Here is a 144,179-nt window from a genome sequence, read left to right as displayed (position 1 = left end):
CTCTTCTGTTTCTCACAATATCACTATTCGAATGTTCACTTATTAAAACTGTATTTCATAATACTTAAATATCCAATTAATTATAAATTGTGAAACACATATATAAAATATGTTTAGTTCAATTTTTCTTAAAGAATAAATAAGGAAAAAGGTTCAAAGTAATCACTAATGTACTTCTATGGTAGAAACTCCACATAATTGTGAGCCAGTGAGCCTCCATCACACACTGCTGAATTTACGACCCTGGGCTTCTCTTGTCAGTTATTATTTACAGACTTGTTTCACTGTTCACAGAGCTCACAAAACACAGAGTGGATGTGACCAGTGTTTGGAGCAGTGCCCAAGAAATGAGTGACACCTGAACCAAGCTTGATCTCTTATCTATACAAATCACAAAGATCTGACATTATTCTTCAATTTTATGTTCAAGGTTTAAAACTAGATGGAAGTAAGGTATCATGTACTGGAAATATGTTATCTAGATGATTCCCCAATCAGGTATGGACTTGTGTGTGTGTGTGTGTGTGTGTGTGTGTGTGTGCACATGGAGACCAGCGTACTACCTCAGGAGCCATTCATCAGGTAATATCCACTTTGATTTTTGAAACAAGTCTCTTACTGATATCATTTAGCAGAAGGGATAAGATGTCAACAGAACCCTCTTGAATTCCCTGTATCTCTGTACCCAGTACTAAGGTTATAAATGTAAGGCACTACACTTGGAATTTGTGTGTGAGTCCTGGGGGTGCAATGTGGGGCAATAGACCAGCACTGCAACTTAGGTCTTCATACTTCTAAGGTAAGCACATTACTCCCTGAGCCATCTCTGCCAAAAGATATGACATGTCTCATAAACAACAATGTCCTAAATAGTATTAGCACATGAACACATAGAGATACCTTCCAACATTTTAATAGCAATTGTTTGTATGTATCATTTCACCTGTTATTCTATAATATTAACTTATTCAAACTTTTTCACATCCAAAAGTTGATCACCTTAAGCAAAACCATCATCCAACACATCATGCACACTTATTTTTTTAATTTAAGCAAAGCTCTTTACTGCCATTATTAATTGTCTGAAATTTCTTAATCAGTACTAAACATAGGAAAGGCATTTTGTGAAACTCGAAAGAATACTGCAAATTTGTATGAATACTCCCTTAGTGAAACTTACTCTTTTCCACGTCTCTCTAAATAAACATTGCTTGAATTTAAACAGCTTCTGCAATCCTACTGTTAGTCACAATTAAGGCTTAATTAAGTCTTTTTCACTCTAAGAGCAACTATCACACATGATTCCCTTAAACATTGGAACTTATTTTTATTCTGAGATTCTGAATGTTTATTTAATACTATTATGAAAATGTGTATGAAATAGCAGTTAAATATTTGTAGGGTGTCAGTGACAATGATGTGAAATTTTACATGAAGTAATAATCATGAACTAACAGCATAATGAAGATTCGCCTTTGGGAAGGCTGAAACATTGAAATCATACCAAGAAAAATTTGAATTTTTGCCCCAGAGTATAACTTACCATGCAGCCTTAAGCCTTGATTTCCTTGTGCATAATCTCTACTTTTAAAAATGAAAGAATAACAGCCTCTGCCTCGGACCCTGCAGCCGCTGTGATGTTGATGCCTAAGAAGAATCGGATTGCCATCTATGAACTCCTTTTTAAGAAAGGCATGATGGTCGACAAAAAGCATGACCACATGCCCAAACGCCCCGAGCTAGCAGACAAGAATGTCCAACCTTCATGTAATGAAGGCCAAGCAGTCTCTCAAGTCTCAAGGCTATGTGATGGAGCAGTTTGCTTGGAGACGTTTCTACGTTATGAATGAGGGCATTTAGTATCTCCGAGATTACCTACACAACCCCCAGAGATCCTGCCAGCCACCCTGTGCCGCAACCGTACCGAGACTGGCAGGCCTCAGCCCAAAGTTCCAGAGAGTGAGTAGCCTGCCAGATTCACAAGAGGGGAGGCCTACAGAGACAACTCCAGAAGGAGCACTGTGTGCCCTGGAGCTGACAAGAAAGCTGAGGCTGGGGCTGGCTCAACAACTGAGTTCCAGGTTAGGGGCTGCTTCTGTCCTGGATGTGGTCAGCCAACTCAGTGAAGATGGAGGTTATGTTGTATTGAATAAACTTTAAAGAAAAAAAAAAAGAAAGAATAAGGAATCATTTTATTTCATTAAAAATAGATTTTTTTCACCGAATTTTTCCTGATTACTTTTTCCCCCTCCCTTGGGGTACTTCTCCAATTTCTTCCCTAACTCTTTCTTCATCCAAATCTACTCTCCTCTCTCCCACCTCCCAACCCCTTTCTCATTATAAAACAAATAAGCATCTAAGGTATAGGGATAAGGTAAAAATACAGTAATATAAAACGAAAACAAATAAATTGGAACAAGACAAACAAACAGAAGGAAGAAAGAGTGTCCTAGAAAATGCACAGGGAACAGAAATAGGTGCAGAGACCCATTCATTCCCACATGTAGAAGTATCATATAAAATAGAAACAGGAAGCCATGACATATACAAAAGACCTTTAGGGCTAAAACGTGAAAATAGAAAATTAAAAAAAAACATATTAACAACAGGAACAACAAAAAGCTATGACATGACATCATGAAACAAGAAACCTCTAAAGATGCCTTTGAAGGTCTTTTCTGTTTTCCCTCTACTGCTTGGCATTCACAACACTTTTAAGAATAGTTTTTTTAACCAGTGAGGTTCCCATGAAAGAAACTGACTTTTGATTTGCAGGTGTTTTGTTAATTGGAGATCTGGGTTTGGGGTTTAGGGTGGGGACACATGTTCATTTCCTCTTGCAGCTCTCGAGCCACATATGGTGACCAATGCTTTAGCCTCTAGGAATTCATACTTGTCTTCGACCCACAGTTTAGAAGGCCTCTTTTCCTTCCCTCTGGCTCTTATACTCTTTCTTGCCTCCTCTTCTGTACAGTTCCTCAAGCTTTGAGTAAAGAGATTTGATGTAGAGAACCCATTTAGGATTGCAGGTTCCAAGAGCTCTGCATAATACCTAACTGTGGGTCTTTCTATTGGTTCCCATCTGCTGCAAGAGGAAGCTTTTCTGATGGTGACTAAGAAAAGCCCTGAGGTATGAGCATATCAGTATCTCATTAGTAATTTTTTTTGGGGGGGTGAGGGTTCATTTAGTAGTATAGTAGTATTGTCAATGCAAACCAATTTCCTATTTCTCTGGTCAATTGTCTCTTTACTTAAAACTTTCTAAAACTTCACTTGGTCCTGTGAAGGCTTGACGTGATGCCCCAGTGTAGGGGAATGCCAGGGTGGGGAGGTAGGAGTTGGTGGGTGGATAGGGGAGCACCCTCAGAGAAGCAAGGGAAGGGGGATGCGATAGAGGGTTTCCAGAGGGGAAACTTAAAAAGGGGATAGCATTTGAAATGTAAATATACAAAATAGCCAATAAAATATAAACAAACAAACAAATAAATACTTCAAAGAATCCCTTAGTTTGCCTTTCCTCAGTGCCTTCTATATATATATATATATATATATATATATATATATATATATATATATTTATTACATATTTTCCTCAATTACATTTCCAATGCTATCCCAAAAGTCCCCCATACCCTCCCCCACCCACTTTTTGCTTTTATGCTGAGGTTTTGATCCACGTTGACTTGAGATTTGTGCAAGGTGACAAATATGGAGCTATTTTTCATTTTTTCTACTTACAGACTTCCAGTGAGACCAGCACTATTTATTGAAGAGGCTTTCTTTCTTTTTTCCATTGTATATTTTTGGCTTTTTGTCAAAGATCAAATGTCCATAAGTGTGTGGTATTTTTCCTGGGTCTTCAATTCTATTCCTTTAATCAACCTGTATACTCATACTTGCTTTCCTTCAAACTTATGGCCTCTTTTATCCTCAACTTTATTATGTAGAGAAACACACAGAGAAACACACACACACACACACACACATCCCTAAATATAACCTACGCAGTATGAACAGTGTACTTTGTATGTATGTTTTTCAGGAATGAGTAAGTATTGTATAAGTAATTGTTGTGCTCTTCCCTGGAGAAGCTAAAACACAGCTTGTAAGCCACTCTAATGCACACACACACACACACATATTCTCAATTCTGTTCCTTTAGAGAACCCTGATTAAAGCGTATTTCTTTGACAAGGAGTGAAGAAGTTCAGGCATGGTATAAATGAACCACATTTTCTGTATCCATTCTTGCGTTGTAGGACATCTGGGTTTTTCCCAGCTTCTGCTCATTAAAAATAAGACCACGGATGTAGTGGAGCATGTGTCTCTGTGACATGGTGGGGCATCTTTTGGATAAATGGCCAAGAATGGTATAGCTGGATCTTCAGGTAGATCTATTTCCAATTTTCGAAGGAACCTCCAGATTGATTTCGAGAGTGATTGTACCAGTCTGCAATCACATCAGCAATGAAGGGGTGTTTTCCTTTCTTCGCATTCTTGCCACTATGTGCTGTCACCTGAGTTTTTGATCTTAGCCATTCTGAATAGTATAAGGTGGAATCTCGGTGTTGCTTTGATTTGCATTTGCCTGATGACTTTGAACATTTCTTTAGGTGCTTCTCAGCCATTCAAAATTCCTCTGTTGTGAATTCTCTGTTTAGTTTTATATACCATTTTTGATTGCATTATTGGTTTGGTTTTTTTGGAGGTTAGCTTCTTGAGTTTAGATATTATCCCTCTATTGGATGTTGGGTTAGTGAAGTTCTTTTTTCCCAATATGTAGGCTGCCAGTTATTTACTATGTCCTTCAACTTACAGATGCTTTTGAGTTTCATGAGGTTCCATTTATCAGTACATGATATTAGAGCCTGAGCCACTGCAGTTCTGTTTAGAAAATATTTACTTTCCCCCACCCAAGAGTTCGAGGCTCTTTCCCACTTTCTCTTCTACTAGATTAATTTTATCTGCTTTTATGCTGAGGTTTTGATCCACGTTGACTTGAGATTTGTGCAAGGTGACAAATATGGAGCTATTTTTCATTTTTTCTACTTACAGACTTCCAGTGAGACCAGCACTATTTATTGAAGAGGCTTTCTTTCTTTTTTCCATTGTATATTTTTGGCTTTTTGTCAAAGATCAAATGTCCATAAGTGTGTGGTATTTTTCCTGGGTCTTCAATTCTATTCCTTTAATCAACCTGTCTGTTTCTGTACCAATAAAATGCAGTTTTTATCACTATTGCTCTGTAGTGCAGCTTGAGGTCAGCTATGGTGATTCCCCCAGAAGTTCTTTTATTGTTAAGAATGTTTCCCCTATCCTGGGTTTTTGTTCTCTCTATATGAAATTGAGAATTGCTCTTGTCAAGTCTGTGAAGAATTGTGTTGGGATTTTGATGGGGATTGTGTTGAATCTGTAGATTACTTTAGAATGAGGACATTGTGACCATGAGTTTTTCAGGCAAATGGATGGAACTAGAACATATCATTCTAAGTGATGTAACTCAGACCCTAGAGTACATACATAGTACATACTCAATAATCAATGAATATTAGCCAAAAAAAGTACAGAATATCTAAGATAAAAATCAATAGAACTCAAGAAGTTTAACAAGTAGAAGAGCCCAAGTGGGGATTCTTCAATCCCTCTTGGAAAGGAGAAGAAAACAAACAAAGGAGGCAGAGAAAAGGTTCTGGGATGGAGGGGGAGAAGAAGGAGAAAGGGAAACACGATCAGGTATAGGGTGGGGGACAGGTTAGAAGCCCAGAGGGCCAGCAGAAAAAAAATGGAAATATACAACCCTGGGGGGTGGGGAGAGAAGGGGACCTTCTAGAAAGACCTGGGAGGTGAGAGAGTCTCAAGATTCAAAGACTTTATATGAAATGCCCAAAAGTGGACAGAGGGAACTTGTAGAGTCCAAGTCCAGAAGAAAGACAGGGCATCAAGTAGAGGGATGAGGTTGCCATCCCACAGTAAAAAACTCTGACCCAGAATTGTTCTTGTCTAAAAGAATTTCATGGAATGGACAAAAATTAAGAGGAGACTTGGGCAGTCCAGTGACCAGCCCAAATTGTGGTCCATCTCAAGAGGAAGCTCCAATGCCTAACACTATTAGTGATACTATGGTGTGCTTACAGACAGGAGCCTCAAATGGTGGACCCCTAAGAGGTCCAACAAGCAGATGATTGAGACAGACACAGACAGACATACCCAACCATTGGACTAAAGTTAGGGACCCCTGTTAGGGAAAGGCTGGAAGAAACTGAGGTGGAGGGTGACCCATCGGAAGACCAATAGTCTCAACTAATCTGGACCCCTGAGATCTCTTAGACACTGAGCCACCAACCAGGCAGCATACAAGAGCTGGTCAGAGGCCCAGATACACACACAGTAGAGGAATGTTTGGTTTAGCCTCAGTGGAAGAAGATTAGCCTAGCCCTAGAGAGACTTGTGGCCCCAGGGAGTGGGGAGGACTGACAGGGGTGGGTCATTCTCTTGGAGAAAGGGGAGAAGAGAAATGGGATGAGGAACAGGGAGGGGGCAGAACAGGAGTGGAACAAAGACTGGACTATAAAAATATAATTAAAAAAGAATTACAGATATTAAATGCATTTATTCCAGAATCATTCACTATTTACTTTTTAAAAAATAAGAACATTTTACTGCATAACCATCACATTTCTCTATGTTCCTTGTTACATCATTTTTTATCTGTGCAACACAATCCACTATTGTTTTTTTGACATAACTTTTGTAATTAATTTGTTATAAATTATATATCTCAAAAATATTTGAAAATATAACATGAGAATCTATACAATTTTAAAACAGTTAATTGGCTCTCTGCCCCTCCCTGTTCCAGAGACAGCCACATCTTCTTGTGCAGTGCTAGTCTCATTCTGTAGACAAGATGATGAAGGTCAAGTGAACAGATTTGGCTGTACTGGGTGCCTGGTTATCAGGGCTGCCTTCTGCTCTGCATCTGACAAAGTAGAGATTGTGACCATCAATGAGCCCTTCATTGACCTCAACTACATGGTCTACATGTTATGGTATGACTCCACCCATGGCAAATTCAACTGCACAGTCAAGGCTAAGAATGAGCCCATCAACATCTTCCAGGAGCAAGATCCTGCTAACATCAAATGGGATGTTGATGGTGATGAGTATGGTAGGTAGTCTACTGGCATCTTCACCACCATGGAGAAGGCCAGGGACCACTTGAAGGGTGGGGTCAAAGGGGTCATCATCTTTGCTCCTTCTGCCATGCCCCTATGTTTGTGATGGGTGGGAACCATGAAAAATATGACAACTCATTCAAGATTGTTAGCAACACAGCTTGAACCACCAACTGCTTAGACCCCTTTCCAAGGTCACCCATAACAACTTTGGCATCTTGGAAGATCTCATGACCATGGTCCATGCCATCACTGTCACTCAAAAGACTGTGAATAACCCCTCTTAAAAGCTGTGGTGTGGTGGTTCTGGGGCTGTTTGAAATATCATCCCTGCATCCAATGGTGCTGCCAAGGCTATGGGCAAGGTCAACCCAGAACTGAACTGGAAGTTCACTGGCATGGTCTTCTGTGTTCCTACCCTCAATGTATCCATTGTGGATCTGAAATCTTGCCTGGAGAAACCTGCCAAGTATGATGACATCACGAAGGTGGTGAAGCAGGCATCAGAGGACACACTAAAGGGCATCCTGGACTGCACTAAGGACCAAGTTGTCTCCCGAGACTTAAACAGCAACTCCCACCCTTTCACCTTTGATACTGCAGCTGGCATTGCTCTCAATACCAACTTTGTAAAGCTCATGTCTTGGTATGACAATGAATATGGCTACAACAACAGGGTGGTGGGCCTCATGACCTACATGGCCTCCAAGGAGTAAGAAAGCATAGACCATTCACCCCAGCAAGGACACTGAGAGCAAGAGAGAGACCCTAGGTTGCTGAGGAGTCCCTGTCCTATCTCGGCCTTTAACACTGAGCATCTCACTCACAATTTCCATACCAGAACCCCATAATAGGAGGGCCCTAGGGAGCCCTCCCTACTTTCTTGAATACCATCAATAAAGTTTGCTGCACTCAGAATTAAAAAAAAAAGCAATTAGGTGTGTGTATGTGTTTTTGCACATTTGTATATTTATATATGTTTCTTCATATATGTTTGCACATGTATGAGTGTGTGTTTGTGTGTCTATGTGTATATGTTTGTATATCAGATGGTAGTAGAAAATATACTGTTGATTCTCTTGCTCTCACTGTCAAAACAATCTAAGACAGCTAATTAATCAGCTAGAGTGACAGAGTCTACTCTGTTTCTTACCAATTTTATAGATTATGAGGCTTGTTCCAAATAGCCAATGCCTACAGCATTTACAATCAATTAAACGCCTAATTGTACCCCAACATTTCCAAATTTCAAAGGGCAGGTCGTGTTTCTCTTTACTCCTTTTTTTTTTTAGTCCTTTCCTTAACTTTTCTGCTTAGCTCCAACACAGCATTCCACAACACTGCAGGGAAGTTGGAGTTATCCTTGCCTTAAGGAGTTTTTAGGTGCCAGATCATGTGCAAAATTATTCAACTTAATGTCAGGTCTCTAGTGTGCAGGATATTTTCTATTCATTCTCCTTTTTCTAGTGCCTGGAGTCCAGTTAAGTTAACTCAAATCAAGGTACCAAGTGTGGTATCTACAAAATTATACTCTGTTATAAAGGAAAATTATTTTCTGATATTTAGTTTAACATAACATAATCTGGAAAGAGGATCAATGTCAATAATTTTAACATTGAGCAGCATATGTCTAAGGAACAGAGCTGTAAGATGTCTGGAAAATGTATGACACAGAGCTCAAAAACTAAAGAAATTTAAACTTAATTCACAATTCTATTCCAAACTTTCATTTTTTATTTATGAATTACCTATTCATAATGCCTGACTTCATATGTTTTCAGGGTGGGTAGATGGTTGAGTGTAGATTTTATTAAAGTAGCTGACTGTAAAACATGTTTCTGAAATCACACTAACTTGAAAATGGTATTTTAATGCCCTTGGCTGAATTCTGATGTTAAAACTAATGTTTGAAAGAAATAAGGTAGAAAACATACATATTTCTTAGTTGTGGTGTGCTTTACTCTGTCAGAATGTATGTGCTTAGCCTTTCAAAATGTCAAGTATGGCTTATATTTTATTAACTATATAGCATCAGGTAACTAGATGTATGTTCATTAATATACTATCCAGTAACAACTGGTGTCTACTAATGGTGTTTCATTGTTTAATGTAAGGACTTTTGTCAACAAAGATATTTTCAAACTTTTTCTATTATTGACCTCCCAAACTCTATGTTATTCAACAGGTACCCACAGGAGAGTTAAAGTATATTGATGAATAGGGGCAAGAAAATGAGGAGAAATACAATTCTAGTAGAATAAAAGAAAAATATCTTGAAAATCAGTCATATCAGTCACTTGATGCTGATATTTGTATAATTATTCATAAATGCAGGTATAGAATGGAGAACATGAAGAATTCTTCGGTCATCCTTGGAGCATGAAAATATATTGTGTGTGTATATATATATATATAATGTGTGTGTTTGTGTTTGTGTGTGTGTGTATACAGCACACATTGTACATGGATTTGACAGGAACTAAGTCTTCAACAAGAAAAATAAATCTTATGCAAGATAAGTAAAGCACTTACTGACTTAAGTTATGTGCTTAAAAATTTATATGGATAAAGGTGTAATGTGGAGAAAGAGGTTAAGACAAGCTCTTCATCTATTTAATATCTTATTTATGGTGAGTAGAAAAATACTGTATTATTTTCAGTAGTTTTAGGCATATTGATATTTCACTGAATATATTTTCTGCATAGTTTTGAGTCTACCACATGCAAAGACTATGTGGGGCTGCTTCTGCAACCCACCACACACTCTGCAATGGCTGTTCTTGGAGTGGTTCCCGGAACTGACAGTGTCTTCAGTAGGAGTCACATACACAGATCTCAGCAATGAAACTAGTTGAGGGACAGGATGTTATTACAAAGAGAAAATCTGTAAAATGTTTCAAATATCAGTCACAGCCAAAAGGAAAAAGAAGTGGCAGCTAATCAAATGTCAAAGCAGCATCGTGTAAAGCCAGCCCTGTCCTCGGGAAAGTACATGTGGTTCTCTGTGCTTGAATCAAAGCTTCAGAGTCTGAAGATGAAAATATATGACGCATGTTCCTCAAAGAGGAAGCTTTAATCAAGTGCCAAATAATGACAGCTTTTTTTTTTTTTTTTGGTGGAAAGAAAGAGTTTAAGAGGAAAAATATGTGTTTATATTTCTTGAAATGAAATAATAGAAAAAGTGAAATACAGTTAAAACTGATTTTTGAAGGTTTATATTTTGATTAGTTTAGTTCATTAAAAAAAATACTGGAATTATTTCTTCAAAATGTGAATCCCATTATGCCCCTTCTCTTTTTTGTAGCACTGTCATGTAACAAGGTCAATGCCTTCCATATGTCAAGCCTTACGTCATTCCCAGCATCTCTGAACGTAGAAGCTCTTCACCCACACCTCTTATGCACATACTCTCCTTTATTACCCCACTAAAGTGTCTTCAACGCCTGATGCTGGCGTAGAACTGAGGCCATTTATGTGGAAACCATATATTCTTAGCAGAAGGCTCTTTCCTTCCTTGTTATCCCGATCATTATATCTCCATTAATCATTACTTCTTTCAACCAATCAGTCCAGTTGCTCCACTGTCAAAGCTCACAGAGAGGTACTTCTCTGCATTTTGTCACCATTACACTTCATCCAATAGGGCCAGGAGCTTCATGTCACTGCTGTCTACTGCACTACTTTGTGAATTGAGAAAACTCATAAACGCTTTCTGAGTGAAAGAACAAGGAAAATAGTGGGTCAACCTTTCAGAATAATCAACAAAATTGCTACATGAGTTACTACAAATGCAATAAAAGGTAATCTATTCTAAGTAAATTAGAGCTCCCAGATACTAATTGATTTCTTATTCCATCTTTAGAAGCTTTTTAAACCACCCACTAATCATTACTGTTCTCAGTGACAGCTCTGTATGGTATCCTATCATTCTAGAAGCAGAATAAAAGCAGGAGAGATTTTAATCTTTACAACATGTTGTCTAAATCAGCATAGTGCGCAAAAGAACACTAACACAAACACCAATACTTGCTATATAAACTCTCAGATCATTAGCACTCACAAGAACTTAGAGAAAGCTTAAGGATGGCTTTTAAAAACAATTAAAATAATAAATTTTGCAATAAAGATTTCAAAATATTCTGGATGCATACTGCTGTGCTGGCCCAGTGGGGTTGATTTTTATGAGTCCAAATTTCACAAAGATTTTAGAAAATATAAAAACTATTAGTATTCTGTATTAATAAAACAACTGAACACTGTAATTTAAATGTGCTGTCTTAAAAGTTTCAAGTTAAGCACTCTAAGCTGCTTTTTATTAACATCGGGACCTGCTTACTGTCATAAAAGCCAGAGGCTTTAAAGTGTAATTAACAAGACAATTAACCCTCATCAAAAAATGTTAACAAAGCACAATGAGAGAAGTAGAGAAAGTATGAGAGCAGCTGTAATGGATAGATAGCATTAACAACAAAAAACTACAGACGTTCAACAGAAGTGGCAACAACCTTACAGAAGTTAGACTGTTGAGCCATCTGTTTCTAAAAATCAAACTTTTGTCAGAAGTCCAGGCTTCTACAAGATTAGTACAGAATCAAGTATACTATTTAATGTATCAGTCAGAACAACCAGAATATGTACAAATGGGTCAAAGCATTTTGAAACAGCCATGCCTTCAAAATTGCATATTAATGATATATCTGTATTTTTCAACATCCAAATGCCTCAGACCTAGGTTATTTAGAAGTGGCCCAAATGTGTGAAACTCTAAAGTAAGCCCAAAGTTACAATTATATAGTTCAAAATTACTATAACATATCATTTATGTTATATTTGATTAGTTGATTCACATATGTTACTGGAAGCTTAAACCTTGTAATTAATAATGTTAAGAAGGCTCTAGGCATTCATAATAATCTCAAAACTACTGCATTTGACTTGAAAATTCTTAGTTTCAAGTTAACATGCTATAAACATTAATGAAGTAAAAGAAGTAAGGCTCCCAAAGCCATATTTTATCTATATTTGCAGAAAAAGAAGGGGTATGTGTGTGTGCATTGAGATTAAAATCTATCTATCTATCTATCTATCTATCTATCTATCTATCTATCTATCTATCTATCTATCTATCTAACTATCTATTTATCTATCTATAGGCTAATATATCATTAGCTGCTGTGTGGAATAACTACTTTAAATTCATATATAGTTTTAAGATGTTACCTTATAAGTTTTTATTGTCCAAACAAAGGTCACCTTCATTTTTTCCTTCCTTTTAGATATAGAGTACGGGAATAATGTGGGTTGATGTGTGGCATCCACTTCCCCTCCTGTATCATGCTTTGACTGATGGATATTACCCACAGGTTTATGTACCAAAGATTCAGTCTTCTAGGTGCCATTGTTACAGTGTAGAACCTTGGAGAGGTAAGGCTTAGCAATTGTAACTAGATATTAAGAGCTCTGTTTTCACAAATGAATTAAAATTATTTCAAGGTAGTGGGATCAGATCTTCAGAAGTGCTCAGTCCGTGGGTGAGTAGGTGGCTAGAAAGCACAATCACTCTACTTGCTTAACACCTATGAAGCTATCCATTCTTTTGCTTGTTTTCTCTTGTAGTATTATTCAGTCAAAGAACTCTTACAATGATGCTGGCTCCATGCTCTTTGTATAATCATCTACCAGAATCATGACACAAATGAACCTCTTTTCTTGACACCTTATCTAGTATCAGTGATTTTGCTATAACAACACACTATGGACCAAAATATCATTCAAACAAATGTTACATCGTTACAATGGATAGGCTGCTCCAAAACATATCTAAACTAACCATTAAAATCATATAATTTCCTAAAGTTATTTAAGGCATCTCAGCATCAAAAAACTATTACAGTATAAATCTATAATTTTCTATACTTATTTTAAACATCTTGACATCAGAAATATTATATTATTCATTCTTTTTAGTAACAGAATAAGAAAAAAGGACAATAGTTTTCTTTCACATTTAAGGGATTTATTTCTTCTCTTCATTTATTAGGTATGAACAAAGAAGCTAATTGTTCTCATGAGAACTATTCACCACTTTATGACCACATCAGAGATAAGAGTAATCTGCAGTGATCAGAATCAAGAAGTTGAGGACAGAAATTTCTATGGAGCTGTGACCAGCTTCTTCCTATAGCCTCCCTGATCTTTGATTGTGTTCTGAGTTTTTTTATGGTTGGCTTAATCACAGTTTCTTATATTTCAGATATCCTAAGCTGCATATGGTATAAAATGTATTTAATAAAAGTTAAACTGAGTCCAAAATGCAGATTCAGAATAAACTGGACAATGTGTAGCTTCTTTGGGTGTTTAAATTATACCATAGATATCCTGTATTTTTTTTTTTTTAGTAATATCCACTTATAAGTATCATGCATATCCTTTTGGGTCTGTTACCCCACTAAGGATGATATTTTCTAGTTACACTCATTTGCCTTCAAAATTCTTCAAGTTCTTATTTTTAAGCTGGGAGGTATTGCATTTTGTAAATTAACCAAATTTTTGTTATCAGTCTATCAGTTGAAAGACATCTGGGTTGTTTCCAGTCTCTGGTAATTATCAAAAATGCTGTTATGAACAAGAAAGACCCAAGCAAGGAAGCTTGAATCTCACTTAGAAGAAGAAATAACAAAGCCATAGGAAGCAAATGGAGGGTTGTATCAGGGTGGGAGGGGGTATTGGGAGGGGAATGGGGGGATTGAGGAGCACATTAGTGGAGAGACAGGAGAGATGTTCAGAGGGCCAGGAAAATGGAATGGAAAGTGAGGGTTGGCAGGGGTGGAGATGAGATGGGAACATCTCAAGGATGTGCCAGATATCTGAAATGGGGGAGCTTCCAGGAATCTATGGGGGTGACTCTAGCTCAGACTCCTAGCAGTGGGGGATATCAAACCTGAAGGGGCCACTTCCTATAGCCAGAAAGGACTCTCAGTGAAGGGATAAAGACAACAAGCCACTCACACAACTTTCGACTCAAAATTTGTCCTGTCTAAAAGAAATGCAGAGACAAATACAGAGAAGAGACTGAGGGAGCAGCTGCTCCAAAACTTATCCAACTTGAGACCTATCCCATGGGCAAAGCCCAATCCCTGACACTATTAATAATACTCTATTATGCTTACAGACTGGTGCCAAGCATAACTGTTCACCCAGAAGCTGACAGAAACAGATGCAGAGACCCACAGCCAAACATCGGATGGAGCTCAGGGAGTCTTCTGGAAGAGTTAGGGGAACCATTGAGAGATCCGGAGGGGATCTGACCTCCACAGCAAGACCAGTAGTATCAACTAATTTGGACCCTTTAGAGCTGAACCCTTATCAAAATGCATACATGGGATGGACTGGGGCTCCCCGCACATATGTAGCAGATGTGAAACTTGGTCTTCATCTAAATCTTTTGCCTGCCTATGGATCCTGTTTCCCTAACTGAGCTGCCTTATCTGGCCTCTGTCAGAGAGGTTGTACTTAGTCCTACCAAGACCTGATGTGCCAGAGTGAAGTGATAACTGGCATGAGGGGCTCTCCACTCTCAGAATAGAAGGGAAGAGAGAATGTGAGATGTAACTGTGTTAAGGGTAGACCAGGAGTAAGAGAGTCGGGGATACAGATATAAATTGAATGGATAAATAAATTAAGGGAAACAAAACTGTACAATATTGTTTCTGTCATTAAAGTTTGCAAACAAAAAAAATGAAGACAAAATAGAAATTATATATTTCAACCCTAGCCCAATTACTGCAAATTGATATAGAATTATAATTAAATCTTTTAGGAATCAGGCACAATGAGTTGAAGCAATAGCACAGAAAAATACTTTTCTACCTAATTTCTCAAAAGGTTAGGTTGTGACCATTGAGTCTCACTTAGAATCCTTTTCTTTTTCTAGCTAAGACTTCTGTATAAATTAGCCTGTTCAGAAGGCAGTGAGTACTTACTTTAGGCATCGTTATAAATGTTACTTCAATTACTCTTGATTTATCAAGCTCTTTATACACTTTATAGCTTTTATCACTACTCTGTAAGTATTTTTTTTTTTTGCTTGTCTCCATCTACAGTCTTAAGTTTATAAATTCTGTGTTGAAGCAGAGCTTTCTCAGTATTAAATTGTCAACAAAGAGAATGGTGTCTGGCTCACAGTAGGCAATCAATGAATATGTGTTGACTAAATGAGTGAACAAGCTAATAAATGAATAGTTTATAAAAACAACATGGGTGACTTGGTTTTGTAACAGCTCCCTGGATAGTATTTGGAGGGTATTTTTCTATTAAAATGCCAATGTCATATTAGTAGTCACCTGGAATTAGAAGCCAGCTTGAAAAACATCTGCATAAAATACCTTCCATTAATTTTCTGTTCTTAAGTTCAGAATTATTTTCATAGTGGCAAGGTGGTCTATAGAGAGTTTTTCCAAGGGAAAGAATGAGTCTAAATAAGACAAGGATTGTCATAGAGATGACTTTAAATGGTCTGTTGTACTATTTCAACCAAAAAATTAGACCCCAGGATTTTCTTGATAAATACCTTGGAAATTTCAAAGCTGTGAGTTTTTCTGTTTTACTTGACCTTACCTTTCACTAGAAGTCACAAGCATTTAACAATATAAAGACTGTAAAACAGGTCCCAACACTCATTTTAAATCAGCAATTACATAGCTTTAATCCCACAGGAATCATATTGACTATAAATAGCCCAATGCAATGCTCCTTTTATTTATTTTTTAAAATTTATTTATTTATGTATTTAGTTATTTACATCCACACACTGCCCCCCTCCTAGTCCACTGTCACCAAGTCCTTCTTCTCATTCCCCCTCCCCTTCCTCTGTGAGAGGGTGCCCCTCACCCATATCCCTCAGGATTAGGTGTATCTTCTCCCACTGAGGCAAAACAAGGCAGCCCTATGCTATATATGTGCCTGTGTCCAGGTCCAGCCTTTCTAAGTTCTTTGGCTGGTGGCTCAGTCTCTGACAGCACTGAGGAATGCAGATTAGTTGATGCTGGTGGTCTTCCAGTGTGCTTCTATACCCTGCAGGGCCTTTAATCCTTCCCCTAACTCTTCTATAAGGGTCTTAGACCTCAACCTAAAGTTTGGCTGTGGGTATCTGATTCTGTTTCAGTCAGCTCCTGGGTAGAACATCTCAGAGGACAGTTATGAAGTGCTCCTGTTTGTAAACAAAACATAGTATCATTAATAGTGTCAGAGATTGGTGCTTGCCCATGGCATGGTTCTCAAGTTGGGCCAGTCATTGGTTCACCATTCCTTCATTCTCTGCTCTATATTTGTCCCTTCATTTATTTTGGACAGGACAAATTTGGGGTAGAATGTTTTGTGGGTAGGTTGATGTCCTTATCCCTATGCTGAGGGTCCATCTTGGCTATAGCAGGTAGCCTTTTCAGGTTCTGTGTCCTCACTGTTAAGCTTCTTGGCTAAGATCACTTGCATGCACTCCCCCATCCCAGGTCTCTGGAATCTCCTAGAGATTTCCTCCCACCTCAGAATCCCTCAATACCACTTAGAAAGGAGAACAAAAGAGTCATGGTAAACAAGGAAGGGAGGGACCTTGCTGGGAGAGGGGAAGGGGCAGGATCAGGTGTGTGAAGAGATAGGAGAGAGACCCAGAGGGTCAGGAGAACAATATTCTTTACTATTTATTGCTATTTATTATTATTATTATTATTATTATTATTATTATTATTATTATTATTATTATTATTATTTACATTCTAGTAAGAAGGGGCAAGCAAGCCATTGGAAAACCAGCAGTCTTAGCTAAACCAGACCACAGGGAGCTCCTAAAAACTGAACCACTTTCTGAGGCCCCTGTCACATATTTAGCAAAGGCTGGCCTGGTCTGGCCTCAGTGGCAGAAGATAAACTTGAGGCCCCAGGGAAGGAGGTGGCCAGGTAAAGGAGGGGCCACACCCTCTCAGAGGCGGGGGGTGGGGGAACAGAGTTGCCTTTACATTATCAGGGAGATACAGAAAAATCTTCTGTACTGTGCTATTCCACAATTTTACATTCCACAATCAAATCATTTTCTCACTACCAATTCGATCGAGTTAAATATTCAAATGCTGATATTCTAGAGTTTAAAATATATCTGTTGTCCAATTATTGGTATGGGGAGGGATTTAATCAGCCACTCACATAGTCACAATTCCATTCTTTCTCCTATATTCTAAATCTCTGACAGTTGGATTTTTGTTGAGGTCACAGGGACTTTTCTTCTTAGAGTTAGCAAATGTTCTTCACACATGAAAAAAAGGCCCTTTGCCAGTGCTCTTCAAGACGCTTTGTTTGTTCTTTTTCTTTCTCACTTATTTCTGTTCATACATGTATAATATATTCTCATATGTGTGCGTGTGGGAGAGATTGACAATGAATGATGCCTAATATTTCTTCATCTATTTTTCCTTTCTTTTATTGGATATTTTCTTTATTTACATTTCAAATGTTATCCTCTTTTCTGGTTTCCCCTCTGGAAATCTCCATGCCCTCCCCCTGCTTCCATGAGGGTACTCCTCCACCCACCCACCCACTTCTGCCTCCCACCCTGGCATTCCTCTACACTGGAGCATCGATCCTTCACAGGACAAAGGGCTTCTTCTCCTACTGATTTTGGGCAAGTCAATGCAATACATATGCCGCTGTATTGTTGCTACATATGCCGCTGGAGCCATGGGTAACCCCTGTGTACTGTGTGATTGTGCTTTAGTCCCTGGGAGCTCTGGGAGGTCTAGTTAGTTGATATTGTTGTTCTTCCTATGGGTCGATGGTTATGGTGCATGCTGGTGGGATTTGCTGAAGGAGGCAGAGGCAGGAGGCCAGCCTGGTCTTCCCATTTTTCTCACATTTCTATTTGACACTCTCTCATTAAATCAAGAACTCTCTCATTTGTCTAGAGTGGCTGGATACTGTATCAACCCCGCCAGTGGCATTTTCTATGCAAGTATAGGTTTCTATGCCTGGCTTTTCACTAGGGTTATAGGGATCAAACTGAGATCCTCATGATTTGTTACAAATGCTTTACTAAATAAAAGAGCTATGTCCACAGTCCTAAGAGCCTGGCTTTGCACTCATTTATTTTCATATACTTCTGGCATGATCATAAAGGATGCTTAACCAACCTCATTCTTCTTAGTCGAAAGCTCATGGGGAAGTCCACATAAGGGATTGGGACTGAGATACATGCATATCATCACCACATATTCTAATCCTTCATCCTCTATGGCATACTTGAGTATGATTTCTTATGGATCACCTCAATTTTGATAGACTGTTCTCGTACACATCATTGCACTTCATGGTTCTATCAATTTGATATCTATTACAAGTCATGAGGAATGTTCAGGACAAATGGTAATGTGTCAGTTAGTGATCAAACGGTTATGTTCCATTTTGGCCCAGTAGCTACTTATCTAGGAAATAAAATTAGTAAGAACAATCTAGATTTGTTCTGAAGACATTGTTTGGGTGCTAGTATATATTGCATATTTCAAAATAATCATTTCAGTATATTTGAAGGTTCAGAAATAGATATTAAATGTTTGAATGGAGAGAAATGTGAATTACTGGGATATCATCAACTTACAGGAACTATGTGAATTATCACAATGTATACTCACATACATGTAATTAACTTGTGTCAATGATGGATGTAAAAATGTAAGCCTTACTAAGACTATTCTTAATAACAGCAGAATTATTTAAAATTTGTATTTTAAAACTCAGTGATTTTTTTTTACCTACGTGATTCTATTTAGTTTTGTATAGCCTATGTATCTGCTGAAATGACAACTTTCTATGATCTGCATCACTGTTGACAGGCTATTATGGCATAATTAGCTGAGATTAAGAAAGAAAGATTAGCACATATATTACTTGTAAAGGACAAGTTGCAGCCTGCTGTCATTTGCTTCAGATTTATCCAAAGACTTTCCATAATTTTGCATACATCATCTAATTAAAAATCACAGAAAGTGGTTTGCTATAAAATATGTGATGTCGTTTTGTTTTATCTGCACTGGAAATTTCCAAGAGAAGTTTGTTTATAAAGCATACACTCAGGAAACATCCAGTGTTTAACCCTTGTTTTTGGGTAGCAGTTTGGGTTTTCTTCATCGTGAAGCTGAAGAGACTTAGTGACACATTAAAATAGACCTTCCAGGGCTTTCAAAATCCAAATCATGCCTTCATCACCAGGGGCTTCAGATTGGAATAAAATCCTTCACTCAAACCTTGTTCTTCAAAATAATGGTCTCTTGTTATCTAGTGTTTTTAATAAGAAGCTTTTCTAGCCTCAATAGAAGATGCACGGAGTCATACTACAACTTGATAAACCAAGGAGGATTGATATCCGTGGGAGGTCTACCCTTCTCTGAGGAGAAAGGTCAGAGTTGGGGGCGTAGTGGGAGGAGAGGAAAGATGGAGGGCCTGGGAGGAGAGGAAGGAGAAGTTCCGATTAAATTAATTAATTTTTAAAAAAGTAAATTCTGCTAATCATCTTGTCAACGGGATGTTTTCCTTGCGATGTGTGTTTAGCTGATCAGAATGAACTCCACTCATAAAAATTTATGGAACGCATGGAATACTGACTCCAAGACTTGCCTGTCCATTTGCGCATGAGCAGACTGCTGGCAGTTAATCCCCCTGATTATGCAAAAACGGAATTATAGCGAGAATTACTGACAGGCTGGTAGGTTTGGATTTCCCACTTCAAAAGCGGTGAATTGTTTCCTTTATGTACTGTGACAAATGACCTACCTAGGTGCTTGGCCATGCAGAGAAGTTGAAAATAAGCAGAGGCGCTGACAAGAGTGCTGATACTGTTGAAAACTGATTATACAAGTCAACTTTCACTGTAAACAGATTCCTTCAGTATAATTAGATGCTTTTTCTAGTTAAAACTATTCCAGAATATTTTCTTATTCCTGTTTTTTTTTCTCTTACAATTTTATACTTTCTGTTCTATTCTCAATCCTCTCCTATTCCTTCCCAAACCTACTACCTTGCTCACCCTAGCCTGTTTCGCCTGTTCATTAGTTTTGATACTGTTTATTGTCCCAGAGAGTTTCATTAGGTCCATCTGTGTGAGCCCCAGTATAAAACTAATCAACAAAGCCTAGTGGAACCAGAAAGAAGTATACAACTGGGTAAGACTCCATTCCTTAGAACGGTTTAGTTGCCAACAGATCAGCATCACATGGAAAGGTCCCTTGAGTCCCTTCTCCCTCCTTACCAGAATCCTAGGGGGGTGGGGGGTCCAGATGCCTTTGACACAGTGTCAGTATATACAACTATTATAAATTCACAACTGCTGTGTTCAAGCCATGCTTAGAAGAGGATACTTTGCAGATTTTCTCCCCATTATCCAGACGATTCACTCTTTCCTCACCCTCTTTTGCAGTGTACTATGAACCCTCAGGAAGTGGTGTAATGCCTTGTCTGGGGATAACTACCCAAAATGGTAGTAAAGTCTAGCATTTAAACAAAAATCTCTTTTGTTTAGAATAAATTTGAAACATCATTTTGGCATTTTTATTTTGGTTTTCAGATTAGAAAATAATTTCATCATTTTTCTTTTCTTCTTTTCCCTCAAAATAAGCCTCCTTACTGTCTTTCAAAGTCATAGCCTATTATATTTGTTATATGCAAACATGAAGATACATTCATAAATACAGCCTGCTCAGTGTATATTATATGATATGTTTATTTTTTAGGCTGCCCGTTTGGTATTGGTTAACCAAGTGTATTGTATAGCAATGGGTGTGTTCTTCCATGGGGAAGACTATTTTTCTTTTTCTTTTTCTATCTTTTTTTTTTTTTTAATTCTCAGAAATCTTGGGTTGCCTGTAGTTCTTTGTATAGGATAGAGGTTGCTTAAGACTTGCTCAAGGAGAGAAAATTCATGCCTGGTACTGAAATCTTAGCTAACTATGCAGTGTTCCAGGAATCCTGGGGAGATCCTACAATCACCACTTTACTAAACCAACACAATTTCACACTAAATTCTAAACATTTTTCTTTATGTCCACAACTTTCGCCCTTCAATTAGAGAATTTCTCTGCAAGAGATAGAGTCCACTATAAAAATCTATACCCAATTAAAATTCAGTTGTGGAGCCCAGCTCTAAGTATACATCCACAACATAGCCCTCAGGCCTAAGGATCAGGTAGCACTGTAGAAAAAGAAGCAGAAAGATTGTGAAGGCCAGAAAGTCAGAGAGTTTCATACAGAATTTACATATATAAAGACCACTATGAATGTCTAGGCATATGTTGAACAAGGACAACAAAAACAGACATTAATGGCACAAACTCGACAAGGCTTCCACCCTACACAAAGAACATTTTGACATATATGCACAAGTGTTTTATGTGTATATACATTCAGACAATGTATACATATATACATAAAAAGATATTTATCATACATACATACATTTTGATGAAGGACATACATGTTCAAGTATATTATATACACATGTATTATGAGTAATGATTGAATTATCACTTGTGACATTTTTCCATCTTTAATATAGAAATAAATACAAATATGTGGTAACTGCTTTTCTGAAGACCTCAATTATTGTGCTAAAATTTGTAATATATGTAATATATGTATATATATGTAATTATTCATGAAGTGGGTTGATATTTCTGTTAGATTTCTTGATATCATCTAAAAATCTTGTCTAGATAATTGTTCCAACTTACTAGATATTCTGTAAAGTAATAAGAAATGGTAATGTATCATCCTACTTAATGAGGATAGATTTTAACAATAACAATATTGTTTTATCAATGACTATATCAGAATCAATCAAATATAAAGTGACGGGAAAATGAAAATTCAGACATTTGCTATGTGGTAAAAGAATGTAGATCTGTCGTGAACATGAGAAGATAATTTACTTTGAAGATTTATTTATTTGGTGTCATTGAACCCTAGCTTAGTTTCATAAAGCATGTAAATCAGAGGCATGAGAGATTTTACGTTTAGTTATCATCAAGATAATACAAGGACACACACACACACACACACACACACACACACACACACAAATGTACCAATAATATATCAATGGTAGTCAAAGAAAACTGAGCTCGGTACTTGAGTGTGAGGAGGCACATGGGAGATGCTGAAGGGAATGTAGCTGGAGAGATATAAGGAGGAAGAAGATGGGGAATGTAATATTATATTTCAATGAAAATATTTTTAAATAATGAAGTTAAAATGGAATGTTTCCAATCAGAGCTATTGAAGATTTGAGTTTTGAGGTGTTGAGATTGCTGTTCTTGTACAAGTCCATCATCCTTCACTTCTCCACATATGCTAATAGGACAAGCTTTTAGATGTGAGAAGGCATCCTGAATGAGTCATAGGGTCACACTAATGAATAAAGAAAAGGGCAGCCTGGTCTACAGAGTGAGTTCCAGGACAGCCAGGGCTATACAGAGAAACCCTTTCTCAAAAACAAAACAAACAAACAAAAAACAAACAAAAAAAAAAACAAGAGAAGAGAAGGGAAGGGAAGGGAAGGGAAGGGAAGGGAAGGGAAGGGAAGGGAAGGGAAGGGAAGGGAAGGGAAGGGAAGGGAAGGGAAGAGAAGAAGGGAAGGGAAGAAGGGAAGGGAAGGGAAGGGAAGGGAAGGGAAGGGAAGGGAAGGGAAGGGAAGGGAAGGGAAGGGAAGGGAAGGGAAGGAAAGGAAAAAGGAAAGGGAAGGAAAGGGAAGGAAAAAGGAAAGGAAAGGAAAGGAAAGGAAAGGAAAGGAAAGGAAAGGAAAGGAAAGGAAAGGAAAGGAAAGGAAAGGAAAGGAAAGGAAAGGAAAGGAAAGGAAAGGAAAGGAAAGGAAAGGAAAGGAAAGGAAAGGAAACAGAAAAGAAAAGAAAAGAAAAGAAAGAAAAGAAAAGAAAAGAAAAGAAAAGAAAAGAAAAGAAAAGAAAAGAAAAGAAAAGAAAAGAAAAGAAAAGAAAAGAAAATGCATCAACCACTTTTTATTGATACAGGATCTTAACATCTCTGGGGAAATTTAGGAGAAATATTATTTTGGATAATATTCAAATGATTTAAAAAAAAGCAAAAATGATGAAGTGACTAAAAGTTGGTTTTCTAGAAGCAAGAATGCAGCCTTTCTTTTGCCAAATATTTCTTCTATTAGATCATATCGACTAAGTCTATTCTATTTTTCTCTAATCTTCATCACTTTCAGCATTGTTGACAGTTTTTAATTCCCATTCATTCTAACTGTCTCTGTCTCTCCATCTCCCTCCCTCCCGAACATTAAAAAATAATTCTGGTATTTTGTCTGTATGTCAAATATAGCTATTTCTATTTATCTGTTTTAACATATTAAATAGTGCCTTCTTCCCAGCTCCAATGTTGGGCAGATTAAATCACTGATAACTTCAGTTCTGGGGAAAACAACATTTTGGCCTCTTCAGCCACCTGTATCACGTATACATAACCAGGCACAGAATCATACACACACACATAATTAATTTTTTTCAAAAAAATCTTTAAACTGTCCAAGTAGGCAGTTGTTTGGTGATCACAGTTCTTAGTCTCTAAAAGTACACTGTGGTTTTCATTCCTCTAAAAACTTTGTACTCAATTTATTGAAACACTATAAGATTAAAGGAATTAATCTACTAATCACTCATTATTATTATCCATTATATATGCAAATAAAAACATGATATTATCTGTCTTAATAAGTAGCATCATTGTGTCTGTTAACAAAGTTTAACCAAATCTTGAATATTTTCTTATGAAAATTTTTAGGTACTTGTAGTCTCCAAAACTATTAGAACATCAGTTAAGTGGATGAATTTTAGAGCTAATTGGTTAATGCCACCACTTAGATAGCCAGGAATAACTTCACATAAGTAGATACCCTTTGTGAAAGTTGTCTAGGGTCTTTTATACAGTCTCTCCTCGTCAACCAGCATCACATGTCATTCTATTTGAAACTAAAATAAATGCCTAAGTGCAACATTGGACTCTGTGTTCATGTTCTGTTCTTATACCCAATGCCTCCAAAATGAAAAAGAACAAACTAGGGTAAAAGTTTTCTTCAAAACTAGAATTAAGCCCCTTTTGGCCTACATACAGAAACTTGGATCATCTTAGCAAACTGATAAAATGGTTTAGCTTTTGGTTACTTACCTAAATGTCAGTTTATATTACTAAAATTGAAAAAGTATGGTGGCATGTTATAATCTACATAATAGACGAATAAAAATGCTCTGATGTTCAGAATGTTAAAATCTGAAGTTCCTGTTATTGCTGTTAGCCCATACCTGATGTCCTACAAATTACCTGAAATTTTTATCTCAGTACTGACAGTATCAGAGCCTCTTTCCTTTCCAATCAATGTGTTTATATCTACATCATCCTAGTCCTCTTTTCCAGCTAGTTTAACTAGATTCTTTCTTACTGAAGTCTATCTCTCACTATACTTTTACAGACTTGTTATAGTCTCTTGTTTTGAGTCTTGTTTTCTGAATACATTTTTTCTCATCCTATTGAAATTTCTATCATCCAGTCATTTCCATTCAATATCTATATAATGTGTCACTTACACACACACACACACACAATAATAGCAGTGATTCCCTTCTCACTAAGCATGAAAGAAATACCATTATATTATACTATCTGTGATTTGTCTTTCATTTAGCCACATTCCGTATATTCTAGTGCTTTTCTTCACCAAGTTTTCAAGGCTCTGCTAGCTCTCACATCTCTGTCTTTGTCAATTGATCTCTCATCACCACACTTATTTATCTATATACTTATTGGCATTCTTTTTTTGTTTTGTTTTGCTTTTCTTTCTTTTTTATTTCCATACAGAGTTTCTCTGTGTAGCCCTGGCTGTTTTAGAACTCACTCTGTAGATCAGGCTGGCCTCGAAATCAGAAATCCACCTGCCTCTGCTTCTCAAGTTCCTGGGATTAAAGGCATGTGTCACCACTTCCCAGCCTTACTGGCATTCTTTGATGCACTAATCCAAATATCCAAAATAGCATTCACATAACTGAATCATTTGTTATTCTAAACTTTAGTGTTTTAAAGTTGCACAACATTTACATAATAAAATTATCCAGATCCCAAAATTATACAAAATAGACTTCTCTCTATGTAGAACACCCACTGGAACAGTAGCTGTGGAGCTTCATCTTTATTTTACATTCAAAAAATTTTCTTAAATTTGTTATTGACAAAATAACATTTGCCTAATCAATGCAATCAGCTAGACCACATATGAACGTTATCTTCTACTTCAAACTGCTTGCCCAAAATTTCGATTCTATCCTTTCCATGTCTTTCCAGGTAATCTTTGCACTTTTATTTTTGGTCTTGACATCCAACTCTTGGGACATACACATTCCGTCACATCCCCTTTAAGGTCTCTTCCACAAAGTCTCTTCGCTAATTTCTTTTTACCCCTTTTCCTGAATGCAATCACTGTATTCGTTCCAAAACCTTAGTCTACAATGTTATTGGTTTACCATAGCTAAATAATAAATAAGATCTTTTTGAGCTAACTTTCAAATACAAATAGGTAACTTATAGGACATGTATTCATTAGGACTACTGAAAGTGTCCTCTATTACTGATCCAAAACCAATTCCTCTGACGCCACGAATTTGCTTCTTTCTGATCGAGAGCTTCCATTTTAAGAAATCAATGTGAATTGCACTCCAGTTCTTCTACCAAGACTTATTTTTCTTCTTATAATTTCAAATGTTAATAATCAACAACAAGAAAGAAAAGGAAAGAAGAACTGCTCTTTTATTTTACTGCAACACGTGCATACTGCTGTTACTACGGTAGAACGTTTTCTTTTAAGATTAATTTTTGTCCTTCCAGTCTGTGCCAGTCTACCTTGGAAGCTAACTCACCAGCATCCAGTCCCACAGCCCCCAGAGGAGGCTCCACTCCCAGGAGCTCTAGCCTGCCCAGGATCTTAGGATCAGGAGCGAGGAGAACATAACATCTGTTCCAGTACCACCACTGGAATAACTGGAACCAGCAGGATCCAGGAACACAAGAATACCCTCATAGAAGCAGGGGGAGGGAGGATGTGATAGGGTGTTTCTGGGAGGGAGGGAAACCAGGAAAGGGGATAATATTTGAAATGTAAATAAAGAAAATATCCATTAAAAAAAGGATCAGAAAAATAAATAAATAAATAAATAATAAGACTATACTTGAACTAGATATAAATATTTTGATTAGAGAGGAGAGAAGATGTGATACTCTCAGAGTTCTGAAATTAAAAAAAAAACATTAAAGTCATTTGTAGAGACATAAGATGTGGTCTAATAGCAGTATCAGAAACTTTGGTACTTGAACGTGTGTGTGTGTGTGTGTGTGTGTGTGTGTGTGTGTGTGTATGTATGTGTGTGCATGTGTGTGTGTGTGTATGTGTGTGTGTATGTGTGTGCATGTGCATGTGTGTATGTGTATGTGTGCATGTGTGTATGTGTGTGTATGTGTGTGCATGTGTGTGTGTGTGTGTGTGTGTGCATGTGTGTGTGCCTGTGAGTGTGTGTGTGCATGTGTGTTCAAGTACTTGCAGGACTCTTGCCTGATTGTTTACACACCCTCCCTACTATCAATCTCTTTCTCACTAATTGGCTTGTGACTTGCTGAGCTCAGCAGTTTAGTAGGAATTGGCTCTGTTAAAGCATATGCTCAGGTTTTCCTTACATTTCTTCATCTTTTAAAAATGGATATGCTTTTGTGCTGCCAGGAACATTAGTGATAGAAATCAGTTCCTCCATATATCATAATTACTCCATAAAATGTCTACCTACTAAAGTGGGCTCTTTTGAATATCTGCTATCTGATGAGCTAAAAGAAACTCATATTAATATTAACTCATATTTGTAGTAATTCTTTGTTTTGTAGAAAAATACATTTTTATGATTTATCTAGGCAATCAGCTCCAAATTATTTAAAAAGCAGAAGGTGCAAAGTATTAATAATTAAATATTTCACATATTTATGAATTCAAAAAAACTAATGATTCTTTTCAGTAATAATAGTATAGAAATGGAGTTATTTGTATATGCAGAAAATGTCCTTAACAACAGTCAGTTATGTAAACCTTTCGGGGAATATATATGATTTGCTTTGATTAAGAAAACATCTATAGTGAATTTTTCCTGCTCCTTTCTGGCAGTCCTTACTTTTGCTATTTTTTTTTTTTTTTGTAATGGAAAACACTATTCAAGACACATAGAACAATCTTCAATTTCATAGTTCTAATAATAACATTAAAAACATCAATTTTACAGAGTATTGTAATCAATTGTATTATTTTAAATCATTTTTTAATTTTAATTTTTTATTCACTTTACATCCTAATCACAGTCCATTCCCTCCTCTTTCTCCAGTCCTGCCCTTACAAATCCTTTCTCACATTATTAAATGGTTTTGATTGTTAATAATTGCAAATGATATTCTTTGAAGTTTTTACTAGTTTATTTGTATTTCAAATTTTTATAACATTTAAGCTGCGTTCATTAAAATACTACAAACATTTGTTTCGTTATTGCTTTGTTTTGAAGTTATATTATAATTACATCATTTCCTACTTTCCTTCTTTTCAAACTCTGCCATATATTAATCTTTATTCTCTTTCAAATTCATGACCTCACATATATATATACTATGCATATTATATATGTATATTATTATATATAATATTTAATGTGTGTATACATATATAGGTGTATGCATGTGTGTGTTCTTAAATACATAAGTACATCGCACTAAATCTGTATTATAGTCCATGTATATATTTTCTAAGGGTTCAAAGTATTGACTAAAACTGAGCTGAAGAAGGACAGCAATGGACACGCTAACATGGGCAAGGAGTAGACTACCAACACGTCTCAAGCCTATACCAAATCTAAAGCCAAGGAATGCTAAGGTGAGAGAAATAGGCTTCTCCACGTGTACTTTGTTGTTTGTAGTCTTAAGTAAAATTTTAAGTGAGGAGGTTTAATTTCAGGCTATTTGTTAGGTCAGCTATCTCATAAACTCTCCACTAGAAAAATATTCAAATTTCTACCTAAATAGTTAAAGTTTTCCATTTAACAGGAGTTTCAGAGGCTACTGAGTCAAAGAAGAAACTTAAGGTAAACTAATAAAAGAATTAGTTATTTCTTGAATACTTCCTATGGTCAATAGATGGACTTAACATCCGTTATTTTACAGAGTTCATTCAAAATATGGTATATATACTTACCAAATTTTTATTTTGCGCAAATAATTTGCATTTTAAAAACAATTTAAAACTGCCAGAATAACAGAATTGTACTGCTAATTATCAACCAAGATACAAATAATGAAACCGTTATAAAAAAAAAAAAACAATAAAACACAAAAAAAGAAAAAAATCATAAATCAGGATATCAATGAAGTGTACAAAGTTCATTTGTAGAAATGAAGCCCAGAATATAATAAATGTAAGTATAATATACACATTCAAATGATTATACTTGAAATCTTAAAAACATCTTAGCATTGTTGTGTAGGTGCGTCAAACTGACAATGTAACTAAAAGTTATATAATATGTTGTGAAGCTTGAAGTTCAAAAGGAAAAAAGGAAAAAATGACAAAAAATCCTTTTAACAAACAATATTGATATGATAATTGACACATGCCAAATAGATTTTAAAGACACATAAACAGGTGAAGATTTCCATTAACAAATGTTATAATAATACAAGTATTTAAAGTACATGCATGGTATGTACTTACTAATAAGTGGATATTACCCAAAAAAACTACAGAATACTTAGGATACAATCACAGAACTCAAGAATGTTAACAAGCAGAAGGTGCCAACTAAGGATGCTTCAATCCCATTTGGGAGAGAGAAGAAAATAATAATGGGATGCAGTGGAAGGGAGAGACCTGAGTGAAAGAAGTGAGAGGGGGAGGGGAAAGGAGGAATATGATCAGGTATGGGGGGGGGGCAGGAAAGAAGCCCTGAGAGCCAGCCAAATGAATGAAAACATGCAACTTCAGTGGGGTTAGGGGGACCCTCTATAAAGTACCAGAGACCTGGGAAGTGAGAGACTCTCAGGACTCAAAGGGAGGGACCTTAGATGAAATACCCAAAAATGGGGAGAGGGAACTTATAGAACCTACCTCCAGAAGAAAGACAGGGCATCAAGTGGAGGGATGGTGCTGCCATCCCACAGTCAAAAATTCTGACCAAGAATTGTTCCTGTCTAAAAGAACTGCAGGAACATAAAATGGAGAAGAGACTCAGAAAAAGGTGGTTCAGTGACTAGCCCAACTTGGGATTCATGTCAAGAGGAGGCTCCAAGGCCTGACACTATTACTGATGCTATTGTGTGCTTACAGACAGGAGCCTAGCATACCTGCCCTTTTAGAGGCCCAACAAGCAGCTGACTGAGACAGACACAGGTACTTAAACCTAACCACTGGACTCAAGTCAGAGATAACTGTGGTTGAATTAGGGAAAGGCTGGAAGCAACTAAGGAGGAGGGCGACCCCATAGAAAGACCAGTAGTCTCAATGAATCTGGATCTCTCAGACATTTATCCACCAACCAGGCAGCATAGAAGAGCTGGTCTGACCCCTGTGGGAGATTAGCCTAATCTTGGAGAGAGACTTGAGACCCCAGCGAGTGGGGAGGCCTGGCAGAGGTTGGGGTGAACATCCTCTTGGAGATAATTTGAAAACTGTTTATTGAATGAAAATTTCAGTTTATGATCTAAAATTATATGCCATAGATACATTTCAGAACAAAGCATGGTCCTTTTTGCCGTGAAGAGATAGAAAATAAGCCAGCAATTACTAATTAATCTTAAAAGAAAAGAATGCCAGGAGTGTTGTTAAGGAATGCACTTGGGAATTGGACTTAAGAATTTAGCATTTCTGCTGAGCTCCACAACAAATCTACTCTAGGAGATTGGCACCCACACCCAGGAGAATTCTACACTGAGGCCATAGAACAGTCTCCTTGCTCCCTGAACCCACAATAGGCACTCATGTCTGAAGCTCTCTTTAGTGTAATACCCAACTGCTTCTACACTTTGACAATAACAATGCCCACATATTCTCAGAGCATATAGCCATTGGAACACTGTCTCCTAAGACCAATGTAATAGTGTTAGAAAAAGGTTTTTGTTTTATTTTCCTCCAATGTGTAAAAGTCTACAAGAGGGCTGGTGAGATGGCTCAGTGGGTAAGAGCACCCGACTGCTCTTCCGAAGGTCCAGAGTTCAAATCCCAGCAACCACATGGTGGCTCACAACCATCCGTAACGAGATCTGGCACCCTCTTCTGGAGTGTCTGAAGACAGCTACAGTGTACTTACATATAATAAATAAAACTTTAAAAAAAAAAAAAAAGAAAAAAAAAAGTCTACAAGAAAAGTGTTTGGAAACATCAAGCCATAGGATCTTTTACATAGACTAGGCTTTGTTTGCTTGCCAAGAAAGGCCTTGTCCAGCCTTGATATGAGGCCTTTACCTTGTCTTATTGTAGCCTGTTTTGTTGTGTTTGGCTGTTGTCTCATGGAGGCCTGCTCTTTTTTGGAAAGGGAAATGGAGGAGGAGTAGATCTGGGGGAGAGGGGAAATGAGAAGTACTGGGAGGAGTAGAGCAAAGGGAAACTGTGTGGTTAGGGGTATTTTGTGAGAAAAGAATCTCTTTTCAGTTGAAAATATATATCATTTTCTATCTCATTAATATCTCAGTAGTTAGAAAATAAATATAACAATTTAAGGAAAAAGGACTCCTTTTGAAGGTAACTAGAAATGAAGAAACCTAGTCATATGACCTAGTCATGTGAGCTTTGTATGAGGGCAGGTGTAGAGCTCAGTGCACTCTATTATGAATAAAGGAGTGAGGATTAACCTGGACTATCAACTTTACAGGATAAAGCAGGACCTACACTGTTAGGATCACTTGTAAAGGAGCATCAGAGAGAGGAAGGCCTCTTCAAAATATGGGGGCTGCATCCCATAAGTTAGGGTCCCACTTAGTGATCTAGACAAGGAACTAGAAAACCTTAAGAGTCCTCAAAATTTGCTGTCTCTGTCTCTGTCCCCCTTCCCCCTTCTCTTCCACTCCCTTCCTGCCTCCTTTCACAGTATGAACTGCTTTGCTGCATTGTCCTCCACAGGATGTACTGAAAACCTTCAATTGCTTCTGTAAGCACTTCATACCTAGCTATGACATCATCAAGGAGAAATTTAGATATCACAGAGGGCAGAACATGAACACAGAGAAAATATCAGGTTTTGCTTCTGGGTTGCCTCAATTTAATTTTATCAGGAGTGCTTTCAAATTAAAGAATCTAGCCATATTGAACACCGAAGCCCTCCAAATAACGTTTCGAAAACTGTTCAAAAACAGAAAAATAAGGCATGTTACAGCACTTAATTTTTTACAAAAAAATCTACATTTGTGATGTGTGTGTGTATGTGTGTGTGTGAGAAAGAGAGAGGGAGAGAAAAGGAGAGGGAGAGGGAGAGAGAGAAAGAGAGACAGAGACAGAGAGAGAGACAGAGAGAGAGACAGAGATGTAACTTCAGAGGTGAGGAGAGGGTGACAGATCCCCTGGAGCTGGAGTTATAGGTAGTTGTGATCCCCTCCTTCCCCATGTAGCTGCAAAGAGTCACTCAGGTCCTCTGGAAGAATAGAAAATACATTTAAGCCAGCCATCTCTCCTGGCACACTATGTTACTATTGGAAGCTAATAAAGTGACACAAAAATTAAAATTAAGAAATAGCAGGCAATTCTCATTCATGACCACAAGTGAAAAAAATTTAAATCATTAGTAGTAATTGAAACTGAAAAGTATAATTAATATAATTAATTAATAAGTGATGAAATATAATTTGGTGGTAGTAAAACACTTCATTAAAGAACAGAGAAAACATCATGAGATTTTCAATACTGCCTTAAAATAATGAGGCAAGTATAAACTATTAGATTAAAAAATCATCATTTCTAGTATTGGACAACAGATAATTCCTAGGTGTCACAATGTCAAAGGTTTAAGAAGGATGTACCTTCTTCAGTTTATACATTGCCTTCAGTGCTTGTCTGTGTAAGAAATTTTCCTTAATGAGAAGAACTTGACTAGGGGATACTGTTTCAGGGAATATTTAGTAAAATGGGTTCATTAAATATATTGCAGTAATTCCAGTAGTAGTGTGGCAGACAGAAAATACAGGGATTAAAATAAGAAGTAGTGTGTATTTGAAGGAAGATTTATTTCTGCTTCTTCTGTTAGAGAAGTGGACAACAGAATGATCAACAATCAATATGCACTAAGCCATTTGATCATTTAGCTTATGATGGGGTAATGAAAGCTGAGATTTACATCTCTATTTCAGTTTGGAGTATCTTAGCAATTAGCAATTGAAGGAGCCAAAAGGTATTGCAACCCCACAAGAAGAACAATAGCATCAATGAACTGGACCCCTCAGAGCTCCCAGGGACTAAACCACCAACCAAAGAACATACATGTGACAGTCAATGACTCCCACTACATATGTAGCAGAGGATTGCCTCATCTGGCATCACTGGGAGGGGAGGTGCTTGGTCTTGTGGAGGCTTTGAAGCCCCAGAGAAGGGAGATGTTGGAGGGGTGAGGCAGGAGTGGATGGTGAGGGAGGAGCACCCTCTTAGAGTCAAAGGGGATGGGGGAGAGGTTCATGGAGGGGAAGGTTCATGGAGGGGAGACTGAGAAGGGGGATAACATTTGAAATGCAAGCCAATAAAATGATTAATAAATAGAAAAGGAAAGAAAGAAAGAAAGAAAAAGAAGTCTGTGTTGCTGAATTACATCCACCACCTTCTGCTTAACACAGCTACATTGGTTAAACTGATAAGCAAGCTTTCGGGTGGGTGGGGAAAGTACCTGAAAAAAAACATAACGAACCAACTTGTTCATCTGGTAATTGATACCCATCCCAGGAAACCTGCAACATGACAAGGAATATGGTTTACAAATAGTGTTGCAATTCAAGTGTAGCCTGGGAGACCTATGGATGTACTTTTCATAGCCACCCAGCAGGACTCCACAATTTATCTTTCTGTGCTCTAGAAAACTCAACTAAATTGTTTAACAATGCTCATTAAGTAGTTTAGTTTTGTCTCATATGTCTCCATGAAAATAAAATTCATTTACAACCACAGTATTAAATGATCTTGACAGAAAAGTAATTTCTGTCAAGAAATGGTTAATAAATTAGTAAGCAAAAGTAAAATATCTACAGAATACAACATATTACAGTAATTTGTGTATATATTTGTACAAAATAATATTTTCACTTTTAATATAGTATCTCATAATGAAAGAACTTAGAAAAATCAAGTAAAAAGAGGTGTTTGTGACACAGAATTTCTTTTAAGAAGGAGGATTTAGAATTGTTGATGACAACTTTAATAAAAGAAAAAAGAGATGTGGCATAAATTAAAGTAGTTAAAGTATATTATTATTTGTAAAAAAGCTGCATTGTCTAAGTTCATTAAAGGAAAGGAGAGATATCTCAGAAGTTTAAAGCACTTTGCTGCTCTTGTAGAAAATGTAGACACAGTTGCCAGTACCCACATAAGGGCTCATAACCATCTGTACCTCCAAATTACAGGGATTCGATGACTCTTCAGAATTCTGTAGGCTCCTGAGCATATGTGGTATATATATATATACACTCAGGCACACACATATACATATACAGTAAAAGAAATATTTATAAAAATGTTCATTAAAATGATATTAGAAGGAAGTACTGTGAACCAAGCATGTAATCACTCTCAGTTGATGCAAACCCATCTAGATTTCATCCTAGGAACACTAAGGAAGGGTTATATTGAAGCCACTACTTCAATATATAAATAATGAGATAACATCAACTAACAAGAGAGAAGTTTCTAGAGAGATATTTTACTTTCTCTATAATTTCTTTTTTGGAGAAAATGTAATTGCGGCATTTGACTGTAATTATGGGAAAAATAAAACCTAAAATACTTCCTTCAGCTTAAAATTATCTCCATTTACAAGTAGACATCTTTTGTCTAGTTTAATTTCTCAAGGCTGGAGAAATGAATGTGCAACTGCTTGGGGGTGCAACATTGCCTACAGGAAGAAATCCAAGAAATTGAGATGCATAAATTATTGTCAGGTTAAAAACAGTCTAATATTGTTAGTAAAGAGAAAACACAAAAAGAAACGAATGAAGTAGCTACAGTATGCACAAGGTGTTTACCTAAGGATAAAGATACCAGGAACACCAGGAACACAGGAAGATGTGAAGGTGTTTCTTTGTCACCACCTCTCTCCCGAGCCACAGATCTGCATAGAGATGCAGATCTACAGCACAGGAAGCTCTTAAAAGACATCTTTGTATATTTTCATTGTTCTATGCAAGTGGATACTCACAGTCAGCTATTGGATGGATCACAGGGCCCCCGATGGAGGAGCTAGAGAAAGTACCCAAGGAGCTAAAAGGATCTGTAACCCTATAGGTGGAACAACAATATGAACTAACCAGTACCCCCCGAAGTTCGTGTCTCTAGCTGCATATGTATCAGAAGATGGCCTAGTCGGCCATCAGTGGAAAGAGAGGCCCATTGGTCTTACAAACTTTATATGCCCCAGTACAGGGGAACGCCAGGGCCAAGAAGTGGGAGTGGGTGGGTAGAGGAGTGGGGGGGGGGTTATGGGGGACTTTTGGGATAATATTGGAAATGTAAATGAGGAAAATACCTAAAAAAAAGAAACTCATGAATAAAACTAGTTCTGGTTTAGTGCATTTTAAGTAAGAGCAGTATGTTTTTAAAATATCTACAAATAACCTCAACACCTTTGGAAAAATAGTCTTAACTATCATGAAAGAAAAAAAAAGTGAAGATTAACAGAATTTTGTAACTTCAAAATACCACACATAATGCCTGTGGAATTTGAACTTGGCTGTTCATGACTATGCAGCCCACATATTTTCCACTACTTCAGACAGCTTTACGAAGTTCATTAAGCTGTAAAAATGACTTTAATTTTATGTCTACCTTACAAAATAAGTATTGCTATTTGAATGTTTTTTGAAGGAAGATTTACAGTCAAACATTTAAAAGTGTGTTTAAAAAGAACTTATTAAGGTATATACAATAGTTTTTTAGAAGAAATTATTAGACATGTGCCAAAAGGATGTGCACATCTTACTTTATTATGATGAAGGCAAAGTAGAAATCAACGCAGGTTCAATTATCAAACTGCATGCATGAAGTGTACTAAGGAATTTATATCCTGACTATAATTGTGTAATACCTTAATGGGTAGTTAATTAACTAAAACTAAAGAAAATATTGGTTTTGTTACAGGCCTGGCCTGTTCACTCACAATTTCTTCTTTTACTCTTGCCATAAAATTTTTCTTTTGACTTTAAAAATAGATGCTGCTTCTCTAATAAAAAGCAAATGCAAAATATCTAAGACTATATCAGGCCATATAATCACCAGTGCTGGAATCACTTTTTCAGTTTTTAAAGAAGATGTTTCCATGGTTAATGATTAAAAATAAAAATAAGTATGCTTTAAAATATTCATTAGGTATCTAAACACATGCAGTGAATTTGTTATTAGTTAGGATCTACTCCAGGCATCCTCAACTAAATGAAATTTCTTTTCCAAAATGTAGAATCACCACCTTTATATACACTAATTGGTCACTCAATTTGCTTGTCCATCTTCAGGGCTAACTTTTTCTTTGGGCTCCAAGACACTGTATGACAAACTGCTTTTAAGCTTTGGATGCTAGATTAGATAAGATCAGGGTTTTAAATGTATATAATAACAGCTAAAGAAACAGAAGCCAAGTATTTGAAGGACAGCAAGAAAGGTACTTAGGAGGGAAAGGGAAAAGGAGACAATCATGCAGTTACATATAATCTCAAAAATAAAAAAATAAATGTTTTTAATATTATTAAACTTGATCTTGTCATTGTAACTTATCTCTTGATGGATAGAAAAACTGAAGTGAACCTTCAGGAGTAGCGGGCTATACCCCTTGCATTCGTTACTGGCTTTAGGAAGTGCTTGGGTACAGCGATTGCATTCCTTACTGGCTTTAGGAAGTGCTTGGGTACAGCGATGGACAATGGAGATTACTTGTTTTCTCCTAGCATCTAACTCCTGACAAATCCATCTCATCCAGAACTGTCCAGAGAAGCAAAGAAAGAATACACAAGACTCCCAAAGAAGAGTAATATTGTGAAGGAATGGAAATCTGAAAATGAATAGTAAGCATTTCGAACATAGTAATTTTACAAGAAATAGTAAAGATGATGATTGTGAGTATGAGCAGTGATTTTTTTTAAATCTGTTCTCTTTCTATATTAAAATACTTAATTATACAGCACTTCAAATACCAAAAGATGTAAAGTAAGAAGGGACGGAGGAAAGGGGGTGAGAGAGGGAGTAAGGAAGGATATGGGAGTTAGGTGTGGAGGAGGGGGTGGGAGTGGGCCGGGAGTGAGGATGGAAATCAGTGTGGGGCATCTCCCAGACTAGCTGGAGACTTGGGTTAACAAAGGCTATGGGGAGTTTAGAGGGTGTGACCCTAGCTTAGATTCCTACCAGGTGGAAATATAGAAGCAGAAGTGGCCATCTCTGGTACCCAGGCAGGACTTATAGAGGAAGGAAAAAAACATCTACCTACCTGCAAAACTTTCAAAACAAAATGTGTCCTACCTAAAAGATGCACAGATGGAGCAGAGCAGAGGGAACATCCAACCAATGACCGGCCCAACTTGAGACTCATCCTAAGTGAGAATAGAGCCAGTCCTGACACTATAAATGATACTCTGCTATGCTTGCAAGCAGGAATGTAGCAGCACTGTCTCCTGAGAAGATTGATCCAGCAATGGATGGAAACAGATGTAGAGACTAATAGCCAAACATCAGGTGGAGCCTGGGGACACTTGTGGAAGAGTGCAGGATACAATTGTTGAGGTGGAAGAATCAAGGACACCACAAGAAGACCTACAGAATCAACTAACCTGGGCCAATGGGGGCTCACAGAGAATGAACCATCAACCAAAGAGCATGCAGGGGCCGGAACTAGGCAACCCACATATTTGTAGTAGATGTGCAGCATGGTCTTCATGTGGGTTCCATAACAATTGGAGCAGTGGTATCTCCGAATCTCTTGCCTGGCATTGGATCCCTTTCCCCTCACTGGGCTGCCTGGCTGGGCCTCAGTGGGAGAGGAGGTGATTAGTAGATATCATAGGGTGGGGTGGTACCCAGGGGAGTACCCTCTTCTCTGAGGAGAAGGGGAGGAGGTAATAATGCAAGGGAGGTAATAATTTTAAGGATGTGACTGGGAGGAGAGAAGGGAGGGCTAGCTGTACATGAGGTGTAATGTGAATAAAAAATAAATTATGAAAAGGGGAAGAAAAATATGTATGATTTTTCTCTGCTTTTAAATCTTGGACAAAGTTTCCTTAGATTGTAACCTTAGTACTCACTGTGTGATATACATAGCAATGTCTAAAACACCTGTGAGAGAAATGAAGAAACTGGTAAACTGATATTGTAATGCCTGACATTGCTGTGAATGTCCTCTCTCTCTCTCTCTCTCTCTCTCTCTCTCTCTCTCTCTCTCTCTCTCTCTCTCTCTGCCTCTGTCTGTCTGTCTGTATGTCTCTTTCTCCTGTGTGTGTGTGTCTGTGTGTGTGTATGTATGTATGTATGTATGTTTGTATGTGCATATAGAGGCCACAGTTCAACAAGTATATCTTCTACAACTGGTCTCAACCTGAATTTTGAGACAAGATCCAGCATTGAATCTGAAGCTCACTGATTAGGCTCAGCTGATCATAAAGCTCCAAGGAAGTTCCTGCCCCAGTCCTTCCAGTTCTCGCATTACAGGCATGCCCTGTGATAGTCTCTTTGTTTGTTTCTTTCTGTGTTAGTTATGTGGGTGCTGATGATCAGACTGACATGCTCTCTGCTTTCATCAAGCACTTTACCAACTAAGCCATGCTCCCAGATGCCTGTAGCTTTTAAACCGTATAGTATCTAGTGATGGACGACTCCTGTAAAAAGTAAATCACGTGTAGACATTACATTGTGATACAATAAATAAAGGTGAATTTTGTGTCATTCCCTATTTCCATTCACATATCAATGAGCCTGACATGTTCAAATGGAGTAACCGGATGCTGCACATAACATTTACTACCTTAGTGAAGCTGCCACAAGGGAAGCAGTGTGAACTAACCTTTCTATATAGGTTTATTTCCCAAAGTGGTACAGATCCCATGCTCAGATAAGGAGTCCTCTCTTCCACAAAGCAATTGATAGACATCTTCCAGTTCTGTCTACACAAGGTAGAAAACATGGAGGGGTCATGTGGCAGTGACCTTTCTCACTGTTGCCTTCTTGCCTTGTGAAGATATGACCATAGCAATGCAGATGGTATTTAGTGTTATATATATCTTCTTTCCTATTTTATAATTATTAAGAAAATGTCACTTGACATGATAAGAAGACTTAAGAAGCTGGAGCATGTTGTTAAATTCCTCACTGTAAGTAGTTCACAATGTAGCTAGAGAACAGAAATATAAAGTAGTGAAATATAATGTTTAAGCAGGAAATATAGGAAACAATGTTATTAAACACAAAGCATTCCATAAAGAATGAAGTGATTATGCACTGAGAAGTGATGGATATGAACACATGAGGCAGAGAGAAAATGTCAAAGCACCCCTTGAATGTAGAATTCAAGACATTAAAAATAATTCCTTGATGTTAGAATTTGTGTGTTATGACAGGCCAGTCCAAGAATGCATAGATTATAAAAGGATTTGCATGACAAATTAAGGGCAAGCAATAAAGAGTACTAGAGTCATTTAAAATAAAACAGAGCTTTTGTTCTTTAAATTTTCCATTTTAAGGAAATGCTGCTGAGTGGAATTAGAGAATATTTCAATGTGGAATCATTATTGGGTCAAAACTAACTAAGTGTATAATCATAAATTCACGACTAACTTTTTGTTTTATCTTTAAGAAACTGATGAATAAGCTATTGAGCTTGTATAATTAGGATACTGCAGATATTAGTATATCTAAGTAAAATTAAGGATTTCCATTTTATTTGTATTTCAGATAAAAATTAAACATTTTAGTATATTCATGCTCTAAGTAATACCTTAGATATATTTAAGTTGGTAGCATCTTCTGCTTCTGTGCATTAAAATATAAACACGGATCTATCCCCAGCATGTGCTAGATGGGGTAGATAGTGTTGATTTCACTCAGGAGAGAAGATGACCCCTTATTTCTCTTCTACTTGGTGGTCATACACTACTATTTATGGATATTTTGCCCAGTCATCATCTAAATAATTAGAATATTATTCCTTAGAAGAAAGATGCAGATCTTGGTGATGGAACATGTTTTCAATCTTTTGCAAGCAGAGGCATAAATCACTAATGACGAATTCTCTTCAAGAAGAGGCTTCTAGAGGCAACAAGAAGATACAGACTCTTTGTGAGGCCCCCAATCTTCACTTAGTGTTCAGAAACATATAATTTTTTTTCCAGAATTTGTCCTTACTTACTCCTCTGCTCATATTTGAGAAGAAAGCAAGGGCTAACACAGAGAGTCTGAGGATCCAGACTCTTTTACACAAAATGATAGCTCATAAACCAACAAACTAAGAGCAGTACTGAAAATTAGGTAGTAGCAGCTAGCTAATTAATACATTGATAAGTATTTGATCAACTGGTTACCAACCGAACAGTACTCGATAACTTGGAGGTAGTCAAAGAGCACCAGAGCCTAAAACTATCTATACTTTAATTATTCAGTGAAGAAAACCATCAAACTTCAGGATCTTCCTGAACAAACATAACAGATTTGCAAACTCTCTAGTCCAAAAATATTTTTCTGATAAAGATAGGTTATCTTTTTATACTGGCAATTGATATTTGAAATTATATATAAATTATTATGTTACAATAAAAGTGTTTTTAGGTATTTTTGTTATCTTAGTATTTAATATTAATTTTTTGTTTCAGAATAAAGCAGTCTGACAAATATACTATGCAACCTACATTTAGGAAGTAAAGCAGACAATCATTTTAGTCATCTTCTTAATATAATTTACTGTTGATTAAGATAATAAAATAAATAATTTGGCCAACTGAGCTGAATTTCAGGAATCTGGAGACTGGCATAATTCCAAATGTTCAAAGATGAATTCCACTGGCACAGATAATACTTTAGCTTAACAAAATTATAAATGCATAAAAATGTTTGAAAGGGATGAAGAATTTCTTGCCAGAACAAGAACTTGAAGCATGCAACTGCTTTGACATCATCTTTTTTTTTTATACTCTGCAAAGAATGTTAGCTTAATCCATATACTTTCCATGAAATTATTTACTGTAATGATACAAAGGAGTGGGAAAGCATAAGATAAGAAATATTTCTGAAAGTCTAAATACACATTATTTCCTATGCACCTCCCTCACCTCCTCACTATGTATATGAATGAGAAATTCTCACTTGTTTCATTTTGAAATTTCCTACATTTTATATCAATATCAGTTGGCTCCAGAGTTCTCTAGATATGTTTCATTTTATTTCTTTGGGAAAGCTACACAACAACTTAACCCTCACTCTTTGATATAGCTGCATCCTTTCTACTTGAGCCTCCACCACAGTGAATTCTTCTCCTTGGCTTAGTAAGACCCTGAAAAGTCCATTTCATTTTAATCCCCTTTGTCAGATGGAGTGATTGAGTGTTCCTTACTAAGGATATAACAACTATTATAAAAAGGAACAGCATTTCTCTACTCATGCCCCATTCATTTAAAGAAGATTAAATGCTGTGAAAAGGCTACCTCTATTACGGCTGTTTCAATGCAATATGTCTCGGTCAGAATTGCATAACATATCTATTGGAGCTCATGATACTCTCCAGGTTAGACGTTTATGCTTTAGTCACTGCTTCCGAAGTTCAAGGGGCATACTTCAAGTGAAACAACAGTATCTTTCAATATTTGAAGTTATATTTGCCTAAATTCCTCATAATCCATTGCCCATTAAACCATGTTCTTCTTCATGTAAACACTCAATTTTAATTCTTAATTTCTTAGACATCATTATAATCTTAATATGTTATACCAATATGCTAAACTTAGAACTACAAAAAAGGATGGTCAATAGTAGCATAAAAAAAATCTTAAAAGTTTATGTTTACTTGTAATGACTGTCAATGAAATATCATAACATAGCACATATAAATATTATTATATAGAAGTAAATTATATATGTTCATTAATCAGTATTTATGTACCTTCCTAATAGTTATACAAACTCTGTATTTCTTAAAAATTACAATTTCTCTTCTTTGAATCATTATGTAGTTTACATATAAGTAGGAGCTGAAATTATTTCATCATAGTATAGTTACTATAATAAGTGAGAAAACCAGTATTTTTTCATGTTCTTAATAATGACCTATGGAATATAAAAGTAATTACCTCTATCTATTCTTAAAAGAAGTTTGAGATAATCACATACTAAAATTTACTTGCTTCTGTTCTTAAATCCTCTACTTAACAGTTATTTAAACTTCATTTTGTTTAAGGAAGAACTGCTAATTGGTTAACAGAAAAGAACCTTAGAGAATTATGAGATCATATTATATATGGTGATGGTGATTTCTCAACAGGAGAAATTCTATTTATGAAAAAAACATTAAAAGGCTAGAAGTAAGAGAGATTATCAATGATGTATTTATTTATTTATTTATTTATTTATTTATTTATTTATTTATTTATTGGAAGGTAAAATAGCAGTTTCACATTGAAAATAAATCATTCCTTCTATTTCTGAAAGGTGTTTCAATCTCAAAATATCTAAAATCATTTTTATGTTCCCTCTTTTTATTTAATTTTTTTTACACTCCAGATTTTATTTCCTTCCAGGTCCACCCTCCAGACTGTTCCACATTCCATATCTCCTCCCTGTTCCCTGTCTCCATGAGTATGTCCCCACCTCCCCACCCCCCACTCCACCAGACCTCTATATTCCCTGGTGCCTCCAGTCTCTTGAGGGTTGGGTCCATCTTCTCTGACTGAACTCAGACCCTCCAGTACTCTGCTGTATATGTATTGGGGACATCATATCAGGTGGTCTATGCTGCCTGGTTGGTGGTTCAGTGTTTGAGAGAACTCAGGGGTCCAAGTTAGTTGAGACTGCTGGTCCTCCTACAGGGTCACCCTCCTTCTCAGCTTCTTCCAGTGTTTCCCTAATTCAACCACAGGGGTCAGTTGCTTCTGTCCATTGGTTGGGTGCATCTGATTCTTCCAGCTGCTTATTGGGTCTTTCAGAGGGTCATGATAGGTTCATTTATGTAAGCACTCCACATCCTCAGTAATAGTATGAGGCCTTGGGACCTCCCCTTGAGCTGGCTCCCACTTTGGGCCTTCTTCTCCTTAGGCTCCTCTCCATTTCCATCCCTGTAGGTCTTTCAGACAGGAAAAATTATAGGTCAGAGTTTTAACTATTGGATGGCAACCCCATCCTTCACTTGATGTCCTATCTTTCTGCTGAGGTTGGCTTTACAAGTTCCCTCTATACCTCTCCATTTAGAGCTAACCTTTTCCTACATTTTTCTTTTAGTTAAAATCATCATGTATCTACTTTCACAAATGTAGATCTCTTGGACTGACTTTCTTTCTTTCTTTCTTTCTTTCTTTCTTTCTTTCTTTCTTTCTTTCTTTTTTTAATGTTGGCATCCCACAATAAACTCATCATGAAGACTACCTTAATCTAGTTAGAAACTCCAGTTACTTGCTCTCTATCTGCTTCCCTATTCGCAAGTCTAAATTAATCAGTCTTGTTTTCTATGTAACTGAGGACCTCTTCACATGGACTTCACTTCTATTCCATTTCTTTCTTCTTTATCTTAATTAAAAATACATGTTTCTACAATATATTCTGATTAGGGTTCCCTTTTCCTAACTCCCCCGCTGACCTTGCTCCACTCCCTACTCACCTGACTGCTGCCCCATCCTCATGATAATATAAGCATCTAAAAATAATATAATAAAAACAAATAAATTGTAATAGAATAAAGCAAACAAACTACTGAGGGGGAAAGTACACACAGACACACATAGAATTGCACACACAGAGATTCCATAAAAACACAACATTGGAAACCATTCTATATACACAAAGGTCCTGTAAACAAAAAATGAAAAAGAAAAGAAAAACAATGCCTAGACAAAGCATAAGAACACAAGAAATTTCCAAAATTACTAACAAGTTAATCTTGGCTTGTCCATCTACTACTGAGCATGATGCTAGCCCTTCAGAGTGGTTTTTAAAAAGGCTAAATATTTTTATAATCTGCAAGGAAACCAGACATGAAGAAAGAATTGAAGCTGCTAGAGGGAGTGGAAGACATCAGGAGACCATGAACTGCAGACTCAACTAAGGAGGGTTCACAGATACTGAAGTAGCAATTACAGAGCCCGGGCTTACACTAACTTCACTGCAAATATGTTACAGTTGTTAGCTTGGTAGTTTTGTAGGACTTTTATTTTTCCATCAACTATATTTAATATTATTATTAATAATAATTTTATTTACTTACTATCCAGATGTTATCCCCCAGCCTCCTCTTCCACAGTTCATCATGCCACTCCTCCTCCTCCCTGTCTCTGAGAAGATGCTCTCCCACCCTCAGGCCTACCCCCTCCCTGGGACTTCAAGTCTCTAGAGGATTAGGTGCCTCTTCCACTGAGGTCAGACCAGACAGACCTCTGCTATTTATGTGTTGGGGGCCTCCTATCTGCGCATGTATGCTTCCTGATGGGTGGCCCAGTGTCTTGGTGTTCCCAGGGGTCTGTGTTAGTTGAGACTGCTAGTTTTCCAATGGAGTCACCCTGAGTTTCGAGGGACTTTAACAGCGGGAGTGGATGTGTTAGATATGGGGAATTGTACCTAGTCTGATTGGAACTTGTTATGCCATGTTTGGCTGATATCGCAGAACAGCCTGCTACTTTCTGAAGGTGAAGAACAGTAAGGCTGATGTTTAAAGTAGACAGGGAAGACAAAAACCCTAAAATAAAAATTATTAACAGTATAAGCTAAAGAAAACACTTTTTGTTTCAGTTCAGGTTCACTCACACATTTTGTTGCATCTAGAACATTGTATTTTAAAATGTGATGGTTCTTAAAACACTACTGGAAAAATATAAAAATATTTAGTAATATTTATGTAATTAATTTCTCCATGAACACAGCACTGTCATTTAAATGAATGTATTTATAATATTTTATATTGGCATATAATTGATTTGTATTTGATTACTCAGTCTAAATATTGTATTATGATATTTAGACAAGGTACTAGTCTAAATTTTTATATAAATAATCTCAAGTTTGTTTAGTTGTAAACTTTATTTCAATTTAATAAGAACTAAATCATGTTCTACAGTTAATAAATGTCAGTCTTGAGACTCAAATGTTTGCTTAATGCCAAAATAGATTATTGTTACACATAACAACAGTGTTGCTCCTTAAATATTGTTTTAAAGTCTTGTTGTCTAGTTCATTTATTTAATTTCAAATTTCCTAAGTAACAATTCTGCATATTTCGCTACTATCTACCATATGCCAAGTATACTATAAAACATGTATTAGTTTCAAACAAATATGTACTTAGACTTAAATGAATGCATTCACTAGTAACGTGTAAGGAACAAGTTAGATTTTCAAGACAACCACTAAAAAAAGTATTCATATTATTTACTTTCAAAAGTAAATTTAAAATTAAATTTTTGATTACTATCCTCGCTCCATTCTTCAATAAAAAAGAGTTTGCTCTCGTTAAAATAATTAATGTGTATAAAGTAAAATAGTTCATAAAATGTTATTTCTTGATACATAACCAGAGCTAACTGTCATTTTGACTACAAGAAAAACCATAAATCTCCAATACCAAAAAAAAGCCTATAAATTGTTCTTCAGACTGCAAACAAAATGAATTATACAAGAGAAATACACAGGAAAATATCATTTTTAAAAGATATATTAAACACATATAAGATAATGTTTTATCACAGCATACTGCTAAATGTAAAGTTTTAGATATTTTATTTTTTTATATATGCTTTTGTAAATTATGGTAAGCAATACAACTTTAGGAAAGACAATGCATTTTTTTAAATTTTTTACCTAAAGAATAAGATAAAGAACTATGAGAATTTATGCTAGAAGAAATCTATTAAATAACTGATAACTGAAAAGTCTTTAAACATTACTAGCTAATTATCTGGTAATCTGAGGAAATTTGAGAAATTTTTAAACATCATACTTGTAAGAGAGGAAGTCTCTATTCAACTTCAGATTTCTTTGACTAAAAGCCTAGACATGGAATGAAAAAGGAAAGATGCATGAAAAATGCAAGAAGCATCTTGAGAAAGAAATGTCAAAGGCTGCATCTTTATTCTTTAATATTAGTGTTTCTTTCAAAATGTTCAGCAGTCTGACTAGGTTCTGTGCATATATGTTTCTGTTGTTAGCTTGGAGTCTTGTGTGGGATTCTGATCAGTGTGACCTGATGTGTCTCTGATACTTTTATTCATTTTGGGATGCTTTTTCTTCCAGCTTTGTCCAGCCTGTATGTGAGAGCTGCTGCTGTATTATGATGTATCTTTTTTTTTTTATCATGTTTGATTGCTGTCTCTTAGAGGCCTGCTCTTTTCTGAATGGACTTGAGGAGGAAAGGATCTGTGAAAGATGGGAGGTGGAGATTATAGCTAGGAAGAGTGAAGGGGAGGGGGAAGCTCTGGCAAGAATGTATTGTATGAGAGAAGAATCTATTTTCAATTTAAAAAATAGCAGTTTAAATTCACAACCTAATTAAATAGCATTCTCTTGATGATGAATAACTATTTATAAAAATGACAAAGTCAGTTTAAACCTGATGAAAGGCATATAAAATATTTTAACAATCTGGTAAAGAGGTTATAATATGAAATAAATAAAGGGTGATCATGAGAGAGTTTGGGGGCAGGAAATAGAGTATAATTACTTACAGACATAGTTATATTACAATCTAAAAACAACATAAATATTTTTTTCCATGAAGTATTGGAGGAGTTTTCTCTGATAACAGTTAAGCTAGGCAGGTATAGCATTATACTACATATCATTAATATTGTGGTCTCCTCACTCATAGCATGGGTCCCAAGCTAGGCCAGTCACTGATTGCTCCTTCCCTCAAATTCTGCTCCATCTTTTACCCCTGCACATTTTATAGGTAGGACAAATAGTGGGTGTAAGGTTTTGTGGCTAGCTTGGTGTCCCAATACTTCCACTGAAAGTCTTGCCTGGTTACAGGAGATGGCTGGTTTACACCCTATACCTCCCATTACAAGGAGTCTTAGCTAGGGTTACCATCTTAGATTCCTAAGAGTTTCCATTGTCCTAGGTTTCTAGCTTATACCAGAGATGCCTGCCCACCTTATCCAGTTGTCTCTCACAGTAGTCTCTCTCCACATCCTATCCACATCTCATCCCTCTTCTTCCTATCCATACCTGTCCCCTACCAATTCCCCTAACTCCAGCCACCCTTAAGTCTAATCTATTCCTCCTTTCCAGTGAGATTAAACTGTCCCACCTTGGACCCTCCATGTTATTTACTTTCTTTGAATCTATGTTTTGTAACATGGTTATCCTGTGCTTTTATGAATAATATTAACTTATAAGTGAATACATACATCTTAGCATTTTACTGCTGGGAAGAAACACCATGACCAATGGAACTTTTTAAATTGAGGCTGTCATAGATTCAGAGGTCCGGTCCACTATCATCAAGGTGGGAGCATGGCACCACCAGGCAGCCATGGTGCTAGAGAATCTGAGAACTCTACATCATTATGCAAAGGTAGACAGGAGAAGAATGGCTTTCAGGCAGCTAGGAGGAGCATAACATTGCCCACTTCTGCAGTGACACCCTTCTTCCAACAAGGTCATACCTACTCTAACAAGGCCATACCTCCAAATAGTGCCACTCAATGGGCCAAGAATATTCAAACCGGCACAATGTTTGTCTTTTTGGTCTGGGTTAACTCACTCAGGACAATCTTTTCTAGTTACATCCATTTTCCTTCAAATTTCATTATGTCATTTATAAAGGGATTTTGATCCACCAACATGGCTGGTCTGATCACATCCAAAGACGTTTAGGGTCTGTATGATCTGGCTGGAATGCAGTCAGACCCTTAGTACACAGCTTTGATCCCTCTGGCTGGAATCCTTTAATACATAACTTAAATCTTAAAGAATGATGTCTAATTGAGGGTCAGAGAAAGTGATGAATCAGAGAAATATTTGACAGAGTGAGTCAGAGATATCCAACTCTCAGGAGAAAAGCTATATAAGAGCAGTGCAGGGGAGTTGAGTTCCTTCAGTTCAGTTAACTGGAGTTGAGTTTATTTTAGTACAGTGAGTCCAATGCAGTGTAGTGCAGTTGAGTATAGAAAAATTTCAGCAGAGGAATTTCTAAAGGCCAAGAAACAATCAAAAGAATTATTCAAGTCTTTAATCATCAGAGAAATACAAATCAAAAACTCAAGTACAGCACATGCTTGAGAGGATGTGAAGTAAGGAGAATATTCCTACATTTCTGGAGGGAGTGAAAACACAACCAGTTTGTAAATCAATCTGATGGTTTCTCATAAAATTGGGAATAGTTGCACCTCAAGACCAATCGATATCACTCCTGGGTATGTACCCAAAAGATGCTCCACCATACCTACCACAAGAGCTCTTGTTAAACTATGTTCATAGCAGCTTTATTCATTATAGTCAGAAACTAGAAATAATCTAGATTTCCCTTAGTGAAGAACAGATAAAGAAAATGTGGTTCATTTACACAATGGAATATTACTCAGCTATTAAAAACAAGGGCATCATGGAATTTGCTGGCAAATGCATGAAACTAGAAAATATTATCCTGAGTGAGGTAACCCAGACCCAAAAACCTACAAGGTGTGTGCTCACTTATAAGTGATTATTGCCCACAATGTACAAGTTAACCAGGCTAAAATCCACATATCCAAAGATGCTAAGTAATAAGGTTTACCCAAGAGATACCTGAATTTCACCTAGAAGGAGAAATAAAATAGACATCTGAAATAAATAGAGTTAGAGAACTGTATTTGAGAAGGGTAGGGAGGAGATTGAGGTGGTGCAGGAGTGAAGATGTGGGAAGTTTAGGAGAGAGAAAAGAAATCAGTGGGGTCATTTCTGGAATCAGGCTGGCTTCTGGGTGGCTTTGTTGGTGACTCTAGCTGAGACCTCTACCTGAAGAGGCCACCTCCTGTAGTCAAGCAGGGCTTCCAGTGGAGGGAGGGGGACACCATTAACCCACAAAACTTTCAATCCCTAATTTGTACTACCTACAATAATTGCATGGTTAAAAACTCAGCGGAGATTGAGGGAATAGCCAACCAATGAATGGTTCAACATGAGAGCTACTCCATGGGAAATAGCCAACCCTGACACAATTAATGATACTCTGCTTTTCTTTCAGACGAAGCCTAGCATAAATTTTCTGGGAGGTTTCATCCAACAGCTAATACAAACAGATACAGAGACCAACAGCTAAGGAATAGGCAGAGCTTTGGGAATCTTGTGGAAGAGTGGGGTTGGGGAGAATTGAAGAAACCAGAGAGATGAAGGATACCACAAGACCTACAGAGTAAACTAACCTGTACCCCTGAGTGTCACAGAGACTGAAGAACAAACCAAAAAGCATGGATGGGCTTTTTTTATAAGCATGCATATTATTTTATATGATGAACAAAAATAGTAATACATAATATAACAATATTAACATCACTGAATGTCTCAATCCGTACTATGAAGAAAAAAGAAATATATCTAATATACTGGAGTATAAATTATATATTTTAATTTAAATTTTATAGTCTTCAGTTCAAAGTCAGATATAGGTTTAATCTATAAGATTTAATAAACATGGCTTTCAGACAAGAGGCATTCCCATACAATTGCTATGCTAGGGAATATTTTATTGTGTGTATGTAGAATATGGCCCAAGGATTCGTTGCTACCAAAATATAGCATAAGTAGGAATCAAAGCCAAGTGAGAGCTATTTTCCTGTTTTTTTTTTTTGTAGGAAGTTTATACATTTTCATTTAGCACCCCAAATAGTATTATTTTGTCATCATTTTAAAAAAGAAATAGGACTATATCTGACCAATACAAGAAGAGTAAATATTATACACACACACACACACACACACATATATATATATATATATACATATATGTATATATGTATATATACAAATATATGTGTGCATGTAGGAGAGTTGGAAAAGTTTTAAAATATATACACAATATATAAACCATCAATTTATGTTTAAGTCTATTGAAATTTAAATTTTCAATGAAAATAATTTCTGTCACTGATGGCTTTCTGACATTAGTTTTTGTTCTAGAGCTGCAGGATGGTAACAGAATATATCCATCTCCATGCCCAGACAAATCACTTTATCACTTATACTAATTGTCATGTTTTAAAATTTTGAATGTTGCTTTCCTCAACAACCTAGAGACCTTTGGATAAACACCCCAACTGTGATTATATACACAATTATCAATGTTGTGCCCATTACATGTGCCTACCCTAAGCAAATAAATAATGATTGGGGAACTCTGTAATTTCAATTCAATATGACCATTGACTTAAAGTTTGGAAAGGGATCTACTTATATTTGCCACATCAAATTAAAATGATGGTGTTTTATTGTTATTTCAGCTGTATAATATTTCCAGAGCTGTATAAGATAAAATGAGTTAATTTATGTGCTAGAATCTATTACCTAGAAACTTAAAGGTAGAATATCCAGATTAAAAATTGTTAAAGTTGTATATTCCATGTATAATCAAAATAACCTGAAATGCCATCATTTTCCTGATCTTGAGACATAAGTCCTAAAATTGACAGAGGAAGAAGACATTTTCATGTATATTCTGTTTGAGTCTATCTAAATGTACTGATTGATTAATGCAATAAAAATAACAATGGAGTGAAAAAAGCATTTTATTCATCTTAGTAGAACAAATACTAAAAAATTATACTGGGACAATTTTGTATAATGTGAAGTATAATAGGCAGTTGGGACACACATTTGTATAAAAACAGCATAAACAAAAAATCATGAATATAAAAAGATTTAAGCATGATAGAAGACCCAGAGATTTAGTAGCAAAAAAGCAGATGAAAATCGATGCCCACTGTGCCATTTAGTTATCTGAGTTTCTCAGACTGTCAATATGAATATTGACCAGTGGAGATCCTTTTGTACTATGGATGAAAATAGTCAATGCTAAATTGCAATTAACATTTTCTTGAAGTCCATTAGTGTAGTTAACATGCATGTAAATCAGTGCCAGTGAAATCATATGTATGTACATAGCAAAACATAGCCTTGAAATTAGCACTTTTAGTTCTCACAGTGTCATCGTGTATCTAGTAGATGTGTTTACATTTCACCAGCTATACTTTACTAATACGAATATTTTTATGAGACAAAGAGCCTCCAAAAAATGCCATTTAGGTCATTCTGTATTGGCCACCTACTGTTTGTCTCTCTCCTAATGCTCTGTCTGGGCTTTTCGTCTTTTTCTTACAGGATTTTGCATATAGATTTGGTTTCTAGTTTTGATTTTATCATTTTTTTGTGTGTCCCTGTGTCCATATGTGCTTCCTGTGATTTTTCTTTGGTTCCTTTCCTTCTGTTTCTTTGTTTTGTCCTATTGTGGCTTATTTGCTTCTCTTTTATCTTAATTTGTTTTTTTTATTATTATTATTCAGGTGCCTGTTTGTTTCTAGCAAGAGAAAGAAATAAAGGGTGTATATTTGGGTGGGAGGGAGGCAGGGAGGGAAAACCATAGTTAGAATATGTAGTATGCTTGCAAACTTTATATGCCCCAATATAGGGGAATGCCAGGGCCAAAAGAATGGGAATGGGAGGGTAGGGAAGTGGGGGGCGGTATGGGGGACTTTTGGGATAGCATTGGAAATGTAATTGAGGAAAATATGTAATAAAAAAAAGAATATGTAGTATGAAAAGAAAGAAAACATTTTCATCATCTATGCCTGACTATATAGTTTGCAGTTGAGTAAGACATTAAACAGCAGCTTATCAATCAATAAGTCCAGATGCACATATGGCTTAAAGGAAGTTTATAGTAGAGTATAAGATCACGAGATTTAAACTAAACTAATCTTTTGTATTTGCCAGTGTGATTCTCAGGTAAGACACTGTTCTTTTACCATGGCTATAAGTCTAGAAGGAAATAGAAATAAAAAGCATAAAAGCAGGTATCAGCTTTATTTTAATATAAAGTGCCAAGTTACAGATTCACAAAAATTGACTGATTGCAAACAAATCAGTACATTAATGTGGAAAATTAGCCAGTGCAGATCCTTTTGTACAATGTATGTGTGAATAGAGAATTTGGATAGAGTGTGCTAGATTCAAGACAGGTGCTTCTATACTTATTTCTAGATTCTAATCTATAAACTCATTGTAAATTAAAACTATATTAAAAGAAGAAAATACATTTAATACACCCAAAATATGGAACCTCATGTGAACTGTGAATTATTTACCCTTGTGATTGTGTAGTTAACTAGAGCCACACTGACTACTAAGGTCTACCATCATGAGAAAGTACCACATTGCACTGTGTTGCTACACATATGAATTTTGCATATTTTTTGAAAACCTGAAGGCAAGTTCTTTTGCAATTTTAATTGTATACTTCTTGCCTACATGTGCATGCATATGGGGCCACACTTTAGAATAGGACTAAAATAACAATAGGAACAGTTTAAAAATGGTTCCTTATACTAATAGTTCTATGAACTACCAAAGTTTATAATTAATGGATGAAGCCTAAACAGTGCCTGCCCTATCAATGCCAGAACTTCTGCTGGTTTGATCTTGACCTGGCCTTGGGTAGGTGGTCAATGGTCCTCGAGCTCATGAGAGAGAGAGAGAGAGAGAGAGAGAGAGAGAGAGAGAGAGAGAGAGAGCTACAGCCACCAATTATAGATATGGTAGCATTTCACTGCACTTCAGAGTTTCTGGTTTTAACATTTGCTTTGTTTAACTTACGTAATATTTCCTGAGTCTTGGCATAATAAAAAGGCTTGTCGGTAGAAATGTCCTATTTAGAAATGAGGCATCATTTTCTTCTTGGCATGTTTTTTCATCTGAGGAGAATCATAACACAAAGACATTAATAAATGCATAGATGCATTAATAAATGCTTAGAGAATATATTGGGGAGAAGCCTAGAGCTTTGTCAGGAAAGTTTGTGGGAAAGTAATCCCTTTTTACCTCTTTGTCTCTTCAGCTGAAAAAATGTTTTCAATTTGTTTTGAATTCTTTCAACATTTCTGTGATTAATAAATGAGATTATGTGTGGAAAATTATTGATCAAAGATAGGCATTCTAGCATGTGTATAGTTATGTACTGTGTGTCACATAAATCCTTTATTGCATTAAGTAGTTCCAAATAATTCAAAAAGAAAGACATGTCTGGCTTTCTAGCATCATGCACTGAAACTAATATCAAACAGACCGACTGAGCTAATAGAGTGAAGTATAAAATTGAAATATGTATCTATATTACCAGTCACTCAACAGATTTTTTTGGCTAGTGTTGTACATGTTATTCTCATTCATCTCTTATCCAATTTCTTCCAGGAATGATATTCCACTGAAATTTTATATTCTTTAGTAAAAGTGATAAAATATCATGCAATCAATGTATACTTTACATTCACCAATAAGGTTTCCTCTTTTTATTTTGCTTGAATTTAAAATATACTGCATTTGTGGTTAATAAAGCAGTACATTTATTTCAATACATTGAGAGTACTAAAATTCTGTCACCCCTGTTAATCAAAGTGCACAAGAGAAGAGTGCTAATCAAGTGAAGAGAGCATTACAGAAATCTGTAGAATATATGACACGAAAGAACTGTGTTACAATTCTAGAGAAAATGTATGCCCCAAACAGGTGACAACAAAGTCAGGTATTCATGAAAACACTGCTTTTTTGGTTGCAAACAGTCTCCTTCCTGATGTTGTTTCATATGACAGATTGAACCTCTGTCTCTCTGCTTTCTTTAGGACAGCAAATCCATCTGTAGGGCACATGTTAAGTATCTCATTAGAAACCAATTAATCACCTTGCAAATGTCCCAACTCAAACACTCAAAAATCAGTTTGGGACTAAAGATATAAACAATAAGATTATGGCTTGGGGAAGAAATCCACAATTCAGTCCATAGTGTATTTTATCTTTAGAAATCTCAAAGCTTGCTCATTTATCAATTATATATGGATTAACCAAACACTTAATATATACTTTAACATAAGTTGCTTACATTATAAATACTTATACAAAGAAATAATCAAGGAAAATAGTTGTTCACATAGCACACAATTATTATTTATGTGTTTATATTTATATGTCATTTTTCAGATGCCAAGGTGCATCGTGAGATTCTTATTTTAGACAAATAAAATCATTTACCTCCTTTAAATCTCTCATTCTTCCTTAATTTCATTCACAATTTCAGAAACATGTTTTTCAGAATTGTAATGTTGTGCAAGAATATATAGCACCCACAGGATTAAGTAGACAATTCCCCTGTTCTGAAGTTTTGCTCCTTCAAAGCTGACATCAATATAACCTGTCATACTAAAGGACATTTTCAGTAGAGATCAAAGAGTCCAGGCAATCTTCTTACTAACCATTTCTTCTATATAATCCTCTCCCTCCTGTAGGTGACAAAATGCCCTGAATTTTCCATTTTCAGTTAGTGCATGCACTTTATGACATAAAGGCTAAAATAATAATCTTTACCCAAAGATTCACTCCTTCTACAAAAGCTTAGTATCCTTTTTATGAACTATCTGTTTGACATATATTCACTAAAGATTACCATCTTATGGTAATGGGATAATTTATTATTTTTAATATGTCAATAATCTAACTCTGTACAGGAAGAATGTGACATAGAAAACTCAAACAACCCCCCTACACAATTAAAATGCTAGATTCAGATTTTCTTCAGCTGATATTTTAAGATTCAATAAAGATATTTCTATCAACAATACAAATATAAAACATTTCACATTCATAGACTTATTAATAAAATGAATCATGTTCTCTGACTTGAACATTTTGTGCTAAACAAACTCAGTCATTTGGATATTTTTGGGCAAACTGTGATTTTGAAGAAATGAAAAAAATAATACAATTGGAGAATATTCATAACTGACTTGTGTGGAAGTATTAATAAATAGAAAAATCAGTATATCCTCTAATTTATATTAAGAAGGATTATAAAAGACAGAGTAGCTGTCTCATTTGAAAATTATATTTTTAGAAAATGTATTAGTCACACAACTTAACATACAAGATTTGAAATGCCCTTGTAATAATTTAGAGTAGATAATCCTATTTTTTCCATTTTTTCTTTTATTGAATATTTTCTTTGTTTACATTTCAAATATTATCCCCTCTCCAGCTTTCCCCTCTAGAAACACTCTATCCCACCACTCCCCCTGCCCTTATAATGGTGCTCCCCCATCCTCCTACCTACTCCCACCTTCTTACCTTGCCATTCCCCTACACTGGGGCATCAAACCCCCACAGGACCAAGAGACACACCTTTCATTGATGTCCAATAAGGCCATCCTCTGCCACATAGGCAGCCAGAGCCATGTGTCCATCTATGTATAATCTTTGAATAGTGATCCACTCTCTGGGAACTCTGGGAGGTCTGGCTAGTTGACACTGTTGCTCCCCCTTCAGGGATGTAAATCCCCTAAGATCCTTCAGTTCCTTCTCCAAAACCTCAAGGATCAAGGAACGCCACATAAAACAAAAGACACTAAAATTTATAGAGGAGAAAGTGGGGAAAAGCCTCGAAGATAAGGGCACAGGGGAAAAATTCCTGAAGAGAACAGCAATAGCTTATGCTGTAAGATCGAGAATTGACAAATGGGACCTCATAAAATTGCAAAGCTTCTGTAAGGCGAAAGACACTGTCAATAAGATAAAAAGGCAACCAACAGATTGGAAAAGGATCTTTACCAGTCCTAAATTCAATAGGAGACTAATATCCAATATATACAAAGAACTCAAGAAGATGGCTGGACTCCAGAAAAATCAAATAACCCCGTTAAAAATGGGGTACAGAGCTAAACAAAGAATTCTCAACTGAGGAATTCCAATAGGCTAAGAAGCAGCTGAAAAAGTGTTCAACATCCTTAGTCATCAGGGAAATGCAAATCAAAACAAACCTGAGATTCCACCTCACACCAGTCAGAATGGCTAAGATCAAAAATTCAGGTGACAGCAGATGCTGGCAAGGATGTGGTGAAAGAGGAATACTCCTTCATTGCTGCTGAGATTGAGTGGTACAACCACTCTGGAAATCAGTCTGGCTGTTCCTCAGAAAAATTAGAAATAGTACTACCAGAAGATCCAGCAATATATCTCCTGGGCATATACCCAGAAGATGCTCCAACTTGTAATAAGGACACATGCTCCACTATGTTCATAGCAGCCTTATTAATAATAGTCAGAAGCTGGAAAGAACCCAGATGTCCCTCAGCAGAGGAATGGATACAGAAAATGTGGTACATTTATATAATGGAGTACTACTCAGCTATTAAAAAACAATAAAATTATGAAATTCTTAGGCAAATGGAACTCTCTGTTTAGCTCTGTTAGAGACTTTTCCTCACTTTCTCTTATATTAGATTCAGTATATCTGGTTTTAGGTGGAGGTCCTTGGTTCACTTGGACTTAAGATTTGTACATGGAGATGAGAATCAATCAATTTGAAATCTTCTACATGCTGACTGCCACTTGAACCAGAACTATTTGTTTAAAATTCTGTCTTTTTTCCACTGGATGGTTTTAGCTTCTTTGTCAAAAATCATCCAAAACTTTTAATGTGAAGGGATGATCAATTTTGCCAAATGCTTTTTCAGCATCTAATGAAATGATCATGTCTTTTTTTTTCCTTTGAGTTTGTTTATATAGTGCATTAAATTGATGGATTTCTGTATATTGAACCATCCCTGAATTCCTGGGATGAAGCTTGCTTGATTGTAGTGAATAATCATTTTAATGTGTTCTTAAATTTGGTATGCAAGAATATTGAGTATTTTTACATCAATATTCAGAAGGGAAATTACTCTGAAGTTCTTTCTTTGTTGGGTCTTTGTGTAGTTTTTGTATCCGCATAACTGTGGCTTCATAGAATGAATTTGATAGTGTTCCTTCTGTTTCTATTTTCTGGAATAGTTTGAAGAATATTGGCATTAGGTCTTCTTTGAAGGACTGATAGAAACAAGAAGATTTAAATAATCCCATGCATCCTATCAGATCACCAGAGACTAAGGCTGATATTCAATAACAACACAAACTATAGAAAGCCCACATTCAAGTACAAGCCAAACAAAATTCTACTCAATTATAACGTGGTTAAAGAAGAAATAAAGAAGGAAATTAAAGACTTTTTAAGAATTTAATGAAAATGAAGGCACAACATACCCAAACTTATGAGAAACATTGAAAGCAGTGCTATGAGAAAAACTCATAGCTCTGGGTGCCTCCAAAAAGAAACTGGAGAGAGCAAATAATAACTCCTTAAAAGCACACCTAAACAAGGAGTAGACAGCAGGAAATATTCAAACTCAGGGCTGAAATCAACTGATTAGAAACAAACAAACAAAAAAAACTATAAAAGGAATCAACAAAACCAGGAGCTGGTTCTTTGAGAAATCAATGAGATAGATAAACCCTTAGGCAGACTAACTAGATGGCACATAGATATTGTCCAAAGTAAGAAAATCATAAATGAAAAGGGAGACATAACGACAGAAACTGAGGAAACGAGAAAATCATCAGATACTCAACAAAACTGGAAAATCTGGATGAAATGCCCAATTTTCGAGACAGATACCAAATACCAACATTAAATCAGGACCAGATAAACCAAGTAAACAGTCCCATAACCCCTAAAGTAATAGAAGCAGTCATTAAAATTCTGCCAAACAAAAACAAAACAAACAAACAAAAAAAAACAGGATAATCCTATTTCTCAGTACATAAAATTGCTCAGTACATACAATTAAAGAATTATTATTTGAGAAGTAAAAAACAAGATGGTATTAGTTTATCATTTTGTTCTTTTAATTAAATTCAGCCTGTTTTTTAAAATGATAATCATTAAAAGAAGGAAGGTTAGTTGAGTAATTGGCAAAAATTAAAGAAAGACAATCCAAAAATCAATGAATTCATCTCTCTACTGCACATTGATGGAAAGAATGACTTAGAAGATACTTAGGTGAAAGACTGCAAATATAGCTCAGGTGATGAAATACTTTCATGCTTAAAGAAGCTCTTTCTTTGTGTCCCATGGTCTTGGATGCCTGTACTCCAAGCAGTCAATGAGTAGAAGAAAGAGGGAAAAATAATCATTGTCAACTTCTTAGAAATTTTAAAGCCAAAACTGGATACATAAAAACTTTCTAAAGAGGAAAAAAAAAGCAGTCATATAATTTAGAATATACTGAAAATTAGACACTATTTCATGATGGTTTTTCCTAATTCAAAATTTAGACCTGTGTAGTGACAGTACTAACTGAAATAGTGATAATTTTAACTGAAGTAATTACACAGCCTTATTTCTCTACTCCAGTTGAACCTCAATGGCATTGCTTTGCCTATCCTTGCCTTCAGAGGCACTCTTAATTCACATGAATTGTCTTCTAAAGCCTATCCTACCTTAGGCTTTGAAAGCCTCATAGACAGTGCATCTATTAATTATAGCACTTATTTATTTGCTGCAGTCTGTGAGATTTTTCTGGGCAGTCATTGATTAGATATCCCCAGAGTGAAAAGTTTTGTTGTGAAGACTCCAGAAACTGATGTAATGCCACGCCATACCATTGTTCTTACCTGCATTTCAGTTTATAGGTATAAAATGTGATTAACAATTGAAAAGTAGGGCAAATTCTTTCTATACAGTTAACCAGAAACACGTTGTAAGGATGCAACAGGATCTAACTCTGATTGTGAGATATTCTTTGACTTTTACCTAGACATCTTTCTTCTCAGCTATTCCCTGGCCAATACATAGAATGGACAGGTCCTTCATCTGATTTGTAAAGGCCCAATAAGACACGTTACATGGGCTTGCTCTATGCCACCTAAAATCACAGATGGGCAATAAGACATGAGAAGTGCATACTAAGTGTATGCATTAACTCAAGACAATAAACTTACCTTACATTTCTGACCAAGTAAATGAGTTTATCACAATAATTTAATACATTTCTCCAGTGCAAATGACTGCTACAGAACAGTGGAACAGAGAGCTAGTGTGTGTTTGTGTGTGTGTGTGTGATTGTGTGTGTGTTGTGTGTGTGTGTACAGTACACCATTATGTTTCAGAAGTATATGTGAATATATTTGAATATAATTAACATGTAAAGATTTCTGCTTATGCAGTGCTTATTTTTCCAAATGTGTCTACTTCAGAAGATATTAGAATGAATATAAGCCAAGCAGATACTTATGTAGAGGAATAGAGATGGGTAAAAATGGCTTTGCAGGAAAAGAAAAACAGTCTTCCTTTAGGCCCTATCTTTGGTGTCCCTAATCAGGGATTACATCTATATTCCGTGAAACTTTTTTTTTTACTTTTTATTAAAGTCATCTTTATTAGGAAGAATGAGGACCTCCTGTGCTCCTTGAGAAAGGAGCAAAGAAAATTATCTTGTGACATTCAATCCCTAATGAGATAGAAATGGGGGCCCCACTGTCCTCACCTTCACATAAACTGCAACAGCCTCAGGTAGTCAGCCCAGCTCCCTCTTCATCAATTGAGGATCAGATTTTACCTTGCAGACTGATATTTCTGTCATTCTGCTGAGTACAGTAGCAAAAATAGTCCCTTCATAGTAACATGCTGACAATTCTGGTGAACTCTTTTACAGCAGGGATAATATTGTTTCCACGGTAATGTAATGTAAATAAGTACAAAACAAAAAACAAAAACAAAAACCTCCCAAAGGGGAAATAAAATCATAACAAACTCCTGAAGAAACACACCCAGAGGATTATTGCATTTAAAAGCTTACTAGGACCCTGATATAGTTGTCTCTTGTGAGGCTATGCTGGGGCCTAGCAAACACAGAAGTGGATGCTCACAGTCAGCTAGTGGATGGATCACAGGGCTCCCAATGGAGGAGCTAGAGAAAGTACCCAAGGAGCTAATGGGGTCTGCAACCCTATAGGTGGAACAACAATATGAGTTAACCAGTACCCCCCAGAGCTCGTGTCTCTAGCTGCATATGTATCAGAAGACGGCCTAGTCGGCCATCAGTGAAAAGAGAGGCCCATTGGTCTTGCAAACTTTATATGCCTCAGTACAAGGGAACGCCAGGGCCAAGAAGTGGGAGTGGGGGGAGGGGAAATTGGGGGGAGGGAAGGGGGAGGGGAGTGGTGGGGGAGGAAAGTGGGGTGGAGGGTTTGGGGGACTTTTGGGGTAGCATTGGGAATGTAAATGAAGAAAATATCTAATTAAAAAATAAAAAAAAACACAAAACTAAGAGGTTAAGGACACCTTTTCATAGAACCAGTAAGCAGAGACAAGATTCCTCTTCCAATGCCCATGGTAAATAGTACCACCATCCTTCTAATTCTACGTTAATTCCTCAACAACGTGTCCCCTTGTTTTCTATTACAATAACAGAAATTTTATATATATATATATATATATATATATATATATATATATATATATATATACACGTGTGTGTGTGTGTGTGTGTGTGTATTTCAATGTTTCTCTGTGTATCCATGGCTGTCTTGGAACTTACTCCATATACAAGGATGTCCTCAAACTTAGAGATGGGCCTGCCTCTGCCATCCAAATGCTTGGATTAAAGGTATGTGTTGCATAATAGTAATTCTAACTATGTCTTTCACTACTCTCTTCCTCTCTTCTATGTTATTATGCTATTATTATAACCTTAATTTTTTTTTCCTTTTTTATCGAGACAGGGTTTCACTGTATATCCCTGGCTGTCCTGGAACTCACTCTGTAGACCAGGCTGGCCTCAAACTCAGAAATCCACCTGCCTCTGCCTCCCTAGTGCTGGTATTAAAGGTGTGTGCCACCACTGCCTGGCAGTATCATAACCTTATTAACAGTTATACTTCTAATGAATTAAAACTTAAGGCTGGTAATTGGGTGATTATTGAGTTAAAGGTGAATCTCTGTTATATGGATTTTTGTCACAACATATTGCAAAAATCTTACAGAGTTTGCTTGTCACTTGATTCTATCAAATATATTAATATTCTATCCTAAAATATGACTATTCTTTTAAGACACTGGAACTATACAAATTTAAATCTTCTTTGTGATGTTCAGTAGGATTATGAAATAAAATACTCTGGATATTTTAAATTCCCTCCCTAATTTTTTATAGAAATAGCTGATGAAGCATAGAAAAGACTAAAATTATTTGCATGTCTAAAAAAATCTTAAAAATGTCTGAAATGTATCTATTATAAATTAAATGTATTTTTAGAATTATGGTTTCATGACCAGTCATTGATAAAGGGAATATTTAATTTTTCATAACTCTACTATTATTCTCTAAAACATAAAAGAGTACAAAAGTTTTAGATGTGCTCAATACCTCCTAGAATTCAAAAGGGTCATTATTAAAACATGTTTTAAACTTAAAATAGCTCTTAGAATTCATATTTTAAGAGAGTTATAAATTATAATCTGATGTGAATTTTGTACTCTAAACTAAATTCTCATCCTACACATGTTGGGAGCCTTGACAAGAACGATCTGCAGTGTTCCTTAGACTGCCCTGCAGGATGCTGAGTCCCACAATGATTCCATGTAATTTCACTAGTACAATGGGCCTTTCCTTTTAGACTTGGGTCTCTACTTCTATTGTCTGATATATTTTATCTATTTTTTTCTGTTTGGGGTCTTATGTATGCCTCAGGAATAAATGAAAAAAAAACTCACCCAAACTACAAAAATGCACATAAAAACTAGCTTCATCTTCCTTTTTTTCCCTGCATTTCCACAGCCTCAAAAGCACCACGATCATATTTTTCTGTTTGAGTATATGTAATTATGCCACTAAAATTATTAAGAAAACTCCAAAATGTATGTATAATTTTATGTCAGATTCTTAAATGTTGCTTTGTGACTAACCAAAGGTAAACAAAGGTCAATACAAATTTTATTTGGTGAAATAAACTTTATCTGAAGTCATGATTTTTAAGTGGTTTCACTTGAAATGGTAAGTGATCATAGTATTTTATGGAAATCTTGGTTTCATTTTTATTTATTTATTTTATTAGATATTTTCTTTATATGAATTTCAAATGCTATCCTGAACATCCCTTATACCCTCCCCAGACCTGCTCCCCTACCCACCCACTCCTACTTCTTGGCCCTGGCATTCCCCTGTACTGGGGCATATAAAGTTTGCAAGGCCAAGGGGCCTCTCTTCCCAATGATAGCCGACTAGGCCATCTTCTGCTACATATTCAGCAAGAGACACCAGCTCTGGGGGTACTAGTTAGTTCATGTTGTTGTTCCACCTATACGGTTGCAGACCCCTTCAGCTCCTTGGGTACTTTCTCTAGCTCCTCCATTGGGGGTCCTGTGTTCCATCCGATAGATGACTGTGAGCATCCACTTCTGTATTTGTCAGGCACTGACATAGCCTTACATGAGACAGCTATATCAGGAGCCTTTCAGCAAAATATTGCTGGCATATGCAATAGAGTCTGGGTTTGGTGGCTGATTATGAAATGGATCCCCAGGTGGTGTAGTCTCTGGATGGTCCATCCTTTCATCTTAGTTCCAAATTGTGTCTCTGTAACTCATTCCATGGGCATTTTGTCCCCTGTTATAAGCAGGAATGAAGTATCCACATGCTGGTCATCCTTCTTGATTTTCTTGTGTTTTGCAAATTGTATCGGGTATTCTAAGTTTCTGGGCTAATATCCACTTATCAGTGAGTACATATCTAGTGACTTCTTTTGTGATTGGGTTACCTCACTAAGGATGATATCCTCCAGATACATCTATTTGCCCAAGAATTTCATAAATTCATTGTTTTTAATAGCTGAGTAGTACTCCATTGTGTAAATGTACCACATTTTCTATATCCTCTGTTGAGGGACATCTGGGTTCTTCCAGCTTCTGGCTATTATAAATAAGGCTGCTATGAACATAATGGATCATGTGTCCTTATTACCAGTTGGAGCATCTTCTGGGTATATGCTCAGGAGAGGTATTGCTGGATCTTCCGGTAGTACTATGTCCAATTTTCTGAGGAACCACCAGACTGACTTCCAGAGTGGCTGTATAAGCTTGCAATCCCATCAGCAATGGAGGAAATGAACCCACACACCTATGGTTACTTGATCTTTGACAAGGGAGCTAAAACCATGCAGTGGAAAAATGACAGGTTTCTTTTGTATTACAATTAAAATGTACCCCATATCTGCTAGTCACTTGTGCTTCTGCAAAGGCTCAATTAGAAAGGTAGAAGGAGTCAGATGAACCAACTGAGAAACAGGTTTATTTTGTGGTAAAGACACAAATATAAAACCCCAATGAAGTACATAAGACCAGAAATATTTAGCCACTAAGTGACTAGATGGAGCAATATAAACAGAGAGTGTATGGCTTTAACTCTATGCAGGGAAACTGCAGCAATCCGATTCTAGTTAGGCAAGGTGCACAGAATTGGAATAGACACATGAAAGAACTGGCAGAAAGCTCAGAAATGGGCTGTCAGACAAGAGACAGGGTTTTAAGATACAGTGTGATGAGATTAGTTCAACATCCATAAAGTGCAGGGTCATCAAAGCCACGTAGAGAAGTGTAAGCTCAAAGTCCAGTAACCAGAAAAATAGTGACTACTTCTAAATTGCTTAATGGCTTGCTGCTAATAAAGTGTTGATGAAGTCGCAATAATACACAATTATGCTTTTCCATATCATTGCCTTCAACTTTTACAAAATCTTATGGAGGCAGGAATACAGTCAGGCTGAATTTATAATGGGAAAAAGGAAAATGTTCTAAATCTTATGAACTGTAACTAAAATTAGGGATTCCTAACTCAAGAGTGTTCTACTACATGGAACTAATAGCCAATATTCCTGCTGAAAATGCTGGCACACTGGGTAGAAGATGACTATTCAGAAGAGAAATTTTATTTCTGTAAATAGTCTAAGAGTCATATGTGAAAAATATGATTAAAATATGTCTGAATTTTGTTATGATAAATTAGTGTCTCTCAAAATGGAGAACATGCATGACAAGCCCCTTCATAAACTTTTTGACTTAATAATAATAATAATAATAATAATAATAATAATAAATAGAGGTGATGATGATGATGATGATAAAGAAGATAATACTGAGAGAGAATCAACTAGAATTGGGAGGGAGGCATTTCGGGGTAAAATTGAAACCTAGTGCAATGGAAACTCCGTAGAAACCAAGAGAGTAACCCTAGTAATGGGGGACGAGGCACCTTGACCAGCCATCCTCTAACCAGGCAGGCCTCAAGTACTCTACAGACATGTTATGGTTGTGTAGCTTGGTGTTCTTGTGAGACTCCTAACAATAGAAGGGGTGACTGTCACACACTCTGTTCCCTGATTGTGAGGCTCTGTTTCTCCTGCTGTTCTCCTTTGTTCAGCCTTGATGTGATATGTGTGCCTGGCCTGATAGCCTGTTATGAAGTGTTGTGTCTACATCCCTGAGAGGTATGTTCCTTACTAAGAGGTGATGGAGGGGAGTAAATATAGGGGGTTGGGGAAGGGAGGGAGATTGGGGAGGGGGGAGAGGAATCTGCAGTCTAGATTTAATATATGAGAAAGGAAATAATAATAATAGTAACTGACACTGTCTGGACAATTGGATTTATTTAAAATATTTGCCTAGGAGATAGGGTTAGTATTATGCTGTGCATGCAAAGATGTGTTTTGGTGTGTGTGTATGTATGTGCTTGTGTGTGTGTGCGCACACACACATGTATTTGTGTGTATAAACTACAACATTCCTTTTTTTTTTTTGCCTTCCTCTCACAGAACCAACACAATTATTCATTTAGTTTAGGTCGTTTTAGCCACCATGAGATTGCAATAAATTTAAAATACATGGGACTGCTTTGAAAAATCCAAGCTATTAAACTGCATACAGAATTTTATAAGCTAACCATTAAACATAATGTTATATTTTTAGGATATTTTTATGAAAACTGAATGTTTTATTAATTTACCATAAAATAACTTGAAACTAAATTAGCCTTCCATCTATCCAAATATAATTGACATCTTCCCGGAATACATTTTTTTAACTTCACAATATTAGTCTTAATTTACATATTTATTTTAGAACCTCTCTATATATTTCCAATAGTATAATTTACAAATTAGAATGTACATCAAATTTATTGGACAATATGACAATAAAATTTCAGGTTCAAATTAGCTTTAAGGAAGATGCTGCAGTAGATATTTGGTTAGTTACAGAACAACCTGGGTTTGATCAAAAGCATCGTTAAATAAATGAATGAATTCATAGAGGGATGAACATGAGGATGTATGGTTTTCCAAATTTTGATGAAAATTGCACCCCAAATTATAAATTTTGACATCATTATTTAAAATATGTATTTTATTTATTTTTCTTTCATTGAAATCAGAAAAAGAAAATAACTAGCACTGTTTATTGGCTATTCTAGATTTTGTTGCTTTTAAAGTAGCTTGTTTCTTACAGGGCTGTTTCTTTTTCTTTTAATTATTGCTTTTGAATAATCTATGATATGTTTTGTTTATCAAAAATCTAGTTGAGAATACAATCCAGCATTTGTACATTCTTTCAAGACATATCAGAACTAAGTATACTAAATATATTTGTAATTTGACATATAGTTGAATGAAAAATCATCACTTATTAAGTTAACTTTCAAGGACCAAACACCATAACAGTTATTTTTAAACGTATTACTTCCTTTCATGCAAAGATATGCAGGCCTCACATTGCTAACAACACATTTCTGCTGGACATAGTGAATGTCATTAAACTATAGAGTAACTTGTCAAGGAATTTGTATGTAACTGACAAATTTTATTGTATTGTGTAGCCCATATTTTAGTAACCACATGAATGTTGGTTGTTCTCATTATTCTTTTTTTAAATATTACCAATTTTGTTCTTTTTTTAAAATGTGGTTATTTTATTTATTTATATTTCAGATGTTGTCCCCATTCCTGGTTTCCCCTCTGCAAACCCCATTCCCCATTTGCCTTCCACTTGCTTCCATGAGGGTGCTCCGCCACACATCCACACACTGCTTCCTCGCCTCATGGCCCTAGCATTCCCCTATGCTGGGAAATTAAGCCTCCACAGGATCAAGGACCTCCCCTCCCATTGATGCCAGATAAGGCCATCCTCTGCTACATATGCAGCTGGAGCCATGTGCCCCCCACCAGCCGCCATGTGCACTCTTTGATTGGTGATTTAGTTCCTGGAAGCTCTGTGAGGTCTTACTGGTTGGTATTGTTCTTATGTTCAAACCCCTTCAGCTCCTTTTATCCTTCTCTTCTCTCCTCCATTGGGGTTTCCATGCTCAGTCTGATGGTTGGCTGCAAGCATCAGCATCTGTTTTGGTCAGGTGCTGGCAGAGTCTCTCAGATGACAGCTATACCAGGCTCCTGTCAGCAAGTGCTTTTTGGCATCAGCAATAGTGTCTAGGTTTGGTGTCTGCATATGGGATGGGTCCCTTTAACTTAAAATTAAATTATAGGGATGGGGTTGCAGAGATGGCTTACTGGTTAAGAAACCCTCTTGTAGAGGATCCAGGTTCAGATCTCAGTACTCATATGGTATCTACAATGATCTGGACACCAACTTCCAACCTCATGACACTAGAGACATATATAGCACAGATACATAGAGTCATACACATAAAATAATAAATATAAACTACAACACTTTAAAAGTTAACTGTATAGATAGCCCGCACATCAGTTGTTCATATGGATCATTCAGCTGAAACCTAGGGTTATAATCAATGTGTTCTAAAGAAATGATGCAACCTTGAGAACTTTGCTTTGCTAACTGTGGAACAGATTATTTCATCCACATTTCTTGAAAATATAAATAGGCATAAATTTGCCCTAAACACTAAAATGTTACATTATTTAAATTGATGCTAATGTAATTGTATCTATATTAGATTGTTATCATAAGGGTTTTAAACTAGTTTTATGTGAATTATATATAATTTTAGTGTTTGATTAATTCTAAGAATTAAACAAAGAAGTTTGCGCAGATATTAATTTTAAAAGTCGTTACTTTAACAATTAAATTTTATATGCTAAATTGAGAGTTTTCAGTTCCAATTACAGATAAAAAGGGGAATTGAGTAGAGAAAACTGAATATTATATATGGTCCAAATGATAGTAATATCACTCACGAGAGCCTTTCTCATGGTTCAGACACAAGCTCCCAAGTTCAAGATGGATCATTGGAGGCTTAGTATTCCTTGTTTTGTTTTGTTTAAATTCGATTTTTAATTGAAATTATCTTTTAATGCATATCATTATTGTTTTTCTTATACCAGTTAAGGTTTACTAGCTTTGGGCCTGTAAGAATCACTTGCAAATATGCCAATTTGATTTCCAAAGTGGTCGTATAAGTTTGTACTCCTATCAGCAATGAAGAAGTGTTCCCCTTGCTCCACATACTTGCCAGCATGTGCGGTTTCTTGAGATTTTTATCTTAGCCATTCTGAGGGGTATAAGATGGAACCTCAGAGATGTTTTGATATACATTTCCCTGATGTCTAAGGACTTTGAGTCACTCATTTCTCTAAGTGCTTTTCACCCATTCGAGATTCCTCTTTTGAGAATTCTCAGAGAATAGACCGTATTTTAACTGGATTATTAGGGTTGGTGTCTAACTTCTCAGGCTTTTTTGTAAATATTGGATATTAGCCATCTCTCAGATGTAGGGTTTGTGAAGATTCTTTCCCAATCTATAGGCTGCCAATTTGCCCTATTGATAGTGTCTTTTGGCTTATAGAAGCTTTTCAGTTTCATGAGGTCCCATTTATCAATTATTCATAGAGCCTAAGCCATTGGTGGTCTGTTTAGGAAATTATCTCCTGAAATAATGCATTCAAGAGTATTTTCCACTTTCTTTTCTATGAGATGTAATGTGTCTGGTTTTATGTTGAGGTCCTTGATCAGTTTGGAACATTGAGACTCTCAGAGTCTGAACCACCAACCAAAAATCATACACGGGCAGGATCTAAGTCTCTCCGTAGATATGTAGCAGATGTACTGCTTAGTCTTTATGCGGGTCTATATTAACTGGAATGGATGGGGGCTCTTCCAAAAGTTTTTGCCTGTCTGTGGGATATATTCTAATTGGGCTGCCTTGACGAGCATGAGTAGAAGATGAAGCAGCTAGAATCACAGAGTTTTGAAGTGCCAGGGTACAGGATACCAGTGGTGGTGGTGGTGGGCATGTACTTCACCAATTCAAAGGAGAAGGGGATTAGGGAAAAGGGATTGTGGGAGGGAGAGACAGGTAGGGAGTCAGTGAGAAGGATATAAACTGAATAGTTAAAAAAGTAAATTAAGAAACAACATCAAAAAACCAAAACCATACACACAAAAAAGAATTACTTAGGATAATATTTCTTTGGCTAAAATATATTTATAAATTTTATGAAATACTCTTAGTTGGAATATTATATACCCCCCTAACTTATTACTCTATTTCCCAAGCTTTTATCATAACGGTAAAAACTCTGGGTTTTAATATTTTTAAGCAGTAGAATTGGTTTTATCCTCAAATATTAGGCTTCAAATGAATAAACTGTAAAAGTCAGTGAAAGTATAATAATATGGTATTACAATAAGTATCCACTCACACTTTGTTTCTACAATGCTAGGTCATTAAAGCATGTTATCTCACATAATTATTACAGATAAACCAAGAGAGGCGTGAATATCCAAGTTTACAGATGAACATAGCACGCATACACACCCATACATACACACAGACACACACACACACACAGAACTCAGCAACTATCAAACAAAAAACCACAGGTTAAACAGTGATCCAAATAGAAACCTGTTTTGTTGTTGTTTTGTTTTGTTTTCTGGGTTTTTAAATTTAATTTAATTTTTTTGTTTTGTTTTGTTTTGTTTTTTTGATTTTTGTTTTCTGCTTCCAGTGTAATATATTGACCTGGTTTGCAAAGTTCATTCTGAGTCAAGGAAATCTTGCCAGATGTTAATTGTGAATATAAAGTGCTCAATAATTGACTTATTTTCTTTTCTAATGAACTTTACCTTATAAATGAAATAATTTATAATGTATAAATGTATTTATCTTTTAAAATCTTTAAGAATTTAGAACAAATACTTTTATTCTCCCAGTACCCTTCCCAGATTGACATTCCCTTTCTGATATACCCAACTCTGTGCTTGGGCTTTCTTCCACCCAGGCCAATTTATGTTGCTAAAATATTAATGGATGTATAGCATTTTAGTGGAGTCTTGATGACTCACATGGGGCTACACCCTTACAGAAAACTGACTGTTGCTTTCCCAGCAGCTAACAGTGGCTACAAACACCTTGGCTAAGGGGTAGGAATTTATGGTAAACATTCATCTCCATACTCTGGTTTGGTATGGCTTGAGCTTTCACAGATCTTGTACACACTGACACACTGCTGTGGCTTCACTTGTATATCTGCCCTGATGTGTCCAAAAGAAACTATAGTCACTCATACCCTACGTCTTACACTTTCTGCCTTCTGTTCTACAATGGTTTCTGAAGCTTGGAAGGAGAAGGTATGTTATGCATGTTCCATTTAGGGCTGCACGTTTTAAAGTCTTTATTTTCTGTGAGTTAGCCTGTTATGAATGTCATCAAAGAAGCTTGTATTGACATTAAGTTATAGGTTTGTTATAACAAATTATAGTGTGCTGCTCTCATTTCCCCATATTTCCCTAAGTGTGAATCTTGGAGCTTGTCAGAAATTTATTTTGAGCTATAAAATAGAGTCTTTCTACTCCCTCTCCCCCTTCCCCTTCCCCTCCCCCTCTCCCCCTCCCTCTCCCCCTTACCCTCCCTCTCCCTCTCCCCTCCTCCCTACTCCTCTCCTCTCTTCTCCCCTCCCCTCTCCTCTCCTCTCTTCTCCCCTCTCCTCCCCTCCCCTCCCCCCTCTGCCCTCCCCCTCCCCTCCCTTCCCCTCCCCTCCCCTCCTGTCCTCCCCTCCCTTCCCCTCCTCTCTCTCTCCCCCAAATTTCATCTTGGGTTCAGATCTATGGACATGAAAAAGCATGGCCATGTTGTATCTTGCTTTTGACTATTAGCTATGCAACATCTTTTCCTATGTAATATTGACACACTAATATTATCTGATCAGAGGAGACCTATGCTGCTGTTTGAACTGTCTGGAGAAAGTTAGGGCTTACATTATTTAAATCGCTTTGTGAAACCAAGCATCCCTAGCCCCAAATATGCTAATATTTATTAGAGTATTATCAAATATGAACATGTCTTTCTTTTTGTCTATAATAAATTTTTGCTAGGTGGGGAAAGCTTCTTGGGGATTTTGCAAATGATAACTTAGGAATATTTTTTAAATAACTTAAGCATTTTCTCCCTATTTTCTTCTTAGAGTTTAAGGGAAAGCTATTTTCTAAATTTTCACTACATTCACATTACTACATTAGGCATGCTTTCAGATTATTTAATTATATCTTGATGTTCTTGGGATATGCACAAAACTTAATAAATGTAATAATAGCTTTACTTATTGCACATTATCTATGTTTAAAATAGATAGAATGTAAGTGTTTAATACAGTGTTTACAAAATATTTTTACAGGTGTTTATCGGAAACATTTATTTTTTTATATAATACTGTATTTTAAAATCAGGATATTGCTGGAGCAGAGTTTTGATTGACAGTGCAGTTTCCTACTTCTGAGAGAATCCTTCTTTCTAACCCTTCGATTGAAAAAAAAAATCACTAAACATTTTCACTCCATATTCACCACAACCTGAAATTCCATGATTACTTTGAAGGTGTTGGAGAAGCAATTTGAGGAAGTGTTATTCAGACCAAACTTCCTCATTTAGTTCCTGAAAGTTTGAAGGCAAGTTTCATCTCTACCGAGTTAAAGGTATTGGATTTGATTAGTATTTTCAAGTGTGTCTTTTGAGAGTTATGTTTTCAAGCTCAAAAGAAAAATTGAACCCATCAGACTTTGAAAATCAACAGTAGACATAATAAAGTTCTTCAATGCTTCCCTCAAGCCTTCAATATAAAATCTCAACCCAGCACTATGACAAAAAAGACCTCCCTTTATGATTCAGTAGCATTCAGTTCTTCACTCTGCTCTACTCTCTCAAGCATGCCCAGTGACTTATGGCTCCCAAGTGCACAGGACTCTCTCGAAAGTACCTGGAAAGGCCCAACATTGGTTACCATGCATTCTTTCACTAACTGGGTTTCTTGCACTAACATCACTACAATGACATGGCTCAGATAGTTGATATTCAAAATTTGTCCTTACACTTAAATACTGTACCAAATCAACACCTCAAGAGGTCATGTAAACAATGAATAAATATTCAGAAATAAATCAATGGTTCTGTTTCTGAACATTAAAATAGAATTTAATCCTGATAGATACCTACACATTCTCTGAGTTTTCTCTTATCCATACACATTGACTAGGGTTTCAAATTTTAGGTTTTTCATTGTTATTCATTAGGTTTTTCATTTTATGTAGGTCTTATGCTTTAAGTTGATAATCCAAAGCATAATCAGAATTTACTGTACTAAAGGCTGAGGACACCAGAAAGTTAAACTTTTAAAGAAGAAGCCATAAAAATAAAGCTCAAAAGGCTCAAAGGAAAACTCAGAAAATTTAAAGAGTACAATAAAATTATTTGGGGATTAATTCTTTTACTCCAAACTTATATTCATAGAAAGTGATTGGGGGTGTGTATGACAGGGCACATTTGTCTCTTAGGGTTTGTTTTCTTGTTTGAGTATATTTTTAGGTTTTATTTTATGCTTTATTTCCTCCTTTCAAACAGGGATGAGTAGAGGATAAGGAAAACAAACTAGAGAATGATAGCTAACATTTTCACTATTCACTTCAGATAAGAGAACAGAGTTCATTGAAAAATAAAAAAGCCTTGTAGGATCAACAATAATAAGATGCATAGGTTCATGGTAGCAAGTAGAATACTTTCCTAAAGAATTCATTTGAGAGGAGAAAATGTAGTTAAAGGAAAGAAGTGATTTCTATGTTGCTTATTTCAGCCATAAACTAGCAACAGCATCATTTCCTGAGCTAAGGAGGAGTAGAGTGAAAATTAATTCCTGGGAAGAAGATGCGGAGAGTTCACTCACTGTGGTGAACAAAAGTTGAAAATGTTAGCTAAAACATTAATAAATTCAGTTTTCAATAGTGTTTTGTGTAAAAAAAATGTAAATATCAGAAACATTGCTAACTCAAAACGTTTACTTCCACAGAAAAGGTTTACTTTCTTCTTCAACTGGAGTTGAAGTCTCTTCTTCCCGTTATTATGCGATTAAATTACAATGAATCTTTGCTTCATTAGTTTTTACGTAAATTTAGTATTCCACAAACAAATGTTTAAGTAACTTGAGGAAAATAGAATTAATTAGGTTATAATCATTATAAATTATATTTATGGAAAATATCTGTTTGCCAAGTCTATTATGCCTATGGGATTTTGACAAATTGCTCTCAATTATATACTGGACACTTCTTTTTATGACTTCATAAAACAGCAATTTCTATGTAGTATAATGTTGCCTGCAAAAAAAATGAGTTGAAGAATTATGAAAAGTTCTGAGAACCCAAATATTTCTTAATAACAGTCACATATGACAATTATCATCTTTTAATTAACTGAAAATAATTTTTCAGCTAGTTTCTTTCTGCAGATCAGAGAGCCTGTTAACATGGCATAATCAATCCTAAAAAATCTTTTGAAGGCAAATAAAGCAGAATAAATACATTTCTTTGTGATGCAGAATGTTCCTAAGTGTTTAGGTTAGTAACTGCTTTTGTAAGTTATCTAAATACCTTTGGAGTGCTTTCTTGAAATGTGTGCAGGATCTTCACTGCCAGCACGAGGCACACACAAACCACCTGTCTTTTGAGATCAAATACTAAAGTAGCAGTGCTCACTACTGGTTCTATAGGAAAAATGTTAATATTATTCTCATATATGTGTTTATTACACACAGTGTGAGACAGGATGGACACATACATGTCTATGATATCACACATGGGAGGCAGGGGCAAGAGGATATGAATTTGAGGCCAGCCTGGATTACATGTTGAAAGACATTATTCTGAAACAATAAAAGTAAAGAGAAATGCAACAACATCAAGATCTGGTGTACATGGAATAATTTAAGTGACATTTCTTTTGGAAAACAACAACCACTTGCAATCTATTTATGTTTGAGTGAAGATTTACTTCTTTTTGTTTGCTTTAATCCCCCTGCCCCTCCTCTACAATAAATCGAATTCTCCAGATCTGATGTAACAGGAAACACATAAATGGAATTCTCTGATGTGAGAAAGACACCATTTCTGAGACTTGTTATACTCATAAAATTCAGGTCATTTTCTTGCCTATGAGATGGATAAGACATCTCTCTTTGCACAGAAATCCCAAACATACATATACATAGTTGCAATGTAGAGAAAGCATCAAATGAAAGAAGAAGTGAGTGAACAAAGGGAGTTGGGCTGCCTCCCAGCATTTACTCTGGACCTTTTATACTCTTCTGCATACAGTATCTTGTGTTTTGAGAACTTGTAATCTTCATGTTGTTTTAAAGGTAGTGAGATAGCTTCCCTCTCAACCCTTGTGAAATATGGCCACCCCTCCACATTCAATCGTGTGTTTTGATTTTTGATTTTCTGTTTTTTCCTACTTCCAATTTTGTGTTTTTCTACCCTGTCTTTGCTCATTCTGCTCAAGATTCCAAAGGGTGCAGGCCATGTTAGAAGAGTCAAATGGAGGTTCTGTACTTTGGCCATCATGTTCTTTAGGAAATTATTTTTCTCAAGGACACATTTCCTAACCATTTAAAAATATATCCTTACTCCTTCTAAGTGTTCCTCTTTGATTACAGACTGGAATGACAATATGCTTTAAGAGGTTAAGGCTTTGTAACTAATATAGGCCAGGCAGGAAGTAGGATAACACTGTTCACAACACAGATCAGGCCTTATGTGATGGGCTTGACTTGAACATCTAGCCACTGTGGAGGCTTGGGGTTGGGGGTGAAGGCATGGGGGTGAGCTTTTAAATAGTAGTGATGCTTTTTAATTGGGATCAACAAACTTTGTCTATAGAAGGTCAATGTTTTGTGGGGAGAGGGGACTTGCATCAAACTTGCCATTCTCCTGCCTTACTTGTCACAGTGCTGAGACTGCAGCTACTCACCCAATTAAGGACCAATGTCTTAATCCATTGGGGATGCTCTAACAAGGTAACTCAAACCCGGTTTGCTTTTAAGCAGTAGAAGTGTGTTGTTTATCATTTTTGAGGGAGCTGGTATAGCCAGGTTGTGGCAAGGACTCTCTTCCAGCTACATAGTGAGTTCAAAGCTAGCCTGGCCTATGTAGTGAGGCACTATCTCAAACAATCAAAAACATTTTTCTCAACATACAGCAAACCTTTATTAAGTGAAAATCTGAGTTGTATCATATTGGTACTATGACCTTGTGTATACTTTGTAATGTCTAAAAAGTCTGGGGATGAATATCAAGGTTTTTGATGATAATTTCTGAGATCTGAATTTTTTATAAATATTTACTTTTCTCAACTTTGTATATATTTATAATAAACACATAACTTTATGAAAAAAAGAACAACACAAAGTAGACGTCCAATAAATATTTTGAGAGTCTAGAGTTCAGGCTCCAGCAGCCATGCAGTGGTTCACAACAATTTCTTGCTTCATGGTATTTGATAGATATCCTTCTGAATCCTTATGAATCCACAGGCTCCAAATGCATACATATGTGTAGACAAAACACACACACATATATGTATCTGTATATATATGTATATGTATGTATATATATATAATAAATATATATATATATAATAAAACTTTTGGAATGAGTAGAATCAAACCATCTAGGCTGAAAGCTTTAAGTATTTCTACAGCTCTGTCTGCAAATGCCCCAAGAGATATATAGTTATTTTGATTAAAGCAATGAATATCTTACAAACTATGACCTAGATATGTTCTTTCCTGGCATACTTCATTTTCAGCCAAATAAACCAGCAAAATGAATCATGACTAGGAAAGTCAGTAGTCAAATATATTCTATATCCACCAATAAAGTTTATTAAAGGTTTGGGTATAGACATAATTATTCATTCTTTAGGCAATGAAAGCTTTCATTATCCTCAAATAGTAAGCAGTCATTGTGAAGCCATCCACAAGTTCTGCATTTGGGCTTTCTATACATAGTAATTTCTCTTCTGTCTCAACACAATAATTGTCTCCATTCCTTTCCTCTGAAGTAAGTGATACCCATCCTAAACTGGGGCTGCTGTTTACAGCGATTTCAATAAATATTTTGATTGCTATCACTTTCTATACTGAATGGGAAATTAGGGTAATTAAATGACAAACAGTGACTTTTTGGAATGACATGACTAAGAAAACTTAGTGGAGAATATGTTGAAATGAAAGACACCTCTGTGCTTCAGTACCTCATTCGTGGAGAGCTATCTTTCCAATTAGTGCAAAGTTTGGCCCACAGGTGACCCAGTGATGAAATGTGCCTATGTTCTTTTCAAAGCCTGTCAGCAACATGGATTAACAAAAGGATGAGTGACATTTATAAATTAATTTGGTTAACATCCAAGCATTTCAAATTAAATAAGCTTCTGCCTGGCTTGATTTATAAAGGATTGCCCATCAATCTACCAGCCAAAAGGAAAATTTCTTGTTGCAAACTTGTTTTCATAAAATTTCTATGAAAGGAGTACCAAACTTCTAAAAAAAATTGGAATAATTAGATAAACCAACCTTAAAAGCCCGTTTAGTAGAACGGGAATCATCTGATGTGTTGAATAGGCTTGAATGTTAAGAAGAGAGAAAATGAGTGACTGTTAGACATTATGCTAGATTCAATAAAAGGTGTCCTTCAATTAGTTAATTTAGTTTCCTGAAGGCATATTAACTTGGTACCATTAGATTGATACTAGTCCATATTTCTCAACATTCAGAAGCTAATTCTCCAAATGCCAAAACTTAAAAGTCATGAAAAGACTGTGGTGAAAATTCAGGAGATGTTGAGTCATAAGGGAAAGGAGGGTGTGCCAAAAAGGTAACTATGACAGTCCCTTAGTTTGATAGACACTCTAACTCAAATCAGAGAAAAAAAAATATTCTTCACACTCACATTAAATTATAGATAAAGGCAAAGTGTGCTGCCAGCTTTATCTTATATTTTTTCCTTTTAAAAATGTTGGCCAGTATAATGTAGGAATGAAAAAGGACCTGTCCTGTGAGGAGTTAGAATTCTATGGCAATGTTCAAATGAAAATGACACATGCATGTATAAGAATGTCTCTCTCTGTCTCTGTCTCTCTCTCTATTTCTCTCTCTCTCTCTCTCTCTCTCTCTCTCTGTGTGTGTGTGTGTGTGTGTGTGTGTGTGTGTGTGTGTGTATGGGGTGTGTATACATTGCTTTCTGTCAATTTCTTACAAGACTGGGTACTAAAACAAGTACTACTCCACTATGCCTATAACTAATATCCTACTGATGAAAATGCATGGGTTCTACCGTGGTTTATCAGCTTTGTATCCACTTGTTTTTTTGACAACCAAAAGTGAATGCCTGTGGACATATGATTACAGCTATATGCAATGTGCCTGACCATCAGCTACTAAACGCAGAACGTGTAAGTACAACATCTCAGCCATAAGAACTGCTAGTGTAAAATGGCAAGGTTGTGATTTAATCTTTTTTCTTCCCCAAATTATCCCAAAATATCTTTGTCAAAAACTTCATGGTACCTAGAGTAGAATTTCTAAGCCATTTTCCTATCTCTACTTCCCATCTACTACTCCAGCTATTGGAGTGCTGAGTTAGAGTTGCAAAACAACACATCTGCCCATTTATGCAATCTGTGGGGATTAAGTTCAGGTTGTCAGGCTAACAATTAGTGCTGGTATTTGATGAGCCATTTCCCCAGCCTAGAAATACAGAATGACTAAAATGTGAGTAGGGATGAAGCATATTTTATTGAAATAATTGTTTAGAATTGCTGGATACCTTATAAGTTAGACATAAAATTCTAAGATAAATCCAGATATAATGGCTGTATTGCCAAATTATTGGACAATAAAGAAGTGTATTTGTTTATCTGATTTATGAGTACACAATGAAGCAGCTATGATAAACAATGGTTTGATCTCTGTTGTTGATGTCTATCATCTGATAGTCTGCGTGAAAGATTGAGCTAAGAATTTGCATGTCAGTGTCTTAAGTCCAGTGGTAGGACAAAGGGTTCAATTGAGGCTTTGTTAAATGTTTCCTCTTCCAGGTCCTAAATGAGAATAGCAGATGAAATCTTGCCTTTTTTTTTTTCTAAAGATGAGTAAAATTTATTTATTTTTTTAATTAGGTATTTTCCTAGTTTACATTTCCAATGCTATCCCAAAAGTCCCCCATACCCACCCCCCAATCCCGTACCCACCCACTCCCCCTTTTTGGCCCTGGCATCCCCTGTACTGGGGTATATAAAGTTTGCAAGTCCAAAGGGCCTCTCTTTCCAGTGATGGCTGACTAGGCCATCTTTTAATACATATGCAGCTAGAGACAAGAGCTCCGGGATACTGGTTAGCTCATATTGTTGTTCCACTTATAGGGTTGCAATTCCTTTTAGCTCCTTGGGTACTTTCTCTAGATACTCCATTGGGGGCTGTGTGACCCATCCAATAGCTGACTGTGAGCATCCACTTCTGTGTTTGCTAGGCCCCCGACATAGTCTCACAAGAGACAGCTATATCTGGGTCTTTACAGCAAAATCTTGCTAGTGTATGCAATGGTGTCAGCGTTTAGAAGCTGATTATGGGATGGATCCCTGCATATGGCAATCACTAGATGGTCCATCCTTTCGTCACAGCTCCAAATTTTGTCTCTGTAACTCCTTCCATGGGTGTTTTGTTCCCATTTCTAGGAAGGGGCAAAGTGTCCACACTTTGGTCTTCATTCTTCTTGAGTTTCATGCGTTTAGCAAATTGTATCTTATATCTTGTGTATCCTAAGTTTCTGGGCTAATATCCACTTATCAGTGAGTACATATTGTGCGAGTTCCTTTGTGATTGGGTTACCTCACTCAGGATGATGCCCTCCAGGTCCATCCATTTGGCTAGGAATTTCATAAATTCATTCTTTTTAATAGCTGAGTAGTACTCCATTGTGTAAATGTACCACATTTTCTGTATCTATTCCTCTGTTGAGGGGCATCTGGGTTCTTTCCAGCTTCTGTCTATTATAAATAAGGCTGCTATGAACATAGTGGAGCATGTGTCCTTCTTACCAGTTGGCACATCTTCTAGATATATGTCCAGGAGAGGTATTGCAGGATCCTCCAGTAGTACTATGTCCAATTTTCTGAGGGACCGCCAGACTGATTTCCAGAGTGGTTGTACAAGCTTGCAATCCCACCAACAATGGAGGAGTGTTCCTCTTTCTCCACATCCTCGCCAGCATCTGCTGTCACCTGAATTTTTGATCTTAGCCATTCTGACTGGTGTGAGGTGGAATCTCAGGGTTGTTTTGAGTTGCATTTCCCTGATGATTAAGGATGTTGAACATTTTTTCAGGTGCTTCTCTGCCAATCGGTATTCCTCAGTTGAGAATTCTTTGTTCAGCTCTGAGCCCCATTTTTTAATGGGGTTATTTGATTTTCTGGAGTCCACCTTCTTGAGTTCTTTATATATATTGGATATTAGTCCCCTATCTGATTTAGGATAGGTAAAGATCCTTTCCCAATCTGTTGGTGGTCTTTTTGTATTATTGACGGTGTCTTTTGCCTTGCAGAAGCTTTGCAATTTTATGAGGTCCCATTTATCGATTCATGATCTTACAGCACAAGCCATTGCTGTTCTATTCAGGAATTTTTCCCCTGTACCCATATCTTCAAGGCTTTTCCCTACTTTCTCCTCTATAAGTTTCAGTGTCTCTGGTTTTATGTGGAGTTCCTTAATCCACTTAGATTTGACCTTAGTACAAGGAGATAGGAATGGATCGATTCGCATTCTTCTACATGTTAACAACCAGTTGTGCCAGCACCATTTGTTGAAAATGCTGTCTTTTTTCCACTGGATTGTTTTAGCTCCCTTGTCAAAGATCATGTGACCATAGGTGTGTGGGTTCATCTCTGGGTCTTCAATTCTGTTCCATTGGTCTACTTGTCTGTCACTATACCAGTACCATGCAGTTTTTATCACAATTGCTCTGTAGTAGAGCTTTAGGTCAGGCATGGTGTTTCCACCAGAGGTTCTTTTATCCTTGAGAAGAGTTTTTGCTATCCTAGGTTTTTTGTTATTCCAGATGAATCTGCCGATTGCCCTTTCTAATTCGTTGAAGAATTGAGTTGGAATATTGATGGGGATTCCATTGAATCTGTACATTGCTTTTGGCAAGATAGCCATTTTTACTATATTCATCCTCCCAATGCATGAGCATGGGAGATCTTTCCATTTTCTGAGATCTTCTTTAATTTCTTTCTTCAGAGACTTGAAGTTCTTATCATACAGATCTTTCACCTCCTTAGTTAGAGTCACACCAAGGTATTTTATATTATTTGTGACTATTGAGAATGGAGTTGTTTCACTAATTTCTTTCTCAGCCTGTTTATCCTCTGTGTACAGAAAGGCCATTGACTTGTTTGAGTTAATTTTATATCCACCTACGTGATTGAAGCTGTTTATCAGGCTTAGGAGTTCTCTGGTGGAATTTTTAGGGTCACTTATATAAACTATCATATCATCTGCAAAGAGTGATATTTTGACTTCTTCCTTTCCAATTTGTATCCCCTTGATCTCCTTTGTTGTCAAATTGCTCTGGCTAGGACTTCAAGTACAATGTTGAATAGGTAGGGAGAGAATGGACAGCCTTGTCTAGTCCCTGATTTTAGTGGGATTGCTTCCAGCTTCTCACCATTTACTTTGATGTTGGCTACTGGTTTGCTGTAGATTGCTTTTATCATGTTTAGGTATGGGCCTTGAATTCCTGATCTTTCCAAGACTTTTATCATGAATGGGTGTTGGATTTTGTCAAATGCTTTTTCTGTATCAAACGAGATGATCATGTGGTTTTTGTCTTTGAGTTTGTTTATATAGTGGATTACATTGATGGATTTTTGTATATTGAACCATCCCTGCATCCCTGGGATGAAACCTACTTGGTCAGGATGGATGATTGTTTTGATGTGTTCATGGATTCGGTTAGCAAGAACTTATTGAGGATTTTTGCATCGATATTCATAAGAAAAATTGGTCTGAAGTTCTCTATCTTTGTTGGATCTTTTTTGGTTTAGGTATCAGAGTAATTGTGGCTTCATAGAATGAGTTGGATAGAGTACCTTCTGTTTCTATTTTGTGAAGTAGTTTGTGAAGAACTGGGATTAGATCTTCTTTGAAGGTCTTATAGAACTAAGCACTAAACCAATCTGGTCCTGGGCTTTTTTTGGTTGGGAGACTATTAATGACTGCTTCTATTTCTTTAGGGGATATAGGACTGTGTAGATTATTAACCTGATCTTGATTTAAGTTTGGTACCTGTTATCTGTCTAGAAACTTGTCCATATCATCCAGGTTTTCCAGTTTTGTTACTTATAGCCTTTTGTAGAAGGATCTGATGGTATTATGGATTTCTTCAGGATCTGTTGTTATGTTTCCCTTTTCATTTCTGATTTTGTTAATTTGCATGCTTTCTCTGTGTCCTCTAGTGAGTCTGGCTAAGGGTTTATCTATCTTGTTGATTTTTTCAAAGAACCAGCTCCTCGTTTGGTTGATTCTTTGAATAGTTCTTCTTGTTTCCACTTCTTGATTTCACCCCTGAGTTTGATTATTTCCTGCCATCTACTCCTCTTGGGTGAATTTGCTTCCTTTTGTTGTAGAGCTTTTAGGTGTGTTGTGAGGCTGCTAATGTGTGCTCTCTCTAGTTTCTTTTTGGAGTCACTCAGAGCTATGAGTTTTCCTCTTAGAAATGCTTTCATTGCATCCCATAAGTTTGGGTATGTTGTGACTTCATTTTCATTAAACTCCAAAAAGTCCTTAATTTCTTTCTTTATTCCGTCCTTGACAGAGGTATCATTGTGAAGAGTGTTGTTCAGTTTCCACGTGAATGTTGGCTTTCTATTTTTTATTTTGTTATTGAAGATCAGCCTTAGTCCATGGTGATCTGATAGGATGCATGGGACTATTTCAATATTTTTGTATATGTGGAGGCTTGTTTTGTGACCAATTATGTGGTCAATTTTGAGAAGGTACCATGAGGTGCTGAGAAAAAGGTATATCCTTTTGTTTTAGGATAAAATGTTCTATAGATATCTCTTAAATCCATTTGTTTCATCACTTCTGTTAGTTTCACTGTGTCCCTGTTTAGTTTCTGTTTCCATGATGTGTCCATTAGTGAAAGTGGTGTGTTGAAGTCTCCCACTCTTATTGTGTGAGGTGCAATGTGTGCTTTGAGCTTTACTAAAGTTTCTTTAATGAATGTGGCTGCCCTTGTATTTAGAGCATAGATATTCAGAATTGAGAGATCCTCTTGGGAGATTTTACCTTTGATGAGTATGAAGTGCCCCTCCTTGTCTTTTTTGATTACTTTGGGTTGGAAGTCGATTTTGTTAGATATTAGAATGGCTACTCCAGCTTATTTCTTCATACCATTTGCTTGGAAAATTGTTTTCCAGCCTTTCATTCTGAGGCAGTATCTATCTTTTTCTCTGAGATGAATTTCCTGTAAGCAGCAAAATGTTGGGTCTTGTTTGTGTAGCCAGTTTGTTAGTCTATGTCTTTTTATTGGGGAGCTGAGTCCATTGATATTAAGAGATATTAAGGAAAAGTAATTGTTGCTTCCTGTTATTTTTGTTGTTAAAGTTGGCATTCTGTTCTTGTGGCTGTCTTCCTTTAGGTTTGTTGAGGGATTACCTTCTTGTTGTTTCTAGGGCGTGGTTCCCGTCCTTGTATTGGTTTTTTTTTTTTTTTTTCTGTTATTATCCTTTGAAGGGCTGGACTCCTGGAGAGATAATGTGTGAATTTGGTTTTGTTGTGGAATACTTTGTTTTCTCCATCTATGGTAATTGAGAGTTTGGCTGGGTATAGTACCCTGGGCTGGCATTTGTGTTCTCTTAGTGTCTGTATAACATCTGTCCAGGATCTTCTGGCTTTCATAGTCTCTGGTGAAAAATCTGGTGTAATTCTGATAGGCTTGCCTTTATATGTTACTTGACCTTTTTCCCTTACTGCTTTTAGTATTCTATCTTTATTTAGTGCATTTGTTGTTCTGATTATTATGTGTCGGGAGGTATTTCTTTTCTGGTCCAGTCTATTTGGAGTTCTGTAGGCTTCTTGTATTTTCATGGGCATCTCTTTCTTTAGATTTGGGAAGTTTTCTTCAATAATTTTGTTGAAGATGTTTGCTGGTCCTTTGAGTTGAAAATCTTCATTCTCGTCAGCTCCTATTATCCGTAGGTTTGGTCTTCTCATTGTGTCCTGGATTTCCTGGATGTTTTGAGTTAGGATCTTTTTTGCATTTTACATTTTCTTTGATTGTAGTGCCGATGTTCTCTATGGAATCTGCACCTGAGATTCTCTCTTCCATCTCTTGTATTCTGTTGCTGATGCTCGCATTTATGGTTCCAGATTTCTTTCCTAGGGTTTCTATCTCCAGAGTTGCCTCACTTTGGGTTTTCTTTATTGTGTCTACTTCCCTTTTTAGGTCTTGGATGGTTTTATTCAATTCCATCACCTGTTTGGTTGTGTTTTCCTGCAATTCTTTAAGGGATTTTTGTGTTTCCTCTTTAATGTCTTCTACCTGTTTAGCAGTGTTCTCCTGTATTTCTTTAAGTGAGTTATTAAAGTCCTTCTTGATGTCCTCTACCATCATCATATGTTTTTAAATCCAGGTCTAGCTTTTCAGGTGTGTTGGGGTGCCCTGGACTGGGCGAGGTGGGAGTGCTGGGTTCTGATGATGGTGAGTGGTCCTGGTTTCTGTTAGTAAGATTCTTACCCTTTCGCCATCTGGTAATCTCTGGCATTAGTTGTTATAGTTGTCTCTGTTTAGAGATTGTTCCTCTGGTGATTTTGTTACCCTCTATCAGCAGACCTGGGAGACTAGCTCTCTCCTCTGAGTTTCAGTGGTCAGAGCAGTCTCTGCAGGCAAGCTCTCTTCTTTCATGGAAGGTGCACAGTTATCTGTCGTTTGAACCTCCTCCTGGCAGAAAATGTAGGCCCAAAACAGAATATTTCTGAGATGCTGTGTTGCTTTGTCCTGTCACAGAAGCCGTTGTTTCAGTAGTCCACACTCTCCCCTGTGTAGACTACTTTCTGAGGAGTCCTGAAACCAAGATGGCTACCTCGGATCCTGAGGCAAAGGTCACCCAGGCTGGGTGGACACCTGTCCTCTGGCCAGGAAGGTGGACGGTTGTCTGGAGCTGAAAATGGCGCTGCCTCAGGAGCTCTGTGGCTCTCGCCTGTCCCAGAAGCTGCTAGCCTCTGTAGTCCATGCTCTCACCTGCAGACTGCCCGCTGCAGAGTCCCAGAACAAAGGTGGCTCCCACAGAACCTGAGGCAGAAGCCTCCTGGGCTGGGTGGACACCTGTCCTTTGGCCCCGTAGGTGGCTGGTTGTCTGGAGCTGAAAATGGTGCCACCTCTGAAATCTTGCCTTATCAAAGAAACAATACTAGGGGCTGGAAAGGCGGCTCAGGGGCAAGAACTCATTCTGTTCATACACAGAAACTGAATTGTGTTCCAACAACCCATACAGGCCAGATCACAACCATCTGTAACTCCAATTCCAAGAGATCAGATAGATTCTTCTGCTCCCCATGCACCTACATATGCACAAAGCATATATCCACATGATATATATCAACAAATACATGTATACATATATAAAACGAGTTGTTCTTGAAATGGTAAAGATAGGTTAGAGAAACTGATAAAAGATAAATATATTAAAAGCAAAAGTCTGGCATTTGCCTCAAATCTGACAGTTTCTCTGGCTAACCTCTAAACTTTTATTCTAACATGACAAAGATTGTAGGATTTCAGACTAAAAGAGACAAATAGAATTTAGTATACTGATTTATTTAAGTGAAAATAAAATTCAAAAAGTAGTTTTTGAAGCTCATTAGATTTTGAAACACTTGGCTTTTTTAATTTTAGTGACATAAAGATTACTTCAAATATTTACAAATAAAAATTAAAAGAATCATTTTTCTCAAGTTATAAAATACTAAATTTATGCTTCATTTGTTTTGTGTTAGTGTAGATGACTCTCATGGCTAATACTTATTGCTTTGAAACACTGAAGTGGATGCTCACAGTCAGCTATTGGATGGATCACAGGGCCCCCAATGGAAAGTACCCAAGGAGCTAAAGGGATCTGCAACCCTATAGGTGGAACAACATTATGAACTAATCAGTACCCCAGAGCTCTTGACTCTAACTGCATATGTTTCAAAAGATGGCCTAGTCGGCCACCAATGGAAAGAGAGGCCCCTTGGTCTTGCAAACTTTATATGCCCCAGTACAGGGGAATGCCAGGGCCAAAAAGAGGGAGTGGGTGGGTAGGGAAGTGTGTGTGTGTGTGTGTGTGGAGGGGAAGGTATGAGGGACTTTTGGGATAGCATTGGAAATGTAAATGGGGAAAATACCTAATAAAAATATTCTTAAAAAAGAAGAAAAGGAAAAAAAAGAAATAATAAATGTTAGTGTTTTGTAAAAATTCAAATCTGCCTTTATGATCACATTCCATTTTTCTCAGCTGAATTGAAGTCTTTGGGTACCTTTTCATCTCCATAATCTGTAAGCTATAGAGAATAACAAATACACGGACTTAGACCTATATTTCTCTGAATTAATACTAAGTAGATCACTTTACCACTTGCTTAATCAACAATTTGGCAGTACTGCCTACTCTACTATGTAAAAATTATTAATTCCTTAGTTATGTATGTATGTGTGTGTATGGTGGGGTGTGTCTGTGTGTGGACTTTATGGGTCAATTTATTTTTAATGATGTTTTGATATGTGTACAGCCCACACTACATTCCTCATCTCTACTTTTGTTTTTCTTTTCTGTTTTTTGTTTGTTTGTTTATATGATTGTTAGCTTTTTGGGTCTCTCACTCAACTTGGAGCTCATCAATCGGTTAAAAGAGATTACTATCAAGTTCCAATCATAATCCTTACTCTGTTTTCCCAGTACTAAGGCTATTTATACATACCACTGTGATTGGTTTCAGGTTCTTTCTCTCTTTTTCTCTCTCTCTTTCTTTCTTTCTTTCTTTCTTTCTTTCTTTCTTTCTTTCTCTCTTCCTTTCTTCATTTTCTTTCCTTATTGCAGGAAATATGTACATTTTATTTTTATAAGAATGATAGAAACCTTGCACAAAACTACCTCAATTGTCCTTTATGTATTAATATACACCTGTAGGTTTAAAAAAGTGGTTCTCAACCTTCCTAATTATTTTATCCTTTAATACAGTTCCTCACATTGTGATGACCCCTAACTATAAGTTTTTCTGCTTACTCCTTCATAGCTATATTTTTTCTTATTATGAACACTATTATGAATATTTTTGGAGACAGAGGTTGGACAAGGGGTATCTACCCACACACTGAGTACCTCTGGTCCAGAGATTGGTAAAAGAAAGCTGCAAAGAGACACGTAAAAGTTGCTTCACCTTTTCTGTCCCTTTCTCCTTTTTTCTTTTCTTTTCTTTTTTTTTCTTTTCCTTTTTTTCTTTTCTTTTTTTTTTTTAGTATTTAAAGCAAAATTTAATTTTAAATATATGTTGATCATATTTTTCTTCTCCCAAATTCTTGTTGATCCTCTCCAAGTTCCTAACTATTCAACTTTTAAGTTCTTTCTAAAAAAAATAAATAAAAATCCAATACAGGAACACAAACACCCCCAACCAAGAAAATAAAATACCCCCTCAAAAAAATCCCCACACAATTGTTAACAAATAAGATTACATGCGAAAATAGCAGTGAAGTCTGGTATATGTTATATATACATGATTTCTGTCCTAGAGTGGTTGGTATGAGAGAAAACAGATTTTCTCTCTCTGAGCAGGTAAAAGTGACAGTTAAATGGTTAACCTTTACCCTAGTGGCTAAGTTTTATTCATTTATTCATTCATTTACTCATTCATTTTTGAAGTATAAGGAAATTAAATACAGTAAGTTAAAATAAAAACTATTGCTAGGAGTCATTTTATCACTACTTTCTCTTCTTTAAGTTGGGATTATTTGGTTTTATCTTAGGTCCCTAGTCAACATAGTCTCAAGTTCCTTTTCCCTCAAGCAATGTTGGGTATGGGTTTCATATCATGGAGTGGCCTTCAATGAAATCAGTTATTGGTGGGTTACTCCCACAAGCCCTGTGCCACCATTGCCCTGGTGGATTCTGCAGCTAGTACACCATTGTAGATGAAAGTGTTTCTGGCCATGCCTAGCTTTTTGTGTGGATGCTGAGGATATGAATGTTAAGTCCTCATGCTTTTATAGCTACCAGATTACTGACAGAATAAGTTTGAGTATTACAGATGCACACTAACACACGTATATTTTTACCTGAATATTTGGGATCCTAACACAAGATCCCAGGCTTGTATGGGAAGCACTTTACTGACTGACCTAACATTTAGCTAGCATCAAAGGTTGTAATATGAATTAGTTACTGGCAAAAACATTGGCTGTTCCTACAATTCCTGCTTTCATGTACACCCCCAAATATCTTCTAACTTAACAGTTATTCAAAATCGTAAACTTAATGTGTTCAGCAACAACATTACAATTTTCCATTCAAAGCATGCTCATCCTTATCTTGAATGAGTCATGGCACCCTTATCCAGCTATTTCTCAGGTATATTTTGGTGTTTTCTTGTGTTCTGTTCCCCTCTTTATTTCTTCTCTAATCCATTAACATTCCTATTGCCTGTACTTAACTAACATGTCTATAACTCAAATCACTAAGTTACAATCTTCTTTAAGGGCACAATTTTTTCTTGTCCATATTAATAGATTTTAAGGATATTTTTACTGTTTCTACCAAACGGTTCTTTGCTTTCTGTTTCTGACTGGGATTCCTACCAAACCTGAGGTGATATATTTATTTTTGGAGAGTTTTTAATTGGTTTACATGACTGGATTATGGGTAGGTCAGCAGTGGCAGTCTGCAGAGAAGAGGACTCTCTAACTGCTCAGTCCAAAGAACTGGAAGCTTCAGATACAGGGGAACCAAAGGTGCACCTCAGCCTATGGCCTTCAGCCTGGAATCTCTAAAGAGTCACAGTGAATTCACATTGAACAATATAAAAAACCTGTAGTCTTATACCTTAGGTGTTACCAGCAGCAATAGTTACATTAGCTTAGGAAGGACTTGTATTTCATACCTGCTTTCTCATTTCCTTTATGTCGGTCCTTGCTTCCCCAGCTTGTCAGATGTTATGACCCACACTCATCAAATCCCTTTCCCTGATATATTATGCTTAGTATGAATCCTCACCAGAGGTCCACTCACAGATACACGCAACAGTACTCTTGTGATGGTTTGTATATCCTTGGACCAGGGAGTGGCACCACCTGGAGGTATGGCCTTGTTGGAGTAGGTGTGACCTGGTTGGAGTAGGTGTGTCACTGTGGGTGTGGGCATAAGATCCTCACCCTAGTTGCCTGGAAGTCAGTCTTCCACTAGCAGCCTTTGTATGAAGACATAGAACTCTCAGCTCCTCCTGTGCCATGCCTGCCTGGATACTGCCATGCTCCCACCTTGATGCTAATGGACTGAACCTCTGAACCTGTAAGCCAGCCTCAATTAAATGTTGTTTTTTATAAGACTTGCCTTGTTCATGGTGTCTGTTCACAGCAGTAAAACCCTAACTAAGACAACTCTACATTAATTCTCTGAGCATTTCTCAGTCCAGTCAAGTTGACAGTGAAGATTAAACATCATACTTCTATATACTTCCCTCTCACACAAAAACAATAGCTTTACTCATTTATTATTTCAACTAAAAGAAATTGTCACAAAATTAGTGGCGCAAAACTTTTATTATCCTATAGTTCCATAAATGTTTGAGCACAGGGTGATTTAGTTGATTCTGTGTTTAAGTAAAAAGCTAGAGGGCAGCAGAACTGAATGCTTTTCTGGAAGTTCTAAGGAAATAGGACTATCTGGTCATCAGTGCTATTCAAGCATCTCAGTGTAGGTTGGAGACTCCAAGTTTTCATAGTGGCCTTTGGTTAAGTATGGTTCTCAATTTGGTTAATTATGGTAGAAGTCCTCCATATTTCTCTTACTTGCCCATTTATCGCCAGAAATGTGTGTGGCCTGGTTTTCTCAAATTATTTTGGCTTTGCCTCTATTGTATTTTACCTATCTGAACAAAATGGAGACATTTCCCTAGTTATATCTTCCTGCTGTATAATCAATCCATGATGATCTTACTCTCCCAAGACCCATGACCTTAAATATCTTTTCAAATTGCTTCCACAGATGTACCTGGGTTACTGAATTATTGAATAACCAAGGGAAGAGATCTTAGGAAGCAGCTTTAGACCCCTGCCTCTGAGAGCAGCCTGCTTTCCCAAAGACCCTGCTACACATAAAATAAATGAAGCTCTAGTCCATTCTATGTTGCATAATGGTTTCTTATTTTATGCAAAGTAGACACCAGATTACTTATATAGGTCTACAGAACCTAGTGCAATCACTTTTCCATTACCTAGGATTTATTTCCTATAAGCGCCATTCATGTTTCCACTGATTTTTAAAATACTCCTTTCAAAAGATTTAAAAATATTCAAGTATTCATCTACTTCTGACTTTAAAATAATGGGTACAATTCATTTTTCTTCGTAATTGTTTCTCTATATTAGTTCTTATTATAGATAGGATAATCCTTTCTTGTGTAGTTTTTTTTTTTATATATTATCAAATGTTAAGTATACTTCCCGTTTCTATTCGTTAGATGTATTCATTCATTTCCTGATATATCTACATATTGCCCAGTGCATCTTTGCTAACACAATTTCCACTAGTTACAATAGAAAAGAATGTACAATAAAAAATGTATTATAATTAGACACATGGCTGAGGCAACTATCAGAAGAGAAGAGCAGGAAGGAGCTGGTAAATACTGTACAAATTCTACCATCTTCATACTTGCTTAACAATTTTTAATACCCAACCACCTAGTTGTAGGAAATACATTTTCAATAAACGGAGACTGTGTGTTTAGGAAGCATCTACTAAGTACTAAACTTCCTCGTGACTAGGTTTTAAATAAGAGCTGTTGGCAACAGCGCATGGTTAGTAACTCTTGACTTGAGAGAACTGAAAGACCTGGGGAAAACAATATTTAATGAATGAGCTCAAGAGATTTCAATTTGTTGTGGTGGAAATTTTATGGATGATGTAATAGTCCCATGTTAGTTCTGATTTCTGGACAGAAACAAAAGTGTCAGTTCAGAAAAAAACATAGCCAAGGGAAAAAAAATTCTAGCAACAGCTGGGCAAGAAGGAAAACCACAGCCCTCCTCAGAGTGACCAGTTTCGTGACTGCCAAATTTAACTCCAAATACAAGACATTATGATTTAAATTTACCTGAGAATTTAGGCATCACCAAAAGTGCAAAGTGGCAACGATATTATACCAACTTCAGATAAAAATGTTCAATATGAAGTCAATTTATTTCAAAATTAATTATATAATTAACATATGATAACAGGATCCGTATATCTTCAATATTGTTAGAGTTGGTATTTTTGTGAAACAATTTAAAGTATATCTTATTTGTTGCCTATCTATCACCTGATACGCTAAAAGCAAATAGCAACTTTCTAAGTGTATAAGTCCTCATTTTCTGCATGATTATAGTAAATTTGGGTGTATACCCATTGCCTCTCCAAACCTCATTCTTAAAATACCGTGGATCTTAATAAACTTCTTTTTTTTTATTTTTAATATTTTTATTACATATTTTCCTCAATTACATTTCCAATGCTATCCCAAAAGTCCCCCATAGCGCCCCCCACTTCCCTACCCACCCATTCCCATTCTTTTGGCCCTGGCATTCCCCTATATTGGGGCATATAAAGTTTGCAAGTCCAATGGGCCTCTCTTTCCATTGATGACCGACTAGGCCATCTTTCGATACATATGCAGCTAGAGACAAGAGCTCCGGGGTACTGGTTAGTTCATCATGTTGTTCCAACAATAGGGTTGCAGATCCCTTTAGCTCCTTGGGTACTTTCTCTAGCTTCTCCATTGGGAGCCCTGTGATACATCCAATAGCTGACTGTGAACATCCACTCCTGTGTTTGCTAGGCCCCGGCATCGTCTCACAAGAGACAGCTATACTATATTTGGGTCCTTTCAGCAAAATCTTGCTAGTGTATGCAATGGTGTCAGCGTTTAGAAGCTGATTATGGGATGGATCCCTGGATACGGCAGTCGCTAAATGGTCCATCCTTTCATCACAGCTACGAACTTTGTCTCTGTAACTCCTTCCCTGGGTGTTTTGTTCCCAATTCTAAGAAGGTGCACAGTGTCCACACTTTGGTCTTCATTCTTCTTGAGTTTCATGCGTTTATCAAATTGTATCTTATATCTTGGGTATCCTAAGTTTTGGGCTAATATCCACTTATCAGTGAATACATATTGTGTGAGTTCTTTTGTGATTGTGTTACTTCACTCAAGATGATGCCCTCCAGGTCCATCCATTTGGCTAGGAATTTCATAAATTCATTCTTTTTAATAGCTGAGTAGTACTCCATTGTGTAAATGTACCATAATTTCTGTATCCATTCCTCTGTTGAGGGACATCTGGGTTCTTTCCAGCTTCTGGCTATTATAAATAGGGCTGCTATGAACATAGTGGAGCATGTGTCCTTTTTACCGGTTGGGACATCTTCTGGATATATGCCCAGGAGAGGTATTGCTGGATCCTCCGGTAGTACTATGTCCAATTTTTCTGAGGAACCGCCAGACTGATTTCCAGAGTGGTTGTACAAGCTTGCAATCCCACCAACAATGGAGGAGTGTTCCTCTTTCTCCACATCCTCGCCAGCATCTGCTGTCACCTGAATTTTTGATCTTAGCCATTCTGACTGGTGTGAGGTGGAAATGAACCCACACACCTAAGGTCACTTGATCTTCGACAAGGGAGCTAAAAACATCCAGTGGAAGAAAGACAGCATTTTCAACAAATGGTGCTGGCACAACTGGTTGTTAACATGTAGAAGAATGCGAATCGATCCATTCCTATCCCTTGTACTAAGGTCAAGTCTAAGTGGATCAAGGAACTTCACATAAAACCAGAGACACTGAAACTTATAGAGGAGAAAGTGGGGAAAAGCCTTGAAGATATGGGCACAGGGGAAAAATTCTTGAATAGAACAGCAATGGCTTGTGCTGTAAGATCGAGAATTGACAAGTGGGACCTCATGAAACTACAAAGCTTCTGCAAGGCTAAAGACACCATCAATAAGACAAAAAAACCACCAACAGATTGGGAAAGGATCTTCACCTATCCTAAATCAGATAAGGGATTAATATCCAATATATATAAAGAACTCAAGAAGGTGGACTCCAGAAAGTCAAATAACCCCATTAAAAAATGGGGCTCAGAACTGAACAAAGAATTCTCACCTGAGGAATACCGAATGGCAGAGAAACACCTGAAAAAATGTTCAACATTCTTTTTTTTTTTTTCCAATTTATTTTTTTTAATTAGGTATTTTCTTCATTTACATTTCAAATGCTATCCCCAAAGTCCCCCAGACCCCCCTCCCACTCCCCTACCCACCCACTCCCACTTCTTGGTCCTGGCATTCCCCTGGTTCTTTTTTTTTTTTTTAATATTTTTATTACATATTTTCCTCAATTACGTTTCCAATGCTATCCCAAAAGTCCCCCATAGCGCCCCCCCACTTCCCTATCCACCCATTCCCATTCTTTTGGCCCTGGCATTCCCCTATATTGGGGCATATAAAGTTTGCAAGTCCAATGGGCCTCTCTTTCCATTGATGGCTGACTAGGCCATCTTTCAATACATATGCAGCTAGAGACAAGAGCTCCGGGGTTCTAGTTAGTACATCATGTTGTTCCAACAATAGGGTTGCAGATCCCTTTAGCTCCTTGGGTACTTACTCTAGCTTCTCCATTGGGAGCCCTGTGATACATCCAATAGCTGACTGTGAACATCCACTCCTGTGTTTGCTAGGCCCCAGCATCGTCTCACAAGAGACAGCTATATTTGGGTCCTTTCAGCAAAATCTTGCTAGTGTATGCAATGGTGTCAGCGTTTAGAAGTTGATTATGGGATGGATCCCTGGGTACGGCAGTCTCTAAATGGTCCATCCTTTCATCACCGCTACGAACTTTGTCTCTGTAACTCCTTCCCTGGGTGTTTTGTTCCCAATTCTGAGAAGGTGCACAGTGTCCACACTTTGGTCTTCATTCTTCTTGAGTTTCATGCGTTTAGCAAATTGTATCTTAAATCTTGGGTATCCTAAGTTTTGGGCTAATATCCACTTATCAGTGAATACATATTGTGTGAGTTCTTTTGTGATTGTGTTACTTCACTCAAGATGATGCCCTCCAGGTCCATCCATTTGGCTAGGAATTTCATAAATTCATTCTTTTTAATAGCTGAGTAGTACTCCATTGTGTAAATGTACCATAATTTCTGTATCCATTCCTCTGTTGAGGGACATCTGGGTTCTTTCCAGCTTCTGGCTATTATAAATAGGGCTGCTATGAACATAGTGGAACATGTGTCCTTTTTACCGGTTGGGACATCTTCTGGATATATGCCCAGGAGAGGTATTGCTGGATCCTCCGGTAGTACTATGTCCAATTTTCTGAGGAACCGCCAGACTGATTTCCAGAGTGGTTGTACAAGCTTGCAATCCCACCAACAATGGAGGAGTGTTCAACATTCTTAATCATCAGGGAAATGCAAATCAAAACAACCCTGAGATTCCACCTCACACCAGTCAGAATAAACTTCTTTATCACACTAGATATACGGGTTAACCTCTGAAAATCGTCATTAACTTCGAAATTTTAAGTTATTTGTATAATCAGATTCTTTTCTAATTTTCTTATCTAAATGAACTACTTTTTATTCAGAGAGTGAAATTTTTCTGCATAACTAGGGAGGGCTGGTCAGATAACACTTCACTATGAGCCTAGATTGGTCTCAAATTTCCAGTCCTTTTGCCTCAAACCCCTAGGTGCTTGGGATCATGGACCTGCTCTAATTTTGTTTGTTTAATTTATTTTTTTAACCACTGTTGTGTTTTTTTTCCATCCCAATTTTCCAATCGCATCCCCCCTCTTGTTACCCCAAAAAGTCCTTCCTCCCAAACCCTTCCACTTCTCCTCTGAGAGGTGCTTCCCTACCCCTGGGTATCCTTTCACCCTGGAACATCAAGTCTCAGCATGGTTATGTGCAAACTTTGCCACTGGGGACAGACAAAGCAGCCCTATTGGGAAATAGATTCCTCAGACAGGCAACAGATATAGGACCAGGACAGCCCCTGCTACAGTTGTTGGGAGACCCACACGGAGACTAAGCTGCACAAGTACTGGGACCTTATTACAGCCTCTTTATACTCTTTCGTTGGTGGCTCAGTCTCTGGGAGCTCCTAAAGTTCCAAGTGAGATCCCTCTGTTGGTCTTTCTGTGGAGTTCCTATTCCCTTAAGGGCCTCCAATCCTTCCCCTGTCTCTTCAACAAGATTCCCTGGTTTTTCATGCAATGTTTGGCTGTGGGTATCTGCATCTGTCTCAGTCAGCTGGGTGAAGCCTCTCAGAGTTATTCTAGGTTCCTGTCTGCAAATATCACAAGAATATCATTAATACTGTCAGGGATTGGTGCTTGCTCATGATGTGGGCCTCAAGTTCGGCAGATGATTGGGTGGCCATTCCCTCAGTCTTTGCTCTATCTTTGTCCCTAAATTTCTTTTAGACAGAACAGATTTGGGCTCAAAAGTTTTGTGGGTGGATTAATGTCCTCATCCCTCCACTGGGAGTCCTGCCTGGCTACCGGGTGTGGCCTCTACAGGCTCCATCTCCCCACTGTTACTCTTTCAGGCAGAGATCCCCTGCACTGACTCCTGGGGGAACTCCTCCATCCCAGGTCTCTGGAACTTCCTAATGATGGGCACATTCACTATGACTCTGGCAGTCTGAAGTACCTAACAATGTGCGATTAAAAGATAAAAGGTACTGTTAGAGCTCGTGTCTCTAGCTGTATATGTAGCAGAAGATGGCCTAGTCAGCCATCATTGCTTGGTCTAGCAAACTTTCTATGCCCCAGTACAGGGGAACGCCAGGGCCAAGAAGTGGGAGTGAGTGGGTAGGGGAGCAGGGTGGAGGGAGGGTATAGGGGACTTTTGGGATAGCATTGAAATGTAAATGAAGAAAATATCTAATAAAAAAAGATAAAAGGTATTTTTTTAGTCCCGAAATAAAGATTCAAAAGTAGAATAAACAAAATATTAGCATTGAGGTGTTCGCCAAATACACTGGCAATTCATTTGCATATTCCTATGAAAGCTTACTTGCAGTAGATATTACTTCTTAATTTAGTCAATTCTTTCCTCCAGTGATAGAAAGTTGTTACATAATTGATTTGCACAAAAGGCAAGAAAAAAAAATATTGCAGAGCTGATAGGAGAGCTTTGCAATTATTTTAAGTACAAGTGTGTATTTAAAGTGATAAGTGCAATCTCTGTGGTATTGTATGAATAAATTATGGTGGGTAGATGTGCTAAATTTCTTGGGAGGTTGGCAGATCAATTTAACAGAGGAAACAGTAATTTGTTAAATAGGTATGTATTAACTGGCATAGTGATTTCTAAAATGTAGTGACTTTCTTTCTCATTATTGAGATGAAAACCCTGGCATCTCTAAGTATTTGCAATCAAATGTGATACATGTGTGTGGAGAGGAGTTTGAATTTAGCAGTGACATCTTGAGGTATAATGTGACAGGGTGGTTTGTTTTGTTATCAGGGATTGGATAAATTGCAGTTAAGCATGAATAGATTCTATAAACATTTACAAATGAGCTGTGGACAAACATACTGCTTAGGGAATTTTGTATTTCTGTATATTAACTGCCTGTGTTTTCAAGGGTGACTGATGTATTATAATTCAGATTTCAAATGTCCTTCAAAGGAGCAGCCTGGATATAGATTTAAATTCTTATAACGGAATAGCTCTGGAAACCCCACTTTTCACTTGGAAAGTACCCAGGAAGAGCAATCATTACCTCTTTAATGTTTTTTTTTCCCCAAGTTGAACCTAAGAAGCTTAACTATGCATTTAGAAGACATATGATGGATATTTGAGTTTATATTAATTTTAGAGATAGAACAGAAAATATTTCAGAGCCTCTAAAATCACTTCATTAAAGTCAAGGATTAGTAATAAAGCAAACACGACAAATGTGCCTGTTCTTAACAACAATGGACTTGATTTAGGATGTGTGGAAGACAGCTCTTTGCTGTCAGTGGTTTAATCTGTGCTATTCAAACAAAAATAAAATACATAATGAACTCTAACAAATCCTGCCTGATAATTTTACTTATAAAATTATTTTACAAGTTCTCTAATATTCAGGAGTCCTGATTTTAAAAAGTATTCTAAATTAATTTTGATAATTTCTCTTGGAATGCTTTTATAGTTTCATTTTCATTTCTGATCAAAATCAAGGTGTGCTAAAAATAACAAATGTGACTAATTCTCAATTACCTGCAGTAAAGAGAAGTTGAAAATAGGAAACCAGTATGATGAACTAAATTACATCCACTGCTAGCTTTAAAAATGCAATTTTAACCACTACTTTCAACCTCCTGCTTATTAATAAATAAAATTGGCTTTCCTTGTTTCACTTCCTGTTTCTTAATATGTCTCTGAGGGATCCACTCTAATATTTGTGAAGAAAGAGTATCAGATACATATAGCAAAAACAGACTGTATAAAATTTCATATAAATACTATACTAAATAGATAATTAAAATATCATGAGTTGTTTCCTGTGCTTTTTGTTTTTGTTTTTGAAGAACCTATTATTACTGTTTTGCCTCTAACTCATGCCATAAAATATTTGTAATAAGGAAGGTCACAGTCAATAATCATAGTATTATTTGGAGACCGTTTGAAATCATTTTTAGACTTGAAAATTGTTGCTTGCTCTGAAATCATGGACTTTAAGTCATCACAAAGTAATTAAAAAATATATCCTCGTCTTTCATCAGACCTTTAGGGCTTGCATAAGGCATCATGATGAGCTCATGAAAAACCCAAGAATTTCAAGAGGTGGGCCCTCTGACATATGCACTTTGTTGGCTTAGGCTTAAACATTCCAACTTCTGGACGATTTTAGTTGGTTAAAACATCCTGATACTTGGGTCTCTGCTTTGAGGCATTGTCTTCTGTTCCCTGGCCAGTTCCAGCTGAGAGTTTCCTCAGTGCCAGGGGGCAACTTAAAAAGTAATGGAGTACTACTCAGCTATTAAAAAAATGAATTTATGAAATTCCTAGGCAAATGAATGGACCTGGAGGGCATCATCCTGAGTGAGGTAACCTAATCACAAAGGAACTCGCACAATATGTACTCACTGATAAGTGGATATTAGCCCAGAAACTTAGGATACCCAACATATAAGATACAATTTGCTAAACGCATGAAATTCAAAAAGAACGAAGACCAAAGTGTAGATACTTTGCCCCCTCTTAGAAATGGGAACAAAACACCCATGGAAGGAGTTACAGAGACAAAATTTGGAACTGTGACGAAAGGATGGACCATCTAGTGATTGCCATATGCAGGGATCCATCCCATAATCAGCTTCCAAACGCTGACGCCATTGCATACACTAGCAAGATTTTGCTGAAAGGACCCAGATATAGCTGTCTCTTGTGAGACTATACTGGCGCCTAGAAAACACAGAAGTGGATGATCACAGTCAGCTATTGGATGGATCATAGGGCCCCCAATGGAGGAGCTAGATAAAGTAACCAAGGAGCTAAAGGGATCTGCAACCCTATAGGGATGCAGGGATCCATCCCATAATCAGCTTCCAAACGCTGACGCCATTGCATACACTAGCAAGATTTTGCTGAAAGGACCCAGATAGAGCTGTCTGTTGTGAGACTATACCGGGGCCTAGAAAACACAGAAGTGGATGATCACAGTCAGCTATTGGATGGAAAATGTAAACGAGGAAAATAACTAATAAAAAAATAAATTATATAAAAAAAAGTATTCTTCAAAAACCAAGAACCGACTCACAGTCTGTTTTCTGAGTATGTACAAATACAGTCTTCTGCACATCTTAGTAAAAACGTTCAGTGATACAGTAACTCTGGAAATCATATAAGACTCTTTAACATTTAGAAATGGGATTGCCATATAGTTTGATCATTCCTCTCTGAAATATTCTCCCCAAAAAAGTAAAAATCATATCCATACAAGCAAAGTTTTTCTAGCAGCCATGTGCATAATCTAAATAATAGAAACCTCTTTAACATTCATTATCAGCACTTGATGAATTAAAAGTTCTTGGAAGGAATTTTCATCAGAATAGGAAAAGATATTCATCACAGTAGGAAGGGATGTTCATCAAAATAGGAAGGGATGTTCATCAAAATAGGAAGGGATGCTCTTCACAATAGGAAGGGAATCTCACCACAACAGGAAGGGATACTCATCACAATAGGAAGGGATACTCATCACAATAGGAAGGGATATTCATCACAATAGGAAGGGATACTCTTCACAATAGGAAGGGATATTCATCACAATAGGAAGGGATATTCATCAAAATAGGAAGGGATATTCATCACAATGGGAAGGGATATTCATCACAATAGGAAGGGATACTCATCACAATAGGAAGGGATATTCATCACAATAGGAAGGGATACTCATCACAATAGGAAGGGATATTCATCACAATAGGAAGGGATACTCTTCACAATAGGAAGAGATACTCATCACAATAGGAAGGGATACTCATCACAATAGGAAGGGATATTCATCACAATAGGAAGGGATACTCTTCACAATAGGAAGGGATATTCATCACAATAGGAAGGGATACTCTTCACAATAGGAAGGGAATCTCACCACAACAGGAAGGGATACTCATCACAATAGGAAGGGATATTCATCACAATAGGAAGGGATATTCATCACAATAGGAAGGAATACTCTTCACAATAGGAAGGCATACTCTTCACAATAGGAAAGGATATTCATCACAATAGGAAGGGATATTCATCAAAATAGGAAGGCATACTCTTCACCATAGGAAGTATCTTTACCATAGGAAGGGATATTCACCACAATATAAAGGGATATTCATAACAATAGGAAGGGATATTCATCAAAATAGGAAGGCATACTCTTCACCATAGGAAGTATCTTCACCATAGGAAGGGATACTCACCACAATATAAAGGGATACTCATCACAATAAGAATGGATGGGGACTGGGATAAGAGGAAGGTATCTTTCTGAGGGGAAACCTGGAAAGTGGATAACATTTGAAATGTAAATAAAGAAAATATCCAATAAAAAAAAACCAATAAAATTCCGGAAAAAAAATAATAGGAAGGTTTACTCAACACAATAGGAAGCAATACTCTTCACTATAGGACAAGACCCTCATCAGATTAGAAAGGAATGAGCATGGGACAAGGAATGGGCTTTAAAATGATGTTACATTAATGGAGATATGAAATTCAATTTGATCAGCAACAAAAGTAGCTATCAGAAACAACATAAGACAGAGCAAAGAATGTGCTAAAATTCAGAAATATATTTTATACTACAGAGAAAAACACACAAATCAGATAGTATCTATTTCTGTGAAAAGACAGTGTGATAAGGCCACTTATAGAAGGAAGCATATCATTGCAGACTTGCTTTCAGTTTCAGAAGGTTAGTCCCTGTTCACCTTGGCAGATGTCATGGTAGTAGATAAGCAGTCATGACACTTTAGAAGTAGATATGAACTTACATCCTAATCTATAGGAAGCATGCAGAGGGAGACACTAGATTTGATATGGGATTTTGGAACCTCAAAGCTTACCCTCATTTACCCACTTTCTCTAACAAGCTATACTTACCAATTCTTCCTAAACATTCCACCAACCAGGAATCTCTAAATATTCAAATACATGAGCCTATCAGGGGCATTATTATTCAAATTTCCACAATTAACTTTGTGGTGATTATGATAAAAATTGCCAACTTTTACATGCTGACAAGCATGTCTCTGTGAACACATGCCAATCAAGTAATCAAAAACCATCAAATGTCAATATCTCTTCTGCTAATGGCAGGACTTTGTACTCACTTCTTCCTTTCCATGCTGAGTTTTCAAATGGCTTGGGCGTGTACAGATTCTGAACATGCTGTCATAGCCACAGAGAGTCCATATGTGCATCTGCTTTGTTGAGTCTGAAAAACACTGTTTTGTGGAAGTCACTCAGCATCTTTGGCATTTACAATCTTTCTGCCTCCTCTCTGTGCTGTAATGGAAGAGGTATGATATAGATGTTCCACTTAAGGATGAACACTCTGAATTCTTTCCTTCTCTGTTCAGTGACCAATTACGGTATTTAATGCTAGTTACCATTTACTACAAAGAGAAGCATATCAGATGAGGGTTGAGTGATAAACTGATATATGAATACTTTAATAAGTTATTAGGCTTTGTTTGGTTGATATGTTCCTTTAATGGAATAAAATTAGTAGGTTGTTCTGATAGGGCCCATGACCTATGTAGCCACAGATACTTGAACTCAGGCATGTTTTCCATTTCTTAGAACAAGACTAAATACAATCAGAGTTAGTTGATCCCATAACATCTGTGATGGTTTGTATATCCTTGGACCAGGGAGTGGCACCATCTGAAGGTGTGGCCTTGTTGCAATAGGCGTGACCTGGTTGGAATGGGTGTGTCACTGTGGGTGTGGGTATAAGATCCTCACCCTAGTTGCCTGGAAGTCAGTCTTCCACTAGCAGCCTTTGGATGAAGACATAGAACTCTCAGCTCCTCCTGCGCCATGCTTGCCTGGATACTGCCATGCTCCCACCTTGATGATAATGGACTGAACCTCTGAACCTGTAAGCCAGCCCCAATTAAATGTTGTTTTTTTAATAAGACTTGCCTTGGTCATAGTGTCTGTTCACAGCAGTAAAACCCTAACTAAGACAGAAGTTGGTACCAGGAGTGGGGTATTGCTGTGATAGGCCTGACCATGCTTTTATTTGACAGAATGTGGATTTTGGGACTTTGTATTTGGAAAGCAATGGAATGCTTTAAATAGGGCTTAATGGGTCATCCTAGTAGGAATATGGAAGACTTAGTTGCTGGGAGTCATTTGAACTGTGTTGACCTGGCCCAAGAGATTTCAAAGGAGAAGAATTTCAGAATGTGGCATAAAGACTGGTTTTGTGGTATTTTGGTGAAGAATGTGGCTACTTTTTGCCCTTGTCTGAAAAGTTTGCCTGAGGCTGAAGTGAAGAGACTTGGATTAACTGCATTGACAAAAGAAGTTTCAAAAAAGCCCAGCAGAGACTTTGTTCTCTGGTTAAGTCTTATGAAGAGAAGTTTGAATAAGCATAGCAAGCTTAGAAAGGAAAAATATAAAATATATGGTTTGAGTATTAAAGGGGTACCAGGGAGTGAAATGGAACAAATTCCTGTGTTCTAGGAGATAACAGATTAAGGGAGTGGGACCTTGGGGCAAGATCCTACCCAGCTAAATTAAATCCAGGCATGGTAGTACACACCTTTAATCTCAGGAGACAGGCATGCTGATCTCTACATTCAAGGTCAATCTACAGAGCAAGAACCAGGATAGCCAAGCTTAGGCAGTGAAGGATTTAGAAAACATAAAGCTAGTGATAATGTAATAAGACAAGGGGATCATGTTCTAGTTCCTGTAAGCAGCAGAACTCGGCAGCTTCAGCCATGTGCCTCTGGCTCTAGAGTTAAGAATGGAAGGAACTACTGGGAAAATTGATGCTGGTTAGCTGGAGCTAAGGAATTAGCAGTGATTAAGAAGAGACCAGCATTACTGAGGTGAAATCTTCTGGAAATTGTTTGCTGAGAGCACAAAGAAGCTGTGTTTCAGAGATAACCAAGGTTGTACCTCATGCTGCGGCTGGACTTGGTAATGTGTAAGAGTCACTCAGGTGGTACTGCTTGCGAAGGAATGAAGGGATAATGGAGAGAAGCTGAGGCTTAGCACTGTGAGAGTCCAGGGAAGGCCATTGGAAAAGGTGAAGCCTCAGCTGTAGTTGATGGCCCAGGACTGAAGGGGTCATGCAAAGGATTTGAGGCTTGGCACCCTGAAGAGAGCCTATGAGAGGCTATTGGTGAAGCCTAGTTGGAGTGGAACAACCCAGTGTATTGGAGATGTCAGTATCATGGAGTGATCACCAAGAACTGCAGCCGTAGTGGAGTGGATCAACCTGAGCTTAAAGTGCTACAGAGGGCAGAGTTGGAAAAGTGATGCCAGCCCTTAGGAGGAGTCCAAAAGATCAAGTGGAATCCCAGACACTGAAACAAGAAGCTTTAACATTGAAATTGCCTTGGAGACTCAAAGATGTTAAAGATGCCAGAGCCATGGGACACATGCTGAGGAAAGCCGCTAACAGGGAGTGGAACCAGCCCAGGAGAAAGCAGTTTGTTGCAGTCAACAAAGATGAAAAAGGAGTGGAGATCTGAAGACCACTTTGACATCAGCCATGGAGATGTAGAGTCTGGAGTTTGCCCAGCTGGTTTCCTGCCTTGCTTTGGAGATTACAGTTAATAAAATTGGATGAATCTTAGAAGAGACCTTGAACTTTGGACTGCTATAGACTATGAAAACTTTGAAAGTTGGACTAAATGCATTTTGCATTATGCTATGTTTAAGTGTGGCCCCCATAGACTCATGTTTTTGAACAAGTCTATGGGGACCAGGGAGTGGAATGTGATGGTTTGTATATCCTTGGACCAGGGAGTGGCACCATCTGAAGGTGTGGCCTTGTTGCAATAGGCGTGACCTGGTTGGAATGGGTGTGTCACTGTGGGTGTGGGTATAAGATCCTCACCCTAGTTGCCTGGAAGTCAGTCTTCCACTAGCAGCCTTTGGATGAAGACATAGAACTCTCAGCTCCTCCTGCGCCATGCTTGCCTGGATACTGCCATGCTCCCACCTTGATGATAATGGACTGAACCTCTGAACCTGTAAGCCAGCCCCAATTAAATGTTTTTTTTATAAGACTTGCCTTGGTCATAGTGTCTGTTCACAGCAGTAAAACCCTAACTAATACAACATCTGTGTCACTACTGAATCAGTGGGCATTTTTTGTAAGGCATCACATTATTATAGCTAACAAGGTTCACATATGTGTTATATTAATAATTACTTTTCTCCTCTAATAGTATGCATAGTAGCTTCTGGTACTGTACATACTATTAGAGGATAAAAGTAGTACTATGGATGTAGTTCTAGTATATACTATGTACTATGCACTATGTACTAGGTACTATATAGTATGTACAATGTACTATGTACTATTTACAGTGTACTGTGTACTATGGACTATGGACTATGGACTATGGACTATGACTGCGTACTGTGTACTATGGGCTATGTACTATGTACTAATATGAAGGAAGCTTGTCAATTGAGATGAAGCTTTCAGGTGCATGCCATCTTGACTTCATCAGGTAATATGATTTAAGTATGTGATGTACACAGCAATAGGGACTTAACCATCAAGATCTGGAGGGTCTGTAGATGTAACACTTTTGTCCAATAACTTAGAAAAAGTTAACTGGGGGTTTTATTTGTTAGTATAACTTATATATTTGAGTTATTGTTTCTTCATTATAAGGAAAAGTTTTTTGCATATGTATGTATTTTAGGACTTTTCAAGAGTAGTAATTTACTCTGTGGCTTTTTCAAGATGTTTTAACGTTATAAATTTTTCCCTGTATCCTCTCTTCAGCTTATATTTCTATCTCCCAAATACTTAATCCTTCTTATCTTAAAGACATACACAAAACACATGTAAACACATGTACACACACATACACATACAGCACACACAATACACACACACACACACACACACACATTCAAAACAGTGCCTTCAGAAGGCACTGAAGCCTAATGTAAAAATGAATATAATTAAAAACATATGCTCAGAAATTCCCATGTACAAATCATCTCTCTAAGTGGTCATGTCATTTGCAGTGATTATGACATCTTCTACTGTGTTGCATTGAATATGTAGCCCATGTAGTTACAGAGGAGCCCTGCTTAGTGAGCTGTTTTTCTTCTATGGTTTCGATAATCTTTTTTGTAATTAGGTATTTATTTCATTTACATTTCCAATGCTATCCCAAAAGTCCCCCACCTACTCCCCCACCCACCCACTCCCACTTCTTGGCCCTGGCGTTCCCCTGTACTGAGGCAGATAAAGTTTGCCCGACCAATGCCCTCTCTTTCCACTGATGGCCAACTAGGCCATCTTCTGCTACATATGCAGCTAGAGACACGAGCTCTGAGGCGTACTGGGTAGTTCATATTGTTGTTCCACCTATAGGGTTGCAGATCCCTTTAGCTCCTTGGTTACTTTATCTAGCTCCTCCATTGGGAGCCCTGTGATCCATCCAATAGCTGACTGTGAGCATCCACTTCTGTGTTTGCTAGGCCCCTGCATCAATAATCTTAATAGTTTTTAGACAAGGGACTTCTCACTGTCCTTCATTGCTGTGAAAAGCAGTTGATAATAACTACTTCTATCCCAAATCATAAAATCTGTATGAAAGCAATTAAAAGACTGTCATAACTAAATCTGGAAATACCAACATTTAATGAGAAACTGCAACCTGTTAAATTTCCTTCATAGCTTTTGTTGTTGCTTATAAGGGAATGAATTATACACTATTTTCTTAACAAATGCTCTCTAGTTAGAGACCACCTCAAAGAGTTATTAGTGATTTGATCGTGTGCATGTTATTTGCCAGGGGGTACAGAGACAAACATGTGAAACTATCTTCCCTGGATGTTTCTGTGCTGCAATTACAGAAACAGCTCTGTACTGTACTAAAATTCTCAAGTGAAGAAGCAGAAACTGAGAGCTATTGTAATACTACTGACATTATTCAGTCTCCTCTACCCTCTTGGTTTTATCCACAGGCATAGAGAATATCAATAAACTGATCATGTACTATCAACAAGAGAAGCTGATTAATAATTTATCTCTAGGTAACTTACTAGGATCTCTGAGAAGCAAAAGCTTATCTTTCCTTTTTCTTCTCTCACTTTAAAAGAGTCTTTTACATATTACTGAGTAAAGGCCAAGGAAAGCCATTGCTTTAGCGACAATGAAACAGACAAGGACAATGATAAGTTTTGGGTCACTTGCTTGATGTTTTAAGCTAGATCCATCTTCCTTTTAGGACTTATATGTTTTACCAAAAATGTTAAAACTTTACTGAATTATAAAGCTTTCCCCACCACAGGAAAAATAATCAAAGAATGAAAATTCAGAAGCTGGAAGTAAAATGAAGCCAATAAGTTATTCCAATTAATAACAATTAATTGGATTTGCCATAAAGTTATAAATACATTAACCTAAGCCATACTTCATGTTTTAGTTCATACATAAAATGATTTCATTACTGGAAAAACTATGATTAATAAATTGTTGTATAATTTTTAAACAGAATGTGTCCTGACAAATTTTGTGGTATGTGGTATCAGACAGCAACATATCAACAAACACATACTATTATGTGAGAGCAGTGTGAAAGCTCACGGATGAAAAAAAAACAATGTTATTCTATAACCTAAATATTAACAACTAATTGTTTCAGTATTGAATGCATAAAAGTAGCTGTTAGTGGTAAAAATAAATCTAGCTGTCATCATATTCTAGTAGGCATCTATGAGCTTGTTAATTACTCATGGTCTAGGGATAAATGTGACCTGAGTTTTGGCTAGTTATCTTGCAGGAGAGTCATTATTTAGTCTGTACTGTGTTAGCTTAGAAGCAAGACAGTATAAGAAAAGGAAAATTAACCATTAGTAAACTAGCTTGTGATTTACAAACTCCTGGTATCTTCAGCCAAACCCTGGTGCAGCCTTCACAGTTCTATGGTTGTCCATCTGAGAACACCATAGGCCCATTGCACTTTTATATCTTAAGCCTGTCTGATCAATAATTCTGTAAATTCATAATGTCTCACACTTTCAACTAAGAACCCTAATTTCAGTTGCACTTGCCCACACTACATAAGTTCACTGTTACAGTGACTTCTAGCTTTGCACTTACATTTTGCTTCTTACTTTGTCTTCTCAATCTTTCCTTGGATTATGCCAATATTTATCCTTTTGTCTTACAGTCTTGGAGTAGAATCACACATTCAAAGAAAGAACAAAAATCAAGGAACTAAAGTAGAATAAACTATCCATCCTTCTTAGCCTTGAGGCTGTTAATGAGTCTTTTCAGACTTTTCAAGATTAGGCATTGAGAAAAAAAAACTCAGAATATCAAGTCCCTGGAAGATTTCCACACAGAATCCTGCTTCTACTCCAGATTTAAAGGCAAAGATTGCCATTTCCATGAGACCATTGTAGGCAATGGAAAAATAAGAGGAAAAAAATTAATAATAATATATGTAATAAAATCATTTTACATTGTTTGAAGAGGAAGAAAACCTACAGAAAGTTCTTTCTTCAGTATAATGGTGATTCCATCTTGGATTTTATCTGTAGTTGTTATTTCTCAATCTTATCACTGATTAACTGTTGGGTCATATCATTTTTTTGTGTATTTTACAATACTTTGTACTATACCCCTTCTCCATTAATAGTAGATAAGCAATAGCATTTGCCTCTATCAAATTGTGACAATTAAAAACATGTTCAGTAATACTAATGTCCAACTGAAGAAACATATTTCCTTTTATTGTGAACCCCATCCCTATACAATGCTGCCCTACCACACAGCATAGTCTCACCATAGAACATGCCACCAACTGCTTCCTCTTTCTGGCATGGCTTTCCTCAAACATCAACCAAAACCCAAATCCAAGAAGCCATCTTTGTAGGTTTTGAAATAATTTTATTTTAAATAATAAGTGATAAAACATCTGTATCTTTATTTTAAATTAGTATTTGCCAAGCATTTATAGTGAGTGTATGTTATAATTCATTTTATAGAATGTTTTATTTTATTCAATTCATTTTATAGAAGAATGAAAAAGGTCCTCTGTCAAAAGAGTATAAAAATTAAAGAATAAGCCAGGCATGGTGGCACAGGCCTTTAATCCCAGCACTCAGGAGGCAGAGGCAGGCAAATTTCTGAGTTCCAGGCTAGCCTGGTATACAAAGTGAGTTCCAGAACAGCCAGGGCTGTCTGGAAAAACAAACAAACAAAGAAACAAACAAAAAGAATTAAAGAATAAACACAGGTCACCAAAAACCTTGCAAAATCAATCATACCAAAAGTGGCTAGGTAGTGTGAGAGTCAGAGGCTGGTGAGTCCCAGGTACATTGCCTAAGTATTCTCTGTGTGGCTCTTTACAAAGTTCTGTGTCCATCCCTGGTCTGATTCTTGAGGGGATGTTCAAAATATCTGAAATGTATCTACTCAATCTCCACTAGGAATTTGGAAGGTAAAATAGCCATGAACTTACAGCAAGAATTATTTAGTTTTAAAATTAAATGAGAAAAATCTAGTTCATTTTTATGCTTCAGCATGAGCCCACATCACGTTTTTTAAAAATGATCATTTAAGCTGTGCTCTTCACAGAACTCTGACACTTAACTGTCATTATTATTAGCAACATTTTATAGGAACTAGTGAAAGGATCAGGAAACTACTGATTTTCAGGATTGCTATGAAAAATAATTTCACAGACTGTTCTTTTTTTAAGTATTGTCAAGTTTAGTTTGGTTTAAAAGTCATGTTATGACAAAAAGAAATTATAATTACAAATAGTTAGAATAGAATCTAATTTACCTATGATGAAAACACCTGCAATTCTTACTAGATAAGGACCAGAAGAAAAGGTTTTCATTAATAAAGTCAGTCTATAAAAATCCTTAGTGACCCAAGACAAGTTTCACAATAAAGCCATGCATCTTATATAGATCTTGAGTATTCCAATTTTCTGTCTACAGGAGCAGAGATGCTATGAGGACAAGATTCTCATTAGTTGATCTTTGTAATCAGAAGTACTGAATAAAGAAAATCAAATCGTTTATTTAGCTAACAGATTAGTATGAAGAAAATAACAAATCAACTTCTTTTTGAGAGGGTGCCACAAAATTTCAACAACATGGTGATTCATGGTAATTTGTTAAATTTTTCACAAGAAGAAGAATTAACAGATTTTGAAAATTAATGTCCTAATAATATAAGCTGAGACTATACAAAGAAGAACTGAAGGGAATTAATGATTAAATGCACTTTGGGATCTGTAGTCTATTCACTCTTGGGGTTCATGTTTATTCATTTCATTTGAAGAGCCAAATTTGTGAATTTGTTGTAATGTTTGGTTCTCAAAATAAAGAGCATCTCTTGGTAAACTGATGGTTCAGAGAACAAGGCAGTAATAATCTTGCCACTAGGAAAGTTAATTTAATGGCTGGGTAAGTACACAGGAGAAATAAAAGAGTTCCCAACATATTGATCTTATACCAAGTCACAGAGTGACAGTGAGCGGTGCTATGGTTTGAAAAATCGAGACACTAACCATATCCGTGTTGTAGACATAAAAAAAAAGAGAATCTGTTAGCTAAGCTTTAACCACTTTTTAGTACATTGCTCATTTGAAAAAAGACATTAAAAGTTCTGTACTAAGACAGAATTTTCAACTTCCATATAAATGAAAAACAAGAGAACTCTAAGCTTCTCCAAACTTGTTCTCAGGTTAATGTTTAATATAACAATAATGTAATGACCAGTTATTAAAATTGACATAGTACTTTTCATTAAACCTTTCACTGACTTTGTTTCAGTCTAGTTGTGGATATGTTCTTTTGTTTTTCACTTTTAAACAAACGTTATTATATTTTCACTCATTTTGTGGAATATTACCCCACATTTGTCTGTGCAAAATGAAATGTTTGAGTTAAAATTAATGTGAACTTGGATTTGGACCAAATCAAGTGGTCCTTTTGAGGTTGAAATATTATCTAGCTGTTGACATTTGCTGAGCATCTGCTATTCTTTTGGAATGCTGTAAACTACCAAAACAGGAGCCAAAAATGGGCTTCATTAGGGAATATTCCATCTTCCTCCTGGGACATTTATTTTTATTTTATTTTTGTGTATTCTCTGTCTTTTAGGCTTTTTTCTTTTATTAATACTATTCATTCCCTTCATTTACACCTCAAATGATATCCCACTTCTTGGTTACATGTTCTTAAGTGATCTTTTTCTTGGTTGAGGACACTAGATTGTATTCAGTTCATGCTCTCTTCCCATCCTCCATCCTAGCACAGTTCTTTAGTATTACTTTGTTTTTCATAAACTGAACATCTCAAACACCACTTAAAGGCTATTTTATAGGGTGTTGCTTAGTGCTTATTTTTTATGGCTATATTAAGCATATTTCCTGTCGGAATGCTACAAAATGATTTTTGTGTGATTTTGTCATCAGTTCTTCTTCCAAAGCTTTAAGAATCTTTCCCTGAGCAACAAGTGGTTGTTTGTCTCTTAAGGATGCAGACCACTGATCTGAGACTACCCAGATACCAATTGTGGGAGCCAATCTAATAACCTTTCTAGCTGGTTCTGCTACTCCAGAGAAACCTCACAAATACAGAAATAAACTTAAAGCAGAGTAATTTTTAATTTGCTCTTTCTGAAGAAGAATGATTACTGAATTAAATTAAAACACCAAAATTATTGTTAATACAGTTTCTGGTTTTAGACATTGTATTTCTAATGAATATCAGCCATTGGGGAGTTCCACAGAGAGATAGGCTTAAGAATTGCTAGGCAGAAGTGTTAATAAGTCATACACTGGAAACTAGACAGAAAAAAAAATATATAGCATAGAAAACTCTGAATATAGAGACTGTTTTATTATTACAGTACACTTTTTGTGTTTGAAAAATATTATTGTTAATAGTTGTCTGGAATTTGAGAAAATCATTTGAATAATAGTATTTAAATTGAAAAATAAAATAGTATATAAATATTGAACTAGTATATGTTTCTTTATTTTTGAGTTGCTTTACATCAATAGATTTTTCTTTTAAAAAATCTACATTCTAAAACAGATACTAAAATAAGGCAAGAAGATAAAGGTGACACAGTTTTAGCACACTGTTGTAATTTGAAATGTAATTGACTCAAGCACTACACAGTTCTTCTCAGGTTCTAAAACATAAACTGGAGCCTAGAGAGTTTTCAGAATTCAACAAGATATTTTACTCACCAAATATAATTGTTTCTCATAGCACCATTAGAGAAATGGTTTCAAGCAAACAAACAAACAAAAAAGCAACAACAACAACAAAATATGTCACTTTTACATAAAAGTAAGCATAGGTTCCTTGTGGTAATTTCTTTTATCATTCACCAAAACATATTGTGCTGCAGCAATATAGCAGTGAGAAAGATAACTATTTTAAGCAATGGAATACTACGAAAACAGGATATATTATTAAATTTTTGGTTGGGTTTTGCTTTGGGCAACTGAGACCAAGAATTGGAATAATAAACTGTACTGAACCAGTCCAGGATGTCAAGCAGAAGCCCAATGAATGAGGTGGAAACAGAGGCAATAGTCAGTGGGCTTTGCTGTCATTGTTTATAGTTGAAGAGATGAACTGAGAGAAAGAGAACTTTCTCTAAGGGAAGAAAGGAATGCATGGATCCTTCCCCGAAGTGGACATCGGCCTGTCTAGAGAACAAAGTAACCAGTGTACCTGTCTCAGACAAGAAAGCCTGAAGCTCTGCCAGAAAACACAACATATTATGCAGCCAGTTACCCATTCACCTAGTTTATATTCATACTTCAAACAGCAATGCCTGAACACAAAAGGTAATTTTCTCCCTTTTAGGCCCTTATGTGGCCTTGATTGCTAACAAGCTTGCTTAGAGGTCTCTGTGATTAAATTATTTATATTAGCTTCATATTCTTGATCCAGGCACTCTGGAAATATACAGTAACATTGTAGGTGATTTGCTTCTCCTAAATTTTCTCCCCTAATGCTGAAAATTTTAGAACCCCGTAGTGCCTTCATACTTATCTTATTCAAAATTACACTGGAAAATTATTAGAAGTCAAAGCTCTTTTGCACCTAAGGACAATACCTTTGTGTTCTGCAAGACTAATGTTAAAACCAGCATCCCAAATGGATGTCCCCAAATTCAGGAGGTCAAACAAAGGTGACCACACACTGTAGTCTATTTGTCTTACTTTTCTTCCTGTGTCCTATTTGTTTAGTGTGACTGTGTTGTTATTAGAATCCCTGCTGATACATAAAAATAAATCATAATTAACATTAATAAGTTACCTTTGAGGTAATAGGATTCCTTGGTGAGTCACACAATTAAGCCTTCCAGGAGTGTCTAATTAGAGTGTTATTTATTCTCTGGCTATTGCTTGTCAATTATTTAACACAGTCTTTGATCCTCGGCTTATTTCAGCATCTCAGAATACTAATGTACAGTTCAAAAAGGTCTTTTTGAAATGAGTCCTCCCACTTTGTGTAAGCAAGCATGATTTGGTTGAAATAAAAGAAAGTGGGGCCAAGACAAGCTTGCACACAAGTATTAAAACAAGAAACATTTTTGTAATCTGAATCTCATGGCATGAAAATTCTCATAAGGATTAGGAAACAACACTAAAATGACTTTATAAATATCTTGACAATTAAGTGTCTTCATAATTTGTAGTATCTGGGAGCATTTGGTAGTATAGAATAAATGTTAGAATACCCCAAACACACCAATTAATAAAATGAAAAATTATATTCAATATCCAATCAAAATCAACCGCTGCCTTCATAAGATAAAAGAAGCACAGCCACATGCTGAAAAGTACTAAATATCAAATAAATTGAAATAGAATATTAAAGTTTTGTATAGTGACCTGTTTCTTCCATTTTTCCCATTATACATAAGTAGGATATTTGTATAAAGGTACATAAAAAGTATCATCTTCTATCCACCAATTGGAATTGAAAATACAAATAATAATGAATGAAACAGGACATGATGAAAGACTGTATGGGTAAAGTATTTGTATATCACTGTAAGCTCTTCACTGAGAAAAGAGGCATAGAAAGGCATCATAGTCTTCAAGACATTACTACCAAAGAAGATTTAAAGGAGGCTATGAAGTTGCCAGCATGTAACAACTTTTATTCTTTGACTATTCTCTGAACTTTAGAAAAGTGTCAAAAAAGCATCATTTAGGACCAAATATATTTTTATTATTAATCAAAGAATGGATACAACCTCAATAGGATGGCATAGGGCTTTACCTGTACAACTTGGGCTTCCTGTACTAAGTCATATTGTTAGAGTGATTTATTCCTTCTCTAGTGAACAAGACTAGAAATTTACATACCTCCCTATGTGAAGGTAAGAGCCAAAAGACATCAATTAGCAAACCAGCGACCTTGATGCTTACAGGTATTTTCTTTCCCAAGAAAAAGTGGAGGTTTATCCATGCATGTCTACTCCATATCCCAGAACACCAAGTGAAACTCATTCCATCTGTTCCCAGTTTGAAAGGTCATAGACAAGGAGTAAGTTCTGCTTGAGGAAATTAACATAAAAGAAAACGCCACAGCACTGTAGACTGAGCATCCTTCACAGTCTGGATGGACTGGGGTATACAATCAGGAAACTAATCAGATTTGAAAGAACTCTGAGTGTTCAATTGAGATAATGTTCATCTCAGTTCTTCTCACTAATCCCCAGCACACACACACACACACACACACACACACACACCAAGTGTCAGTGAAGTAAGCAGTAGCTCTTATTGAGTGAAAGGTATATTTGCACCAGATAACAAAGATCCCAGTATAAATATATGTGAGCAGGCTTGAACAAAGGAAGAAAAAGTAAACAAGTAAGATGTGTGCAAAGGATAAAGAGAATTCAATAGAAAAGTAAATACCACCAAACATAGCATCACACATGCACCATGGAGGACTATAAAAACAATATCTAGCAAAAAAATAATAAGCCATATAAAATAAAAGCAAAATGGAAATTGTTGCAAATGTAAGAAGGAATTACAGAACTAAATTATACCATTAGAGATACATTTCCTTGGTTACAGAATAAGGACAGAATAAATCTGGATGAATAAATAAACACCGATAGAACCATAAACAGGACTAAGAAAAAAAGAAACGATTAAAAAAAGTGGAAATTTCTTTACAGAGATAAAAATGAATAAATATAAGTATTATTATGATCCATAGATAATTACCAAGATGTTTGAAAATAGTATATTATAGACAAGTAGATGGGAGCCATAAAAAGATGAGAATTAGCAAACAAAAATATTTTTCAAGAGAAAATATATGAATATAGCATACATAGAAATAAGTCATGATTCAGATATTGAACAAAAATAAAAGATTATAAAAAGAATTTGAGATAGATACACAAAGGAGATAGATACACAAAGGAGATAGATACACAAAGGATACATGGTGGAAGAAGGGGACCAGGAATTCTGTTATATATTATGTCTCTTAGAAATGATAAGGAGTTACACCTTGAAAACTTAAGAGTATAGCCACCTAAACAAGACCTGAATAACAGACATATCAACAGACATGCTAAGGCACTGACAAAAAATTTCAATGTTCCACCCTGGAACAAAGACCTACAACCAATTCTATATGGCTTGGAGAAAGGGAATTCACCTCTTTCCATGATGAGACTCCTAATAAATTATTTAATGCAAAATGGTCATCATTGAAATTACATACACAAAAGCAACACTCAAAAGGTTCTATTTATGTATTTATGCATATATTTATGCTTGACCAACAATACTAATCAAAGAAACAGAGGAAAATGATTTAGGGGTTCAAAGAATATGGAAGGAGATGGAGCGAGGTCATTTGGGAGGGGCTGGAGAGAAGGGATGCAATGATACATTAATAAAAAGAAAACTAAATTTATGTTAATTAAACTTATTTGAAATGGTCAAGACACCAGTCAATGACAAAAGAAAGTTATTCAATTATAAAACTTCTAGGACAGGCAATTTAAATTAATATTGTATCTGGAGAAGCACTTTCATATTGAATGCCAAAAGCCCAGTTCAAAAAACATAAACATAAAGAAAAACTGGAATAAATATTAAAACCAATCAGGTAAAGAAATAATTATAATCTCCTACATGTTAACACAGTATAATTATGAATAACGTGCTGAAGTCACTTTATTCTGCTCTAGACTCTTTGATAACAATTAAAATGAACATTAATTATTTTGTGCAAACTATGGAATCTATACATTGAATATATATAATCTGATTCTACACACACATCATATTCTATCTATAGAGATGGAAGTAATTATTTTGGTGTTTTCCTAGGCCCAGTAGAAAGAGTGTTATATGCAAAACCATGGGCAAAACTTTTAATCATAGAAATTTTTGTCTTTATACTGATTGTACATGAGCAGGGATTAAGTGAATCTTCCACAACACTTTGTTGACCATCAGAATATTGGATTATATGCAAATGAACCAAATTGTGAGGATTGTTTACAAGGGGAGGAGGGTGGGAATGATGGAGGGAGTGAGAAATTGAGAGAGAAAGAGAGAGAGAAAGAGAGAGAGAGAGAGAGAGAGAGAGAGAGAGAGAGAGAGAAAGAGAGTTGGGTAAAGAAAACAAAAAATGAAATTTTGCTATGAAGATTTATGACTCATTCCTACATTTCTTCATTCTGATATGGAGGCATTTTTAACACTACAGCAGAGATATAGAAGGGACCTAAATCTGTAAACTGAAGATCACACTTAAAAGTGCTTTGAATTGGTGGCTAATAATCATGGCAAGGCTGGATTTTTTATTTCTCCAGCTGGATTTTATGTTTTAAATATTATGTTCAAAATCATTTTAACACCACAACATTTTCTAATATGTTGATAAAATAACAGCAGTTGGCTAGAACCATCAGATTTTACATAATTGATCAAAATGCCACCAATATATTAATTTAACATCATTTTTTAAGATGAAAGTTCAGCAGTTGTTTACCTTACTCCAGGAGTAAAACACGTTTGATTTTTCACAATCTGCTTCTTGCCACAATCCATTTCTCACATCAGCGACCACAACTGGGTGCTAAACATGGCACCTGAACACAGGCACCAAAGAACTCTAAATTTCACTGAAATTTTAGATTAAACTTTAAAATAAAGCTAATCTTTTTTCAGAAAACACTAGTGTCCTAGTTTCTGTTCCATTTGCTGTGATAAAATACCCCAGTGGAAACAACTCAGGGCAGAAAGAGTTTACTCAAGCTTACGGATCAATTGTACAGTCCACCTGGGCAGAGATGCCAAGGCTGAGGGAGATCAAAGGCCCTGAGCACCGGCTCATTAATGAATACTTGTTGCTACTCAGTTTTTGGTTTGGTTTGGCTTGGTTTGGTTTTTGATAGGTTTTGGTTTTGTTTTGTTTTGTTTGCATCCTGGTCTTGGTTTGACTCTACCCACACTGGGCACATCCCATCTCAATTAATGAAATAAAGATAATCGACACAGGCATGCCCAGATGGCCAGTTTCCAGATGATTTTATGTTCTAAGTAGTCAACAAGAAAGCACTCAGGTTTCTCTTGTCTTCCCTTGATTATCTTCCACTGTATTCACTGAGACCTGGTTTCTCAAAAGAACCAGGATACCATAGATTGCTAGATTTCTCTAGAGTTCTGTCTTTGTCATCTGATCACTGAAATGATAGGGATCAGATAACAAATTATAGGCAACCACATTTACTCCAAAAATATGTATATGGTAGAGATCCAAATTTCATTCTTTTTTATTTATAATTTATGATAATATAATTATATCATCTCTCCTTTCCCATTCCTCCTTCCAAACATTTCTATATACACTTTTCTTCTAAATTCATTGCCTATTTTCTTCATTAGTTGTTATTGCATATATATATATATATATGTATACATATATATATATGTATACATATATATATATATACACATATATATATATATATATATATATATACACACACATACATACTAGTAAACCATTAGAGTAATTTCCAATATAAACCCTATTCCTTAAAATAACAATTTTACATGGTTTCATATATCTTATTTTAAACACTATTTAAAGCATATTTCAGATACTAATATTAATCAAAATAACAAAAAACTCCTCAATCATCATTAAACTTTACTACTAAAATCACAGTTTAAAGGATGATTCTAGATAAATTTTTCTAAATGCTCAATTAGAAAACTAGAGATATTTCTGTTGTCTATAAGCAGCAGACCTTCCAACTGAGTAATGCATCTGGCTCTTCAATCTTGATGACATTTTATAATTGTTTTCTTGCTTCTACAGTGAAGGCATAATAGAAAGACATGTGAATTGGTTTATTTATTGTATGGCATTGTAATAAAATTGAAACTTTTACTTTTTTCTCTATAATAAAAACTTCTTTATCTGTAGTCACAGGATATATGAATGCATATCTATAGCATTTCAGAGTAAGTCAGTTTTCACCGAACACATCTCATCTACAATCAAAAAGCAGAAAACAGCAAACACAGGCTTATCAACTTTTTTTTCCTCAGTCTAGGATCCTAGTCAGAGAATGGCACCAACTATAGTGAGCACATCTTTGATTCTTCCTAAGCGGCTTAGGAGGGAATAGAGGGGGAAGGGAATAGAACTAAATGTAGTCACCCCCATAAATGTTACCATTCTAGTTCCAAATGACGTGTTCATGAATCTACCTTATTTGTTTTTAAAAGGTCAAAATGTATATAAATAATTTACTTAACTTGTAAAGATGCTTCCTAGGACTTCTGAGTCCTGTGCTATTTGTGGGAAATTCGCATTTTGTAAGGCAGTTTTTTTTTTTTTTAAAGAGATGTGACTAAATAGCATATTGCTGTTCTTAATGAACTTAGTCACTCACTACTCTTTTCTCCTTGTTAATTATGTTGCCAAATCAACTAAGCATTGCAAGGCTCCTCCAATTTTTCTTTTATTTTTGGATATGCTTTAAAAAGGAAAAAAATGGCTAAGCATCATGGAAATCATGAAATATTTTATATCTGTGTGTGGAGAGATTTAGATGAACTATCTAAGCTTTTAAGGTACAATCACTAGAATTTCCATAGTAACAATTTTTCAAGAGAAAAAATGTCTAGCGTTCTAAATTTTAAAATAAAATAGAGTAAAATAAACATTGAAAAGGGAAATAGAAGTGAAAATATGCAGTAGCTTAAGTGAAGAGTAGAACCTTCTGTTAAGAGAACAAGTTGTCCTGAGAATATGATGTCGTCCATCTTCACTCTCATTCTCTCATTTCCTGTTGTTAATAGTTTCCATCTCCAGAAATTTTTACCAATTACTTCTTTTTTTTTTAAATATTTTTATTACATATTTTCCTCAATTACATTTCCAATACTATCCCAAAAGTCCCCCATAGCATCCCCCACTTCCCTACCCACCCATTCCCATTCTTTTGGCCCTGGCATTCCCCTATATTGGGGCATATAAAGTTTGCAAGTCCAATGGGCCTCTCTTTCCATTGATGGCCGACTAGGCCATCTTTTGATACATATGCAGCTAGAGACAAGAGCTCCAGGGTTCTGGTTAGTACATCATGTTGTTCCAACAATAGGGTTGCAGATCCCTTTAGCTCCTTGGGTACTTTCTCTAGCTTCTCCATTGGGAGCCCTGTGATACATCCAATAGCTGACTGTGAACATCCACTCCTGTGTTTGCTAGGCCCCGGCATCGTCTCACAAGAGACAGCTATATTTGGGTCCTTTCAGCAAGATCTTGCTAGTGTATGCAATGGTGTCAGCGTTTAGAAGCTGATTATGGGATGGATCCCTGGATACAGCAGTCTCTAAATGGTCCATCCTTTCATCACAGCTACGAACTTTGTCTCTGTAACTCCTTCCCTGGGTGTTTTGTTCCCAATTCTAAGAAGGTGCACAGTGTCCACACTTTGGTCTTCATTCTTCTTGAGTTTCATGCGTTTATCAAAATGTATCTTATATCTTGGGTATCCTAAGTTTTGGGCTAATATCCACTTATCAATGAATACATATTGTGTGAGTTCTTTTGTGATTGTGTTACTTCACTCAAGATGATGCCCTCCAGGTCCATCCATTTGGCTAGGAATTTCATAAATTCATTCTTTTTAATAGCTGAGTAGTACTCCATTGTGTAAATGTACCATAATTTCTGTATCCATTCCTCTGTTGAGGGACATCTGGGTTCTTTCCAGCTTCTGGCTATTATAAATAGGGCTGCTATGAACATAGTGGAGCATGTGTCCTTTTTACCGGTTGGGACATCTTCTGGATATATGCCCAGGAGAGGTATTGCTGGATCCTCCGGTAGTACTATGTCCAATTTTCTGAGGAACCGCCAGACTGATTTCCAGAGTGGTTGTACAAGCTTGCAATCCCACCAACAATGGAGGAGTGTTCCTCTTTCTCCACATCCTCGCCAGCATCTGCTGTCACCTGAATTTTTGATCTTAGCCATTCTGACTGGTGTGAGGTGGAATCTCAGGGTTGTTTTGATTTGCATTTCCCTGATGATTAAGGATGTTGAACATTTTTTCAGGTGCTTCTCTGCCATTCGGTATTCCTCAGGTGAGAATTCTTTGTTCAGTTCTGAGCCCCATTTTTTAATGGGGTTATTTGACTTTCTGGAGTCCACCTTCTTGAGTTCTTTATATATATTGGATATTAGTCCCTTATCTGATTTAGGATAGGTGAAGATCCTTTCCCAATCTGTTGGTGGTTTTTTTGTCTTATTGATGGTGTCTTTAGCCTTGCAGAAGCTTTGTAGTTTCATGAGGTTCCACTTGTCAATTCTCGATCTTACAGCACAAGCCATTACTGTTCTATTCAGGAATTTTTCCCCTGTGCCCATATCTTCAAGGCTTTTCCCCACTTTCTCCTCTATAAGTTTCAGTGTCTCTGGTTTTATGTGAAGTTCCTTGATCCACTTAGACTTGACCTTAGTACAAGGAGATAGGAATGGATCGATTCACATTCTTCTACATGTTAACAACCAGTTGTGCCAGCACCATTTGTTGAAAATGCTGTCTTTCTTCCACTGGATGTTTTTAGCTCCCTTGTCGAAGATCAAGTGACCATAGGTGTGTGGGTTCATTTCTGGGTCTTCAATTCTATTCCATTGGTCTATTTGTCTGTCACTATACCAGTACCATGCAGTTTTTATCACAATTGCTCTGTAGTAGAGCTTTAGGTCCGGCATGGTGATTCCACCAGAGGTTCTTTTATCCTTGAGAAGAGTTTTTGCTATCCTAGGTTTTTTGTTATTCCAGATGAATTTGCAGATTGCACTTTCTAATTCGTTGAAGAATTGATTTGGAATTTTGATGGGGATTGCATTGAATCTGTAGATTGCTTTTGGCAAGATAGCCATTTTTACAATGTTGATCCTGCCAATCCATGAGCATGGGAAATCTTTCCACCTTCTGAGATCTTCTATAATTTCTTTCTTCAGAGACTTGAAGTTTTTATTATACAGATCTTTCACTTCCTTAGTTAGAGTCACGCCAAGATATTTTATATTATTTGTGACTATTGAGAAGGGTGTTGTTTCCCTAATTTCTTTCTCAGCCTGTTTATTCTTTGTGTAGAGAAAGGCCATTGATTTGTTTGAGTTAATTTTATATCCAGCTACTTCACCGAAGCTGTTTATCAGGCTTAGGAGTTCTCTGGTGGAATTTTTAGGGTCACTTATATATACTATCATATCATCTGCAAAAAGTGATATTTTGACTTCATCTTTTCCAATTTGTATCCCTTTGATCTCCTTTTGTTGTCGAATTGCTCTGGCTAGGACTTCAAGTACAATGTTGAATAGGTATGGAGAAAGTGGACAGCCTTGTCTAGTCCCTGATTTTAGAGGGATTGCTTCAAGCTTCTCACCATTTACTTTGATGTTGGCTACTGGTTTGCTGTAGATTGCTTTTATCATGTTTAGGTATGGGCCTTGAATTCCTGATCTTTCCAAGACTTTTATCATGAATGGGTGTTGGATCTTGTCAAATGCTTTTTCCGCATCTAAGGAGATGACCATGTGGTTTTTGTCTTTGAGTTTGTTTATATACTGGATTACGTTGATGGATTTCCGTATATTGAACCATCCCTGCATCCCTGGGATGAAACCTACTTGGTCAGGATGGATGATTGTTTTGATGTGTTCTTGGATTCGGTTAGCAAGAACTTTATTGAGGATTTTTGCATCAATATTCATAAGGGATATTGGTCTGAAGTTTTCTATCTTTGTTGGGTCTTTTTGTGGTTTAGGTATCAGAGTAATTGTGGCTTCATAGAATGAGTTGGGTAGAGTACCTTCTGTTTCTATTTTGTGGAATAGTTTGTGAAGAACTGGGATTAGATCTTCTTTGAAGGTCTGATAGAACTCTGCACTAAACCCATCTGGTCCTGGACTTTTTTTAGTTGGGAGACTATTAATGACTGCTTCTATTTCTTTGGGGGATATAGGGCTGTTTAGATCATTAACCTGATCTTGATTCAACTTTGGTACCTGGTATCTGTCTAGGAACTTCTCCATTTCATCCAGGTTCTCCAGTTTTGTTGAGTATAGCCTTTGGTAGAAGGAACTGATGGTGTTTTGGATGTCTTCAGGATCTGTTGTTATGTCTCCTTTTTCATTTCTGATTTTGTTAATTAGGATGCTTTCCCTGTGCCCTCTAGTGAGTCTGGCTAAGGGTTTATCTATCTTGTTGATTTTCTCAAAGAACCAGCTCCTTGATTGGTTGATTCTTTGGATAGTTTTTCTTGTTTCCACTTGGTTGATTTCACCCCTGAGTTTGATTATTTCCTGCTGTCTACTCCTCTTGGGTGAATTTGCTTCCTTTTGTTCTAGTGCTTTTAGGTGTGTTGTCAAGCTGCTAATGTGTGCTCTCTCTAGTTTCCTTTTGGAGGCACGCAGAGCTATGAGTTTTCCTCTTAAAAATGCTTTCATTGCGCCCCATAAGTTTGGGTATGTTGTGGCTTCATTTTCATTGAACTCTAAAAAGTCCTTAATTTCTTTCTTTATTCCTTCCTTGACCAAGGTATCATTGAGAAGAGTGTTGTTCAGTTTCCACGTGAAGGTTGGCTTTCTATTATTTATTTTGTTGTTGAAGATCAGCCTTAGTCCATGGTGATCTGATAGGATGCATGGGACAATTTCAATATTTTTATATCTGTTGAGGCCTGTTTTGTGACCAATTATGTGGTCAATTTTGGAGAAGGTACCATGAGGTGCTGAGAAGAAGGTATATCCTTTTGTTTTAGGATAGAATGTTCTGTAGATATCTGCCAGATCCATTTGATTCATAATTTCTCTTAGTTTCACTGTGTCCCTGTTTAGTTTCTGTTTCCATGATCTGTCCATTGGTGAAAGTGGTGTGTTGAAGTCTCCCACTATTATTGTATGAGGTGCAATGTGTGCTTTGAGCTTTACTAAAGTTTCTTTAATGAATGTGGCTGCCTTTGTATTTGGAGCATAGATATTCAGGATTGATAGTTCCTCTTGGAGGATTTTACCTTTGATGAGTATGAAGTGTCCCTCCCTGTCTTTTTTAATGACTTTGGGTTGGAAGTCAATCTTATCAGATATTAGAATAGCTACTCCAGCTTGTTTCTTCATGCCATTTGCTTGGAAAATTGTTTTCCAGCCTTTCATTCTGAGGTAGTGTCTATCCTTTTCTCTGAGATGAGTTTCCTGTAAGCAGCAAAATGTTGGGTCTTGTTTGTGTAGCCAGTTTGTTAGTCTATGTCTTTTTATCGGGGAGTTGAGTCCATTGATATTAAGAGATATTAAGGAAAAGTAATTGTTGTTTCCTGTTATTTTTGATGTTAAAGTTGGCATTTTGTTCTTGTGGCTGTCTTCTTTTAGGTTTGTTGAGGGATTACCTTCTTGTTGTTTCTAGGGCGTGGTTCCTGTCCTTGTATTGGTTTTTTTCTGTTATTATCCTTTGAAGGGCTGGATTCGTGGAGAGATAATGTGTGAATTTGGTTTTGTCGTGGAATACTTTGGTTTCTCCATCTATGTTAATTGAGAGTTTGGCTGGGTATAGTAGCCTGGGCTGGAATTTGTGTTCTTTTAGTGTCTGTATAACATCTGTCCAGGATCTTCTGGCTTTCATAGTCTCTGGTGAAAAGTCTGGTGTAATTCTGATAGGCTTGCCTTTATATGTTACTTGGCCTTTTTCTCTTACTGCTTTTAGTATTCTATCTTTATTTAGAGCATTTGTTGCTCTGATTATTATGTGTCGGGAGGTATTTCTTTTCTGGTCCAGTCTATTTGGAGTTCTGTAGGCTTCTTGTATGTTCATGGGCGTCTCTTTCTTTAGATTTGGGAAGTTTTCTTCTATAATTTTGTTGAAGATGTTTGCTGGTCCTTTGAGTTGAAAATCTTCATTCTCATCCACTCCTATTATCCGTAGGTTTGGTCTTCTCATTATGTCCTGTATTTCTTGGATGTTTTGAGTTAGGATCTTTTTGCATTTTACATTTTCCTTGATTGTTGTGCCGATGTTCTCTATGGAATCTTCTGCACCTGAGATTCTCTCTTCCATCTCTTGTATTCTGTTGCTGATGCTCGTATCTATGGTTCCAGATTTCTTTCCTAGGGTTTCTATCTCCAGTGTTGCCTCACTTTGGGTTTTCTTTATTGTGTCTACTTCCCTTTTTAGGTCTAGTATGGTTTTGTTCATTTCCATCATCTGTTTGGATGTGTTTTCCTGTTTTTCTGTAAGGACTTCTACCTGTTTGATTATGTTATCATGTTTTTCTTTAAGGATTTGTAACTCTTTAGCAGTGTTCTCCTGCAATTCTTTAAGGGATTTTTGTGCTTCCTCTTTATTGTCTTCTGCCTTTTTAGCAGTGTTCTCCTGCATTTCTTTAAGTGTGTTATTAAAGTCCTTCTTGAAGTCCTCTATCATCATCAGGAGATATGCTTTTAAATCCGTGTCTAGCTTTTCCGGTGTGTTGGGGTGCCCTGGACTGGGCGAAGTGGGGGTGCTGGGTTCTGATGATGGTGAGTGGTCTTGGTTTCTGTTAGTAAGATTATTACGTTTACCTTTCGCCATTTGGTAATCTCTGGGGTTAGTTGTTATCGTTGTCACTATTTAAAGATTGGAGCAGAAGCTGTGTTCCACTCACCAGCAGTCTCTAAATCCTGCAGCGGGGGTCGTGGGTAGCTGACGGTACCCTGGTGCTGGTCCAGCCGGAAGAGGCCTGTGGTCCTACTCAGGCCGTTTTTCTGCTTCCCTAACTAATGCAGTCTCTGGTCCCGCGTGCAATTGGATTGGAGCAGAAGCTGTGTTCCACTCTCCAGAAGTCTTAAGATCCTGTGGTGGGTGTTGTGGGTAGCTGGTGAGTGTCAGCCGACCCTGAGCCCCAGCTGCCCCAGTGCTTTTCTGACTGGTGCTTTTCTGACCGGAAGAGGGTTGTGGCCCTATGTAGGCCGGATTTCTCTCTCCCCAACCAGAGCAGTCTCAGGTCCCGCGTGATTGGACTGGAGCAGAAGCTGTGTTCCACTCACCAGCAGTCCCAAAATCCTGCGGCGGGGGTCGTGGGTAGCTGGCGGGTGTCAGGCAACCCTGCGCTCCCGCTACCCCGGCGCTGATCCAGCTGGATGAGGCCTGTGGTCCTACTCAGGCCGGTTTCTGCTTCCCTAACTAATGCAGTCTCAGGTCCCGCGCAATTGGATTGGAGCAGAAGCTGTGCTCCACTCACCAGAAGTCTTAAGATCCTGTGGCGGGTGTTGTGGGTAGCTGGCGAGTGTCAGCAGAACCTGTGCCCCAGCTGCCCAGGTGCTTTTCTGACTGGAAGAGGGTTGTGGCCCTATGTAGGCCGGATTTCTCTCTCCCCAACCAGAGCAGTCTCAGGTCCCGAGTGACTGGACTGGAGCAGAAGCTGTGTTCCACTCACCAGCAGTCCCAAAATCCTGCGGTGGGGGTCGTGGGTAGCTGGCGGGTGTCAGGCAACCCTGTGCTCCCGCTACCCCGGCGCTGATCCGGCCGGATGAGGCCTGTGGTCCTACTCAGGCCGGTTTTCTGCTTCCCTAACTAATGCAGTCTCAGGTCCCGCGCAATTGGATTGGAGCAGAAGCTGTGTTCCACTCACCAGCAGTCCCAAAATCCTGCGGCGGGTGTCGTGGGTAGCTGGCGGGTGTCAGGCAACCCTGTGCTCCCGCTACCCCGGCGCTGATCCAGCCGGATCAATTACTTATTTTCAAATAAGATTTTTATTCATTTGAGGGGTCCAATGTTGTTTGTTGGATTATAACCAAGCTCTAATAAGGATAAACTCCTATAACTGACAGCACCATAATACAAAGAGTATAAATTGGACTTGAAATGCTGTGCTACCCAGAGCATCTTACTTTATTCCTTGGTACCTATAGGCTTGGCTTTAAAACGTGACTGAAAATAACCTCTGAAACATTCTACTTTAAGGTCATTTGAGATAATTCTAAATTTTGCAGTAATAAATGTTCAAGTACAATTTGATGTGATTAGAAATGGATCAATAGTTTCTGCCTCTGCTTAGCACACTTCCTGTCTATTTTTCGCAGAGCACCAGGAAGACTTTTGTAAAATATTAAAAGAAATCATATCAAGATATTGTCCAAACTTTGCAGGAGAATCCTGTACTGTTAGAATCTATTTCAAACCATTTAGTAGGATCTCAGGAGACAAGGTAATTTAGGCATAGACTATCTCTCTACTTCCACTTCCTAGTACGTTGTGTCCTAGATAACCAAGCTGCTTTCATGGTCTTCTATCACATCACACTATTATTGTTGTAGAGTTCTGGACTCATTTCTCCTTTAGTTGCAATGTGTGATATTCACCTACTCAACCTATGATTTTTCTTTATGCCTCTGCTATCATATAATAATATGACATATATTTTCTTTAGATAATTCAACAGTTGCTAAAAGTACCTTATTCATCTTTTTCTTATTTATTCTGTTTTTTTTTCACTAAAGAAGAAAATCCACAAATGTGATGTCACTTTCTGTCTTATATTCTTTTTCCTTTTTTCTTTTTTTTAGTATAGAATTGTGTTTATTCAGGGCCTGGGGAGAGGAGCTAAGAGAGCAGTAGAGGTAGAGAAAGGAAGAGAGAAGGAGAGAGTAGAGAAGTAGATGTCAGCCATGACCACATGGAGAGAGAGGGGAAGCGAGAGAGGAGAGATGGGGAAAGCGAGAAGCAAGAGTAAGAGAGACAAGAGAGTAAGAGTGTCTGTCTTGTTTTCTATAGTTCCATTGTCAAGTGGTACTTGATTAAGAGGTACTTAATGTAATAAGCTAGATATGAAGGCAGGACAAACGACTAATAAACAACAGGCAGGTTCATTCTTCAGGCCAGATTAGGAAGAAGAGTTTATTGAGTAAAGTACAAGATGGAGAGCAGTTTACAGAGAAATGAAGATATGGGGCACAATGCAAATGCTGGAGACAGGATACCATATGAAGTATGGCTACTGGGACATGGTGGTCTCCATTTGGGATAAGGACCTGATCTGTCAAGTTACTTTGTATAATTCATGTCATATGAAAGAGAACAATCCAGGTTGAATGCTATAAAATTTGAAAGGTCAGTTGTTCACCTAATTTTCACTTAATATAATTCCTAACACAGAAATAGGATCCATATAAATAAATGCCATGTAAATAAGGACAAATCATAGTTGATAAAGTCCATCTCAGTTTTGAGGTTTAGGTCACCCAAGGCAATGGCTCTTGCCTGATGATATCTACAGCTGAAAGTCTATCTCCAGGCAAGATTTTCCTGGTTGGATCTTCTGAACTGAACTTAGAAAAATTTCCTAATGAGGACTTTTTCCATCCTCTAGACTTCGTTTCACAGAATTAATATTTATTCAATGACTAAAAATATAACTGCAAAGAACTTTGATTCAAGGTAATACAATATAGAAGACATGTTGGATAAAATTATCTTCATGATCAAACATTCTGTGATGGGATGAGATTTTCTGCTTAGGATTGTTTTATGTAAATCTTATAATTCTTTCTCATTGATTTTATACAAGAGTTTCAGAAAAACACATTATTTGAGACTCAAAAACCGAGTTGGAAATCCCCCCCCGAAAAATGTGTACATTTATATGCAACTAAAGTCTATAAATGAGAGAAAGTCTTACTATTTTCCCCAAGAAAAATTTTCTAACTTCTTATTACCATTCCTTTCACTGAGATGCCTCTGTTGCATTCAATGGGTTCCTCAGCTTTGTTGTTTCCTCCACTCTAGTTTTACTTATCTTGACTACATTTTTAATTGCAATGTTGGCCATGATACAGATGCTACATTCAAAACTGGGAAGTGTGAAGAGTGAATAAGAAGAACATTTTCTACAGAGATGTAGACAGGACGGCTGGTAAAGATGCTGGAGTCTTTGTTGTGCTTTTACACAGCTTTATAAATGTTAGAATAAAGTACAAGGGTGGACAGTCAGGATGAAGAAGTAACCTTGAAGCAAGTAGGTAACCACTTGCAAGCAAGCGAGTGGAGAGCCTGGAATGAATACAAATATCATCTCTCACATCTCCTCCTGGATGTGTCCCTCATCAGCACACTTAGGCAAACTATAACTCATTAAAATGCAGCTGTAGCAAATGATTTAAAAGTGTAAATGGAAACAATGTACAGATTTTTTAGATCAACAGAGATACCAGCAGATCAGTATCTGGGTACCACTTATATTAAATGAGTTATAAATATCATTGATGGACAAACAGACATCAGCAGAGTTGGGCATGAGAGGAGAAGTCAGGTCCACATGGAAGAGGGAAAGGAGATTGAAAGTTTTCCTTTATTGTTTCATAGATGGTTGTTTCTGCAGGTAATTACCGAGTACTCAGTTAAAGAATAGAGAATTCTTTCCTAATCACCTGATATTAGTGGTTGATGGATAGGTAAAACAATAAATTAGAGAAACAAATAAATTTAGTTGCAATAAAATTACAGTAGTTGTATTAACTGTCACAGTCCTATTAAAATGGTGGATCATTAGAAAAATGATGTGGTCTCTGCTAAGTGTTAGGCAAAGCATATTTCCTCATGCTGGGATGCTTATTACTTATGAGATACATCGGAGATTCTGCCCCTTTGATTCTTGGAGCCTTTTAAAAACATGCTAACCCTCTAAACACTACATATTCATGGGAAACTTGTTTTGCTATATTTCCACTCTCCACTCTCCAGATTGTCATTGCTCCATCCAAACCTGTTACATTTTATACTTTCTGACAAAATAAATGCTAAAAGGAACCCAGATAGAATGGCTTAACCAAAGAACAGTAAAATTTAAAGTTAAATTTCTCAATATCTAACCCCATCAGAGAAGTAATCTATTGTTATAACTATGCATTATTAGTTTCTTCTTACAAATCATGCAAATATGCCCTTTTATCAACAAACTCTTAGCTCCTGCCCCTAGAATTAGAATTACAACTAATTCAGATACCTACAAATCACAATATTATCCCACATTTTTATTATATTTTCTCCTTATTTAAATTATTACAATTTTACAGTATCTCATCATATTTATAACTATATTATATTTAATTTAAAATATTTCCCTCTATTTCTAAAATATATCACATAGCATGACAACAAATATTTTTTTGTTATTTTTTCAAACAATAATGGTTTTTTAGTTAGGATTATTGCAGTAGTAAAATACAATAGCCAAGGCTGTTGTGTAGCTTCCACATCACTGTTCATCACTGAAGTGCAGGAACTCAAACAGGAAAGGAACCTGGAGACAGGATCTGATGCTGAGGTCATGGAGAGATGCCTCTGTCTTGCACCTTATGGCCTCCTCAGCCTGATGGTTTTTTTAAAGGACTCAGGATGATTAACCTAGGGGTGGAAACACCCATAATGGGCCTGGACTTCTGATTTCCATCCCTAGTTAAGAAAATGTGATCTACGCTTGTCTAAAGCCTGATATTTTGTAGGCATTTTCTCAATAGAGCTTCTCGCCCTCACAGATGACTCTAACTTGGATCAAGTTTACATTATACTATCCACCACATGAAAAAATAATGATTAATTATAATTACAACTTCTCTGAGGCTTAATTTATCAAATGTGAGCTATTCATTCAATACTAGAAGAGAAAAATGTATTTGACAATTCCCACAAGACAATCTGTAACCAAGAGGTGTTGCATTTACTTTTCCTATTGACTACAAGAAACAGTGGAACCCAATTCTACCTAAGTGGTTCTTGGCTAGGAAATAAATTCTATTACAGTCTATTGAGAATGTTAATATCATAAGAACCTTTTACTCTGAGACTATTTATTGTTCTTTTCCTTTAAATAAGCTAAGCTAATAGTTAGCCACTTTGACATCTGACTGAGTCTGTCTGACCATTCCCTTGTGAGTGACTGCCTGAAGTTGGGAATTACCACCAAGCATATCACTCTTTAATGACCAGCTGGCCTGTCTTAATGCCATCCCAGCTGCTTTGGACAGATCCTACTGACAACCTGCACCAGCTTGGGGGTACCTTACTTCAGCCAAGAGAAGCTTCAGTGAACACCCATATAATTGTGACTGCAGCCATTGTAGAATATTCCAGCCATACGTTCTCTGGATCTTGCAATAACAGTCCTTAAGAAGAGGGAATAGATGGGTTACCTTCCTTAGAGACTCATAAATCTTGTATTTGACATAAAGAAATCTGCATCCATAGGATGAATTTTATGGAATACATATTTCAAAGCTGTGATTGATGAATACATGAGTTCTGTGAGTTGTGTTTATCTGATGATCATGATTAGTGAAAACAGAAGTTATGTGATGGAAGGCTCTGATTGGTGGAATTTAAAGCATCTCGCAAATACACTGCACCCATTTTTGTAGTGTTTTGAGAGGCAATTTTATACTCTCTTCTATTAGGTGCAGAACAGTAGTTTTCTGTCATCATAGTGCAAACATAAGCATTAATAAAGGCTTTTATTGACAAGGGTGCTATTGTCTTCTTTTGGTAATTATTACTAGTATAGTGGAAATAGCTTGTAATATTAAGATCAGAAGGAAACTTGGGCTTGTAGCTGTCCATACATGGCAGCAAGACATAGAAGGTTGCTATGTAATGAGAGTCAATGAACTCAAGCCTTCGGACCATTCAACAGGGAAGGAGTAGCTGATTATGTTGGTTTATTTAAATTTATTTCTTATATATGTTGAAAAAATAAAAAATAAAATTAAAAATAGAAAGCAAGAAGAAAATATGGAGAAAGCTAGAAAGTTTGCTGAGTGTTGGGACTTCCTTTCTCCTAATTGGCTAAGAAATGAGCAAGCAGCTATACATGCCATCATCCATAACATGATGATCCAAAAGTGAACCAAAATACCACTTGCCTTAATTTTCTGCTTGCCAGCAATTTGGTTATGGAAAGGAAAATTGTGACTGAGGCATAGATCCATCTGACCCTTGTAGGGACCCATCTTAATTTGCTATGTCTGTAATTTGTCTGTCATAGATACTGTTCTAGTGCTGTGCATAGCCAAGGTAACCCTTGTAAAATAACTCATTTATTTGGGGGCTCACAGTTTCAGAGATTTAGTACATTATCATCATGGTGGATAGTATGGCAAAATGCAGGCAGACAATGGAGCACTAGTAGAGAGCTACATCCTGATCTGTAGGCATAGAGGTGGGTATAGAACTGGGCCTGGCATGGGCTTCTGAAACCTCAAAGTCCATCCTCCAGCAAGGCCACACCCTAATCCTTTTCAAATAGTGTTACTCTCCAGTGAGTAAGCATTCAAGCAAATAAACCAATAGGGGCTGTTCTTATTCAAAGCACCCTGCAGTCTATTACCAAACAAGGTTTTAGGAGATGGAGGCGAATTTGCTTCCTTTCGTTCTAGAGCTTTTAGGTGTGTTGTCAAGCTGCTTCTTCACAAACTATTCCACAAAATAGAATCAGAAGGTACTCTACCCAACTCATTCTATGAAGCCACAATTACTCTGATACCTAAACCACATAAAGACCCAACAAAAATAGAGAACTTCAGACCAATTTCCCTTATGAATATTGATGCAAAAATCCTCAATAAAGTTCTGCTAACCGAATTCAAGAACACATCAAAACAATCATCCATCCTGACCAAGTAGGTTTCATCCCAGGGATGCAAGGACGGTTCAATATACAAAAATCCATCAATGTAATCCATTATATAAACAAACTCAAAGACAAAAACCACATGATCATCTCCTTAGATGCTGAAAAAGCATTTGACAAAATCCAACACCCATTCATGATAAAAGTCTTGGAAAGATCAGGAATTCAAGGCCCATACCTAACCATGATAAAAGCAATATACAGCAAACCAGTAGCCAACATCAAAGTAAATGGTGAGAAGCTGGAAGCAATCCCACTAAAATCAGGGACTAGACAAGGCTGCCCACTCTCTCCCTACCTATTCAACATTGTACTTGAAGTCCTAGCCAGAGCAATTAGACAACAAAAGGAGATCAAGGGGATACAAATCAGAAAAGAAGAAGTCAAAATATCGCTTTTTGCAGATGATATGATAGTATACATAAGTGACCCTAAAAATTCCACCAGAGAACTCCTAAGCCTGATAAATAGCTTCGGTGAAGTAGCTGGATATAAAATTAACTCAAGCAAGTCAATGGCCTTTCTGTACACAAAGGATAAACAGGCCGAGAAAGAAATTAGGGAAACAACACCCTTCTCAATAGTCACAAACAATATAAAATACCTTGGCGTGACTCTAACTAAGGAAGTGAAAGATCTGTATGACAAGAACTTCAAGTCCCTGAAGAAAGAAATTAAAGAAGATCTCAGAAGATGGAAAAACCTCCCATGCTCATGGGTTGGCAGGATCAACATTGTAAAAATGGCTATCTTACCAAAAGCAATCTACAGATTCAATGCAATCCCCATCAAAATTCCAACTCAATTCTTCAACGAATTAGAAAGGGAAATCTGCAAATTCATCTGGAACAACAAAAAACCTAGGATAGCAAAAACTCTTCTCAAGGATAAAAGAACCTCTGGTGGAATCACCATGCCTGACCTAAAGCTGTACTACAGAGCAATTGTGATAAAAACTGCATGGTACTGGTATAGTGACAGACAAGTAGACCAATGGAACAGAATTGAAGACCCTGAGATCAACCCACAAACCTATGGTCACTTGATCTTTGACAAGGGAGCAAAAACCATCCAGTGGAAAAAAGACAGCATTTTCAACAAATGGTGCTGGCACAACTGGCGGTTATCAAGTAGAAGAATGCGAATTGATCCATTCCTATCTCCTTGTACCAAGGTCAAATCTAAGTGGATTAAGGAACTCCACATAAAACCAGAGACACTGAAACTTATAGAGGAGAAAGTAGGGAAAAGCCTCGAAGATATGGGTACAGGGGAAAAATTCCTGAATAGAACAGCAAAGGCTTCCGCTGTAAGATCGAGAATCAATAAATGGGACCTCATAAAGTTGCAAAGCTTCTGCAAGGCAAAAGACACTGTCAATAATACAAAAAGACCACCAACAGATTGGGAAAGGATCTTTACCTATCCTAAATCAGATAGGGGACTAATATCCAATATATACAAGGAACTCAAGAAGGTGGACTCCAGAAAATCACATAACCCCGTTAAAAAATGGGGCTCAGAACTGAACAAAGAATTCTCACCTGAGGAATACCGAATGGCAGAGAAGCACCTGAAAAAATGTTCAACATCCTTAGTCATCAGGGAAATGCAACTCAAAACAACCCTGAGATTCCACCTCACACCAGTCAGAATGGCTAAGATCAAAAATTCAGGTGACAGCAGATGCTGGCGAGGATGTGGAGAAAGAGGAACACTCCTTCATTGTTGGTGGGATTGCAAGCTGGTACAACCACTCTGGAAATCAGTTTGGCGGTTCCTCAGAAAATTGGACATAATACTACCAGAGGATCCAGCAATACCACTCCTGGGCATATATCCAGAAGATGTTCCAACCGGTAAGAAGGACACATGCTCCACTATGTTCATAGCAGCCTTATTTATAATAGCCAGAAGCTGGAAAGAACCCAGATGCCCCTCAACAGAGGAATGGATACAGAAAATGTGGTACATTTACACAATGGAGTACTACTCAGCTAATAAAAGGAATGAATTTATGAAATTCCTAGGCAAATGGATGCATCTGAAGGGCATCATCCTGAGTGAGGTAACATATTCACAAAGGAACTCACACAATATGTACTCACTGATAAGTAGATATTAGCCCAAAAACTTAGGATACCCAAGATATAAGATACAATTTGTTAAAAAGCATGAAACTCAAGAAGAACGAAGACCAAAGTTTGGGCACTGTGCCCCTTCTTGGAATAGGGAACAAAACACCCATGGAAAGAGTTACAGAGATAAAGTTTGGAGCTGTGAAGAAAGGATGGACCATCTAAGGACTGCCATATCCAGGGATCCATCCCATAATCAGCTTCCAAACGCTGACACCATTGCTTACACTAGCAAGATTTTGCTGAAAGTACCCAGATATAGCTGTCTCTTGTGAGACTATGCCGGGGCCTAGCAAATACAGAAGTGGATGCTCACAGTCAGCTATTGGATGGATCACAGGGCCCCCAATGGAGGAGCTAGAGAAAGTACCCAAGGAGCTAAAGGGAACTGCAACCCCATAGGTGGATCATTATTATGAACTAACCAGTACCCCGGAGCTCTTGACTCTAGCTGCATTTGTATCAAAAGATGGCCTAGTCGGCCATCACTGGAAAGAGAGGCCCATTGGACTTGCCAACTTTATATGCCCCAGTACAGGGGAATGCCAGGGGCATGGGGTGGGGGTGGGTGGGTTGGGGACTGGGGGGAGGAGTGTATTGGGGACTTTTTGGATAGCATTGGAAATGTAAATGAGGAAAATACCTAATAAAAAAATTAAAATTAAAAAAAAAAAGGAGATGGAGGCTTAAATTCAGGAATCAATCAAATCAACTTAGAAGAGTACCCATATAGGTTTGACCTTGGAAGGAAGAGGAAGAGGAAGAGGAAGAGGAAGAGGAAGAGGAAGAGGAAGAGGAAGAGGAAGAGGAAGAGGAAGAGGGAGAGGAAGAGGGAGAAAGAGGAAGAATTTGGTTTCAGGGAAAGATGGAACTTTTAGAGTGGAGAATTAGTATGATTGATTACAGGTTCAGAGTTCTTTTTCCTTCAGGCAATATTTAATAAAAAAAAACCCTGTTTATAGAAAGTTTGTGTTTTTCAAAACTGATAAAAGTGGTTCACTGTGTTATTTTATAACCTGAATCAAATGTCATAGAAGGACAAATGTTTCATGACACAAATAATCTTGAATAATGAAATGATACTTTTGATGTTTAATAAGTTAATTTAAAAAGTAGTTACGGGGGCTGGAGGGATGGCTCAGCGGTTAAGAGCACTGACTGCTCTTCCAGAGGTTCTGAGTTCAATTCCCAGCAACCACATGGTGGCTCACAACCATCTGTAATGAGATCTGATGCCCTCTTCTGGTGTATCTAAAGACAGCTACTGTGTACTCACATACATAAAATAAATAAATAAAATAATCTTAAAAAAAAAAAGTAGTTACACAAAAAAGGCAAAATTGGGAAACATGGATGAATGACTATGGAAGGCAAAGACTATGAGGAGATTAGACAGCAGGCTAAGGTAGCTGGAAGAGTCCCAGAGCTCTGCCAAGGCTTGAAAGCTGAGAATTCAAGTACTTCAAAGTAAGGATCTGTTGTACTATCTGGTATTAAGAGTTAAGGCAAATAATAATGAAAAAGAAATTATAGTTTTCTAGTCAATAACTTTTATTTGATACAAAACTATGAGAAATAAAGATTAACATTATATTAAAATAAAAATATTCATAATTTTAGTAAACGATGCTGAAAAAAAATCAGTTCCTTTACAATGATTTCTTTGTCTATTTTAGTTGTCATGATTCATTTTCCAAAATTCTTTTAAATAAGATAGACACAAAAATCTACAGATTTATGACATTGTTAAGGTAAAATATTGTATTACTGTCGGTAACTAATTTCTGTTCATTATTTTACAACTATCAACATAAAGTTCATGCCATAAACAATTAACAGAAAAATTGTCTTACTTCTTTTACATTATATATAACATTTTCTTAAATGAGAATATGAATACCTAATCTTATAATAATTATAAATAACAACAACTAACTTCACAAGACATCTACAGAAGAGAGCATTGGTATTCATTGCAAATTAATATACTTCTAGGGAATATTTTTAAAATTATTTCAGTCTAATGGTAAAATGCAGCGGTAAGCTATGGGAACACATCTGCAATTATATAAAGAAAGAGGTCTACACACTGATAAATGAAGGAATTTTATTGCTAGAATGAAATTACAATGCAGAAAGTACACTCTACTCACTACAGTTTCTAAGAACTTAATATGCAATATATGTGTTGAAAAAAGGACCTGGATAAGAACCATACTTGCTAGCATTTATACATAATAAAATCCTTAAAGAATTAAACTTTTCTCCTTTACATAATTGTTGAAATTCCTCTATGATTTGAAATTATTTACTAACCCTATGCATGTTTATCTTTATTATATTTTATAGAAGTTAGATGATCAAATTGTGTACTTTAAACTAGTTGCTTTGTTATCCAGAAACAATGTAAAGCATATTTTCAAAAGATCATTTAATTTTAAGACATATAAAATTGACATTATTATTAATCTAAACTCAATTAGGATGTACACATTTGCAAGAAAATAATTCCTGTGGTAGTTGTCAGCCTATCCTATGTTATGCTCAATTAAGTAATTTTAATAGTCTAAAAAGTTTACTGTCTTCAATAAATATTCACGATGATTTTCATCTTTTGAAATATAGTTTGAAATACGGCCATGTTCAACCAATAGTAAACAACTTAAGCTTGCCAAAACTCTATTACTATATACATTTTTTTGTAATTTTAGAATGTTAATATAGATTTTAGTGTAACATTAACTGCCAAATCTAATAACAAGCATTCATATGTGTTCTGCTAACCTTATATATTTGTGTGGTCCAGCCTTTACTATGAATATTTGTTCTACCTAAACTCTAGGGAAACAGTGGTCAGACTTTAACAGCCTGTCTCCTCCTTCTAAGGAGTGACTTAGAATTCACTCATTAGATAGAAGTGATATAAATATAAATATATAAATATATACATATATACATATATAAATATATAAGTGACTGACACAGCAGCTTTACTTTTCAAAGAACATTTATAAAGATAGTTTCTTACTATAGTTCCTTTAACTATGCTAATAAACATGTCAGATATAATTAGATTTTGTTTGTTTGTTTGTTTGTTTGTTTGTTTGTTTGTTTTTGAGACAGGGTTTCTCTGTATAGCCCTGGATGTCCTGGAACTCACTCTGTAGACCAGGCTGGCCTCGAACTCAGAAATCTGCCTGCCTCTGCCTCCCGAGTGCTAGGATTAAAGGCGTTGCAATAAAGGTGAAAATAGTGTTTATGAAAGTTCATTGATATACCATCACATGAAAGAAAGTCTCCAAAACTAGACTTTGAGATTCACTGCTCTTTCAGTGACTAAACACATGAAATCATGACTGTTACCTCTAGCTACTTTGTATTGGTAGATTCCATCAAACACACATTTCTAAATTTGATATCCAGGATTTTTTTTATTTCTTGTCACATAGAGCATATTCCCATTCTCCCATTCTAAGAAAGCTAAGAAGCAGAATCCCAACCCTCTCTAAGATGCCTTGTAGATGTTTCAACTTTCCTCAAGTGCCTTCTTCACAAATCCTTCATGGTCTCCAAAGTAGAAGTCACAGTGATTCCTGAATATCCACTCAGAACCTAGGAAAGACACTAGAATAAACAAAGATAACACTGTTACCGATTCAGAGACTCCAAAACTCTTACTGCCTCTCTACATTATCTTTTGTGAATATCATGATGGCAAAGACAAAACTGGGCATTGTTTACAGGAAACTGAAGGAGACAGGGGACCAAATATTTGAGAAGATATTCTGATACCACGAAAGAAGGAAGGTCCATTCTATGTTTCTGCAGTCACCTGTACTCTCACATTCTCTGCTATCCAGATTTTATTTGCTTTAATATTTTTCTACAAATAAACTTCATGAATTTGTAAAGCTGGTAGTTATCCAAAAGAGATAACTGTAGATTTAATTATATATATATATATATATATATATATATACATATATATATATATATATATATATATATATGAAACACTTTTATCTTAATCAGGTTTGTAAACGGTATGTGTGTATATGTCTAGGTGTGAGTGTACATGTGGGTGTATTATACACATGCATGCATGTAAATAAATTTTTAGAAAAGTTTTACACACTCTCAATTTGAAAAAGTTATTTTCATTAAAAATTAATGAGGTATTTAATAGTGATCTAATTCAGTTTTATTTGGTAAAATAATCCTATCTTAAAACATACACTTTCAGCAAAATCTTGCTAGTGTATGCAATGGTGTCAGCGTTTGGAGGCTGATTATGGGATGGATCCCCCGAATATGGCAGTCTCTAGATGGTCCATCCTTTCATCTCATCTCCAAACTTTGTCTCTGTAACTCCTTTCATGGGTGTTTTGTTCCCAATTCTAAGAAGGGGCAAAGTGTCCACACTTTGGTCTTTGTTCTTCTTGAGTTTCATGTGTTTTGCAAATTGTATTTTGTATCTTGGGTATTCTAAGTTTCTGGGCTAATATCCACTTATCAGTGAGTACATAGCATGTGAGTTCTTTTGTGATTGGGTTACCTCACTCAGGATGATGTCCTCCAGGTCCATACATTTGCCTAGAAATTTCATAAATTCATTTTTTAATAGCTGAGTAGTACTCCATTGTGTAAATGTACAAAATTTTCTGTATCCATTCCTCTGTTGAGGGACATCTGGGTTCTTTCCAGCTTCTGGATATTATAAATAAGGCTGCTATGAACATAGTGGAGCATCTGTCCTTCTTACCAGTTGGAACATCTTCTGGATATATGCCCAGGAGAGGTATTGCGGGATCCTCCGGTAGTACTATGTCCAATTTTCTGAGGAACCACCAGACTGATTTCAAGAGTAGTTGTACAAGCTTACGATCCCACCAACAATGGAGGAGTGTTCCTCTTTCTCCACATCCTCAACAGTATCAGCTGTCACCTGAATTTTTGATCTTAGTCATTCTGACTGGTGTGAGGTGGATTCTCAGGGTTGTTTTGATTTGCATTTCCCTGATGATTAAGGATGCTGAACATTTTTTCAGGTCCCATATATAGCTGTCCCTTGTGAGGCTATGCCGGGGCCTAGCAAACACAGAAGTGTATGTTCAGTCAGCTATTGGATGGATCACAGGGCCCCCATGGAGGAGCTAGAGAAAGTACCTAAGGAACTAAAGGGGTCTGCAACCCTATAGGTGGAACAACAATATGAACCCCTTGAGCTCGTGTCTCTAGCTGCATATGTATCAGAAGATGACCTACTCGGCCATCATTGGAAAGAGAGGCCCATTGGCCTTGCAAACTTTATCTGCCTCAGTACAGGGGAACGCCAGGGCCAAGAAGTTGGAGTGGAGGAGTAGTGGAGTGGGAGGTGGGGGACTTTTGGGATAGCATTGGAAATGTAAATGAAGAAAATACCTAATTAAAAAAATACACTTTCACCTTGAATTTTAACGTAAAACAACTTGTGAGTACAAGACAGGCCAGCTGTGCTAGTGTGATTCTTGATGAGTATAATTGCAAATGTTAATTTATAAGATCAGGGAAAAAATGTCATGATAATCAGATAATGGCTTTTCTCTAAGTGATGCCCTTGTTGTTGTTGTTGTTGCTGCTGCTGCTGTTGCTTTTGGTGCTGGGTTTCTTTGTTTGTTTTGTTTTTAGAGTTTTAGCAGTGTTTCTCTATGACTGTCATTGGACTTACCCTGTAGAGCAGACTATTCTCAATCCCCTTGCATTTTTAATTCTGTCTAATTTGATACATAATAAATATATAAATATTGTTATTTATTAAAATGGGTTAGTACTTAAAGCAATGCTTCTTTCTTTCTCCCCAAAACAATTTAGTGTAGGATATGAGAACAAAATATTGACATTTGCCACCCAAGTATAGGGAAACACTTTTCTTGACTCTTTAAATTAAGGAGAAAGTGTTGCAAATATCTACACTTTCTGAAATACATTAAAAGAAACAAGATACAGGTCTCCCTGTCCCCCCATAGCACTCCATTTCCTTTGAACATACCTATTTTAAACCTGTCTGAAATAACCATATCAATATAATCCAGAAAGCACATGAACATAAAATATGAAAAACCCGATAAAGTTGATAAAAGAATAAACAAATCTAAGCCAATAAATGAACAACAAACCTTTTGAAATTGACTACATTTTCTGGAATATTAACTTGCAATTTTGAGAACTTAATGAAAATTTGTTTTTAAAAAAACATAATTTTTAATGTTTAAATCTCCCAATATTAAAATTCCTGGTGTTTAAACTTCTGAATCCTGTCTTGTTTTGTCCTGATTAGCTGTCCTCTCTTGGAGGCCTGCTCTTTTTTGAAGAGGAAAAGGAGGAGGAGTGGATCTGGAGGAGAGGGGAGGTGATAGGTGGGAGCTGGGAAGAGTAAAGGGAGAGAACTGTTGCCCAGATTTATTATATGAGAGAATAATCTATTTTTATTTAATCTTTTTTTTGTAGTCCAGATATTATCCCCCTCCTGGTTCACCCTCTGACTGTTCCACATCCCATACCTCCAACCCTTCTCTGAGAAATCTCAGGAGTCCAGGTTAAACAGCAGCAACAGCAGCAAAACCATACCAGAAAATAATAGTTCTCCTCTACTAAAATCTGAAATGCTAATATCCACAGCGCTTGTGGAAAAGAAAGTCTGCATACAATGGAGGAAAGGTGAATTCTGAGGAGACAGAGAACACAGGAGGAACAATGACAGCTTCCTTTATAACTGCCTTGCCTCTCTGCATTAACATTCCTTTCAGCTAACAGAAGTCTTGGACATTCTTACAGCTTAAAGCTGCACTTTCCTAAGGAGGCTCCTGGGGCTAGGGACTGGTTGGGAAGCCATGATGCTTAAGGTAAGGCAAAACACCCTGAGGCACATGACTTGCTTTTCATCGTTTAATATTTTTTTCACCAAGTCTCTTATATATAACAATGATGGAATGGATCAATGGATAGCTCTTGGCGCCCTTCTTTGAAACTAAAGAACATTTAACTAAAAATAATCTTGTTAGAGTATATGGAATTAATGTTGATTATTAAAGAGAGTACTGTCCCTTAGAAAGAAAAAATGTGAACATATAATATGGAGAACAATGACTACAACCACAAAAGTAATAATTTTATAGTTATTCACCCTGATACAAGATTTCAAAGTATAATTATTGATTGTATATGTTGGCAGATAAGTATTTATTCCCTGCATCCAACTATCCTATCTATCCTTGTTATATAGGTGTTTTTAAATGTTAGATTGCCTTATAAAGATTTTTAGGCAGGGCCCTTTGTATTGTTTTCACTTCCTTTTAATATGTTGTATAAATTTCTTCCCACTATTTGATATTATAATAGATTTTAAAGTTGATGCTATTAATTTCACCTTAAGTCATTTTATTGTTAATATTTTTATTATAATTAAAATATGTCATTTCTCCTCTCCTCTTTCTTTTTCCCAAGCCCTCTCATGACTCCAGCCTTATTATTTCTCAAATCTATAGCTGTTTTTCCTTGTATTATTATTACTTCAAATATTTATAAGTATATACACATATAAATACAACTTGTTAACTTCCTATAGTGTTGCTTGTATGTGTATGATTTCAGGATTGGCAACTTATTGCACAACCAATTAGGAGGCTCATACCTGGAAAAATTAAATCTTCCTCTTTAGGCAGACATTAGTTAGTTGCAGTGCTTTGTCTAGGGGTAGGCCCCCTTGAGATTTATACTTTATACTTTAATATGTCAATTAGTCTTCTCAATATTTGGGTCTTGTTTATGAAGTCATGTTGTTGTATTGTGAGTACATATTCTCCTTTATTTTTAGGAAATTTAAGGCTCAATATATATTTCCTATACATGGGTGTAATATGTAGAATTTTAGAAACTTCTCATTTGTTGTATTCCTTCTGTTTTTTGCAAATGTCTTTCTCTAAAACATTTACAATGTTACCTTCATGTGGACATACTTTATATATATTTCTCTATGTATATATGTGTATAGATGAAATCTCTTAGTTTGCTACACACTCACATATATACATGTATATAATAAATTGAGAGACTCCATTTTCTGGCTAGGATGAAAAACTCAGGTGACAGTAGATGCTGGCAAGGATGTGGAGAAAGAGGAAAACTCCTCCATTGATGGTAGGATTGCAAGCTGGTACAAATGTACTAGAAATCAGTTTGGCAATTCCTCAGAGAATTGGACATAGTACTACTGGAAGATCCAGCAATACCTCTCCTGGGCATATGCCCAGAAGATGCTCTAACATGTAATAAGGACACATGCTTCACTATGTTCATAGCAGCCATATTTATAATAGCCAGAAGCTGGAAAGAACCCAGATGTCCCTCAACAAAGGAATGGATACAGAAAATGTGCTATATTCAGAATTAATTACTACTCAGCTATTAAAATAACAATGAATTTATGAAATTTTTAGACAAATGGATGGATCTAGAGGATATCATCCTAAGTGATATAACATAATCACAAAAGAACACACATTATATGCACTCACTGATAAGTGGATATTAGCCCAGAAGCTCCGAGTATTTAAGATACAATTTGCAAAACACATGAAACTCAAGAAAGAAGACCAAAGTGTAGATATTACATCTTTCTTAAAAGGGGGAACAAAATACCCATGGAAGGAGTTACAGAGACAAAGTTTGGAGCAGAGACTGAAGAAATGACCATCCAGAGACTGCCCCACCTGGGGATTCATCCCATAAACAACCACCAAAACCAGACACTATTGTGGATGCCAACAAGAGCTTGCTGACAAGAGCCTGAAAATGCTGTCTCCTGCGAGACTGCCGGTGCCTGTCAAATACAGAAGGGGATGCTCACAGTGGATGGAGCACAGGGTCCCCAATGAAGGAGCTAGAGAAAGGACCCAAGGAGCTAAAGAGGTTTGCAGCCCCATAGGGGGAACAACAATATGAACTAACCTCTATCCATAGAGCTCCCTGGGACTAAACCACCCATCAAAGAAAACACAAGGTGGGACTCATGTCTCTAGCTGCATATGTAGCAGAGGATGGCCTAGTTGGCAATCAATGAGAGGAGAGGCCCTTGGTCCTGTGTAGTTTCTATGCCACAATATAGGGAATGCCAAGACCAGGAAGCAGGAGTGGGTGGTTTGGTGAGCAGGGGGAGGTGGGAGGGGGTAGGAGATTTTCCAAGAGGAAATTAGGAAAGAGGATAACATTTGAAATGTAAATAAAGAAAATATCTTTGTATATAATGGATATTAGTCCCCTATCAGATTTAGGGGTAAATATCCTTTCCCAATCTTTTGGTGGCCTTTTTGTCTTATTGACAGTGTCTTTTGCCTTAAAAAAGAGACTCCATTTAAAATGGAGTCTAAAATACATATATATATATATATATATATATATATATATATATATATATGCATTTGATGAAAACATAATTACTTAAAATATCTGTTTTGTTTTGGAACAACAAGATATATAGCAGTAAACCAGTTTTCTATGGTATTTCAAAGGACTCACTTTTAAAGCTTGAACACAATTGCCAATGACTGAGATATTCATTTATATATCTCACTTTAAATATATTTCCTTAATATGAAAATTATGCCCAAATCTACTAACCCATGCAAATGTCTGTTCCTTTAAGTTTGTTCTTACAAAAATATATTCTTATCATTTTCAAACATGTTAGCAAGTACTCTTTTGTGCTTCTGGGTGCTTCTAAAATAAAATACACATTGAAAGGTGAATAGATGTCTTCTAATTAATTTTAAAGTATTTTGATCATTATTTTTTTTTAGTTACTGATCTTTGACAATTTTAAACTATATAAGTTTTGGAATTTAGCCACTTTGACATTTCTAGATTTCAGAGTAAATTACTGCATCTAGACATGTGTCTTTTTTACACCTCAAAAGTTACAAATACTAATCAATAATGTGTGTTGAGTTAATGCTTTTAAAAAATGTTTGCCAAACACTTATTTTTTCCTATTTAATCATACCTCCTGATAAATATTCAGGGAACATTTAAGTTCTGATACATTTTAACTTCTCCAGATTATACAATATTATATGTCTTTATCTCTGGGTTTTTACATTTCTGTAGGCTTTGGTTTGGAGGACATTTGTTAACATCTGAACATACTTGCTAAAGGGATTTTTATGGCAAGACATTTTGGAAGACATAAATACTATTTAATGGAATAGTATAACTAACTATATGGAATAGACATATTCACTTTTGAAAACAAGAAGTATAACTCCCACAGGAGGAGATATGCAAGAAAAATTTGCTGTCACCCTTCCGGTTACCTAAATAGTTGTATTCTTTGGTATTATATCAGAATACATGTGCATTCCTGGCAGTCATATTCCCATCGGAACTGTGGTTCAGTCAAATAGCCCAACAGTGTTAGGGGGGCTACCACTATTTCTGTGTGTAGAAAATTTTCTTAGTATTTTAATGTCACTTTACATTTTATATTTTGTTTTCTTTCTGCTAATATTGATACTAGTTTTTTGGGGGGTTGTACATGCACACCAAAATAAAAATCAAGAATGGTTTCCTTAAGCAAAGAAACTTTCTTTTGCTTCCATTTCTTTTGCTTCCACTTTTCCCAAAAGCAATTTTGCTATGGAAAAACAGCTTATAAGCAAATGGCAACATAAATTTTAAATATCCCATAAGCAAATCCCTTAGAAACAACTCCCATTAACAACTTTATAAATTCATTTCCATGAATTTTCAATAGAAATATATTAAATGTTAATTTTCTGCTTGGTAACCAAAAATTTTATTTACTCATATATCATAAGCATCTAAAATATCATTGAAGTAGATGAAATGTATTTTATTAAAGCATTAGTTTAATTAAGATCTTACATTTACAGTTTAACACATATATTAAAGTACTGTCCTGGTTGGTTTATTTGTCAGCTTAACACAAACTAGATCTATCTGGGTAGAAGAAACTCACTTGATGAGTGATCTTTCTTGGTCTAAAACAAACAAAAACATGACCTTAGCACAAATCAAAAAATGATCCAACTTTTGCACCCAGTCCTAATATGATGAACACATTTTTTTTTTTTTTTGCCAGTTAACGTTTTGGTTCCATTCTGCATAAGATTGACATAACTAATCATGGGAATATACCAACTTCCTGACAGTAAGCCATCAGAAAAAAAAGTAGTCCTGCCTCATTAAATCCTTCATAATATCACCCAATCAGAATAATAAACCCAAATCCTATCACACTGCTTAATTGCCTCTTACTGAGACACCCAACTGTTCCCCATGATATGAGTTCTTGCTCATTACAGTGAGTCATAATCTCAAATTAGTCGACCACAGATGTATTGCTAGAAATCTTTGGTTGGAAACCATTGACATTTGAAAATTTTTTGATAATTCCTGAATATGTATACTTTAAAAACATGAGGCATTAGTATTAAAAAAAAAGTTTCAATAAAAGCAGAGACTAAGGGAGCTTAGACCTGGAAGAGCTGTTATTTTCACTATATCCTAGATTTCACATAATGCCCGTTTCTTTTTGTGCAATGTCATAGACTGTAATAAGATCCTGCAGAACACTTAATATACTAGATGAGTGAATTAGAGGACTCACTCACTAATATTATTGTCTCTTCTGTATCTTCCTACTTATTCTACACATGTTATATAACATTTCTAAGACAAAAAATGAAACCCATCAGAACAATCTATTTTCTGTGGCTTTCTCATAGTTGTCTACAATAATCAGAAACAAAGACAGAAATCACTCAAATAAATAAAATTTCCATGACATCAGAAATTTTACTATTCTAAATGAGAAGGTGGCAATAAATTTTGCTCTTTGATCAAGGTAGATGTGACCAGAACCAAAGAGAAACATTTCTTAGTACATTTATTGTACAGCCATGTATACACAGCTATGCCCATACACATTAAACATGATTGGACATAATGAAATGTAATTTACATTAAAACTTCAATAACTATTACTGAAGAAGTGAGCCTGTGCTGGCATATCAATTTTCTTTGTTATTCAGTGTATTAACCAAGGAATTTCAATAGAAAAAAATCATGTCACTATTTTTTAATAAGCATGGACATAATAAACAAAAACATAAGGGACAGAAGGAACTAAGAAAGAAAAAGGAGGGAACAAAAGAAAGACAATGAGAAAAAGAAACTTACTATAATTTTCACCCTGCATGAATAACTCCAAAGTACAAAAACATGAAAAGAACAGAAAAGACCATAGGCTATATTGAAATCAAATACAGAAAGCCTGTTAAAATTCAAAAGTAGTGAAAATATTTCATGAAGTCTAACATTGTCTAGTTTCACATGCTCAGTTTTATTTATATAATTTAAAATTGTAAGGAACTGATTGTCTTATCTAAAAAACAATGCAAACAAATCAGAGATAAAATAATACAAAAATTTTAAATTACAGAAAATGCATTGGATAAACTTTACTTTTTATACAAAATATGTAACTAGTGCTAGGGTCCAAACAAAAAACAATATGCAACTACTTAAATTTGAATTTTGATTCTTTTTCTGTTAAAAAAAAATCTACAATTGCAATGAACTATTAAAATGAAACCTTCCTTCTGAATGTGCAAACACCAGTGTTAGTGAGGAAATAACTATAACTATGTAAAACTTTCATTTAGACATACTGAGCAAATA

The 144,179-nt window shown here is 36.6% G+C and overlaps 1 protein-coding gene and 1 pseudogene across 6 annotated transcripts; one reads left to right on the top strand and one right to left on the bottom strand.

Moving 5' to 3' along the window:
- Positions 1-1,637: 1,637 nt before the first annotated feature.
- Positions 1,638-2,160, top strand: LOC110309925 (small ribosomal subunit protein eS10 pseudogene; annotated as a pseudogene).
- A 39,930-nt stretch (positions 2,161-42,090) lies between these two features.
- LOC147001924 (uncharacterized) lies at positions 42,091-114,327 on the bottom strand. Of its 6 annotated transcripts, none has more exons than XR_015044692.1 (6): positions 114,119-114,327; positions 99,205-99,318; positions 98,293-98,371; positions 52,474-52,571; positions 43,301-43,336; positions 42,091-42,769 (listed from the first exon to the last, which is right to left on the bottom strand). XR_015044692.1 is itself a non-coding variant. In XM_085828809.1 (5 exons), exons 2-5 carry the CDS (start codon positions 99,292-99,294, stop codon positions 42,629-42,631), a joined length of 408 nt encoding a protein of 135 aa, XP_085684935.1. In that variant the 5' UTR covers positions 99,295-99,318; positions 114,119-114,327; the 3' UTR covers positions 42,091-42,628. The 6 variants fall into 6 exon arrangements, 1 of the variants encoding a protein (XP_085684935.1); XR_015044695.1 differs by having other exon boundaries at positions 42,091-42,761; XR_015044693.1 differs by lacking the exon at positions 98,293-98,371.
- Positions 114,328-144,179: the final 29,852 nt, after the last annotated feature.

The sequence above is a fragment of the Mus caroli genome, unplaced genomic scaffold (genome assembly GCF_978045245.1).
Source record: "Mus caroli unplaced genomic scaffold, Mus_caroli_1 scaffold_12, whole genome shotgun sequence".
Classification (NCBI taxonomy): domain Eukaryota; kingdom Metazoa; phylum Chordata; class Mammalia; order Rodentia; family Muridae; genus Mus; species Mus caroli.
The sequence above is the reverse complement of the archived record's forward strand: the minus strand, read 5'-3'. Positions and strand labels throughout refer to the sequence as shown.

Coding starts and splice junctions, on each gene's coding strand:
- LOC147001924 (XM_085828809.1), bottom strand. CDS start 99,294: ATGCACATATGGACTCTCTGTGGCTATGACAGCATGTTCAGAATCTGT. Junction 98,372..99,204: donor CTCAGCATGGAAAGGAAGAA/GTGAGTACAAAG, acceptor TCCACTTTCCAG/GTTTCCCCTCAGAAAGATAC. Junction 42,770..52,473: donor CAAGACTCAGGAAATATTAC/GTAAGTTAAACA, acceptor CCTGTCTGAAAG/ACCTACAGGGATGGAAATGG.